At 32.6% G+C, this 137,491-nt stretch overlaps 12 protein-coding genes, 1 non-coding gene and 3 pseudogenes across 13 annotated transcripts; 6 read left to right on the forward strand and 10 right to left on the reverse strand.

Annotated features, from left to right (window-relative positions):
- Nucleotides 1-1,405: 1,405 nt before the first annotated feature.
- On the reverse strand, nt 1,406-3,683 carry LOC100792116 (pentatricopeptide repeat-containing protein At2g30780). Its single transcript, XM_006577625.3, has 2 exons — nt 3,097-3,683; nt 1,406-2,639 (listed from the first exon to the last, which is right to left on the reverse strand). The coding sequence occupies exons 1-2, from the start codon at nt 3,499-3,501 to the stop codon at nt 1,518-1,520; spliced, it is 1,527 nt and encodes a 508-aa protein (XP_006577688.3). The 5' UTR covers nt 3,502-3,683; the 3' UTR covers nt 1,406-1,517.
- Nucleotides 3,684-7,306: 3,623 nt separating this feature from the next.
- On the reverse strand, nt 7,307-9,216 carry LOC100792651 (probable LRR receptor-like serine/threonine-protein kinase At4g36180). Its single transcript, XM_003520501.5, has one exon. It carries the CDS (start codon nt 8,759-8,761, stop codon nt 7,583-7,585), a length of 1,179 nt encoding a protein of 392 aa, XP_003520549.1. The 5' UTR covers nt 8,762-9,216; the 3' UTR covers nt 7,307-7,582.
- A 5,941-nt stretch (nt 9,217-15,157) lies between these two features.
- Nucleotides 15,158-21,429, reverse strand: LOC100785780 (autophagy-related protein 18g). The gene is made up of 9 exons (XM_003521177.4): nt 20,876-21,429; nt 19,558-20,016; nt 19,013-19,417; nt 18,668-18,913; nt 17,723-18,556; nt 17,489-17,646; nt 16,529-16,665; nt 15,677-16,198; nt 15,158-15,563 (listed from the first exon to the last, which is right to left on the reverse strand). The coding sequence occupies exons 1-9, from the start codon at nt 21,047-21,049 to the stop codon at nt 15,559-15,561; spliced, it is 2,940 nt and encodes a 979-aa protein (XP_003521225.1). The 5' UTR covers nt 21,050-21,429; the 3' UTR covers nt 15,158-15,558.
- Nucleotides 21,430-23,676: 2,247 nt separating this feature from the next.
- Nucleotides 23,677-27,018, reverse strand: LOC100787372 (receptor-like cytosolic serine/threonine-protein kinase RBK2). Its single transcript, XM_003521180.5, has 7 exons — nt 26,001-27,018; nt 25,449-25,700; nt 25,208-25,362; nt 24,843-24,922; nt 24,624-24,759; nt 24,352-24,501; nt 23,677-24,021 (listed from the first exon to the last, which is right to left on the reverse strand). Exons 1-7 carry the CDS (start codon nt 26,335-26,337, stop codon nt 23,914-23,916), a joined length of 1,218 nt encoding a protein of 405 aa, XP_003521228.1. The 5' UTR covers nt 26,338-27,018; the 3' UTR covers nt 23,677-23,913.
- Nucleotides 27,019-30,293: 3,275 nt separating this feature from the next.
- LOC100786298 (probable LRR receptor-like serine/threonine-protein kinase RKF3) lies at nt 30,294-37,538 on the forward strand. Its single transcript, XM_003521178.5, has 3 exons — nt 30,294-32,100; nt 33,063-33,093; nt 35,512-37,538. The coding sequence occupies exons 1-3, from the start codon at nt 31,885-31,887 to the stop codon at nt 37,368-37,370; spliced, it is 2,106 nt and encodes a 701-aa protein (XP_003521226.3). The 5' UTR covers nt 30,294-31,884; the 3' UTR covers nt 37,371-37,538.
- A 4,746-nt stretch (nt 37,539-42,284) lies between these two features.
- On the forward strand, nt 42,285-43,797 carry LOC100793712 (probable LRR receptor-like serine/threonine-protein kinase RKF3; annotated as a pseudogene).
- Nucleotides 43,798-45,831: 2,034 nt separating this feature from the next.
- Nucleotides 45,832-50,275, forward strand: LOC100785248 (sugar transporter ERD6-like 7). The gene is made up of 18 exons (XM_003521176.5): nt 45,832-46,166; nt 46,381-46,443; nt 46,750-46,839; nt 46,941-47,000; nt 47,091-47,156; nt 47,266-47,331; nt 47,484-47,559; nt 47,705-47,769; nt 47,860-47,952; nt 48,072-48,152; nt 48,483-48,567; nt 48,771-48,814; nt 48,904-48,966; nt 49,080-49,139; nt 49,221-49,274; nt 49,373-49,432; nt 49,748-49,862; nt 50,015-50,275. The coding sequence occupies exons 1-18, from the start codon at nt 46,008-46,010 to the stop codon at nt 50,128-50,130; spliced, it is 1,416 nt and encodes a 471-aa protein (XP_003521224.1). The 5' UTR covers nt 45,832-46,007; the 3' UTR covers nt 50,131-50,275.
- A 4,251-nt stretch (nt 50,276-54,526) lies between these two features.
- Nucleotides 54,527-58,164, forward strand: LOC100794237 (sugar transporter ERD6-like 7; annotated as a pseudogene).
- Nucleotides 58,165-58,250: 86 nt separating this feature from the next.
- Nucleotides 58,251-61,771, reverse strand: LOC100786829 (probable indole-3-acetic acid-amido synthetase GH3.6). The gene is made up of 3 exons (XM_003521179.4): nt 61,276-61,771; nt 59,997-60,110; nt 58,251-59,908 (listed from the first exon to the last, which is right to left on the reverse strand). The coding sequence occupies exons 1-3, from the start codon at nt 61,554-61,556 to the stop codon at nt 58,573-58,575; spliced, it is 1,731 nt and encodes a 576-aa protein (XP_003521227.1). The 5' UTR covers nt 61,557-61,771; the 3' UTR covers nt 58,251-58,572.
- A 2,513-nt stretch (nt 61,772-64,284) lies between these two features.
- Nucleotides 64,285-67,754, reverse strand: LOC100794761 (uncharacterized). Its single transcript, XM_003520504.5, has 4 exons — nt 66,993-67,754; nt 65,063-65,270; nt 64,837-64,966; nt 64,285-64,716 (listed from the first exon to the last, which is right to left on the reverse strand). The coding sequence occupies exons 1-4, from the start codon at nt 67,637-67,639 to the stop codon at nt 64,445-64,447; spliced, it is 1,257 nt and encodes a 418-aa protein (XP_003520552.1). The 5' UTR covers nt 67,640-67,754; the 3' UTR covers nt 64,285-64,444.
- Nucleotides 67,755-72,302: 4,548 nt separating this feature from the next.
- Nucleotides 72,303-72,384, reverse strand: TRNAS-UGA (transfer RNA serine (anticodon UGA)). Its single transcript has one exon. It is a non-coding gene; the product is annotated as a tRNA-Ser (tRNA).
- A 145-nt stretch (nt 72,385-72,529) lies between these two features.
- Nucleotides 72,530-74,723, forward strand: LOC100795293 (protein RESISTANCE TO PHYTOPHTHORA 1, chloroplastic). The gene is made up of 4 exons (XM_006576818.4): nt 72,530-73,236; nt 73,405-73,615; nt 74,083-74,252; nt 74,332-74,723. Exons 1-4 carry the CDS (start codon nt 72,925-72,927, stop codon nt 74,356-74,358), a joined length of 720 nt encoding a protein of 239 aa, XP_006576881.1. The 5' UTR covers nt 72,530-72,924; the 3' UTR covers nt 74,359-74,723.
- LOC100795824 (exosome complex component RRP4 homolog) lies at nt 74,342-76,866 on the reverse strand (annotated as a pseudogene).
- A 149-nt stretch (nt 76,867-77,015) lies between these two features.
- On the forward strand, nt 77,016-78,501 carry LOC102665065 (BSD domain-containing protein C22A12.14c). The gene has a single exon (XM_006576819.3). The coding sequence runs from the start codon at nt 77,016-77,018 to the stop codon at nt 78,306-78,308; it is 1,293 nt and encodes a 430-aa protein (XP_006576882.1). The 3' UTR covers nt 78,309-78,501.
- Nucleotides 78,502-79,395: 894 nt separating this feature from the next.
- On the reverse strand, nt 79,396-86,281 carry LOC100796344 (RNA demethylase ALKBH10B-like). The gene is made up of 7 exons (NM_001371042.1): nt 85,567-86,281; nt 82,332-82,462; nt 82,074-82,191; nt 81,579-81,680; nt 81,310-81,425; nt 81,039-81,193; nt 79,396-80,478 (listed from the first exon to the last, which is right to left on the reverse strand). Exons 1-7 carry the CDS (start codon nt 86,027-86,029, stop codon nt 80,001-80,003), a joined length of 1,563 nt encoding a protein of 520 aa, NP_001357971.1. The 5' UTR covers nt 86,030-86,281; the 3' UTR covers nt 79,396-80,000.
- A 22,027-nt stretch (nt 86,282-108,308) lies between these two features.
- On the reverse strand, nt 108,309-112,539 carry LOC102662659 (uncharacterized). The gene is made up of 3 exons (XM_014773789.3): nt 112,104-112,539; nt 108,967-110,500; nt 108,309-108,882 (listed from the first exon to the last, which is right to left on the reverse strand). Exons 1-3 carry the CDS (start codon nt 112,537-112,539, stop codon nt 108,309-108,311), a joined length of 2,544 nt encoding a protein of 847 aa, XP_014629275.2.
- Between the last annotated feature and the right edge of the window lie 24,952 nt (nt 112,540-137,491).

Below are 137,491 nucleotides of genomic sequence, written 5' to 3' on the forward strand. Positions count from 1 at the left end.
ATTATTAAAATCAACTTCAATATTATGTTTGATTTTGCCATAATCATTGTCAATTTATTAACATTTACTTAACAAGCATATTTTATGTATATTTTTGTTAGTTTTCATTTTAAATTAATAGGTGCTTAACAATGAATTTTAAATTTTTTGTTAGCATATGAAAATAATCATAATTTTCAAATTAAATCAGTATATCATAATAAAAATATGATAAAAATAATAATGTGCATATATTAATTTCACGACCTCCGTCAATACTAGGAAAATCGTGACATGCACTATTCTTTAAATGCATGAGTATAGAGATTTAAAAAGAAAGATAATAAAGATAATAGACATTTAATTTTAGCTTTTTATTTTATTTGACAATTGAGACTCATTATTTTCATCCTAATTATTTTCATGTGATAGAAAAGAAGTCACATAAGTTTTTTTATGAAGTTACTTCTTTTTTTATTTTGTTTTATCTTTAGGATTTAAAAAGAATATAAGAAGATTTATAATAACTCATACTGTTGAACCAACCAATTATATTTTAATGCCTTATTCTTGTTAAATAGATTGAATATACAACTTTTAATCAATTTTAAACCATTTACAAGTTTATTAAATAATTTCAATTGCATGTATAATATATTTTTAAGATATAAATAAATATTAATCATAACACTAAATACTGCAAATCTTCTTTATCTAAAATTTACTATAGATCATTATTGAGCTAAAATATTTAGCATCTTAATTAATGAAATTTACTAGCAGCATATAAAAATATTAAAATAAATAACTTTTGCATAAATAATTAACTTTGAATTAACTTAATCAACCTAATATTGGACACGAGATCATCTAAGCAACCCATATTTTTGAATTAACTTGATGTGTTTTTTTCTTCCAATACTCAAACATTAATATCATCCAAACAAACTAAATTTTCATCCATTTTATAATGAATTTTAACACTATTGATAAAAAAAAAGTGAATGTTTAGCATTATGAATTTTTATTGCTGATTAAACGTGGACGAAATGTTTATACACTGTAATTTTTGTGTGTATTGCTTTCTTTAATTTATGATGGAGGGAATTCAATAAAAAAGAAAAAAAAATGTTTATACCTTTGGGTATGAAACAATTTTTCTATTTCTTTTTAATTTTGACGAAACAGTATATGATTTGCTCTGATTAATTATGAACTTATTTCGTTGACTTATATTTTTTTATTTGTACTTAAGTTATTTGAAGACATGGGCTAACACTAATATCTTTTCCTAATATTTGTTTGTTAACCAATCAATTATGTAGTTATCTTTTTTCTGCCTCTTAATGTTTCATGTAATCATTTGATACTCATATTTTTATTGTAAATCCTTTCTTTTATTTCAAATAACATATAATATTAACAATTTAACACGTTAAAATCATATTTTATTATCTACATGTAATTCAACATTAATTATTACAACTTTTTAATACTCAAATAGGAGTATCAGCGGCACGAGCCTCTCCCTAGTTTCATTATGGAAATGCACTCAAAGGAACTTCATATCCATGCTTGAACATTTGTCCCAATGTTTTTAAAACCATGGAAATCTGGCCACGGCTCATGTAAGCTTTGTACATTATCCATAATGTTTTCTTTGAGCATTTAAGCTTGACATTTTCCATCTCTTCAAGGACATTATGCATTTCGAGTAAGGTCATCTGTGACCCATACATGACTAGCTTACAATGATATAAGGATCGGCAGATACTCCACCCAGAGATTTCCGCACGTCTCACAAAATTTTCTAGCTTTTCTACTGCATTACATCGATAATAAGTTGCAATTATGCGTCTCAAAATACCCTTGGTTGTTATAGAAGTCCCATGCTCAAATGCCTCATTTATAGCATTCTCCATTTTCGCTAACCAGTCTTCCTTGGCATAGAGTTTAATCAACAAAACATTTAACCATGGCCTGTACTCTTTTTGTGGAATAAACTTCAACAATAACTCTATCTTCTTAAGTCTATCTGCATGAGAACTTCTACAATAGGCACATATCATACATCTGATTAATGAAATTTCCTTTATATTAACATGATCCCTTATAAAGGAATACATCTCTTCCATCTTTTCAAGATTACCCGAATTTGCATACCCACGAAGCATTAGAAGGTGGGTTTTCATGTTAGGCTCAACAGAGCTCAACTTCAGCATTTGAAACACCTTTTCCATATCATCCCACATCCAAGCCGTGATATATCCAGCAATCAAGTGATTGTAAGTGCAGATGTTCATGGCGAGGTTTAACCTTTGTATCTCACTGAATGTTGCTTCCATGTGATCAACGAGCATCAGCCTACCATAAACAGATAGAAGAATATTGTACGTGGCAATAGAAGGATCGCAAGTCAGATCCCTCTTCAAATCACAAAACAAAGACTGACAGTTATCAGGAAGACCATTGAACATAAAAGCACCCATAAGCGCATTGTAAGTGCCGGTCGTCTTGATACCTTTGACAGCAGCCTCCTTAAAGAGCTTAACAGCTAAATCAACATTCCCAGATCTACCTGCAGCTTTTATACCCTTTGAGTACTCATACGCATCCATAGGGTTTTCAGCATTCGATCTCTTTCTTCTCCAACTAAACACCTGAATGTTAAACAACACAATCCAAAAAGAAAGAGGGTCACTTTCAAATCCCACAAACTCTGATTTACGACACCAACAAAAAACAAAACCAAACCATTAAAACTGGTTTTATTCATTTGTTTTTTGCAATAACGTAAGGTTCAGTGAACCACTATTAACTGAACAAAACTGGATTGATCGAAAATCAAACAGAAGAAAAAAAAACAAAATGGCAACATTTTTAATATCATAATACAGAGAAACTAAAAGAAACCAAAGATATTAGGAAGCAATAGATAATTTATAATTTGAGTTGATAAAAGACAAAAACAAAATAGCAACGTTTTCAACATTTACACTGTCAATAGATAACCTATTATTATAATTATTATTACTATTATTATTATTATGCAATTAGGAAGCAAAAAGCAAAAACCCAAAAAACACAATTTTAAAATTGAGTTGATAAAAACTGAACCTGGAGGGCAAGGGAAGGATTTGAATTCAATTGATTCATAAGCTTGAGTAACGCAGATCCATTGGGGTGACGCCGAAACAAAGTGTCGAAACTATCGTCCAAAATGGTCTGAACCCTAGCAGAGTCGCAGGAATCTCTAATGAGCTCGTTTTTGAGAATCGTGACCTTGTTGATGAGATCCTGTTTCGGCGAAGAGCAAGACTTGGCGGTGAACAAGGGAGTGATGTCAGAGTATATGTTTGGGACGGTATGAACATTGCGATGATGAGATAGGGCGGTGGCGAAGGAGGGAGAGAAAGTGGTTTTGGGGTTTGAGAATCCATGGAAATTATGATGGGATTGCATGAGCAACAACAGAGCTGCTCGCGTTGTTGCGTCAGAAGAGAATCTACACACTCGCTTCATTCTCGATTGCTCAAATTGTTGTTTAGGGTTTAACGCACTACTATGCAGGCCTATACTTATCTTTGGGCTTGGGCTTTTTCAGCCCATGTCCCATTATATCACACTTAACACAATTTTGCAAATGAAAGCAGTTCTAAAACCACTTAAGAAATGTAGATTGTTGGGACATGTAAACTGTCCATATTCTCGGATAAAAAAAAATCCCTATTATATAACATAAAACAACCAAACACCCCTAGAAGATGATTCCTCCTCTTTTATAGATTTTTTTTTTTTTTTACCAAACCTGGTCTTTTATACATGATGATTATTTTTTTATTTTATTTTATGGAAGAGGATGATTATAATAAGTGATGGGAAAATAGTATGTGTACTTTAAACTGTTAACCAAACAACAAGTGCTATGTAATTGTATTATTTTTTACAATAATCATTTTTTATTTTTATTAGGTAATAGTATAATTTATTTTATATTAATATATCATCATAATTATTTTCTATTATAAACTATAAATTTAAAAAAATAAAATTTATTATTGTTTCATAAAAAAATTCCTATTCAAAATCTAATCCTATTTGCACATTGAGACAATTTTGTTAACCTTTATAAGGCTTTATTATTTAATTAGTATTTTAGTTTGTGGAATATATAAGAATATAAATATTTTTTTACATAATTAAAATTTATAATAAATGAATATAAATATTTTTCAACATATAAATTATGTTTTTATATAAGAAAACTATAACATTTTGAATGAAGGTGTATTTAGGAGTTACTCTTTGATAAAAGTATTTTTAAGAGTTTTTTCTTTGACAATAGTATTTCTAGGTACTTTTTTTAATCTCTTATTTATTTTAATCTATCTTTTCATCTTTATTTTTAAATTATGTTTTAATATTTTTTCAAAAAAATATTAATACTTAAAAGATTAAATTACTCATTTAGTTCTTATAGTTTTACTATCTGTACCTTTTAGTCCCTATAGTTTGAAAGTGATTTTTCAGTATCCTATAATTTATATTTTAATTCTTTTTTAGTTCATATTATTTAAAAGTGGTTTATTTAGTCTTTATAATTTGTATTTTTATTCTATTTTAATCCCTATAGTTTGAAAGTAATTTTTTAGTCCATATCATTTGTATTTTAATTACCTTTTAGTCCTTATTACAAAAAAAAATAGCTACAAATTAGTTATAAATTATTAATTATTTTTTTTATTACAAATTATCTTGCGATAAATTAGTTAGGAATTATTTGTTAATATTTTTATAGTTAATTATAATTAATAATATTACTCATATTTTGATGGTAAAGACTAAAAGTGAATTAAAATATAAAGTATAGGAATTAAAAAATCACTTTTAAATTACATGAAAGAATTAAAATATAAATTATATGGACTAAAAAAACTACTTTAAACCTATAGGGGTTAAAATATACAAATGATGAAACTATAAAAAACAAATTAAACCTACTTAAAAATAACATTACATCACGATATAAATTATTGCTAAAAAATATACGTTAAAAAACATGAATGGTGGAGGTTGGCATCTAATGTTGCCATTCCAAATACAAACACAAAATTGTTCAAGCTGCAAAATGGAGGTGTTTTTATTTTTTATTTTATTTTTATAAATGATGGGCGTGTTGAGGCATTCTAACAAGAATGGCACCCTGAACCTACAAATCATCTACAACACACCCTAAATATATTAAAAATGGAGTAAAATATAACGAAATAACCATGTGGGACATAAACCAAACCCATAAACCAAGTTGAAAATGGCTTTTAATTACATAATTTCAAGTTGAATTATCCTATTGAGTTGCTTCTTGTGTAACATGCTTAAAATTAAGATTCATTTTCTACTTTTGATGCGGAGAAATTGATTTGTTTTACTTAAATTTATCTTTCAACATTTTCTCTTGTCGAACTCTTGGTAATAGATAGTCAATTTGAAAATTATTTCATAAATATATGATCTGAGAATGTAGTTCAGAATTAAGATGGACTATTGATCTTTCTAAAGTTTTCGAAGACTAGAAAACATGCCTTATCTGTTGTAACTACTTACAGATCAGGGATAGTTGTGGACTGTGGTTAATATGTAGGCCATTAAGTCTTATCTGTTGTTTTTTCTCCCCCAACATTTTGGTAACCTAACACGGTCTTAATAGCTTTTAATCTAACCCCCTTTGACAAAAAATAAATAAAGAAAGAAAAAACTTATCGGGTTTGTTAAAAATATTTTTTTTTTCAACAACGTGTGTGATAGCTGCTGATTTCCAAACCTTCTTTCTTTGTCACTCAAAAGGGATTTGAATTTCGTCTAACAATAACGAGTACATGTAAATAAATAATTAACATGATGAATTCCGTAATTTACCAAGGTCGAACTTTGCATAATAAAACTTGTTTCTTCCTCTTTTTTTACATGCGAGGATTTCTACACGAGGCATACTGACACCAAAAAGTCTTGGGCGCCTACTGTCCGAAAAGTCATAATTGACCTAAGAGTGGGTTTGGATGAAAAAATTTTAAATTTTAAAAAAATTTAAATTTTAAGAATTTCAAATATTTCATTGAAATTTTTTTATTTTTAAAATTTTGTGTTTAGATAAAAAAAAATTAAAACTATGAGAATAAAAAAATGAATGAAAAAAAAGAAAAAATATAATTGGTGTACTAGTTATATATATATATATATATATATATATATATATATATATATTCCTCTATGCTCACACTCAATCGATATTTTAGGAGTTTAGACTTTCTCACATTTTAAAAGGAAATTGAAATTCCAGATTCTTAATTGTTTAAAATTTTGTTTTAAAATTTCAAAATTTTAAATTGTTCATAAAAAACATCCAAACAATGAATTCTAAATTACAGAAATTCAAATTCTCTAATAAATTACTTTTCTCATTTAAAATTCTTTATCCAAACAATACAAAGTTGTTGTTCTAAAAAGGAAAACTAACAAAACATGGAATGTAAACAATTTTGCATGAAAAATGACGGTAATGTCGACCAAATTGACTACAACCAGTACTATGAACAGTAAAAAAGCCTGTACAATATGGCTTTGTTGTGTTTTTGTAGTTACAACGGTCAGAATTAGCTATATCCCACCTTCATGAAACAAATAGAGGTATAAGATAAAATGGTAAAATGTACTAGGGTCAGTTGGTTACAATTAAAAATATATATAAAACAATTTATGTTTTAGTTATAATTATAAAAATATTTTTATTTAAAAGAAACGACTCATTTTCTCAGTTAAGCCGTTAAAATGGGTAAGCTTATCCCCCGCACTTGCTCCAAGCTCGTGTGGGCTAATGAAAGAGAAGTTCATAGGATCAAAAGGTCCACATAGAAAAAGCTCACAACTCATAACTACTTGAATGCTGAAGCAATACATACTGAAAAATTACATTCAACCGTTTATGATTATGCAGCCATTTTACAATTTAGGGTAAAGACATGTCAAGGATCAATGTTAAAATATCAATCCAGCAGCAAAGGAAAGGAAGAACATATAATAATAATAAAAAAATTGATCATTTATCAAGATGTTTAAGCCCATGAAAAAAATGTTTTTTAAAGAAACTGATTCTCTTAAGAAAAAAAATGTAACAAACCATCCTAAACCTAAATTACGAACTTTTGAGTTTTACCTTGAACGTCAAGCGAATATAGAGCTTGTTAAGTTAGGGAATCGGCATAGAAAATGTAATGTTCAAATAATATAACTAGAAAAATAAAATAACGTGGGATTACACAATGATAAACAATTTTTATTTGTAAACGAATATATTACATTAATTAATAATTATTAATATTACACGGATTATTGTAACCTATAGCCTCTCCGGTCTGCGCTACGCTCTTGCAAGTAAGTATTCACAATCCTCTTATTTATACCATAAAAAAAAATGAGTGAAAGGGGTGAAAAAAGAAAGATAAATATTGTAATCTATAATATATATGAATTTGTTCTAAAAGGCGAAAGTGGTGTGAATTGAATGTAGTATAATGGAACTGAACTGTACCAAGCTTCAGTTTAGCCTTTAGCGGTTACACTGCTGAGGTGGCCTTATTTTTCTTCTGCCAGCGTTGAAGGGGCACGCCGTCTGAACCGGCGGCACCATGCAGTTATACTGCAAACACAGGGTGCTGCTCACCGGAATCTCCGCCGTCGGGCTTATCGCGATTCCGGTCAGAAAATTGTGCTGCAAATACAGTATCTGAATGCCCGCCGCTAACAACCGCTCCACGAAGCTGCCCGGTACCTGCCCCGTGAACCCGTTGTTGTTCAGGTACAGATTCTGCACGTTCGCTAGCATGGGCGACACCTCACCGGATAACCGGTTGTAGCTGAGATCAACGGTCTGGATCATCACCTCGTTAAACGGTTGGATTGGACCGGAGAACTGGTTTCTTTCGAGTTGGAGGTTTGTGAGAGGGAATGTGAATATTTGGGCCGGGATTGGGCCTGTGAACTGGTTTAAACTAAGGTCCAGGAAGTTAAGCCGGTTGAGCCGGGTTAAGAGCCCGTCGACCGGTCCAGTGAACCGGTTCCATGATAAAGAGAGGTACTGTAGGGAAGCAGGGAGAGAATCCTGTGCGAGCGAACCGGAGAGAATGTTGTGTTTGAGTTCAAGATGGGTCAGGGAATAAGCCGAAGCGAATGAAGGAACCGAACCAGAGAGACGGTTGTGGCAGAGGAATAGGTTTGTTAGCTGCGGCATTTTTCCGATGGACGGAGGAATTGCTCCGGAGAGTTGGTTGTAGCTGAGATCGATTGTCCTGAGGTTCCGGAGCTGACCTAGACCTGCAGGAATCTCGCCGGAGATGAAGTTCCTGCTGACGCCGAGGAAGCGGAGGTTTTTCAACTGAGAGAGAGACTGAGGGAGAGGACCGTAGATTCTTCCTGGAACGACGGTGAAGTCGGCGAGAGCGGAGAGTTTGGAAATGGAAGGGTCTAGTTTTCCGGTCAGACCGGGCGAACCGGCTCTCGGATCGCCGAGGTTGAGTGCGATGACTTTGTCGTCGGCGCAGAAAACGCCGGCGAAGTTGCAGGGGTCGGCGGTGAAGTCCCACGAGGAGAAGAAATTGGAACCGGGAACGTCGTGAAGGGATTTCCGAATGGATTGCAGAGCGAGGAAATCGTTGGGGTCTAAAATCCCTCTCACGGAATGGAGGAAGCAAACGAAAAGCAAAGTGCAGAAAGCTACGACGTCGTCCATTGGAACTTAGAGAGAAAAAAGCGGTGGCGATGGGTTTTTATAGGAAAATGGGAGGGTTGCTTTTTAGAGCTGGATGGTTTTCTCGTGAGAAATCGTGTGAACGTTTTAATGGCGGAAAACTGGATATAGCTGGCTTGGAGGAGAAGCAATTCCTTGCTGAATCTGTGTTGCTTTTGTTGCCTTCAATGTTGCCTTTGCAACCTTTTCATCATTTAGGCTTTCTTTGCATATACTACTACTACAATCACTGCCACAACATTACAATACCCACTTTCTTTCTTTCTTTCTCTATCTATAATATCTCCTTTGCCCATAATACTATTTCTTAATTGCACAGTGCACGCTAATTTTGTCATTCTTTCTTGCTTTGGACTTTGCTTCAGGTTCGTGTTAAACGGTTGTCCGATCCTACCTGGACTCCAAGGCTCCAACTGTACGTTTTAGGTGGGAAACACTGCTGACAATGTTGTTGGTTAACTAGTTAAACGGCTGACACGTTAATTTTTTTTCTTTCTTCTACATGTGACACGTTAGATATTCTTATTCTTATTATTTTGGTTGTAAAATGTAAACTTTAATAATTGTTTATTTTTTTGAAGGAGCTATTGTTGGGTCACGGTCTTAGAGTGACAGCTAAGCAGTTCATGGTAAAGTGATCTGGGTGGGATTAAGTTGAGTTCATGCTGAAGGCCATGGCTTTGTCGAGCTCATACTCACATGCTTCTTGTGACATGCAAGGGTATCTGTGTCCTGTTTCGCTGGATAGCAAAAATCTCATCACAGAAATAAATGCGTTCCAGTTTCTTCAAAGAATGTGGTGATCAATGATCACGGTTCAATGCTTTCAATGAATGAAGGGTACCTTCAATTAATGAAGGCTATTCATACACACTGTACTACAATTTCCTTATTTAAATACACGTTGCCTTACATTTAAATGTTACGCTATTATATATATATATATATATATACACACACGTATTTAAAAAGATGCATTCAAAAACAAAATTTATTTTTCCGTTTTGATGTTACCAAACATTTTCCCTTCTTTTATTACTGTAACTTATACAATACTTGCACATAACAGCGTAATCTCCCTTGGGTCTACATAAATGTCTAGCATCATTAATTAGTCTCTCATACATAAGCAAAAAAACAAAATGTTGTAACTAATATGTTCCGGGCTTTATTGCGAATTATTTACACGTGTAGGGGGTAAAAAAATAGCAAGGGAGCAAACAATTAGCCACTATACTTTTTTCATCTTCTTATTACGTAGTACTATAAGAGAAACAACACACACATTCTCTCTCTTTTGGATGAAAGGACACAGGAGGAAGCTCAAACTAACTCAGTGCTAACAGGACTCATAGTCAATTGCGTTCAATTCAAGATATATGCATGCTCCAAAGCTTGTTTCGCAATTCCCATATTCTGCTTTTCACCAATTACTGTCTAGTAGAGTGGGTACGTATGTGGCTCAATTCTCTTTCTTCGAGAGGAAGATTGTGAGTCAACAAAACAGAATCAGATTTTCATCATGCATGTGCCCCGCTTATGGGAAAGCTTATTCCTTTCCCCTGAGTTGTTCATTTCTTTCTTGCCATTTTCTTTCAGCTAAAATTTTCAGCTCTTTTAATTTTACTTGGGTCAAACTCAAATGCTATGCTAAAATCAAGTTTTATTTTCATCCACCACTTATTGGCATGTCAGCAATAAAAGAAATATTTTTTTTATCAATAATACTCATAGTATTAGGGCTCTGTTACACCCTTATTTTACACTGCGATGATAAAGCATGAGGGATATATAAGAAAAATTAATTAAGATACTGTTTCATTCATACTACGAGCTTCTCTTTTTTTTTTTTTTTTAGGAGACATGGTTCATACTACGAGCTAGCAATACTGTTTGTGTACGTGATTCAAATTAACGAAAAAAATTGGCCGACCTAAGAGAAGATATAGGCAACCGTTTCAATCTTTCAGCAATAAAAATGCTCTTAATTAAGTTCAATTTGACTTAAGTATGTAACTAGACTCTATGCACAAAGTACACACAAAAAAAAGGACTCTATGCACAATTAATTCTTGGTTTTCCTTTCAATCTGATGATTGAATGCTTTTGGTGTAATTTCCTTTCAAAATCGTAAGGAGTCCCAAGCAACTGAACGAGCGTAATTGATCCTTGCTTTTAGCCTATTACTTTACCATGAATAATTTTGCCACACGAGCCTATATTACGTCAAATGCAAGGTTTTTTTATTCACGATTACGCAAAATAATTCCAAATTGGATTGATTGTTAAGTAGCCTCATACTAATGGCCAACTTAACGTTTATTGAGACTTAAAATGAATTTAAAGACGACGACGATTCATGATTGTTTAATTAATGAAAAAAATTAATTAAAATTATTTTATTTCATTTATTTTTGAATCTCTTAAACATAAGTTAATATTATTATACGGTGAGAATTGATTGGTTTAATTTTTTAAAATACATTTAAAATCTTCCGATACAAAGGAGGTTGAACACGTCCTTAGCAAAATAAAAGCTATAGCATATTCTTAAAAAAAAAACTGTAAAAGGATTATCGGAAATCATTGCTATTAAGTGTATTACTCTAAGTGGATCTTTTTGCTACTTGAGCCCATTACGTCATATGCAAGTATTTTCACGAATACGCAAAACAATTACAAATTGTATCACTGTTCACTAGCCTCATAATTATTTATGGTCATCAAATTCATTACCAGCTCTATTGTTCATGAGATACGGTGATGGAGGAAACAGGCTGGTAGCATCTCCAATGGCATGCTTACATAAATTATTGAATTTTAAGTAATGTTGTTTAAGTTTATTTTTCACCGAAACATATGACGTTGAGTTACTCATGTAAGCAATCATTTCTTAATAATATTATATCATAAATAATATATTAGGACCTATAAAATTAATTTAAACACTCACTTTAATAACTTTAACATTGAAATGAGTTTTAATTTAAAATATTTAAATTTATATAAAATTATAAAACCCACAAAAATATGATAATCAACTTATACAAACAACTATCCATTATAAAATATAAATGTTCTCATAGACAAAGAAGGAGCATGAAGAAACACGTAAATATAAAGAAATTACTATTAGATAGTTCTGAATCATATTAAGAAAATTCTGAACTGAGTAAACTGAAAAAACATACCACCAGACCAATTTAAGATGTATTTTGTACTTGTAGCATTTTCAATGTTTTATTCAAAATTAATTTCTGGATACAATTTCAAGTGCTTCATAAATTAACTAATTACAAGAAAAGTCCTATTGTGTTGTGCCCAGGATTGACTTCCGGATCGTAGAACACATTTAGTAATCCAAGCAAGCAGTAACCAAAATACTAATTCACATTTCACAGGATACGATAAACACATTTTAAGGCAATGAAGTGCATGCTCAAGAAGGGAATGGGAGACAACGTAATAGAAAATGAGTTTTCACTTTGCACAACTCACCCTTCCTGGTTCTGAGCCTCACAGATATTTGAGAAGTTAGAGCAGACATCTTTAACTCTCGCAGCACCAACACTGTTAATCAAATAAAGTCACAAAATAATACAATTTTCTCCCAGCATATATATCTTCTGGCTAGCTAGTGCAACACATGAACAATAAAAAACATAAAGGAAAAAATCAATACTAGATTCCCTTGAACTGGACATGAGAATCTACACTTTTGAAATCCATAGGTTTTTGTTCCCTACATAGGTCATACAGAATAATTAACATTCCCTTTAACCTATTTCATTCACATATAATATATTCTATTACAATAAAAGCAGTCCTACCCCTTAGACACAGAGAATATATACTCACAGAACTAGTGCGATGCTATTTAGAAGTTTCTCAGAATCACCAAAGAACATGGTCACAACCTCCATCACAAAATATGGACTACTCTCATCTTGCAGTTTCTGAAGCTGATTGAACTGATCTTCCAGAAATCCCTACACCCCAACAACAAGAAAAGTAGAAAACATTACCCTCCATTCATAATTAAGTAACCAAGTCCCAACTATCCAAGTTATCCGCAAGAAAGAAAAAATTGAAAAAAAGAATGAAAGTTTGAAATTGAAATAGTAAATTGTAGCCATCAAAGTGATCAAACTTTTGATTGTATGATTTTTTTTATTCATGAGAATCAAATCATATATTAAGGGATTTATAACAATTTACGTACTTATTCAACCAACTGATGATTAATAAAGATAGCACGAAGACATAAAAAAAATTATAAATTAAAAAAAAGGATTTATTTAATTTTGTGGATGGAGTGGGACATATTCATTCCCCAAGAAAATACAGAACAGAAAGAAACCTCGCGAAGCATAGCGGTTTGATGGTCACGGTGCTTCCTCTGCAACTGACTCACATCCATGATAGTTTGGTTTAGTGCTTTAGTTCAATTTGAGAGGGAATACAACCTATGAGTTTGGAATTGGAAGGGGTTTGAGTTGAAACTGAAAGGGAAATGAAAATGTTGTTGTTTGTGTCATGTATGTTTTTGTTCAGCCAATGAAAGAGAGAAAGGCACACGTGACACGTGGATTCCTGGGTGATTGTCAACATGCTTGCTTTTGGTTTTGTCTCTCCAATTTTAGTGTCCTAAATTATGCAATGTTCTTTCCCTTTTTGTTGTGGAAGTTAAGGCTGAAGGGTTGGTCTTCTTTGGAATTTTAGGCTAAATAAAAAAAAATTAAATTTAACATATTTAATTAGATTAATTTAGTTGAATTTTTAAAATAATCAGTCAATTTAAATTAAACCAACTCTCAACACTGTACCCTCGTGGGTTTTAAATATTGATTATGAGTTGTGAGCTTTCCAGTTTCCCTTCTTTTTTTAAAAAAAATATCAATTAACATTGCGTTGATTTGGTTTGGATTATTAAATTAAATTAAAAAATTATTGTATTTTGTTAAATTTATTTTCCCACCTTTCATGTTTTACATAAAAGTTTGAATTTTATATTATTATAAAGTAAAAAATTCTTTACACTTCAAAGATTTTAAAAACAAATAAGTTTTAGGTATTCATATTCTTAATTAATACACACTTTTTAACAACTATAACTTTATATATCTCATTCTACAAAAAAATATCTTATATATTTCTTTATCTAAAATATGATAAAAAAAAATAGATATGAATCTAAAATAAATAAATTTTAATATAAAAACATTATCGAGGGATTAAGTATTTTTGAGTTAAAAAGAAAAAAAATAAGAAAAAAACTTATTGTAATTGATTTGATTTGAATTTAAACTAAAATAAATAAATAAATAAATCAAACAAATTTGAATTAATTTAATTCATTTCGTTTAAATTTGTTTTTCAGAATAAACTTTTTTATAAATAGAAAATAACACAAGAAAATGAATTAGCAGCTTATTCATTTTGCTACACAAGAAAATGTTTGGATTTTTTTTATACATAACTTTATTTTGCTAACTTTAAGTTTTTTATTTCAACCGTGTTCAACTAGCTTTTAACTTATAAATTACTAGCTTTTTTATTTTCAGTTATTTATTTGAAATTTCTTTTTATTCCTTTTTCATTTTAGAAAATATTTGTCTACTGTATCACTTTTATTCCATTTTGTATTTATGAACTAACATTAAATGAACTAATTTATAAGTTTTTTTTTTTAAGTTTTTAGCTTCTAAGTTTCAACTAGCTTACAAACTAAATTTGCCAAGTACACCTAAATTTAAAATTTATATATTTTATATCAATAAGTCAAGCTAAGTTGATTGTGTTTCATATAATCTTAATCAAGTCTAATTCAGGTAAATTTTCAATCTTCTCGAAACTTCACGATGAATAAAGACTAAATTAAACTAATCTCAACACCTCTAACATGAATAACGTATTAAGATGAAATTTAAAAATATAATACCACGAATTATTTTAACGTTTCTTTTTTTTTTTTAAAAAAAAAAGAAGTAAATTCCTCAAATTTAATGATGTCTGAAATCGGACCGTAACAATGTAAATCTTATAAGAATCGAAGAAAAGATTTAGGCTTACACATGAAATGTTGATTCCCGTTCATTTGGGTCTAGTGCCCACTCTCTAGGGATCCGAAATCAAATAAAATAAATCCTAATCCCACCCCCCACGAGCATGCTGTCCATTTTCTCATCCTATATTTTACTCTGGTCTCTCATTGCTCTTCCAATAATAATAACAATCGCACTTCCCATGTTTTTTTTCCAATGAAAGGAACGGCAGCAAAGTTTAGAGAGACAGTTCTCTCCACTCATTAACATAATTACTCATCACACAGCATCTGCAAGAATGAAGGGAGGGAGAGGCATCGATGAACACTATCAATTCAGCTTTTACATTTTTTCATTTCTTCTTGCCAAATTCAAATAAAAATGTTACACAACTTGAGGGGAATTTCATGCCTGATTCGTATTTTCATTGATAAATGATCAGCTTACGGCTGCGAATGCAAGCTCAAAATACCTTTACCAACAACTTTCCACACTATAGGGCTCAAAGTTTGCAAGCCCATGAATACGTGAATTTCCATCTGCATAATGTACAAGGGTGAGAGTCCCACGGAGACCGCACACAATCCAGCAACAAATCAACTAAATTTTTGCTCATATGCCATTTTCTTATTCACAATATTTACATTGATTTTTTATAACCTAGCTATGATTCCAGACAGCACAGATGACGAGGTGACTTCATAGATGCTGTGACTTATTCTTCGATCGTCGCAATCAACCTAAAGTACGTGTAAAATTAATTAATTGGCAATAGACTAATAGATGATAATATGATGATACCAACAAATCAATCACAAGATTTAGAAAAATAGACGCGGCCTTATATTTTTACCTTCTTCGGAAAAGGCAAATATGCCACCAAGCATTTCATCATTCTCCTCATCTTCCTCCAGTTGCTCTCTTTCATGGTGGCTACTGCTGCTGTCAACATCATCAGTTACAACTTCAGTTAACACGTCACTTTCATCAGGCTCCTGTGTTTTGCAGTGGCCATCCTTGAAAGATATCCCAACATCTTCATTTTGCTTTGTTAAGGCTACTTCCACAAATTCAGTCTCGTGTGAATCATGTTCTGGGACCAATGCCGAGTTCTCACTGATCCCAACACCTATAGAATCTCTTCCTTCAGAAGTTATATTTCTCCCTTGTAATATAGGATTGGCAATATGGTCAGCGTTAAAATCAACCTGTTTCAAGTTTCCAGACAGACATGATGGACTCATCACAATCTGGTTTTGTAGAGCAGGCTCAACGTTGATTGTCCCCGTTCTTTCCAGGCATATCTCACCAAGTATTTGATAACTAGAAGCAACTTGATCCAAGTCAAGCAGATTTTCAATTCTTCTTGATGAACCTAGAGTAAATTAGTAAATATCATATCAATGGGAGGTTGCCACAATACCACATGAAATTCAAAAAAGAAAACTAAAAATAGACTTAACAGAGAATGTAGGTGGTTGCAAAATATAAGAAATTACTTAAATGGTGTGGAATGTGTAGTACTCAACTGTTCATCAAGCATTCCATTGAATGAAGAAAAAATAGTAATAATGTAATATTATGAAAATGTATATCTATATTCTTGCACAACTCCAATGGGTCATTAATGATATCATCCTTTGCTTCACAAAAGTTACAAAACTAATTGGCTGGAATATATTTTTTCAGTAAACTAGCTTCTTACCTCCTTCGGAGCTTTCAGTGGAACTCAGTGATGCTGGCTTTGAATGACAAATAACTGTTACATCAACAGTTTCCTTGTCATCAGCTTGATTGTGAACAGGAGATATAGGGCTTAAATATCTTTCCCCAGAAAGGCCTCTGAATCAAACGCCAATATTAAGTAATTAGCATGACCACAAAATAAGATCATTGATGAGCACATACAAACGAAAAACAGTTCCTTTAGGATAATGTATGCATTGTGCTATACATTACACAATTGGTCAGATCCACGTAAATCCCTCCAATTCGTCAACTAAATGCAAGCAGCAGATACTTAAAATATGGATGACAAATTGAGTATTGCAGCAAAATGCATACATTCACAACATATTATAATATTGGCATTCATTTCTTTTTCTTTGTCCTTTTCTTCTAACGGGCGTGCATGTACAAATCAAATTATATTTGACTTTGAAACCCAGACTCAACACAGACAAAACCAAAAAGAAAAGATCTGTGATTATCAAATTCCTGATCACAATATTGGCATTCGTTTTGTTTTCTTTGTCCTCCATTAATTCCTGATCCACGATTTTGATCCCTCTATTTTTTTTTCCCACAATTTTAGTTCCCAAATTTTAGAAAATTTGAAATTTCGGTTCAATCATCTATTTTGCATATGTTTATTTATTTTTTATTTTTTACACTTTAATTTATTAATTATTTTTTAATAGTTAAATGTTAATTTCCACCTCATCACAGTATTGACACATCATTAGTCAACCATTAAATTAAACTGTCAACATATGCAAAATTAAGCATTAGACCAAAATTATGGATTTTTAAAAATTTAGGAACTAAACCTATGGAAAAAAAATAGGGAGACCAAAATTAGTGAATCAAGAATTAAAGGGAGACCAAAGCATTGACACCAGACATTGCAAAATCTGCAAGGAATGAAAAAGAAAATAGTCACTACCTCTCATTCCCGCTTGATCTGATGCTATGAAAATGGTCAAAAACAGGAAGCAGCTCCTTCCGCTTTATTTCAACTTCATTAACAGGGACCTTTTCAATTTCAAACTCCCCAGTAGCACTGAAACTAGCTCCCGCACAACTCATTGAATAGCAACAAATCTGAAGAAGCAAAATTGTTAACTACAAATTCATAGCCCTGTATATGAAAATCAGAACTTGGCACAATAAATAATACCTTAGACTTTTGCCATATGGGTAACCTTCCAAAATTCCTTTGCACCTCCGCATTAGACAGATACCAATGAAACCTGTCGTGCATATTCTCATTAGAAGATCTTACCATCTTTTCCCCTGCCCTATCTCTTGTGCCCAAAAAATTCAATCCATGGACATCACTATAACTTATTTTCTCTTGAACTCTCTCAATACCTCCTTGTCTATCAAAGGTATTGCAGCAAGTATCCCCTCTTTCTGGCCATTCTGACCTTCTACATACATCCCACCATTGAATAGGTTCGACTTTGACTCTGAACTCATCCTCTTGCATATGCAAGAGTGAAGTTGACTGGTTTCTCAAACCATTATCAGTTGTTCCTAAACCAACAGATGCCAGAAGTTCATGTTGAACTACATGACCTGAAGGTGTATAAACCAATATATGTTCTAAGGGTTTTGCCTTTGAGTTAACAAGCTGTTGCGAGTGAGATAAGGAATTATGAAAGATGGCAGCAATGGCACCAGATGGCACAAAAACTTTTCCTGTCACATTTGCAGAAGAATTGTGAACAGTATTAAGCCATCCAAAACTACTATATTTTATCCGGCTAGCCACAGAAAGGACAACAGGTGCTGGGGGAGGCAGAGATTGCTGATAAGAAATGGAAGCTGGAGTATACCACCAAGGCAGAGAAAAAACAGGGAGTAGGAACGGTTCTTCACCCTGAGAACTAATAATTCGAAAACCAGTATCACCCCCAAAGGGTGACAAAACAAAAAGATGACAAGTACCCTTGGATGAGACAATTGCAATCCACTGACTAAAATTACTGAAACAAATGTCCTGAATCATCTGGCAGATAAGAAGAAAAAAATATCAAAAGGATATGAAGGCAAGCTATAAAAGGAATATCATACTTGAAAAACAAGTAACATAAATCAATCAGGACTAAGATGTACTGACAGCTGGTGTTATTCCACGATGAAGTTTATAAAGATGCACATGAGAAGAGTTCCAATTGGAGCTTGGAATGCCTGAACTCTTGCATGTGAATGACGGCATTATCCGAAATATATTAATGTTATTCCCATAGACTGATGCAGTGACAAGAAGGGTCCCACTAGGGTCAAAACATAGTGCAGATATAGGACTAGTGTGAGCTTTGAATTGTGATATGATACTTCTGGAAACAAAATCCTTAATGACTACCTGCAATCAACCATATGACACAAGAACATATTGGAGATTAACATCTCATAAAAAACCCACAAATATCAATCAGTTCAGGCATGATGAAACAATACCAACCATTCCTGCATTATCTGCATCAATTCCTGTAACCCTATTGACTTTCACACCTGAATTTGATTGTATGGGAGAAGAGGAACCATCAGGAAGCAGCTCTTGACAGTATTTGATTATTCCGGCAGCTAAATGTCTGCTGGACTCCACTGCATAACGAGCCACTAAACTACCACTGCTTGGAGAAGTTGATGGACTAATTCCTGGAGAATCACTGAAGTTTTGTGGGCTTAAGCAACCTAAATTAGAGGGCAGGGGGTTGTTAGAAGCATATGCCAACCACCTTGGACCCACAGCCATTGGACCATAACCAACATTAACACCAGTTGTTCCTTGTCCAGCGAATTGAGAAACAGGATAAGTGAGAACACTGAACTTATTCTCAAGAGTCACAGCATCAAAGCAGTATATCTGCAAAAGTAATAGAAAATGCATCAGTCATCGTATACATTACACGAAAAAGCTAAGTCAAATAGATTGTATTATCTTTATCTGACAGCTCTAATATAGATATTAAAAAAATTCTACAAGACACTGGAGAAACTGCATACTTGTGTGGCAAGACCAACCGCTACTATCCTTGAGCTGCATCTGATCATACATACAGTTGAACGGAACCTCAGAACATGAACATAACAGTGAGACTTCAAGGAGTAAAACCGAACAACTGTTGAAGAGTTGACATTGTTCCCCGGTTGAGTCTCAAAGTTACCATCCCTTCCTAAACCACTCAAACTGGTACTGTTCTGGTTTGCATTGCTAGTGTCATCCCCGGAAACCACCAACAGTAAAGGGTGCGACTTCCTGAATCCCTCCTGGCCATCACAACCTACTGGGAAAGGCTGCATCTGTAAAAAAGAAACTGGACCATCGCGCTTTGAGACCAGTTCACGGAAGCCAGAGGCATCCTCAACATCAAGAACTTGAAATCCATTCAGATAACCAAGTAGAAGAACACGTTTTAAGTTAGCTGGATCAAGCTCCAGTGTATCAAAACCAGCCCAGGTTACCTATCCACCAAGTCGTAAAAGGTAAAATTATAATTACTAGGATGTGATATTGGATACATTAGCTCATGTAATATAAAGGTCAAAGAAGAAAGTCTAATCATCATAAAAATAATTTTAACTGGACAATGGAAAATTAGCCAAATTGCAAAGCAGTTAGTGTGCAAAATGTTGGGAGATCTATAGACAAGTCAAAGCTAGTAAGTAATAAAGCAAGATCTGCAACAAAACCAATTTATACAGAGACTTTAAAACTCGTATAAATTCCAATGTGTAAAGTTTGGTAAATTATACAGATTCCATATCTAGTAGCTTCAAATCATTGGGAGTAATTATTAAATTAACATCCCTTACGATAGCTTTCAAGTCCCAGAATCCCGAAAAACGATTGAGTAACAAATATAGTCCACGGGAATCAGTTATATAATAATAATAAAAAAAAACTGAAGGTGCAAAATTCAAGGTTGATTTTTTTCCATACAGTTTCCTCGCAGACGGCTATTCTACATCAACTAACAAATTAGTAAAGCCAACTCAGTGTGCACTTTTATTAGACAAACACAAAACCTCAGTGCAAATTATAATATCTTCAGTCTAAATTAAGGCATTTATATTTATAGAGCTAATACAAGAGGAGGTGCAATAACACATTTGCCTAACGTCAAAAGTACGAAGCAAATATATATTTGGCTCTAGGTCGTTGCAATTACCAACAAGAAAACTAGAATCCTCAGAGAGTTAATATTCAATAAGCACCAACAAATATGTTTATATATATATATACATAGATATTAATAATTGGTACCAAACACACGCAAACGAGGAAAAGTTCATCGAGTCTAGGGCGGAACGGGAGCAGTACCTGATCTTTGTGATCCTCAGAAGAAGACGAAATAGAAGCGGCGACGGAGGCACCGGCGGAGCGCACGGTGGAAGCAACGGTGGTGGCATTGGTGGACACAGTTTTGAGGCACAGAGAGATAATCCTCAACGAATTGGGCAATAAGCCGTTGTTCTTCCCCTTTCCTTTTTTCATGGTAAATAATCTTCTTCTCGCTCGACACCGCCACGCTCAGCTGCGTCCACTTTCTCCTCCTCCGGCGGAAACAAACATTTCCGATCAGAAAAGGAACGAAATATCATCCGATTGCGAACGCGATCGAAGACTCCTCTCACTCGGTTTGAGTTGAAACTTTCTTATCAGCTCCTGATTCTGATGTCGAAGTTTCTCTCTAGCGATTTTCTCCGTTTATATCGAACTTAAACTACCCACGTCGCTTATCGCTTTCTCTCTCTATCGTCCATGGCTGACTCCGCAGTTTTTTGCCTTTTATCTCTTCTTCTTCCAGTTCTTTCTTCCTCTGGGTATTTTTTTCAACGAAAGATAGGGTGATGAAAATAATGGATTGGGCTTGCATTGCACAACACTCTAATCTAAGCACGCAAATTAAAAAATAAAATTAAAAACAAAAAACAAAGATTGTGCTGCACACGACTTTCTCTGTTTTGTTTTTTTAAGCAAAAATCTTTAGTTTGGTTGAAATAAACTTAATATTGTTTACTAGTTTAAGTTTACTTGTAAGGTTTAAATAATGTGACTACATGAATAAAGCTTTTATTTTTTCTGTCAACTGAATTTGTTTATTTATGTAAAAAAACAACAAAAAACTACCAGAAATGAGTTTCGAATAAATTTTCGTACTTTACTTCCAACTTGGTTAAATTTAAGATCGTGTTTCACTTTTTTATTATTATTAAAGTACATGGTAATATTAAATAACTAACAAATGAACAGTAGCGACATTATGATTATGGTTCATGTGATAAATAACTTGAACTTTTCAGATATTATCTATCTTGTTTCTAATATTTACCAAAAAAAAGTCTTATTTAAAATCAATAGTATTATATTTTCAATTAAAAACATAATTATTTTTTTTATAATATTCATAGAAAAGGAAATCACTTTTTGTAACAGCGAAAAAGTAATTACTTATATACTTTTAATTATATTTATTTTATGGCGTGAAAATAATGACTTAAATTAATTCAGTAAAAAAATAATGACTTAAATTATTACATACTTTTTGTTCCAAATTATTTTATGTACTACCACAATAAGTATCATGTGCCTCCTCAACAAATATGCAAATGAGCAACTCCTAAGAATTAGGGGTGTTCTTGCAAAAAAAAAACAAAAATGTTCATAAACTATTCAATTGGGAACTGAAAAAATCAATTCACAGTATTAAAAACTGAATAAATAAAAGACTGAACGGATTTAAAATTTTTAAAGCCAATTTTTTTTATTAGATTAGATTGGATTTCATATTTAAATTTAGAAATTGATTCAATTTAAATTTAATTTTTTTTACTAATTTGAATATTTACATATGAATTATTATATATATATATATATATATATATATATATATTCAATTTATAATATCACTTATGTTTTTATTTTTTATATATTTATAAAATTATCACATAATTTATAACTATTTATACAAAATATATTTAATTAAAAATAATTTATTACTAAATTTTTGAGTTAAGATATTTGACTTAAGATGCATTGAGTATAATTATCAAATTGTGTAATTTTTTTATATGATTAATATTTAATAATTTATACTATTATTAGTTATATAATAATATATAAAAAATATTTAATATTTTAAATTATTTTTATTTTATTTATCATATATCTTACTTTTTATTTAATTATTTTTAAAAAGTAACATTAAAATTAAAAATTGATACAATCCAAATTATTTTAAATTGAATAAAATCGATTGGATAATTAATTAAAAAATCAAAGTGATAGAATCAAATTATTTTGTTCTGCAATCCAATCCAAATCATAAACACTCTTACTAAAAATAATTAATTATACAAGAACAACTAATTATAATTCTCAGATTAAATTTAATAGTCAGATTACAATCCCAACTAAAAAATGCATGACTTCTAATTCATGTTTTATTTCTCACATTGCAACTCTGATTCTCTCCCACTTCGCTTCTCTTCCTCAATCGTTTTACAACTAAGGAATTGTATTTTTGTGATGTCCATCTTTATCCCATAATAACTTTTTAAATCAAAGTGGAACAATTGTATTTGGTTGCATCATTTTTTTTTTTGGCAAATCAAACGAAGCTTTAGTGTAATTTTATAAAATTTTCATTTTTAATCACCACCTTTGTAAAATTTTATTTTTTATTCTTTAATGAACAAAAAATATGATAAGAGGAGTAGAGTAAATGGCTAAATATTATTTTACAAAATTAGGAATTAAAATAATAGTTTTATAAAATCAGAAATCTTAATTGACTCATATTTTCAAATAGTAAGTTGAGAGTTCGCGGATTAACAAAAAAAAAAAGGTGAGAGTTCACTTTTCTTTTTTTTTCTTTTTCTTCGTAATCAAACTTTTGCATAAAAAAAATCTTCGTAATAAAACTGATATCTCTTAAAATAAAATTGTACATAACTTTTTTCACGAAATATTTTTTTTACAAAAAAAATCTCACATGTTTTGAAGAAGATTAATAGTTTGCCCTAATAAAAAATGTGGATGAGAATTGATAGAAAAGAATATATTTCTTTCTTTCTTTCAAGTAATTAATAATCTAAGTATTTGACTTCTTTACAAGAATCTATTATGAGCATTGTTTGAGAGACAATTTGTGTTTCATAAACTACAATATATTCGATTTGTTATGGGCAATTTCTACATTTAGAAACTCCAATTCTTTCAATGACGTATGGGGGGAAAAGAACTTTTTTCCTTTTGGGGGAAAATGTAAAATTGAAAAGGATTAGATACATCACCATCATCATTCAATCATCACAATTTAGTGTTGCTGTTACTCGTATGATTTATGTTTCTTTCAATTAATCAGCGTCAAGAAGCTCTTCTTGAAAGACTTTTCGGAACAATGGATGTTGAGATTTCTTCGTGAACTTAAAGCAGCTAAGGTTACCATTCAAAAGTTGTACAACCTGCACCAATAGGTCAATTGCCAAATCATGAACTGTTACAATTAAACAGAGACCCCTTATTTTATTTGCATACATAGAGGCCAAATTAAAAAGTGATTTACTAACATTTTTGGAAAAAAGAAACTCATCAAAATTTCTAAATTTGCACCACGGTAAAAATAGAAACTGGTATGGAAGATATAAGCATTATACAACATTCAATATATGCCACAGATTCATGAAGGAAAACAAGGTAAAACAATTAATCAGGTCATAAATAGAATAAGAAAAGGCAAATTTCAAAGTGAAAACTACGTTTAGTTGAAATTTTAGAAGAACAAGAGAACTTGCCTGTTTCATAGAGGGGCGACGAATAGAGGATTGTTGAATGCATAAAGAAGCTGCCAAGAGCATAATTTTAATCTGCCGACAGTCAAAATCATCGGCTAATGAAGGATCAATCAGCTCCCTAATACAATTCTTTTTCAGCAAAGGTTTTGCCTGAAAAAAAAAGTATTAGATAAATAAGAAATTACCCTATTATTATCTTTCATAATTAGACGTTCAAACATGTATTTTTAATTTTTATTTATTTATTTATTTTGTTGAATTGCACAACATACCCACAAAACAAGGCTTTGTTGTGAATGATCAAGTGCTCGTCTCCCTGTGACTAATTCTAATAGCACTACACCAAACGCAAATACATCTGTTTTTTCATCCACTATCCCATGAAGCAAGTATTCAGGAGTAAGATAACTGCACAGTCATAATTGAAACTTGAGTTAATTCGAAGTTACAAAAATATACATCACGTAATCATTTAAGTTGACAATACAAACCCAAAAGTCCCTTCAATTTTTGAAACAATGTGATGGGTCCAATTTTCTGGTAGCCATTTTGCTAGCCCGAAATCACAAATCTGCCAAAATAAAATCTCAACGTTTCAAATTCTAATTTATTCTTAAAAAAACATTATGTAGAAATAATGTCCACTTACGCGTTAAAAAACAGTGCAATTCATTTGAGGGTATTGGAGTATAAACGGGAAAAGAGACAGGTTTAATGATTTCATGTCCTAACAAATCCAGGGATCCAAAGAAATTGTTTGTCTTTACGAACCATAAAAAATGCCAAAAAGCCTGAATATGTGGTGATCAATCACAGAATCATATTTGTACAAAAGAATCCAAAGGCGTATCCATACCTGCGGCTCAAAGTTCTCAGTAAGCAAGATATTTGCCGCTGTTATATCTCTATGGATAATTCTTCTCTGACAACCTTCATGAAGATACATTATACCCTTAGCTGTTCCTAATGCTATTTTCTGCCTAAAAGACCATGGTAGTTTCTCCTTGGAACCTAACATCAGTGAAGAAATTAAGAACAATATAATTAACTGCAATGGTAAAAAAATTGGCTCAATAGAAATGAAAAATGGACCCTACCATTAAGCATTGAAGCTAAGCACCCTTTTTCAGACAACTCAAGCACTAGATACATTCCTCCCTCCACCCCATAGCCAACTAACTTGGCAGTGTTGGAGTGGTTTACATGAGCCATTATACCAAGTTCTGATAAGAAGTCACCTATAGTTTCGTTTTCTGTTCCACGTGTCAGCATTTTAATCGCTACCAGCTGACCATTTGGCAAACACCCTTTGTAAACCTCAGCATAACCACCCTTTCCAATACAATTTTCTGCACCAGCCAATGTAAAATGAATTTAATTTCTATATTATTCCACTATTAAAAAAAATTTACTTCAATCAATATGGATATGACTTTTACAATAGTTTTTATAAAAGTCAATAAATTTGTTATCCTCTTAGTTTGTGATTGAATAATATGAAAAAAAAAAACTTAAAACATTTTATGATTAAATCTTTGTGATTGAACAAGAGTATGAAAACCTTTTACACTTTCCATTCATAAACTATTTAGTGATGTAAAATTATCTAACTTATGGTAAGAAATGTAATCCTGACGTATATTGCATACCTTGGATGAAGTAATTGGTTGCAATTTGTATCTCATGGTGAGTGAAGATCTTCCAGGGTGACCTATGCAAGGACGAATCTGCATCTATTACAGTCTCCCTCATGCTACTGCTCATTCTTCTTGAAAGCTTGAGGACACTAAGAGGATGCAATGTAGCTATTGGCTTCGATTTGACCCTCAACAATTGAAGAAACGCATTCCACCTAGAACCTGGTTTTAACTTATCAGAATCCACAATAGTACTTGGTTCTTTGGAAGAGCTTGTTTCTGATTCTGAACTCTTGAAGTTGAAATAGTCCTCAAGAACACCAAAAGGGGAATCCACCTCGTCCTTCATTTTTTTTTTTGGAGACCCACAAAACTAAAGAGAACAAATTACAAATCCAAATCCAAATCCAAATCCAACACGAAAGTGTGAAACTTGATGAAGCAGGGAACACATAGTGGATAAGATGATGAGGAAGAATTTGAAGGGCATTGTGGGGAACGGTTGTAGAAGTTAACTTAAGCTAACGGAGGTGTCTACATAATTTTGCTAGAAAACAATTTATAAAAAATTAAGACTACTTCGCTGAGTGTAAGAATGAACGAAACCCGAGGGATAAGTGAAAGCAACGCAACAACGAATGTATCGGAACAGGTGCACTGAAATCACATGGCAACACAAACATCGCAGTTACCCACAAAGTGAAATCAATCCACAGCAAGGACGACAGAAAATTTAATCAAACATTGCATGCTGCAAGTAAAAGTGTGGTAGCTGGAATGCCATAAAGGCAAAACTCATAGTATTTATTTTCATTAATGCTTTTTTTTTCTATCTTTCTTTTCTTGAGACTTGTAGCACTTGTAAGTTGTAACTGAGAGGGGTGGAAGACCAGGAGACAGACAGAAGCGTGAACAGAGATGAAGACATCAACCGTTAGTTATTACTTAGCCTTCTCCATTCAACAAGCAACAAGCTTCTCGCAATGTCGCTTTCTAGTTTAAAATTGTTTAAACGATTTTTTATGACCCATTCACGCAAAAGAGAACAATTGGATGATAACTTGATAAGAATTGGTAATGACATTACTTGTGAGACTTTTATGTTGGCTTTATAAAGTTATAATTGCGGATCATTGTCTATTAACGGAGAGACTAAGAAAAGAAACTATTATTATTATTATGTGATGATAGTAGTATTTCTATAACTTTAGTTTTTTAAAATTTTATTTAACACTTTCTTTCTATTGCAAATATTTATATTAGTATATAAATTTATTGGAATGTCTCTTGTTATTATTTGAATTCTCGAGGACGAAGAGATAAAAGTGAACTAAAGATGGCCTTAACTGCTTGTCACGGTGCTACTAGCTTCTTTGGTCAGAGAAAGGCTCTGTTTTGTGTCTGTGGTCTCCCCTTGATTATGGGCACGTAAAAACATGGTGTTTTATTGGGGCTATTCGGCTTGTTGCTGACTCACCCTTGGCTTCATTCATCAAGATGTGTTGAATGTCCTATGCGTACGGTGAAAAGTGAAAAACATGTCAGCATCAAAGATTTTTTGGTTCAATCTAATTAGTATTACAATTTGTACTTTAGTCCTCATATAAATCTATAATTTTTGGATCAATTTACAAAACAAATTTGGACAAATTTGGGAGTATGAAATACTAAGTTTTAGTCACATTTTCCTTTTGAGCCACCATGATCTTGTGATCCTCTTTGCATCAAAGATATAGACATGCAAGTGAACATCACCACTGAAACCACTCCACTATGAATTACCAACCAACCAATTCTATCCATGAGTACTAATGTTGTACTTTTGTTTTTTTATCACATGCACTCAATCATTTCAGGCTCGTTTGAGGAATGTTCAAGAAAATTTTCCCAACCCTCTACCATCGATAATTTCCACTCACTCTATCTTGTAGTGCACATCTTGTTGGAAGCTCAAATATAATCCATTGTGTGAATGACCTTTGATTCGATTTGGTTTCCTTCACATTTTTTCTGAATGTTTAGGGACTTTTGGAGGCTTCAACATATGATTAATTAATTAACTTTTATATTTTCATGATAAATTTAATTTCAAAATAGTATTAAAGAAAAGCAAAAGCAAAACAGAGATAAAATTAAAACATTGATATTTGAAGGCGTGGATAGTTTGAAAAAACTGGATAAAAATAAAAGCCATAAATTGGGATCTCGATTACACTGACTGATGTGCAGCATCCATCATCACGTGTCTCAACAAAAATTTAAAAGACTATTCTGCAATTTTAAGAACTTTCTTCAACACTGTTGAACACCGGTTCAATGTCGTGTTTATCTATGATACCCGGTCATTTAACTAGTGCACCCATAAACCATATGTTTAAATGATCCAAGCAGAATTCACCATGCAAGATATGTACCATCACAAGATAATATTGTTTGTTCTATTGATATTTAAGATAATTAAAAATTTGAGTATAAAAATAACATAGAAAACAAGACTAAAAGTAACTAGTCCTTGAACAAATTATCTGATATAACGATATATAGTTGAACCATTTTGTCAATTTTTTTTTTCTAATTTGGATTTGACATTTTAATTGGGTAAGTATTTTTAATTGTTTATATAAAATCTTAACAACTAATTGTTGTATGATATTGACATTTTTCTTTATATCCAACAACTAATTTTAAACGTAAAAAATTACGTTAGTTGAAGTTGATTTAAATTTAGTTAAAAATATAATAACAAAGTATAAACAATTTAACATCATTATACAAAATAATATATATATATATATATATATATATATATATATATATATATATATATATATATATATATGTTTTGTCAAGTCAAAACTTAAAAAGTTAATAAGTTTTATTTATTAAAAATATTTAGGTGATTGTTAGAGATTATATAAGTATTGATTGTACTGCTATCAAATACTGTTAAATTATTTTTTCTAATAAGCAATATTTTTAATTTTAGGATTTAACTTATAAATATTTATTTAAGATAAAAGAATACAGTGATTTTAGTTTATTCCACTTTGTGACTATACCACAACTGCGTGTGAGGATGTCAAATACCCAAGAAAAAATGGCCATATGTTTTTATTTGTATTCTTTAGTTTAATAAAATGTTTTCTATTTTTCATTTTATTTTAACACAAAAATATTTCCTTTGTTTTTCATTTCATTTAATTTCATTTTTAAATTTGTATAGAAATTAGTAAAAATATTTTTATAAGTATTTGAAAATATTAGAATAAAATAAAAACATATAGTAGCTTTGTTTTTATAAATAGAGAAATTCAAACTAAAAAAGATTTTCATTGCCATTGTCAATGAGAAAAGTTCTAAATTTTTCTGTACTCCTTTGGACACCCATAAGCTACATCCAATGTAAAAAAAGAATAAATAGTCAAATTTGTTCCTAAAAGTATTATGGGATAACAAATTGTTTTATAAAAGACGAAAAATATAAATTTAATTTTTGAATGTAAAAAATATGCAACAAATTAGTTCTGTTCTTAAATTTTAAGACCATTTTATCATTAAGTTGTAATGATTATAAACCAATTTGACAATAATTTATATTTTTTTGAGGATCCAATATGACAATAAGTTGTAAAATTTAGGAACCAATTTGTCATTAAATTATTCATATGACTAATTTATCATACTTTTTGCATGTTCAATAACTAAATTTAAATTTTCATCTTTTAAAGATTAATTTGTCAGTGACTCACACTTTCAATTATGAATATGACTATTTGTAAAAAAAATTATTCTTTTTTGATCCTTATAAATTTAAATTTTTTAATTTTTGTCGCTACAAGATATTTTGTTAATTTCTAGTTTTTGAAAGTTTGTGTTTTTTTTTTCAATTTTGATAATGTTAAGCATGAACTTATGTGACTATAAATGAAAACTTGAAATCTTAAATGAGTTGAAATTAAAAAAAAAAAACAAAAACTTATAAAGAATAAAAATGAATAAATTTTTTTACAAGAACGAGAATGAAAAAACATTATTTGTGAGAATTAAATTTAGAAAAATCAACTTAAAAAGAAAAAATATTTAAGCTTAAAAAAATGGTGTTGTCTAAGGTGAAGTCTCAAAAATGTGGACCACCAGTGGAGCAGCACTACATATAACCGACAATTGATGGTTACAAATCGGGAGAAAATAAAAAAAATATTAAATCATTAAAAAATAATTTTAAAATAATATAACTATTAAAAGTTTTTTTTAAACCAAAGCCTTTTTCTTGTTTATTTTCTTTTTGCATTTTTTTAAGATCTAGTCCGTCAACTTTCTTTCTCCAACGACGACACCTTCTTCTCCATCAACAACAACAACTTCTTTCTTTCCTAATGTGGGATCGTTGTTGAGTTGCTCTTCGAGAACTCTTTGCTTTCTCCTCACTCAACACATTCTTTGTATTTGCTAGCGGTGGGATGATGATGAATGTATGGTGGAAGTGCATGAAAAATGCAACAACAATAATGAGCTTCACCTAGATCTGAGATCTGCTCCTCCCTATGTGTTTGTACAGGTGGATCTCCTTGGCCAACGTCTTCGACAACTTCTGTGAGTGGATCTCCTCTATCTGACACTATCTGTGGGTGGATCTTTGTTTTGTAGATCTACAAAACCCAGATATACAAAATTTTCATAGTGCTTAGATCTCACAATGCCTTTGAAGACAGATCTTAAAAACCCAGTTCTTTAAAACACATTTTCAAAATCTAGATCTCCATAATGAAGGTGACAATCAAAGAAGTCTAAGTGTTGCGGATGCTAGCAACCTTTGTTTAAACATGTTGTTATGCTTTTCAGTTTTTTTTTTAATGTCTTATGTTTGCTCAATTACTCTATGTCCTAGCAATATACATAACCACACAAAGAATTATATTGGTTAGTCTCAAATCCAATATTACATCTATTTCTGGGCGACCACTAAGTTTTCACTAACTTATCAACATTACAAGTATTGTTCATTGTCACTTTTAACTCTTACACTTGCAAGCTCTATCCCAAACTTGATTTAAACCCAATATTCTTTGTCCTATCAAATGACTATTGGCTCTAAACAAATCAACAAGATTTGTTGGAAGATTGCACATTGACTAAATATGTGATCCTCTTCTAGACGAATATATCACTCAACACTTTTAGTATTTTCTCTCAAGGTATAAAAGGTATTTTGAGAGCTTAGTATCTTTACAAAAATTTACAGAAAGCTTTACAAGAAAGAATGAAAGAATAAGACCGCGTAGTTGATTCGTGTCTTTTTTCTTCAAAGCGTATATTATATATAGCCTTTATCTCCAAGTATTCGTTGTTTCACAACAGTTGAATTCTTCACTTTGGTCTTCGTTTGAAGTCTTGAGTCTGTTATGCATGTCCCTTCTTCATGCAAAGTCCATGTTGATAGTAGGTTAGTGTGTCTTGTACTCTAACAGAGAAGTCATTTCTTTCATCATAATAGGTTTGTACCAATAGAGCGCCTTTTGGCGAGGAGGATTAGTGTCTTCTAGAATGTGAACTTCATTTATTTTTCATAGGATTTTGACAAATCCTAAGAGAATGTTTTCTATATGAAAGAATCCAAAACATAAAGTATTAAATAAAGGTCATAAATGTTATACTAGATCGTCTTATGAATGCATCGTTTGAAACTTCAGACGTATAAACATAGATATAGATCATGATTTGATAGCATACTAGATACAATTTTTATCATTTGTATTTATTTGCATATAATAAAAATAATTAGGAGTCTTGATTCATCTTTAAGACATAAATATCTTTTAACTCAACACTATATTGTAATGGAATTAAATGGTTTTGTGAAAACAACAAATACTTGAAGTGAGTTTCTTGCTTACATATGTACAATAATAATGGTAGCTTTTGTGTTTATTCTTCTTTTTGTTCGAACATCCTGGTTCTTGTTTTCATGGAGTTGTCTCCGTTTGTGATTTCGTTGGTGAAGAAAGGAGAAAGAGGGTATGGTGGTTGTGACAGCAAGTGGTCAGAGAAAGCAGAAGAGGAAAGCACATGGTGGTTATGCAATCGACGATCGAGAGCCGGTGAATGGACAAAGGTGAAAAAGGAAAAGATTAGTTTGTCCTTCAATTAGATGATAAATTACAAAATACAAAAATGGATTTTTTTATTATCAGAAAAAATTCAAAATTATTAAAATAAATTACGGATTAAACAAGTCTTCCTTTTTTTTTTTTACCTTAAACCTAATACTTGTTAAACTTGTACCATTTCTCAATTATAATATAATTTTATCTTTTTATTTTATTAATGTTTTGTGTTTTAATTTTTTATTATTTTTTCCCGACAAGTAACCTGTTATTACATGTAATCTTTTTGTTCCTCACCCGTGGAGCACTTTCTAGATGTTTCACCTTAGACAATACCTAAAAAAAATAGAAAAAATAAAACCACATCTGTTTCCTCCATTCAACATTATGAAGTTGTCGTTTGTTTGTTGTTCGTTACCTAGTTACAAAACTTCCACCTCCAAAATTACTATTTGTCATTTTGTTTTCATGGTTGATAAAATAAGCGTATCCAAAAGCAACCATTAAGAAATACATTTCTTTAGGGCCTACCTACCTGCGGATTGGATTATGTTTTTTTTTTTTAAATATTATGGTTGTTGTCCACGCTAGTGTTTGAGATAAGGACATTCGGATTAATTAACAAGCTTAAGTAATATCCGTAAATAGTTGTTTGTTTCAGGGGAGGAAGGGATTGCAAAACGGGAGAAATATATTAAATTTTTAACTGAGATAAAAAATAACAATGATATTTTTTTTCCTGTCGAATCCCTAATTTTTTTTGTATGTGGAATCCCTAAATTGACATGAACTTAAAATATTAGTTTATTTTTAATTTTTTTTTAAATATTTTTTGTATCATAAAAAATTAAAAATCTGATAGAAGAATTTATGTTAAATATATACATAGAGTTAAAAGTTTAATTTTGTTAACCAGTACAATAATATTTTACATACAATTTATTTATTTGCTTATACTTTCTTTATGTAGGTATCATGGAGTATAACTCTTCATCAACAATGTAAGTGAGTTAGTTGTTGTAAAATTTTTTATATTCTGATATAATTATTACAAATAAATAAAAAGAATAGGATGTTGGTATTTCAGTTCTGCTTAGGTTATTGTTTTTTTAGTTTTAATTTATTTTTATATATATTTTAGAATTATTTTTAATTTAAAAACTAATAAAATAAGTCAATATAATGTAAAAAATTTAATAGTCACTTAAGTTCTAACAAACTTATAAAAATGACATTTACAAAAGATGTAATTTAGTTAAGGAAAATATTTCTTTTTGGTAGATTAAAACCTAAAAAAGGAGACAACTAACTCTGGCGGCAGAAGTTCCAAAACAACAAGCTCCTCGGACATGGCCACCCTCTTGGCTAAGGCATCCGCGCACTGATTACCTTCACGGAGAGAATGCTTCAATTCCACCTTCCAATTGATTAAGCAGCAAGTTAAAGAAAATAACTAGATGTATAAATGAAAAAGTAATGTAAATATATAAAACTTCAATTTGATGTAAATAATAGATACTAAAAATCGAATCAAACTAAAATAGAACAACTTAATTCGATTTTAAACACCTGCCATCTGAACTTGGAATAATGGGTTGTCAAGTCCATCAGTAACAATTATCATATAACCTACCCCTCACACAAGACAAAGGACAGAAAGAAAGAAAGAAGGAGCGCAAAAAGTAGACTAAGTCAAATGTGTGTACATTTTTTTTGGATGCGTTAGAAAAAGGTTAAAGATGATGTATAATATAAGCCATTTATTAAATAGTTAATATTAAGAAATCAAATTAATTTATATTAAAAGATTTAAAATTAATGAGGTTTAATTACCCATTTAATTTTTATAGTTTTCAAACTTATCCAATTTAGTCTATAGTTAATAAGTGGTTTTTTTAGTCCACGTAGTTTACCTTCTAATTTTCAATAGGTCTCTACCGTTAAAATTGTTTAACACCATTAATCGACCTTGTCAAAACTGTCTCTGCACTGCACCGCAAAACTCCCTTTGCATTTTCAATTCATCTCCCTCTCGGCCACTGTCGTCTATTGTTAGGAATTAAAATTCATTGCGATTTGTTGCAACCAAGCGTTGATCCATGTCGTTTAAAAGAGGATGAAAGCAGGTGCGGTGCGAGGTGCCGTGTAATGCGAAAACACACTTGAGCGTTCTACATGCAAGTGAGAGTTGTGAGTGAACTTCCTTCTTTTGCACGCTTAAAACTATTGAGTTCCCTCCCAATTAAAAATTCACTTATACAAAAATGGTGTTAAACAATTTTAACATAGGGGCCTATTGAGAATTAAAAGATAAACGACATGAGTTAAAAAAATCACTTATTAACTATATGGTTAAATTGGATAAGTTTAGAAACTACAAGAACTAAATAGATAATTAAATCAATTAATGATTACATGATTTTAATATATGGAAGTTTGGTTTAAAAATATTAATAATCAATGATGTAAACTAAAAAAGGATAAATTAATAATTACTAGTATAATGAACAATTAATGAAGATAATGTCGGATTTGAAACTGGCCTGATTCATTGTTGACTCAAAAGTTATTTTTTTTTTAATTTTAAAATTGTAACCTAACCATCATACTGTACAAGTATTTTTGTTAGATTATTTAGGTCAGTCTATCAGGTTTAAATTATTTATTTAATAACCAAAAAATCTATCATGTGTGAATTTTCATTAAAGAAGTGAGGGTCTTCTCTAATATCTCCGAAGTCCGAATAAACAAGACAAGAATTTGTGTTCACTAGGCCACCATAAATTGGGTGGGTGGGTCATTTAAAGCCCATTCCCTGTTTGTTATTACGTTTTATTTGGTGAATAATTCCCTGCTATAACCACGCTCTATTATTTTCCACGAGTGTACAGTGTCCCCGCTTCAGCTTGTTAGGAATCTGAGATCTACCGCAAAGGAGCATCAAATATACAAAATAAATTTATTCGTTTTTCTACAATTCAAGCCTCCTTAGGCTAGTTTAATTTCGGAAGCTTCTTGCTGATGAGGCATAAAAAAACAACATCAACAAAATGAAATGTTGATCGCAATTAATTTTGTTAAACAATTTAATCTCTTAGATATTAAAATAAAAATAAAAAACTCTTTAAAGTGATTAGTTAGCCGATCAAGTTTGAACAACCAACAACCTCAACTCAGGAACTTAACTGACTCCACCAGATAAGTCAATGCAAAGCTCTCTCCATTTCCATCTACTCCCACATGCTCAAACGCAAGAGGTCATCGCCAACCCCTCTCTTCTCTCCTACTTCGTCACATTAATATCTTTAAAACAAACATCATTTAGAATTCTTGAATAATGTTGTCCATGTCCCTCCCTTTCTATTATTTCTACATCTTTTACGTTGTTTTTCTCCTAACCTTGAATATTTTCCCACCAGCTTCCCTGGCCGCAAACAACACCCTCCCATGTCCCCTGAACATAACCGTCCTCCGCGTGGTGAGCGGCGGGCGGCGGCCGTCGTTCGACTCGGGAACAAAGTGCCACTACATCCTGCAAGCCCTCCACCTCCTCCAGGCCGACTACCTCCGTCGCAGCAGCCTCTTCGTTCCGCCGCTAAACACCTCGGAGTCCTGCTGGAACACCTTTCAGTCCTTCATCAACGAGGCCGACCCCAGCATCTCCGACATCCGCTCCTCCTGCGGCTTCAGAACCGAGTGGATCTCCCAGGGCTGCATGAACATCACCACAAAACAACAATTCGAAGACATTGTTCCCCGCAACGCTATCCAACCCGTCCAAGATGACTGCAACCAACCCCTCGAGAACAACGCCCCCTGCGCCCTCTGCACCACCAAGCTCTCCAGCATGCTTTCCTACTTAACCGGAACAACCCAAGGTAACGTCACCGACTGCAGAGCCTATACTCAAATCTACGCCGCTTCTCTCTCTGATCAGTACGGTGTCACCGATCCCGGTACCTCCAAGTGCCTCTTCGGTCTCGATTTTTCCTCTTCCGGCTCCGGTGGTAAGCGACGAAGAACTATTGTTATTGCGGTTGTTTCCGTTTTCTGTGTGGTTTCTTTGTCTGTGTTTGCTTCCCTTTGGGCTTATTTAAGATTCAAGAAGAGGCTAGAGGTTGAGAAAAGGAAGGGTGCTGGAATATCTGAGTTAGGTTTGGGTTCTGGCTTGGATTCAATTAACCAGAGTACCACTTTGATTAGGTTCAGTTTTGATGAAATTAAAAAGGCTACCAGGAACTTCTCCAGGGATAACATTATTGGAAGTGGGGGTTATGGGAATGTTTATAAAGGGATGTTATTGGATGGTAGCCAAGTTGCTTTTAAAAGGTTTAAGAATTGTTCTGTTGCTGGGGATGCTAGCTTCACTCACGAGGTTGAGGTTATTGCGAGTGTGAGGCATGTGAATCTTGTTACCCTAAGAGGCTATTGTACTGCTACGACCAATTTGGAAGGTCACCAGAGGATTATTGTCACTGATTTGATGGAAAACGGGAGTCTTTATGATCATTTATTCGGTTCTGCTAAGAAGAATCTCACTTGGCCAATTCGTCAAAAGATTGCTCTAGGGACCGCTAGGGGGTTGGCTTATTTGCACTATGGAGCTCAACCTTCCATCATCCATAGGGATATTAAGGCTAGTAACATTCTTCTGGACCACAATTTTGAAGCCAAGGTTGCGGATTTCGGGTTGGCAAAGTTCAACCCTGAGGGGATGACTCACATGAGTACTAGAGTGGCTGGGACTATGGGATATGTTGCTCCTGAGTATGCTTTGTATGGACAATTGACAGAGAGGAGTGATGTGTTCAGCTTCGGTGTTGTGCTTCTTGAGCTCCTGAGTGGGAGAAAGGCACTTCAAACCGATGATGATGGCCAACCCGCCGCACTCACTGACTTTGCTTGGTCGTTGGTTAGGAATGGTAGTGCTTTGGATGTTGTTGAAGATGGTATTCCAGAACCTGGTCCACCAGAAGTTCTTGAGAAGTATGTGTTGGTTGCTGTATTGTGTTCTCATCCTCAGCTATATGCTAGGCCTACAATGGATCAGGTTGTTAAGATGCTTGAGACTGATGAATCTGTGCCCTCTTTGATGGAAAGGCCAATTCCTTTTATTGCTGGGAGGCTTGATATTGAGAAATCTGCTCTGAGTAACTCGGGTCAGCTCTGTAGTCCTACTGGTTATCAAGCATATACATTACAAGCTCGACGCAAATCTAATACTAAGGAGGAAGAAGAAGAAGGAAGTTCGGTGGCTGAGACTGTGACCACGGATTGAAATTGGGGAAATTGTATTGTTTTTCCACTGGCTGGTGTAGGCATGATTTTTTTATACATTCAGATTTTAGATTGTATTTGTATTTTTTTTTTTAAAGATTGTGTTGTAAAGGGAAAAAAGGTGTACACAATTTGATTCTTTTTAGAGTTTATAAAGGAATATGGACAATGCCTTCCTCTTGCTCTCGAATAGCCCTCACAGATTGAACCTGAAGACACACGAGATGAACTTTAACATGTTGAAGAACTTCCTCAATTCTCGGATACAGGTTCTTGTTCTTCTAACTAAGCCACACCTGGCACCGAAGACCCTTTTGATTTTCATCTTGTGGGTTTATACTTTTTCTATAGGGTGATTCCACGCCTTTCCTCGGGTTTCATCATTTTTCTGATTCAAAGTTAGCATTTTTTCATGTTTTTTTTTTCCGATTACCACAGTTAGACAGTGAAAGAAAGGTCAAGCTCTATCGTTAATTTTATTTTCCATTTCTTCCAAAATTAATAAAACATTAAAACATTATAGCCCTTGATTCATGAATGTAGCGCGAAGTGTGTGAAAATTAACTAAAGACAATGCAAGTTCTGGCTTCTTGTTGGTGTTAGTGGTTCTAATAAGGAGGTGCCATTATTGTTGTTACCCAATGATGCTCTTGAAGTGGGGACTGGGGAGGTTATCTTGTTCCAATGTGAAAAATAAAATATTAAGGACTAAATCATATATACTATATAGTATTGAAACAGAAGGGATATTCTTTCTACACAGGTGGGAAGGGGAATCTCAGGACCATGGTATGCGGCGTATTTCCCTACCTCACAGCTATAGACGAAAATATTTTTAAATAATGATGAATAAAGGATAAAAGATTAGGATTTATGACGGAAAAGTAGCGTAATAAAAAAAAAGTGTGAAATGATGTATATTCATTATTCAATGGCAGTAGAGTATTTTGATTGTCGATGTCTTGCTTAATGCTTATCTTTATGCAGCAGTTTTCATATAAAATAGTAGTAATAAGTTGAAATGGGATCTATTTTTTCTTTTGAAAAAGTTTTTCTTACATTACATGCGTGCTTGTTTCAAAGTGGCATTTTGACTTGAAAAATCAAATGTTGATTGAAGTTTCTTTTAGAGAAGTGTTGATTGAAGTTAGTAATTTTTACTTCCACGTTTTTTTTGCAATTGGACGTACTTAGAAAACTATTTGTTGAATAATTTCCAAACACCCAATATATACGTTACTTGTTTTAGAAACAAGGTAAGCAATTAGTTACTCTTAACATAGTTGACGCTAGATTCGCTGTTGGTACAAGTTTCCTTTCAATGTCAACTGTGGATATCGATTTGCTACAGATAGAGAGACAAGCAAAATATATAATCTTTGCTATTTTATTTTTCAAACTTTATAAACTGTAATAATGAAATACTACTACTATAAGTTAATGGAATTGGATATTTACTCGAAAAGCAAAAAAAAATATAAAGTGTAAACAAGGAAATTTATCGGTTAATACTTTATATTGATGCTTGGGTGGATTATTCTATTTCTTGATAAACTGGCCCAACTGGCTTTTGTTTTATTTATTGGACAACATCATAAAGCAATCAGAGACAACATCATACTCCACAGCTGGCAATCAGAGACAAATATACAGATTCCACTGTTTAAATATTAGGATTATAAGGTGGTGCTCATATAAATTAATGCATTCTTTGTTGGACAGTATAAGGCAATTGGCTGAATGTAATAAATTACTCAAAAGCTTCTTAATAAGTGGAGCTTTAATGGGTGTTATATGGCGTAATTGACGATAACAACAAAGTAGTCGGGTGAGGCTATACAGATTAAATAAAAAAGAAAAGATTCAATTATCAATCTGATGCAGCTACTATTAATGGTATCGTTGTGTCTGTGTGATCTGTTTAGCTCTACAAATATAGTTATAGTTTTTAAGAGAATTATAATTATTGTTAGTTAAAATTTAAATTATGACTTAATATAAATAAAATTAAAAATAAATTTACTTTTTACTTGTTCACTTTAAAAATAAAATTTGCATTCTTTTTGTGCCAAAATCAATCTCTAACAATTTTCAAAGGGGATTTGCGGATCAAACATAAAAAAAAAATTAGCATATTATATACCTAACAAATTGACAACGATTAAGTAATGTGCAATCCTATCCTTCTACTGATTGACACAGAATCTCCTTCCTTTATTTAACAGCAGAGAGAATTTCATGAAGGTATTTTCAACCTCACAAAACAAAACAATGTAGGGTCTTCAACCTCACTTTGGAAGATATGCTGTCCTTTTACAGGGGATTTGGAATTTCGACCTTTGTCTTTTTTTATAAAAAAAACTTTAATTGATTCAATGATTTTATATATTTAAGGAGTTATTTTTTTTTTATAAAAAAAACTCTTCCAAGGAATTAGAAAAAAGAAGGAATTTGCTTTAATATTTTCTCAAGTAAACTTAATTAAACGTGTACTTGAAATGAATGGAGGTTCTTCATGGTAATTTGAAAACAAATTATACTTTCATTATAAGTGGAAGGTTGATTGGATGAATTAATTTGTGTTATCAACAAATAAGTTGTTCGATTAAATATTATAGTTCAGCTCTTAGGTAAGCGAATCAGTAGAATCTTAGGCTAGTGGATAAAATCATGGGAACTAGCTCCACAATTGAATGGGTAGATGAAAGTTAGCATCTAACGTGGATAACCAAAATCATGCTATAAGTTGAAGACAAATTGATTGACCAATTCTCAATTGTGGATTGACGGCACTGACCTATACTTCCAACATGAGCAGGTACTACATATGTCAGCGTTGGGTGCATGGCTAGGATGATATGTTCCAATTTGGTAAAGGGTTTACATATGTAAAACCAAATATTACAGCTGTGAAATTGGCTAATCTAACATTTTTGGGTAGGGTTTCATTGTGTTTCGCATTAACACCACACCCACTGACATATGCAACTTCCAGAAAGGTATTCAGTTTTAAGTGAAAGGGTCACGGTGTTCCTATGACCTTGCCTTTGCTAATTGGCATGCGACTAAGTCATTCAAAAACGGCTGCATAAAAGTTAGTGGTAGAAAGTAAGAAAAATATTCGGTGGTTGTTTTCTCATACCGCCGTGAGACATGACTAATGAAAAAGACTAATAAATAAATAATTAATATTTAGGAATTAAATTATAATTAGATTAAATAAGAGAGATAACTACTAAAAGTAGTAGTTATAAAATGGTTTAATATCTATTAATGTAATATAATATTCTTTCTAATCTTTAATCATCACAAATGTAATAAAATCTTATTTATCTTCTCTTTTAAAGAAATTAAAGTACATAGAAGAAAAACCTTATAGAACATTATTTGTTTATTTATTATTTGTGAGAAGCGTAGATTTGAGGATCTATTTATTTCCTATAATTATCATCTATTAAACCCTTAAAAATTTTACATTTACTACTTGACTATTCTTCCTAACGTTTCCATGGCGGTCCTCGTTCTCTGCTATTGTTTTTCACGACTATTCTTTGAGTCAATTACGATAAGACATAGCTCCTGATTGTTCAGCGCTTCGGTCTTGTAATGAAAGCATGTAGTATACTAGATAATTACATGTATTTGGGCAGTTTGGCATTGTTTTGTTTGCATCATTGCATGCCTTGTACAAGCAGTATATATCCGGGTGGAAGCTGTCCGTCTTCAATTTAACATCACTTTCCCTTTCACGGACATTCGTCACCGCCCAGACTGTTGGTGATACATGGCTGTGATGAACACGAACACGCAGGTGGATCAGATCAGTGCAAGTCCATTTATGGGTGTGAGTGTGACAGGAACATGCAAGTGTGGTGTTCATAGGAACACAACACAACGGTGGCTTACACAAGTTGTGGAAAGGGTAATGTTAGTAAAAAGGGAGGTATATTTAACAATGTGACTGAGGAGGTATATTTGAAAAATCTCATTTTAGTTTTCTATTTTAAAAAAATGTACAATTTTAGTGAAATTTTTAATTTTATTTTGATTCAATTAATTTATAAGCCTAATAATTTTTTTAAGATATCATAAAAATGATTCAATTAATTATAATATAAAAAATAAAAGAAATAAAACATAAATAAAATTAAAAATTAGATCAAAATTATATATATTTTAAAAAAATTTAAGGATCAAAATTATGAATTTTTAGTTAAATTTTTATTTTAAAATATGAAAATTAAAATCATAATTTTTTTAAATAAACTGATCAAATATTTTTATTTAAAAAAAAAACTAAAATTACGAATGGAGTACAATAAAAGGCTAAAGTTACATTTAAATTTTTTTATTTATCTATGAAAACTATCTAAACACACTATGGACTTGGGAGGCCCATTTATCGAGAATTTCTATGTCTCATCAGAATTCATCAATTCTAGCTTGAACAACTTCTAAGCATTAGACGTGAAAAATGACTTTAACATAACACAGGTATTTCAAAACACGCACTGTATCGTCATCATTAAATTGGTCGAATTCAAATCAAAGATATGTATGAGTTTTTTTGACATTAATACGCGTAGAAATCAGGAATACATTTAGATTCGTGTGCAGAAAAAGCTAGGAAAAGAGTACTAGTTATTTTCATATAGTACCAGCGGCAAAAGCAAACAATGTTTGACTAATAGCCAATAGTAGTAACTAACCGAGCTTAGGTAAGGTTGAGTTCCCGGAAAGTGTCAGTGGTCTCAAATTTTCTTCTTTTGGTGTGACAAAAGGAGTTACAAAGAAAAAACCATATTCTTAACAAATTTAACAACAACAACCTCATCATACAACAAAAGCAACAAACAGCAAATTAACAACATTAATCATACCATGCTCTCAAATTACAAATCTTTTGTTAGATCACAGTCACAAACAAAAACTCCAAATGCCACTCTTCGCGTTCCTTGTCACCATCTTCCTCACTTCCCCAACCCTCTCCCTCTCTGTCCCATCATCATGTCCCCTCAACACCACCCTCCTCCCTTCACAACCCTCCTCCGCCACGCGCTGCCATTACATCCTCCGAGCCATTCGTATTCTCCAATCCGATTACCTCCGCCGCACCGGTTTATTCTTCCCTCCTTCGAATTATTCCTTCTCGTACTGGAACACTCTCCAATCTTCAATCAACCAATACGACATTCGCTCCTCTTGCAACCTCTCTTCTTCCTCTTATGAACCAGAATACCACTTTGATTAGGTTCACTTTTGATGAGATTAAAAAGGCTACTAGCAGTTTTGCTGGTGACAACATAATTGGGAAAGGGGGTTATGGGAATGTTTATAAAGGGGTACTTTTTGATGGGACTCAAGTTGCATTGAAAAGGTTTAAGAATTGTTCTGTTGCTGGGGATGCTAGCTTCACTCATGAAGTGGAGGTAATTGCAAGTGTTAGGCATGTCAACCTTGTTGCCCTCAGAGGTTATTGTACTGTCACAACTAATTTAGAGGGTCACCAGAGGATTATTGTCACTGATTTGATGGAAAATGGGAGTCTTTATGATCATTTGTTTGGTTCTGCTAAGAAGAAACTTAGTTGGCCAATTCGTCAATAGATTGCTCTAGGGACTGCTAAGGGCTTGGCTTATTTGCACTATGGAGCTCAACCTTCCATAATCCATAGGGATATTAAAGCTAGTAACATTCTTCTGGATCACAATTTTGAAGCCAAGGTTGCGGATTTCGGGCTAGCGAAGTTTAATCCCGAGGGAATGACTCATATGAGCACTGGAGTGGCTGGAACTAAGGGCTATGTTGCTCCTGAGTATGCTTTGTATGGACAGTTGACAGATAGAAGTGACGTGTTCAGTTTTGGTGTTGTGCTTCTCGAGCTCTTCAGTGGGAAAAAGGCTCTTCATGTGGAAAATGATGGTCAACCCTCTGCACTCACTGACCTTGCTTGGTCATTGGTTAGGTATGGTGAAACTTTGGATGTTATTGAAGATGGTATGCCAGAACTTGGTCCAACAGAAGTTCTTGAGAAGTATGTGTTGGTTGTTGTACAATGTTGTCATCCACAGTTATATGCTAGGCCAACAATGGATCAGGGTGTTAAAATGCTTGAGACAGAAGAAGTGGAACAGCCAATCTCTTGTATTGCTGGGAGGACTGATATTGATGAGAAATCCGTCGCTAGTAACTAGAGACTGCAGAGCTGATCCAACTGGTTAGCAGCACAAACATTGTAAAGTCACCTCACCACACTTCCTATTTTAACAAAGGAAGCTTGGGGTCACTGTTAGCACAGATAGAAATTGGAGACATTAGAATGTCTTCAATTGACTAGTAGCATTTTTTTAGTGTTTTTTATATTTGTATTTTGATTTTAGTTTTAATTGTTTCTTTAAATATTTTTTGTGAAATAAAATAAATATTTGAATAAATTTCATGTTTTTATTATAAAGTTTTTATATGAATTATCTTTTTTTTATCTTTTATTATTTTTTCTTTTTTCTTTGCAAGAATCATTTTTATTTTTTTTCTTCATTTTAGTGTTATGTTATTATAAGTTTTAATTATTATTAAGATTTTTTTTATATATGTTTTATGATTTTTCTTCTATAATTATTGTATTAGAAATCTTACTTATATATTATATTTGTTCAACAAGATATGAACAAATTTTATTATTGTGACGATTTTTATTTTTTATCAATCATATTTTGAATAATTTCATTACAAAATTTTATTTTTCCTATTTAAATCAATTGTCAAATGATATGAATGATAATTTTTAACTATCATTGACTAATTTATTTTCTTTAAAATACATTTTATCAGTGCAAATAATTTAATAATAATCATTAACACAATCAATTTAATAATAATATTTTTAGTTTTGAAATATATGTTAAAACTTATAATAAATAATTTAAATGATAGTAAATAGTACACAATAATAATAACAATAATAATAATAATACAATAGTTATTTGTAAAGGTCACTCATAAGAATCTATGACTTAGTATCCTTATGCATTTGGACCATAAAAGATTATAAACATCAATTAAATATCATTAATTTAAAATAACCAACGTATGTAACAATATAATTATTATTACAAAGAAACAATAAAATATAATAGTTAATAAAATATTAAAGATTAGTAATGAATATAAATAATTGATCACATCTTTAATAAGTTAATAAATATGTAAATAATAATATTTAAAGTTTGAAACATATAATTATTTTTATAAATAACTTTTAAAAAATAGTAAGCAATGAAAATAAAACTAAAATTAAGAATAAATAAATAATAATAATTATTAAATCGAGATTATTCATTTTATATTAAGTCATAGTGAGATTAATTAATTTAAATTTCAAAATTTTAAAAATATTACACAAAAATAATATATTCAAAATAAGTAAAATTATAGTTTAAAAACTAATTAATGAGCATATCTTTTTAATAGAATTTATACTATTTTGACAAATTAAAAAATATAAATTTTTATCATAAATATACACTCAAATTTAAATAAATATTATATATATATATATATATATATATATATTATATTTATTATTCTTTAACTTTTATATTTCATATTGGTATTATATTAATATTATTACTTGGAGAAAAATAAATGATAATAAAATTTAATAGACTTAATAAATTCAAAGAGAATATGTGTTCATTAAAAATATAATATTTTTTTTAAATTTTACTATTTATATATTTATTTCACTACTAAAAATATTTAAAACGAATAATTTAATTTATACACATTTATTTTCAAAAGATATTACATCATTATTATTTGAATGAAAAAAAATTACAATAAATTTTAATATACTTAATTTTTAAGTTAAAATTAACTCAATTAAAAGTATAATTAATTAATTTTCTCATTAATAATATAATTATATTTAACATAACACAAAATATATAAAAAATTATATATATATATATATATATATATATATATATATATATATATATATATATATATATATATATATATATATATATATATATATATATATATATATATATGTATAATTTAAAAAAGCTGTGCAACCCACGGGTTCAAAGTTTAGTCAAAATTATAACACGCCGAACCGTAATTCAAGACTTGTCATCATGAATTGAGATTGAGACATTTTTTACCTCTCATGAATGAATGGAGTTCATGGCGCTAGTTATATCCTCTTTCACCGTCAGCAAACCTTGGAGATAAATAGGAAGTTGAAGACTCTAACGCAATTATTGTTCCAAGACAGATAGTATAATGCCAGGACACAATTTTCCAAATTTTGATAATGAACTCAGTACACTATTGTGTCCATAAGTTTGACGGCTAAGTGCTACTCCCACATCCATCCAATAACATGCGATCTAGATTCTGGTTGCGCCAATTGTAGATAATAACGCCATATAAGTGCCAGTTTTGTGTGGGACACTTCTAGCTGTAGCAGTAACATTTATACCTCATGTTTATAAGAGGAAAAAAGTTCACTTGCTTCCATAACAGCATGCTTACTTGCGTTTAGTTCGTTTTTTTCTACTATACATACACCATATCAATATTACATAAACCAAGGAATTGAACTAGTAACTGATAACGCATAGAACTGAACATGGCAATCAAAGAAGATGTGGAGGATCGCACACAGAAAGGAATCAGAGAGCCACTTGTTGTGGGGGAACAGAATCACCATGCAAACAAAGGGCATCCATGGATGGTTTACTTCAGTACATTTATTGCAGTGTGTGGCTCTTATGAATTTGGGGCCTGTGTAAGTGTTTAGTTTATAGTTGAACTTTGTGTAACATAAGTACGTTACATTCCTCATTCCCAGTAAAGAGGATGTTGTAAAGTTGAAATCCAAAATGGAAGCACTTATTGGGACTTTTTGTACAAGAAAATGAAAAAGAAATCTGAGAGCAGAAATGTGCTAATTTAATTAACTGATATGTCCCTCTGTGAAATGATTATTATTCTGTTTTCAGGCTGGATATTCATCTCCCACCCAAGATGCTATCAGGAAGGATCTCAGTCTGTCTTTGGCAGAGGTATAAGGCTGTAGTTATTCATACCTTAGGATTAGTGAAATCATGGGAAATAAATTGAAATTTGAAAATGGTAAACTAACAGTTGAACCGTGGTGGCTAGTCTTTCAGTAAGCTTAACGACGGCCAAGGATTGGTAAGAATAAGGATTATTTAACAAGAAATAAGTATAATTTTCAGACAGTATAAAGCTAGCTGATTATAACTGAAAAAAAGTATGTTGATGATCCAAAATCTTTAACAGAAAGATAGACTAGACCTGGATTTGATCTTATTTTCTTTGCTTTTTGGTGTATTGATTGTATGCAGTACTCCTTGTTTGGATCCATCTTGACTTTTGGTGCAATGGTTGGTGCAATAACAAGTGGACCTCTTGCTGATTTTATTGGACGTAAAGGGGTAAGTTTAGAGAAATTATAATAGTTTTTTGCGAGTAACTTGTTAGTTATTTTTATTTGGGGTATCCAAGGTGAGAAAATTTGATTTTGGAATATATGCAGGCAATGAGAGTGTCAAGTGCTTTCTGTGTCGCAGGGTGGCTTGTTATTTATTTTTCTGAGGTTCTTACCACAAAACTTGTGTCATGTTTTTGCCATAACTGTTCTCCAACTCCAAGGATATAACCTAACAACTTTTTCTCTTTTGTACAGGGTCCAGTGCCTTTGGACATTGGGAGGTTAGCAACAGGATATGGAATGGGAGTTTTTTCATATGTGGTTTGTAGTTCTACTCACCCAAATACTACTTAATTGACAACGTTTCATTTCAGACACTTACATGTTAGAATTATTATAAATTGACCATATATGTGATGGATTGTACAAGGTTCCTGTCTTTGTAGCAGAAATTGCACCAAAAGAACTCCGAGGGGCACTGACTACCTTAAATCAGGTAGATTTCTTAAACAATTATTGTAAATCATTGGAGTCCGTATATAAGTGTGTGTGCATGTCTTTACAGTAAACTGATTTAATCTGTACTAAACAGTATGCAGTAATGGTAACAAAGACATCTAAGTCTTTTTTTTTTATTTCTCCTTGCAGTTCATGATAGTTACTGCTGTGTCTGTGTCATTCATAATTGGAAATGTACTTTCATGGAGGGCTTTAGCTATAATTGGTGAGTCTTTTGTATTTGAATCCAATTTCATGTTTCAAAAACAAGGGTATAGCCTTACTGGCAGTCAGATCTGAAAATTTTATGAAATTAGAAATTTAATGATACTTTGCTAGAGTACTTACTAGGTAAGTGTTTGCAATTGCAGGTCTCGTTCCCACTGCTGTGTTGCTTTTGGGTCTGTTTTTCATTCCGGAGTCTCCTAGATGGCTGGTAAGAAATTAATTTACATGTTCATGTGTTAGTAAAAGGACAATATGCAGCAGTTTGCATAACATCATAAGTACCAAACAATTATTGCAGGCAAAGAGAGGACATAAAAAAGATTTTGTGGCAGCACTGCAAATACTTCGTGGCAAAGATGCTGATATATCTGAGGAGGCAGAGGAAATTCAGGTGCCCGTACTGTTGTTAGTTTTAGATATAATTCTGTGACTTTGCCGTGAAGCTCAATGTTTAAGACACCATTCTTAAGATACTGTGATTAAGTTGGTGTATTTATCACTGCCACACAGGATTATATAACTAGTTTGGAGCAGCTCCCAAAATCCAGTCTGCTGGAATTATTTCATAGAAGATATTTGCGCTCAGTCACTGTAACTATACCTCTCTCCGTTCCAAAATATTATTGAAATCTGCTTTCTTTCTCCTTTTGGATAATGCCATTAAAATATCACTTCACTTTCTTTAAGGATGTTTTTGGTAGACTAAGTATAGGGGTGAAAAATAAAATGAATTAAAAATGATTTTCAACCAAGAATGAAGATGATTGACAGTTTAGTTTCTCCACTTTCTTGTGTTTTTGTTGTATCAAGCAAATCTGAAGTGGCTTTCTTTCAAAATTTTCATCTTTTCATTTTTCATGAACCCAAGCAAGTGCACGGTAAAGACCAACAGCTAACTAATATTTATATATCGATGGCCAGATTGGAATAGGCCTTATGGTCTGCCAGCAGTTTGGGGGAATCAATGGAATTTGCTTTTATGCCAGCAGTATTTTTGAACAAGCAGGTATATACTTATGAGAATTGTTGTAATCATAATAGTGCATTTGGTTCAAAGTCAGCATTCCAAGTCTCTGTCACCATTTTCATATAACCTATAACTCAATGCCACACTTCCCATTGAAAGTATGCTTGTAAAATTGAATAAACCTCATGAAGCATTCAAATTTTTATTTTTTTGGCAATGAATATTTGTGGATTTTATGTCAGGATTTTCTCCGACCATTGGGACTATAACATATGCTTGCCTTCAGGTTCTTAATTTTAACTTAGTCACTAGTTTTTTGTAAGATCTGATACTTGTTTTCCCCAAACCAACTCATCTTGATTTTTTCTTTTGCAGATTGTGATCACAGGTCTTGGAGCAGCCTTCATAGATAAAGCTGGCAGGAAGCCCTTACTTCTGGCAAGTCCAAAGCACAAAACAGTTTATCTACAAACTTTCATTAGTTTATGAAGATCCCTTTTGTGAATAATTAATAGTAATATTCTTTTTGTTCTTTCTTGGTTTCATTTTAGTTATCTGGATCTGGATTAGTCGCAGGATGTATATTTGCAGCAGTTGCATTCTATCTCAAGGTACATCCCAACTGGGAACCCTATAGCTTCCGGTTTTTAATCCTGATAATTATGTGAAAGTGATATCCTTATGTGAAATAGGTTCACGAGGTGGGTGTTGAGGCAGTCCCAGCGCTTGCCGTAACAGGCATACTGGTATGGTGGCCATTACTATTTCTTTCTTGATGATGTTTTCTTGGATGTGTCTCAAATGTAAACTCATCTTCCATGTGACATTTTTTTGGCGATATTAGGTCTACATAGGATCATTTTCAATAGGAATGGGAGCAATTCCATGGGTTGTGATGTCTGAGGTACTTACCTCCCCTCCTTTCTCTTCTTTCAAGTCTTAATTTCACTAAGATAAGCAAAAGTGAAGAGATGCAAATTAGTTAAACATATACTATATGGAATTTCTAGAATAAAAATTGCACATTGTTGATCCCCCTGCTGTAATTACACTTATTTTCTTGAATTGGGGAGAAGCTAGTCGTGTGTGTTAATAGCCAGAATCAACTTAAAAATTCGCCACTTATAAAATCCGATCTCTGTTATCAGAATCAGCAAGACTTATTTTTAGCTTGCGAAGAGACATAAAACTCACTCAAATGTTACCTTTGGTGTTACAGATATTTCCTGTCAATGTTAAAGGGCTAGCAGGAAGTGTGGCCACATTAACTAACTGGTTTGGTGCATGGTTATGTTCCTATACTTTCAACTTCCTCATGAGCTGGAGCTCCTATGGTAAATAAATACAGGTCATGTTTTATTTCAATTAAGGGTGTAATGATCGTCACTATTATACGATAATTGGTTTACCACTTGGAAATAAATCGTAAAGATTGAAGTTGAGGAAACATGTATAACTAGTAAATTTTCTTGTGTACGATTTGCAGGTACCTTCATCCTTTATGCTGCAATTAATGCACTGGCTATATTATTTATAATTGTTGCGGTGCCAGAAACCAAGGGTAAAAGCTTGGAACAATTACAAGCAGACATTAACTCATAGGAAGCAGGAGTTTTGTGATTTGCAGAACAGTCTACGGTGATTAAATCATCACTAGCCACATTATTTGTCGTAGGTTTGCTTGTGTACTGTTGATTGAATTTTTTTCTCAAGGTTAATAATTTACATTGGTTGTCTTAAATGTCAATGATTCATGAAGTATACTCCAGTCATTAATTTAAAATTTGCAGTTGCATTTTAGCTCCGTAAAGAAAAAAAAAAAAAATACTTGCGTTAAACAATAAGAGGTCAAAATTATTGAAATGATATGGCTTACAAGTAATTAATTTACAAGGTAAACTTAACCACCACAACAATTAATGTAGAATGCTTTTTTTCTCTTCCTTATAGCAGTCTGATAAAGAATATCATCAAGCTTTCCTAAATGCAGTGTTTATTAACCTTTTGAAAACTTGCATAAACTTGTCATCCAAAACTAAATTTTCAATTACTCGTATCATTATGTAATCCATAATTCTCAGTAGACAGAGGATGGGGATATAATTATTGATAGAAATTCATTCCATTCACTTATTACATATTATTAACCATCGAATGATACTGTCACAATGGGCATTATGAGCAAAAAGCGTGGGTGCTTTTAGGCTTGAAGTTTGGATGTCCATGAAAATTTCGATTCCTATCCTAGCATTAGATTCATCATGCATGCAAGTTCCTATCCTAGCTTTTTCCCGACTTCTTAAACCTTGTGAAGTGTGCCACTGGGAAGAAATAAAATCAAGTTTAGGCGTATTGAAAGTAACTTGTTGGGACTAGTGATTTTGGGTGTTTTGGCAGAATAACAAATGTTATTGTCTTTTCCAAGAATAGTTGATACAAGTGGTAGTGTTGTGTTTCTTAATTAAGTGGTCTAGGATTTGAATTTTGATGAATGATTGGATATAGAATAAACTGTGTTGGAAGAAAAATATTCATTTTGTGCGTGCTTACAATGTCTGACGAAGATTTTGTAGAGTTTCAAGCCAAAATATAAGGTGTATCTATATTGGAAATTAAATTTTTATCACTAAGATTTATGTAACTTAAATGCAAAGTGAAATATTGCATTTTATTAGATGAAGTTTATTTAAATGGATGCATTGAAAGTTATTTTTTTTTCAATTTTCAAGAGGATAGATTTATTATAGTTGGTGACAATTTTTACTATAAATAGAGAAGAGAATTAATGGAGAAATAACACATGAAGAGAGAATGTGTAAGAACAAAGATGGTAAAACAAAATCACTTTGTTGAGAGATATGTATCTTTGTGTGAGAGTGTTATTATTTCTTGTAACCATTGAATAGAATACTTGGGTTTGTAGAGTGATATACTATTTGGGGTGAGTTACAATCTTGTAATCATTTTTGTGATAATGAAAATATTTTTGAAACAGTTATGTGGACGTAGACAAGAGGTGTCGGAGTACGTTAAATTCTTGTATTTGTTATTATTTTTTTCGGTATAATTTTTGTTGTGTTCTCATGATCCTTTGTGAGTACGGATCATTTTATTTGTGAGAGAATTGATTACCCAATTGATTACCCAACAGATTTGTTGTTGCTTTCGGCAGAACAACTAAATACGGACATACCAGTATCATGGTCGGTAAAAAAAATGCTACTATCTTCATATTTGCTAATCTGGTTTGGGAAAAAGTCTTACATGGAAAATAGTGTGTAACAATGCCTTTGTTGTTAGACATTATGTCTAGTTACTCTAAGCTTTTCTTCTCCACTTTGTTCTCTCTTCCATGCATTCTATCATACAGACTCATTTAGTATCATGTTAGATATCATTTGTACTTATTTAATAAGAACTTGAAATGACTAATCTTTTCTTTCTTCTCTAAACCCAATGTCTCACGGTACTATGGTGAGCTCGCAAAGCTCATGTCATCTCCTTTGGTTTAAGTAAGGGCATAGTAGGATATGAGAAGGAACAAGAATCGGGTAGCCATGGTTGGTGGTAAGAGAAAGCTTGGTCAATGTCTGCATGTCCATGAAATTGAAGTGACTAAAGTCATTTTTCTAATTTCATTAATTTGAAGAGAGAAGATAATGGAAGTGACTAAAGTCATTTTTTTAATTTTGTTAATTTTAAAAAATAACATGACACTGCACTATAATTTCAAAGATCCAAATGATGATTTCCTATCATAGGTTTCCTCGTAGGTGGAAGGGACCTAATTTGAAACATTCAAGTAAAATATATTGTTTAATCTACCTATTACATCAAGGTGATGACCTTTTTAACCTAACCTACTACTCACATCCTCACCAATATTCAAGGATTGAGTCATTATGACATATCAATATGATACACGATTGCACCCATATCGACCTTATTGTGTGTTCCATACTCTGAATATGATCGAATCCGATAAATGTTCATCGAAACAACCGGATCAATTACAGCTTGAGGATACACAACCCTCGAACCTTAAGTATAATGTACGTAAAGGCTAAGGCTTGAGGATCGGGTTACAATCCGAGATGTAATTCATTTTCGTTTTAGTTCATGTTGACTGATACACATGTCATCCTGCACTTGTCACATGGGGTGTCCTACGTGGTTTACTAAAAAAACGTTTGAAATTTTCAGTAGTGAATAGTGACACCGATGGGGAAACGCAAAAATTTTGGTTTTAAATTATCACTTGCCGAACCTTAATTCACAGTCACGTCGCAACAACACTTGTCATGGATTGATATTTGGGGCATTCCATATTTACTTCTCATGAACGGATGGAGTTTATTTGGTAAGGCATAGCCTCTTTCAGTCACCAAGCCTTAGAGATAAATAGGAAGTTGAAGACGCTTACGCAATTATTTTCCCAATAGACAGATACATCTTTAAGATATTATTTTCCAAATTATTTTACAATGAACTTTGTTCATTGTTGTGTCCATAAGTTTGATCGGTAAGTGCTACTCCCACGTCCATCCAAAAACATGAGATCTAGATTGAGTTGTTTAAGATAATACTGCCATATAAGTGCCAGCTTTGTGTGCTATACCACTTGCTCTACTTGCTGTAATTCAACTTTGGGTTAAATATATTTTAAGATAGCGTTTGTTTGTAGTCCAAAGGCTAAATTGTCTTTTTTTGTCTTATAAAAATGTAATAGTTCTTGTCCTTCACGAAAGAAAAAAAAAATCTTTTGTTCATTTATTTATAAAAATAAGAATCTCATGTCACATTTATATATTCAACAAAAAATAAAAAGTATTACACATTTATATAAATCAAAGACAAAAGATATACTGTGTGTATTTGGTTTAATATTAGGTTGAACATAAAGATATAAGTGTTATGTTTGACAAAATATTTTAAGTAGTTTTTAACTTTTTTTATTAGTTGAAAAATTCATTTAACTATTCGGTAAACAATTTTTAAAGTAATTTCTAGTATTTTTTGAAACACTACTTAAAATAATATTTTTTTAAAACGCTAGATTTTAACTTTTTATATTTTCTTCATAAATTATGTTTTATTGTTTTTAAATTATTTTACACTTTTTAATTATTTTAACAATTAATTTTACCAAATACTTATAATTTAATAAGTTAATTTTTTTAATTTTTAATTAGTTTTCTCAAATATAATCAAATTTCATTGGTTGGATGGTTAAGAAACAAGGCAAGATGAGAAATGTTTGCCGATTTGATCCCTTCTATTATCAAACTAATAATTAATATTTATGGATAAAATATAATTAAAAAAAATGTTAGGATTGAACGGGTACTCATTTCCAATGCACGTTCTGTGAGAAGTTGAAATTCAGAGCTTTTGATTCAACTGCCATTTAGGGGTCTTTCAACAGTAAACCAAACCCACGCTATAAAGACAGATATTTCTCTATTTGCAAAATACTAAAAAGTAAAACATATTAATAAGTTCCCGCGTTTCCATAACAGCATGCTTTTTGCGTTTGGTTTATTTTTATTTTTTTACTATGCATACACCATCAATATTATACATATCAAGGAACTAGTAATTACGCATTGAAGTGAACATGGCGATCAAAGACGATGTGGAGGAAGGAATGCAGAAAGGAGTCAGAGAGCCACTGGTGGCCTATGCAAGCAAAGGGCATCCATGGATGGTTTACTTTACTACATTCGTTGCAGTGTGTGGTTCTTATGAATTTGGAGCTTGTGTAAGTGTTTAGTTTATAGTTTAACTCTGTGTAACACAAATAGTTACATTCCTCATTCCCAGTAAAGAGGATGTTGAAAAGTTGAAATCCACAAAATGAAGCACTTTTTGAGGCCTGCTGTACAAGACAAAATGAAAAAAAATCTGAGAACACTCAGAAGTCAGAACAGAAAATATGCTAGTTTAATTGACTGATATGTTTCTCTGTGGAATGATTATTTGTCTGTTTTCAGTCTGGATATTCATCTCCGACTCAAGATGCTATCAGGAAGGATTTCAGTCTGTCTTTGGCAGAGGTAAGCCTGTTGTTATTCACACTTTAGGATTTGTGAAATTATGGAAAATAAATTGAAAATGCTCAACAAACAGTTGAACCTTGACAGCTAGTTTTTCATTAAGCATAAATATGACCAAGGATTGATAGGAATAAGGAATATTTAGCAAGAAAGAAATACAATTTTTTGAAAGTATAAACCTCAGCTGATTAAAACTGAAAAACATGCTAGTGATCTAAAATTTGAAACCTTTCGATAAAGATTAATTGGCTTCAAAGAAAATTGTTTGGGAAATTTTTTAGTAGCAAATGGAAACTTATTATTATTATGTACTCATAAAACATATACCCTTATTGGATTTTGATGACTGTGCTAGCAAACTAGCCCTGGATCTGATATAATTTTCTTTGCATTTTCGTGTATTGATTGTATGTAGTACTCATTGTTTGGATCCTCTTGACTTTTGGTGCGATGGTTGGCGCAATAACAAGTGGGCCTATTACCGATTTTATTGGACGAAAAGGGGTAAGTTCAGAGAAATAATGATGCTTGTTTGGGATTAAATAGTTTATAGTATTTTTATTTGAGGTATCCAATGAGTTAAAAGGTTGGTTTTGGAATGTGCAGGCAATGAGAGTGTCAAGTGCTTTCTGTGTTGCAGGGTGGCTTGTTATTTACTTTTCTGAGGCTCTTACCACAACTTGCACCATGTTTTTGCCATAACTTTTCTCCAAGGATTATAACTTGACATAACTATTTTTGTTTTATTTTTACCTTTCATAAGGGGACTATTCTTAACATAAATCTATACTAAACAGTATGCAATAAAAGTTAACGAAGACATCTAAGTTTTGTTTTTGATTTCCCCTTGCAGTTCATGATCACTGCTGCTGTGTCAGTGTCATTCACAATTGGAAATGTACTTTCATGGAGGGCTTTAGCTATAATTGGTGAGTCTTCTATATTTGAATCCAATTTTAAGTTTCAACGATAAGGGAATAGTCTTATAGGCATTCAGAACAGAAAATTTATGAAATTAGAAATTACATGATACTTTGCTGGAGTACTCACTGGGTTAGTGTTTGCAATTGCAGGCCTCATTCCCACTGTTGTATTGCTTTTCGGTCTGTTTTTCATTCCGGAGTCTCCTAGATGACTAGTAAGAAATTAATTTACAAGTTCATGTTTTTATAAGAGGACAATACGCAGTGGTTTTCATAACATAGAGTAAAAACCAAACCATGGTTGTAGGCAAAGAGAGGACGTCAAAAAGATTTTGTGGCAGCGCTGCAGATACTTCGTGGCAAAGATGCCGATATATCTGAGGAGGCAGAGGAAATTCAGGTTCCTAAACTGTTAGATTTAGATATAATTCTGCGACTTTGTTTCGAAGCGCAATGTTAAAGACAAAGCATCTGTGGTTAAGTGGGTGCATCTGTCACTGCTACACAGGATTATATTACTACTTTGGAGCGGCTCTCAAAATCCAGGCTACTGGAATTGTTTCATAGAAGATATTTGCGCTCAGTCACTGTAACTATACTTCTCTCCGTTCCAAATTTTCATTGAAAGCTGCTTTCTTTTTCCTTTTGGATAATGCAACTAAAATATCTCCGACTTTCTTTTAGGATGTTTTTGGTAGGTTTGGTATAGGGGCAAAAAATAAAATGAGTTAAAAGTCATTTTCAACCAAGAATGAAGATGATGGAAGTTTATTTTCTACCTTGTGTTTTTTTTTTATCAAGCAAATTTGAAGTGACTTTCATGCAAAATTTTCATCTTTCCATCTTTCATGAACCCAAACAAGTGCACCGTAAAGGCCACGATAACTAATTTTTATATATCAATGACCAGATTGGAATAGGCCTTATGGTCTGCCAGCAGTTTGGGGGAATCAATGGAATTTGCTTTTATACCAGCAGTATTTTTGAACTAGCAGGTACGTACTTATGAGAATGGCTGTAATCATAACAATGCATTTGGTTCGAAGTCTGCATTCCAAGTCTATGACTTCATGAAGCATTCAAATTTTTATTTTTTGGCAATGAATATTTGTGGATCTTATGTCAGGATTTTCTCCTACCATCGGGACTATAACATATGCTTGCCTTCAGGTTCTTAATTTAAACTAAATCACTAGTTGTTCTTGTAAAATCTGATATTTGTTTCCCCAAACCAACTAATCATGATTTTTCTTTTGCAGATTGTGACTACAGGTCTTGGAGCAGCCTTAATAGATAAAGCTGGCAGGAAGCCCCTACTTCTAGTAAATTCAAAGAACAAAACAGTTTATGTTCAAACTTTCATTTGTTTATGAAGATACCTTTTGTGTATAATTATCTAATGGTTCTTTCTTGGTTTCATTTTAGATATCCGGATCAGGATTGGTAGTAGGATGTATGTTTGCAGCAGTTGCATTCTATCTCAAGGTACATACCAACTGAGAACCCTATAAGCAATAGCTTCTGGTTTTTAATCCTGATAGTTATGTGAAAGTGATATCTTTGTGTGAAACAGGTTCACGAGGTGGGTGTTGCGGCAGTTCCAGCACTTGCCGTAATGGGCATACTGGTATGGTGACCATTACTATTTATTTCTTGAAGATGTTTTCTTGGATGTATCTCAAATGTGAACTCATCCTCCATGTGACATTTTTTGGTGATATTAGGTCTACATAGGATCATTTTCAATAGGAATAGGAGCAATTCCATGGGTTGTGATGTAGGTACTTACTCCCCTCCTTTCTGTTCTTTCAAATTTTAATGCCACTAGGATAAGCATAAGAAAGGTGATACAACTTAAACATACAATATGGAATTTCTATAATTACAAATGCACTTAAGAACAAGCAAATGATGGTTCTCCGCTTACATTTATTTTTCTCAATTTGGGGACAAGATATTTGTGCCAAAATCAACAAGCAAATTCTCCACTTATAAAACCTGATCACTATCAAAATCAGGTAATTAGCAAGACTTGTTTTTAGCAAGAGAGGCGTAAAACTATCTCTAATATTACCTTTGGTTACAGATATTTCCTGTTAATATTAAAGGGCTGGCAGGAAGTGTGGCCACATTAGTGAACTGGTTTGGTGCATGTTTATGTTCCTATACTTTCAACTTCTTCATGAGCTGGAGCTCCTATGGTAAATAAATACAAGTCATGGTTTTCAGTTTTATTTTATTTAAAGGTGTAATTATCACCATTATTGCATGTTAATTGGTTTACCACCAGGGAATAATAGTAGAAGATTGAAGTTCGGTAATGTGCAACCAGTAAATTCATTTGTGTATGGTTTGCAGGTACCTTCATTCTTTATGCAGCAATTAATGCACTGGCTATATTATTTATAATTGTTGCGGTGCCAGAAACCAAGGGGAAAAGCTTGGAACAATTACAAGCAGACATTAACTCATAGGAAGCAGGAGTTTTGTAATCTGCAGAACAGTGTAAGGTGGAAAAAGAAAAAGAAAAAACCGACAGCACTCACAGCAGTTTCGTGACTGAATCATCACTAGCCATATTATTTGTCGTAGGTTTTCTTCTGTATTGATGATTAAATTTGTTCTCAAGATTTATAATTAACGTTGGTTTTTCTTAATGTCAATGATTCATAAAATATACACCAGGGAGTAATGTAAAATTTGTGGTTGCACTTTAGCTCTGCAAAGGAAAAAAAACATTTTATAGCATTCGAAAATAAGAACTCAAATTTATTGAAGTTATATGGTTTACAAGTAATTAATTTACAAGGTAAACTTAACCACCAAAACAACAAATGTAATTTTTTTCCCTTGCAGCAGTTTGATAAAGAATATCAAAGCTTCCCTAAATGCATTGACTTCTTGAAAACACGCATTATCTTGTCAGTTGTCACCCAAACAACTAATCTTTCAATTACAAGTATCTTTATGTAATCAGATTGAAATTGGCATTCCTCAGGAGAGTTGAATTTCATAGGGTGGGGATAGAGGTATTGGTAGAAATTCATTCCATTCACTACGTATTATTAGCCATCGAATGATACTGCCACAAAGGCTAATTTTTCCAAGAGTTTGACAACTTCATGATTCCTTATGATCTTGGGTGGTTTATATTGACTAGCTGATGTTCCATTTTTAATGGCTAATTCTGATAACTGATCAAAAGCTCCAGGCCTTATGATGAATATCCGTAAGCTCCTTAGTTGACCTTTATCCTTCTGCACCTTGTATATAGCTCCCAACCCACTCTCAAGAGAGGAGATACAACTTCTCAAAACTCTAACTGATTCCTCTAGCTTATCCTCCAGAAAATCAGATTCCTCTTGGACTTCCACAAATACCTTCAACTGCTTCGGCATTGACTCCTGGTCCAAGAAACTTGCAAACTCAACAATCTCAATTCTCATAGCACCTCTAAGTGCAAGTTGAAAATTTTCAACTGCTGAAATCAAGTCCTTCTCAGTCACAATCTCAGCAGGAGTTTTAGGTGCTCTCATCACATACTCTACTAGTGGAGATGAATTATAGAAACCAACAACTCTCACTATATCGCCCAAACGGTATCGGTAATATCCTCTGTAAGTAGTAACAACCACTTCATACATCTTGCCAACCTCTACACTGCTATAGTCCACAGCTTCCTTGCTAGCATCATTGTCCTCATTTATGTTAAATGGAAGAAACTCAAAGTAGGCAAAAGTTGGAAGCATCACAAACCGTGTTGTCTCAGGGGGTTGCATTATGTCTAAATTTAGACCAACACAGCACTCTGAAGCAAAATAATCTCCTCCTAAAATAGGTACCTCTCCTGCATAATACTTGAGCTTTTGGTAGTACTGCTTCATGCTTCCAGTGGTAACACACCTAATATAACGAATGTTTGGCCACAATCTATACACAATTCCGCCCCAGTTATTACCTTCACAGATTAACCTTATTCTATTTGCCAATTCTGGCTGAGGTCCACCAAGTGTGTTGGTCACAGCTTCCCTCATTGCCCCCTCAGAAATTTCATTACATGGAAATCCATGGTCAAGATCATCACATAGCTGCTCCCACTTGGACTCCAAAAAACCAAATGCTTTAATCAAGCCTATAGCATAAGGGGTTGCAATTCCATCTATAAGGTCAAGATTCCTAAGGCCACATAGAAGGTGGCAGTACATTTGATTCTCAACATTAGTGGCAAGAATCACTTCTAGGGGACTGGAAAAGGCAGCAAGTTGTTGAGGGGTAGCATTACCACTTTGCAAAGGGTATGTAGATGCAGCCATGACTTTCAAGCCACATTTAGTGGTAGTAATGTTGTCAGCATAGAGAAACCATAGGATCTTGTTCACTTCTGGCCTTGGAGGAAATAGCCTACAAGAGTTTTGAAACTCATATTGTTAAACAAACATAATATCATTGAAAATTTTGGCTGAAATCAAAGTTTATTGAATTGATTCACCTTTGACGAACAGCAACACTGCCTCGGTGACCAATAAAGGAGGCAGCTTTGGAAAGGCTTGAATCAAAGTAAGGGATCAATTTCGGTTTCATGGTGCTTGAACTTGTTCCCGAGCTGAGGAAGAAAATTAAGATTTCAATTATCAATCAAATTCCCAAAAGCATCAAACGTACAAAACAAAAGAAAAGTTGGTGTAAAAAAATGCTTGATGGGGACCGGGGAATATCATGTATGTGTGCAGCATGAGAAAATTCTGAGTAAACGTTTTCTGTTTTGATTTTTAACAACAAATTACAAAAATGCCATCTTTTTTTATTTTAAAAGTTTGTGTAGAAAATATGAAAAATAAGAAGAAAAAAACTTTTTATTCAAATCATGAAATAAAGTGAAAATTTGATATTTTTTAAAAGAGAAGTAGTACCAAGTACCAACATATCCTGAAACACATTTTTTCTACCACACTATTTATAATTAGTTAAAATTTATTCTTTTAGGTACAAATTAAAATTTATTAGAAATTATAAAATAATGAGTGAAATTCATTAAACATCAAGTGGGCTCACTTTTGTGCTTATTGGTAAATTTCAGTTAATAATGAAAATTGTGACCTAAAAAATATGTTGAAAAAATAAAATTAAAAACAGAAATATTTTATCAAATAAAAAAATAGATAAATCTAAAGGATTGACACAATAATAAAAACAAAATAGGATCAGTGGTGGTCATCATGAGTGAAATTAATCTTTGAACAATGCATTGAAGAATACTCTGGTCCAAGACACAAAAAAATAAAAAAACCAATAACTTATTTATCTATATCTGTGGATATACCTTTCTTTAGCTAGCGCAGTATGTAATGCAGCCAATGATTGATAGTATGTTTGGTTTGGCGTTGAAGCCACCAAACTTGAATAATCCAAAGCTAAATTTTGTTGCTTGTGAATTTATCAATCAATTTTGTAAAAAGTGAATCTTAATCAAACATACTATGAGATGAAGAGAAATCTCAAATTCCAATAATGTCAAAGTCTATAACCATAGTTAAGTATTTGTATTGTTGGAAGGTTAAAAAAGAAGGATAATCTAAGAGCTCCAATCACTTTATAAACAAAAATTAATAAATTAATAATTAATATTTTTTGATAATATTTTTTTTTTGAAATATGATGATGGTTTGACCAATGCGAAACAAACAATCAGGGGGTAAATCATGATGGTGTGTGATTTTCAAGGAAAAGAACGATCGAAGATTGAGAGAGATGAGGGATTTAGTGAGTACCTGTAAAAGAAGCAGCGGAGAGGGTCAACGGAGAGAAAAGGGTCATCTTTCCCTTCTGCCATCTGGTTAATGTAGTCAACGTAGTCCTCATACGTGGACAAGGGCACGACACGTGCGAAAGTTGATGGATCAAGATGAAGAAGAGAACCCTTCTTGAAGGATTGAAGATAGTGCACGATTCCATTGTGAAGAAGGATCGAGCGGAGAGTCTCCAAGTGGTGGTGTTGGGCGTTTTTGGTTAAGTCTTCAAGTTTCTGCAACAATTCCTCGTCTGTCATCATGGTTGTTGTTGTTGGGTGGGTTCACGTTGGAGAATGATCACAAAGTTTTTATTGGCAAGTAGAAATACAAATACAAGAATGAAGAATCAGAACTTTGTGTTTTTCTGGGATTATGTTGCCGCGCGTTGTTTTCAGGACAGAAAGAAACTAGAGTCTTGCTTTGGTTTGTTTTGCTTTTCCCCTTTGTCGAGTTTTGACTATGAAAAGAGCATGGCACATATCTATTGTCGTGTTCTTCTATACAATGTGCTGCTGACTGGGATCACGCCAAGATACACGCAAACTGTTACGGTAAAAGGTTAAAAGCTGACGTATAACTTACTTGGAAGTTAAAAACTTGAATAGAAATTAAAAAGATGATAAATTAGATCACCCTTCCCACAAACTATTTTATTTCCTTTGTCTCCTAATAATCATCGTATTAAAAGAAAAAAAAAGTATTCAAAATTAATTATTATTTTATCTTTTTAATATAATATTTTTTTCACTTATAATATTATTAACCACATCGATCAACAACAAAAAAATAATTAATAATTATAAGGTTAATTTTATAAAATTAATATTTATTTATGTATTAGTTTTTCTTAAGTGTAGAATAATTTAAAATGATAATTACAATGAGACAGAAGGAATAATAATTTTGATCCATTACAATTTTATATTTTTTTATTATGATTTTTTATTCATAAAAATGAAAGTAAATAAGTATTTAAGAGTTTATAACAACTCATATATTTAATTCAAGAATTCAAATAGAATTCTTGATTTTTTTTTATTAACTTTTATAATTTAAAATTTTCATTTTAGGTTTTTATAGTTACGAATGAATCCAAAATTATTTTATCATCAATGTCATATTAACATCATTAATTATTTTTTTAAATAATTAAGTTTAACATATTAATTATTAAAAATTGTCATAATATTTAAATTAATTATAAAATATTTATTTTAAACATTGTAGCAATTTTTATTCGCCACTGTAACAATTTTAAATTAACTTAAATTTAAGTAGTAATAATATTTGAGAAAAATATTAAAAAAATTGATCAGAGATCAAATTACTTTTTTCAATAATGCTTTTGACGATTTTATTAATTCAATTACTTAATATTTTAATATTTACTTAATGACCATGCGTGCAAAAATGTAGGCAAACTAAACATTTGTATATACATAATTACAGTCAATATTTAATTAATTATATTAACTTTTGAAAAGTATATTACTACACATTAAGTTGAATTAGTTTAATGAAGTATCAAATAATTTAAAAGTTTTATAAAAAAATTTATAGACTTGATTTATTCAATATTTTTTTTATTTATCGGTTAGATTAATAAAATTAATTTGCACTAAGAGTTTACTAAGAATTGCTCACGAAAAACTTGATCCTTCCATTAAAAAGTATCATAACAAATTATATAACATAATTGAAGAAGTCACGATATTTAACAAGAGAGTAGTTTTTTAACATATATATTCTCGACTAAAATTAAGTACACAAACATGACATTGCATAAACATATGTAAATATATATTACTAGTAAGAGATTGAGTGAAGATATTATAATCCTCACTTATTTTAAACATCTTATCAATAACTCTTTTTCTTTCTCTATTTTTATCGTATTACCTATTATATTTATATTTTTCTCAATTTTTTTTTTGTCAATGTGAGAAATATATTTTGGATGTAAAAAACCTTTTTCCTATAAGAAATTTACCGTGCTAACAACATTAGTCAAAGGTGTGGGTGTTAGCTCCTTTCGGTCAGAACAAAAAATAGTTAAAGGTGAAAAAGTTGTCCAAATTTTCAAGTGAACAATGAAATGTGAATCCTTACACGAGAGGAACCGCGATGGCCCCAACTTCTTGGGATTGGAGTTTTCTTTTTACTCTAACCCGCATCATTCTCCGGCTTTTTTTTTTTATCACTTTAAACATTTCATATTTTCATTACCCTTTGTTTAGTAGGTGACAAATTAAGAGAAATGGTGTGATTAATTGGAGTTAATTTTTTTGGAAAAAAATATCACACAATTGAGATACTTAATTGATGCAATTGAAATTTAAGAGATTAAAACTACATATATTTGTAATACATGAAGAACCCAAGTGGTTAAATGAAAATCTAAAAGATTAAAATTATATAATTATAATATCAACGACCAAAAATACAATTAAACTATTTTTTATTATATCATATTATTTATTGTATTCTCATATTTTTTTCAATTCTATTTTTTCTCTCTAAATGTATATTACACCGAGGTATATATCTATAAACAATTAATGAGCTCAAATATTTGGAATGTGATTTTATTTTTCATAAGTCTTGTAAGATCAGTGTTAATAACACACATTCATTTGGTTGAAATTTTTTAAGAATTACAAAATCATTACATGAAGTCATTAAATAAGATGAAATACGATTTTTTTTTTGTAATTTTAAAGAAATTTCAATTAATAAAAGAGGATGTATTTTAAAAGAATGTATCAAAATGTATTGTTAGTTTCTCATCTTATAATATTTTGAGTTTGATTGTTCTCTCTGTTCACTAGAACCTTCTAGTTGGATAGGAAAATACACAATAATACTTTTTCCGTTTTAGAATGATCGATCTTTAAGATTTTTTCACACCGGAAGCAAATGTGTAACTCATCATATCTCACGCTTATTTCAAGAGTCTCAGAAATCAAAAGCCATGTAAATCCCAAAAACTAAAAGAACAAATGTGTAACTTATCATATCTCATACTTATTTCATGTAATTCTTTTGAAGAATATACAGAACACAATTAGGAAGTAGGGAAAAAACTAACTGCTCCATCTCCAAAGTATATTCGGTCGTATTAATTAAAAAAATGAGGAAAGAAAAGAATTCAATCTATATCTCCATTGTGTGTTTTCCATATACATTTCGATGGAGTTGATTTTATTCTTACAACTTTCTGTCTTCGTTGTCCCTGCTTCTTTGTCAGATTTTCCTGAGGATTACTATTTACTTTTACCACATCAACTTTCACTATGTGATGATCTGAAGTCCCTTTGGAAGATAGGACTAAGTAGGATCCAGAAACGAATTTATATGGAGAATCTGAGGAAGAAAATATGTAATCAACCCTAGTTCCATACTTACATGTCCCTTGTACACCTGCATAATATTTATAATTTTAGGGAACTTAGTATAAAAACAAGTTGAAATTTCAAAAGCCAGAAGCTTAAATTGAACTTTCGTAATTAAAATAAAAAGGTCAAGAGATTGTTGTTGTACTTTGTCCTTTGGCAATCATGACAACAGACTCACATTCCCCTGAAAAATCCTTAGCATCCGTGTAGTGTCTGCTCTTGAGATGTTTCATAACTTCAACCTTCGGTGTTGGCTTTCCCATCTCTTCATAGTACTAGATACAAATGAACCAATTGATAGAAATTAATATTTTTTTGTTTTATTTTAAGCCTTTACATAAAAAAATTGAGATTCTGCTGGATATATGTACCTTTACAATATCTGTCCATCTGTCTTGGGAATAATCTGTTTCATCAAGCGAATTAAGGCCTCCAGCTAAAATGTGTGGCTCATCATTAGATTGAATTATTGCATTTATCTGCTTCATTCTCCAATTCTCATCAAGATAATCAAGGTGGGTGCAGTAAAAGTGGAGTTCACCTTCTTGGGGTACATCGATAGTGGCCTTCAGAACATTCCTGTTGCCATAAAATTACAATTTGTTGCTTAATTGTCACATTCACCCTTGTTGCTCAGTCATTCTCTAACCCTCAAATTCCAAGGACATTTCCTTTTATTGTATTTATTCTAGCTAAATTGTTTTCAAGTTTTAACCTTTCACAGGCTGGATTTCCACTAATATTTCCATAATCATTATTTAACATATGGTCATTAGCAACAAATACCTTCGCAGTAAAGTAAGACAAATTTCTTTCTTCAAATCATTATGAAATTGAGTAAGAACAGTTTTATAATATTCTCTCCATCAAGATCAGACAAATTGGGCATCTAGCTATTTTCTTGAAACGGCAGCATTAGTTCTGCAATAGATATTCCAAAATGATGAAAATTTGTACGTACATTGCATTGTACATGTACAAATTTACCAACCATAAAATTATTTTATTATGCCGTCTCTGCCCCTAAAAGAAAAACAGGAGCAACTTGTTGCAGAAGCATGGTTATAATTTGGATTAAATATTTTAGTATTCTTTTACTATCGTCATTTGACAAATTTGGTTCTTCCAAAAAAAAATTGTGAACTTAATTGTTTATTATTTTAATTATGTAATTTTGTTTTATCTATTAATTTCACATTCAATATTTAATGAAAATGTTGTGTCAGTACATTTATGTTGAGGTGATATTCTATAATTAAATGTTAGATGTTAGGTTAACAGATGAAACAAAATTAGATAATTAAAGGGTGATATCACAAAAAAAAAGATAATTAAAGGGTAAGATAAAAAAATTTAAAATAAAATAAACAAATTTACGATATGGGAATAATAAAATATTAAAATTAAAATGAAACCTTGTATTTTCCAAGGAAATAGACTACGAGCATTAAAACGGCCAGAATATAAACAGTAGTATAATTAAATAAGTTTGTTGCACAAGACCCAAGAAGTGAAGTAAAAAATACTACTAAAGGGCGAAAGTCTTGTGTAGAGGCAGAGCTGTAAAGATTGATATTGCTTCATTTAAATATATATTGCGGTGTAAGTAAATAAATAAAGCAATCAATTGGTGTCAGTCTACATCATCCATAAATTCGTTCACAAGAATGTTGAAGGAAAATGTCAATCTCAAATCTCAAAGGAACATACATGCATAACATAACATGGGTGACAGACAACACAAAAGCTTAGTTGAGGACATTCTGCATCGCTGCTAAGTGCATACAGCTATTATCACAGTTGGTACGCGTGTTTCTTATCAACAGCGCCAGTTGCAAATAAGAATTTAGTTTTTCTGTTATCCTTATGTTACGTTGTCTCATGAAAAAATAACACTTCATAACAATTATATTAATATTTAATAATAACATTTAATTTTAAAAATCATTAAAATTGTATAATTTTAAAAAAGCAAGAACAACACAAACACAAAGAGAGATAAGCATAAAGAGAGAAAGTAGAGAAATCAGATCTTACAAATACAAGAAGGAAAGAGGTATTTAAGTATTCTCGAAATTTATTCTAAACTAGTGAGTATTTGACATCTAACATCAATTTTATCATTATCAAATCTCTGGTTTTTTGTTTTCTCTGTAACCAAGTCAACCCATAATATTTGTTAGCATTAGTAAAAAGTAATAGTAAGTGGCAAATATTCCAACAAGAAATTTGATTAATTAATAATTAAGATTTGATGAGATAGATAGATGTTAATTAAGTGGTAATTAATAAATGAATTACCTGTAATCGTGGTGATCAAAGATTTTCTGTAGCTTCCAGCGTTTAATGGGCCACTTAGACAAAACGGCGTTGCCGTATTGAGGAGCCCAGCTTTCAGCGAAGACGTAGTTCATTCCCAGAGCACTCGCCAAATCCGACAAAGGCTTCATCCCGTTCTCTTCCTCCGCTTTCACGTCTTGCAACCCCAAAACGTCGGCGTTTAGCTCTCTCAGAACTTCAACCACCGTTCTTCTCTGCCTCTCTTTTCCTCCTTCTTCGATTCTTCCCTCGGCGAAGGAGCCTAATTTCGATCTCTCATGCTCCGAGAAGCTCGTTTGGCGCAGCGAAATCTCGTTGTCGGGTAAGTTGATGGACACTCTCAGCTTCGACGACTTCCCCAGCAGCGGAGACTTGGACTGTTTCAGAATGCTTCGTGGTCGTCCTATGTTGTTGTTGTCGTCTGAAGTGGTGGTGGTGGCGGTGGTTGTTTTTCCGTCTGCTTCGGGAAGCACCGGTGCCATGGAGAAGAATGCGGCGTTGAACGTTGCGATTCGTATTGGTTTGGGAGGAGGAGGAGGAGGTTTGGGAGTGGGCTTGGAACGATGTCGTGGTGGCCAGCGGAGGTGGGAGCTGAGGCGGCGAAGGTTCTTGTTGAGGAATTTAAGCATGATGGAGTTTTCAACTCTCGCTTGTGCTTCAAAGCATGGGTGTGAGTGTGATATTAGAGAGTAGAGACTAGTCCTAAGTTTTTCTTTATTTTTACTGGGAGCAATTGTGACATAGATGAGGGTAATTTTACCAAAATATGATATTTTTACAAACTCATTATTAAAAGGGTATGTTTGGAAACATTTGGTTTAATTATTCATTTGCTTTTTATATATACTTACAAAAATTTGCCTTCTAGTTTCTTTATATAAAAACATTATAGTAATCTCTATTCTTACCATTTTTAATACATTTTAATCTCTAACATTTTATCAAATTGAGTTATTTAAATGGTTGATTTCGTTAACTCACTGGTTTGCCAAGTGAGCTTAATGACACATCAATATTTTTATTTTTATTTTTGTAAGTTTAAATTCAGAGTCTATGTGTATTTCATATTAGATTCTGCAATCATAATAATACGCATACAAACTGTTATTCTAATAAGAGACTCCAACATGACATATCACATGAACCTTTTGTCCAATAAAAAGAAAATACATTTTTTTTCTTTTTTTAGTTTTTTTAAAGTGATTTTTTTTCTATTTTTTTTCCGTTGGTAGTGTCAACATTTTTCTGTGTCAAACATATGACATGCATGCACTGAACTTGCCACTACTATTAGTACAACCTGTCAGGCACTGTCATGTCTCTCAAAGATGAGTTTTTTTTTTTTTTTCATTGCAAGTGATAGCTTGTCAATTCATAAAATTTCTTATTGGACAAGAAGTTTGTGTGACATGTCATGTGAACTTAGGATATCAAATGATGAATCTACTAATCTGATTGGTGAGTTCAATGTGACAAAGTCACATGCAATCTTAGTCTTATTTTTTTTTAAAAAAAATACTTACATATAATTGAACTCACTTGTTAATTTGATGAATTAATCCGATCAACGGTCAAAATAGTTATAGTTTAATAATATATTTTAAAGAAATCGTGTTTTTAGTAAATAGTTTCTAAAAATGTCCTAATTTTGTTGAATCATTGTAAAACTTACAGATGAAGTACTTAAGATTAAGAATCTCCCCAAAGTGGAATCGTGGAAATAAGTTGGTGACATTTGGCAGTTGGCACCCGTTTAATTTTATTTCATTTTACATTTTTTTTCCATGCATAATTAATGATACAGAGTAGTTTAGTTTATTTTTGGATAAAGGTGACATTATTTGGCTGAAAATGAAAGATGGGTGGGACTCGAACATACCATATTGACAATGTCAGGCCCCAACTTCTCCGGTCCGGAACAGATAATTGGCTACCTTGAGTACCTTCAGTTGTTTTTATTTAGCAAATGACCCTAGTGTCCTTTAGCATTCTAGAGAAACAAGTTTACTTTCAACATAGTATAATTTATATGCATATAAAATGCACAAATCGATCATGAATATAATGTTATATTTGTTGCATCCACGTAAGTGACTTATGCAAAATTTCTCAGCTAGTGTTGTTGCCTTTTAGCTAAAAGTACTCTTATTCTTTTAGTTTTCCTTGTTTGATTGAAACAATGCAACAAACCAATTAAGGAAAAACAAGTAATAATAATATGACTGTGAGCCAACAACTCTGCTCATGGCCATGGAAGTGAGATTCTTGTTTGGAACACCAAGTCACGTGAAAGTGAAACCTGTGGTACCCTCTCCCATGAGCCTACCATTGTTCCAAATAATCAAAAGAATTAGGACCGGTGATCGACAAGTGAGATTTTCTATGATAAAATACTTCATCACTTTAGTTGGAAAGGGGACCTTAGCCTCAACTCATCACCTTTCCTTTGCGTTCTTCAGTATTTTACATCAAACATTGGCTTTGTGTCATAAGAGGATAGAGGATAACTGGATAAGTAATTATAAATACATGTGTGATATTAATATAGAAATACTTTAAGAAAAAAATAATTAACCTTTCCTTTAGGAAGATTCTATAAGAAAAATGAGATAATGTAGGGTCTCATATATACTTTTTTTAGGCAATGTAGGGTATCATATACTAGTACTATATATAAGATAAGCTTCTTGCGTTTTTATTTATTTATTTATTTTAAAGAATTCTTACGTTTTAGTTTATGTCACCAGACATTAATCTCTTCTGTAATTTAATTAATGATGTTCTTGACTTTGCCAATACAATTCCTAGTATCCAAATAGTTGCAGGGTAAACATGCTCCATATACCAAGGGAAAAGACAACAGTTAAAAGATAAAGTATGATGAATAATCTCGTTGTGATTTGCTCCTATTAATGATAATTGTTTTAGATATTTTCATATCCAAGTGTTTGACTTTTGTATATAGTTAATTGAAGCCTAATATTGAGCTTTGTTTTCGATAAATTAAAGCAAAATTTATTAAAAGATGGAAGTAGAAGGGATACCCCTCCCCCTTTACATCAAGATGCAGTCCTAGTTTTACAATAAAAAGATACACACAATATAGGATTTGACCACCACTCATAATAAGACATCAATGAAACTAACACAGGAAGGTCTGTTTGTAAACTTATAGCACAGCAACATGTAACATGTAAAATGTAATATAGATCACGTGCTGTCACTTTCTGTAGAAAATCAAGCATGGGATTAAGATTGAAAAAGAAAGACATGAACAGGGGTCTCAATGTACAAATAGTTGATTGCGAATCAGCGGCTCAACACTCAACAGGCTCATAGGTACTTATCTGCCTGAATAACGTAGTATGAATGATTTTAAGGAGAGGGGCATCAAAATGTCGACAAATGGCACCCACTTAAATCATTGTTTTAAAAATGAAGATTAGGTAAAGTAATGTATATTTAATGCTATGAACTAATATGTGGGTCTAGCTGGATTTGACGTATCAAATAAGATGCCAAATGCATAAATTTGGTCTTCAAAGCTCAGAAAGATCTCGGCATATTGACAAACTTTTTATTCTTAAACAAAGTTCCGGGTCTGGCCATTGGAAGTTCCTTTCACTAGAATATTTAATATATGTTAATAATGTGTAAAAAAAATTATATGTTAAAAATCATGTCACCTAATTAACTTTTTTATGAATGTTCAATTGAATGTTAACGAATTTTAATACTTACGCTTTTTGCATCTTTCTTCCATTCTATTAGGTATTCCTCCTTGTAATTGTTACTATGAATAAATAAATTAAAGAAAAGTCCGTATTTTACACATGGACTTTAGCTTATGAAGTGTTTGATGATAAGATAATTTATTCAAAGCTACTAGTTTCAATTGCAAAAATAATTGAAAAATGTCTGATAAACATTATATTATTATGTTATCTTACACATGGAGAAATAAGAAGGAAAAAAAATAGGTGTAATAAGAGAGTTTAATCTTTATATAATAACAATATAAAATAGTTTTATACTGTCTAATCATAAATTATTACTTAAATTATTTTAAGAAAATTATTTTAAAAATCAACAAACTTATCGTATATAATAAGTGGTGATTGGATGATTTTTTCTCATAAAGATTTCTAATGTGATGAGATGAAAGAAATGGAGAAAAATGATCAAGATTGATAAAATATTTAAATTAAACAATGTTTAAAACAGAAAATGATTCATGTATCATTACCCAAACTAATATAATCTCACGAACCGGGGGAGAATCTCTGTAATGGGTATACAGCGTATAACAGTAGGATGTGAATTAGCTGGGGTAAACATGCATTATTAGGGAACGTGCATGTATTGTTCAGTGGGTGTGTCCTACATATATAATATATGACGCCAGCATTTTGCCTTTGCAAATGCAATGTAAGAATGTAGCATTTCTATAACGGACACTTCTTTATCAGCTCCACGATGAAAGTTAGCCATCATTATAATTCCATTTTAACATGACATGAATCAGAGGTGAAATATTCTTTGAGATTTCGTGCATTGGCAGATAGAACTCATTCATTGCCTCAATGATTGTTCTGAAATGAACACTATCATTTGCTTAAATTTTCACCTTTTTCTCTCGAGCTGAAACTACAAGACTGGTAGTTGAGCTTGAGCACCCCTAAGTTGACATCATTCATGAGGTTAGCTAAGCATGTCCGAATCAAGGACAACTATATCTATAATCTATGTTAATTGTTGAGTGCTCTCAAAACAATAATAATGCAAAGTCGTCAAAGAGAGTCATTATTGCATAAGGCTAAATTCATTTCCACAAGGGCCAGAGCCCCAATACTATTAATTGTGCTCAATAGTCCCAAATTTACACCCTTGCAGCCTTAAATTTAATCATAAGTTTCCCATATTGTTGTCATAAAATAGGTCCATTTTATAATACCCAAACTGAATGTGGTGATATGTATATGTAACCCTTCTTAGCAGACAACATGTACTGGATGGGTCCCATTCCGAAGGCAAGTCTGGAGAGCGTTTCAGGGTTGGATGTTGTTATCATTATTATGAAGAAAATTGTTAAGTACAAGCCTTGAATGTTACTATTAAAAAAATGGAGTGCACGAGAGGAAAAAAAAGAAAGAGAATTTGGTATGTAAAAAGTAATGTGGTGAGAAATTAAGAGAGGTAGAAGAAAAATGAAGCATATGAATATATTAACCTAATCCACCTTCGATTTTTCAATCAAACTGATTGAAAAACAAAATTAAAAAAAAATAAAATCGTCGACAGCAGGGTTCGAACCTGCGCGGGCGTAGCCCAACAGATTTCAAGTCTGTCTCCTTAACCACTCGGACATATCGACATTATTGTTACATGTCAATCCGTGTCTTATATTAACAATAATTGTGGATTACGTTTAATGTTGCACAACAATAACATTTGCAGCTTGATTGAGCTAAGTATCTTTTATTGCAAATAATATCAATGTCATACTTTAGTAATGTTCTTTTACATATCATCCAACTGTAGAATGTAGATGAAGAATTTGAAGCAATGAGATTAAGCTTTTGAAGTTTGGGTTGTGGTATCTTCATTTCAAAACAATTATCTACCAAAAATTGCTTATGGAACCATTCATGAAATAGAAAGAGAAGAGTAAAACTAGAATGATAAAAAAAATTCACGTTGTTTACCTTTCATTTTATATTTATTTATTATTGTAAAACAAGTAAATTCAGACCGTTAGAGTTTAAGCGGGTTTCTGGACGTTGTCGTTTAGACGTCACTGCTTTGCTTCGTTCCAATTCCACCTCACATTCCTTATCTTTCTTCTTCTTCTTCTTCTCAACCGTCGTCGATTCTCAGTTTCCGATTGCAGAACTTGATTTCAGAATCCAAAAAAATGAACACGTTAATCTCACCGCCTTCTACAAACCGTTACCTTTGTGGGGTCCCTTACTCTTTCCTCTCTCCGCTTCGACACAACAACAACACCAACCTTAACCTTCCGAGGTTCCATTCCACAGTTGCTACCAACTTCTTGTCACACTCTCCGGTTCGGGCCACGCTCTCCGCACGTGCCACTTCCGATGAAGTAGACACGCAAACGGTGGTTGAGGAACTTTCAGAGGAGAATAAAGTGGAAGAGAACACCAACGAGGACAACACAAACACGTCCACTTTTTCTGCTCCAATTGACAAAGAACTTAAAAAGGTTGGTTTCTAACTTATAACTTCCCATTTCTGAATCATCCTTGAATTTCAATCTAAGTTTAATTTTAAGAGTGCTCAGTTCGTTAAAATCCATCCTTTCTTAGAGAATTACTTGAAATTAAAACCTCTGCATGATGATTTTGATGTTTTTTGTTTTGTTATGTGACAGGTTGCTCAGAAGACTGCTGCTACCTTTGCACCAAGGGCTTCCACGGCTACAAAAAACCCTGCAGTGCCTGGAACTGTTTTGTACAGTGTTTTTGAGGTTCAAGGGTATGTTTCAATGTTGTTGGGAGGAGCTTTGTCTTTTAATCTCATATTCCCTTCTGATGAACCTGACATTTGGAGATTAATGGGAATGTGGTCCATTTGGATGTTCAGTAAGATTTTTACCTTCCAATTTCGTTCTGAATTCATTGTTGTATGAAACAACAAGCACTTGCTTGCTGCTGCATGCTTTGCCCCTTACCATTCTGTGTAGGATGTTTGGTGATCAGTTATGAGAACTTTCAGAACCTTTTAAAGATGATGTATTTCTCAGAACTTATGTTTTGTGTTTGAAATTGAAGCCAAATGTAAATATTATCAGTTGTTCGTTCATACTAATTGTTGTTGGATTTTGTCACCTTAGAGGACAAAGTAATCTTAATTGTTAATGAGTGAATCAGTGGTTAGTATTAGATACAGATACATAACAAATCATAAAATGTTGAAAACTTGAAATGTCACCAATTGATTTATCATGTACTTATTTTACTCTTATTCCCTTTAGAAGAGTCAAATTCAAAGTTGTTCTTTAGTTAGTGTAAAAGAATTTATGATGATACAATCCATTGTATTTGTGCAGCAATTCCTTCATTACGAGCTCGAGATTGCTCAAAGAATGAGAAAGAAGCTCTCAACTATCTTTTTCTCCTCGTCCCATTGATCAATGTTATAATCCCATTCTTTTGGAAGTCCTTTGCTGTTGTTTGGTCCGCAGATGTAGTAGCCTTCTTGGGAATGTACGCATGGAAGGTGCATACTTTCAAGTAGTCTAGATTTACTGTTAGCTTTACTTTCATGTAACTTGTAATCTGAAGCGTGTCTCTTGCAGTTTGGATGGCTTCAGAGAACGGATTAAGGAACCCAAATTTGGTTAGTAAAAGTTATCAATGCTTGTTGGCTTTGTCTTTCTCATGGATCTCAATTTTGTATAACACGCAGCAATGAGATGTGACATTCCTTGTAGCACTTCATGGCCCCCAACTCATGGATGAGTGATTTCTGTGTTAAAAGTTTGAGTAGCCTTTGCATCTACTAGGGGAGCAAGATACCATGTTGCATTCGTTAAACATCAAATGAAGAGAATGTTATAGGTTCTTTAAAAAGTTTAGCATGTTGTATTATTGCCGTGTCTCACGTTGCAGGAAATTTGAAATTCCCGAATGTAATCAAGAACCTCCAAAAGATGAAATGTGAAGTCATGATACATATATTTTTGTACCACTGAGATTTTCGATGGCTGTAACGTATTTTCTTAACTGGACGAAAATTAAAATTTAGAAGACAGATGTATCCTGGTTTGTATCTGATGAATGAAGAGTAAGGGTTGTTATTTGTGGTCAGGTTCATAATTTGGTTAAGATGACTAAGCAGGAACGAACAACCAAAAGAAAATGCAAAAGACTAGAGACATGAAAAAGGAACAAGGCCATACACAGCCATTTCGAGCATATCCAGTAACCATCGCATTCCAGGAAACCAAATCCCTTTCACTCATCTTCTCAAATACAACAAAATTGCACAACAAAACAAACACTGCAATGGAGCAGGCACCAAAATGCCAAACAGATAGTTCAACATGGCAATGCTACTGGGTTGACTTCCCCGGCAATGCATTTCATCAAAAGCGGGTTTTGACAAGCTCATATAAGAGATAAACCCAAACAAATTGCACGGGCATGCAAACACTGCACCTGAGAAAGCTACGAAACACCTAACTGCAAGCTCAACATGGAAATTCCTGCGCAGCATAATTCATCAAGGAGGCTTGAATTTTAGGCAAGTCCTGTTTTCAAAATCATACTTATCTATTAAAATTTAAAATACAAATCATATTTATATACTAAAATTTAAAATAAGAAAATTGTATTTGGGAGATACAACTACCCTTTCTCCTTTTTTTAATTAAAAAATAGTTAGCTATCTCTATCAAATATGTAGATATATTTAAAATAAAAAAGTCATAGCCAACAAGTACAACTCGTTTAAACATTCATTTCCTTACTTCATCCATATGAAGTCCCTTTTGTACTTTGCTATCTCAAATGTGACTTACACTATTTTGGGAATTTTTACTTTTTGGAGTTACACCAATTTAGTAAATTGTAAACTAAATTACACTAGTCCGGTCAAAAAGCACCACCACTTCACAATCTACCGCTTCCTTTTGCTTGAGCTTCTCCTTTCAGCCTCTTTTTCAGCAACCAGAACACAAAACTCAGAACCAAGCATATCGTGCATTTCAAGATTCATAGATAGGCTTAGATCAATAATTCCCTTGATGATTTCCAATGTAATATTGAAGCCTAAGGTTGACAATACTCTAACAGCATTAGCAGCTCTGCATATGTAATTTCTTGTCTCCAATATTGTGTAAGTTTTCTCTTGTTCTTCAAGACTGATACAATGTTATTAGGCAATAAAACTTGTGGATCAGATTGGCTCACTTGATCTTCTACCATGTCATCTTTGGCTTCAACATGTTCCCCAACCCATATGAATCCATTACAGCCAAGTATCAAATCAATACCAAACTCCTCAAGATGATGGAAATGTTGTTTTTGTCTCTTCACTAAATAAGGTGGGACTATAAGCAGTTGACCTCTATTAAGCTGCCATACAACTGAAAGACATTAGTAATAGTAAAAAACTGAAGAAACAACAAGAATATATCACGTGCCATCTATATAATTCATGTAACCACCCTGGCAACTAGAACTATATTTACCCTCATTTCAAAAGGACTTCCTCATATCTCAATCAAAAAAACATAATTGCGACTTAGAAGAAGTGTACTATTATATCTGTATGCAACAACGCCCATTTCATAAAGAAATTTGCATTTACTACTGTCTCCAACTTTATGCAATGTGCAACTACATTTTGTGGGAAAAACAGAAGCATACCTTTCCATATTTCCGACTCCTTGCTTGAAGGTGTAAGCCATCATGCTGGAAACCACAAACTTCGGCCTGTGTCAAATACATAGGTCCAGAAAATAATCAACTGTCATTTCCTTCATCCAAAGTACGTACTTTTCATTATACACAACACAACTGGACATACACAAACAACATCATTTTCCTCGAAAATGCAGCGCATGTTTAGCTCATCCGCAGCTGTCCTCCGCCTCTAGCATGAATAAATAATAATTCTGAATGAGAGGATTTCCACATTTCATCTTAATTGGGGCAGAAAGCACCCTTTTATTTAAACACATTTTTGCATGAGACAAATAGTAATTCTGCCAGTAGTACTATATCTATTATATTATATATTATTATATAATCATTAATTATTAAAAGTTTTTCTTTAAAAATATTAAAAGATTTTAATTATATTAAGCAGAAAATCAGTTTCAGAGTTTTGTGTTGTTGGGCGTTATCCTCAGCCTTCGGTTACGGGCTGTTTGTTAGTTGCTGGTTACTCCACGACGCGCACTCTACCTGATTGATTCCTATCTCATATGTTTAAAAATTCACAAAACATTCTAATCTTTCTGTCTCTGCATTCCTCATGAATTTCTTCACCTCCTTTTTCTCCGACGACGACGACGACGACGACAATGCTCGCCAAACCGAATCGCAAGACGAAGAAGAAGCGAGTCGCGATTCCGAGCACCTATCCGATTCCCCCACCAGCGACGGCGGCGCGTGGGAATTCAGCGGCCTATGGAAAACCCTAAGCGCGAAATCGGAATCCATCATCGATACCTACCGTCGCGACCTGCAGGAATTCGGCACCGGTTTGAAGAAGGAGATTGAGGTCGCTCACGGTTCCCTCGAGACGGTGGGCCACGTCATCGACCAGTTCGGAAACACAGTCGTCAAAGGCACCTCTCACATCAAATCATATCTCGATTCCGATAATAATAACAGAAACAACAACCCCGGCGGCAACGAAGAAAAAAAGAGTTTCAATTCGAAGCGCTATTATAATAGGTTTGACGCACAGGTTCGTGCAATTCAGGGTGACGTTAGCACCTACACCGAAGTGCCTGAGGATTCGGATGAGTATACTGATTGGAAATCAGGGTTTTCGTTGGAAGGGAAGAGTGATGAAATTGAGGATTTTTTAAAAGAGAGTGAGGCGATGGAGAGTGTTTTCAAGAGGGTTGTTCCCAGTGTTGTTGACCGTGACACGTTTTGGTGTAGGTATTATTATAGAGTTTATAGGCTCAAGAAAGCTGAGGATGTGAGGGCGAGACTCGTGAGGAGAATGTCGAGGGAAGAGGAGGAGTTGAGTTGGGATGTTGAAGATGATGATGATGATGGTGATGGGGATGAGAATAAGGGGAAAGAGGGAGATTCTGAGTTGCATGGTGATGGAACAAAGAAATTGAATGTGGAAGAGATGCATAAGTCTGGTGAGGAGGGGTCTAAGGAAGAAAAGAGAGGTGATTTATTGCAAAGCAAGGGAGATGAGTGTGTCGAAGAATCAAAGGTTGACAAGAACAAAGAGGTTGTTGAGAAGATGGGTGATGGAAGTAGTAAGAAAACTATCAATGAAGATGATGAGAGGAAAGATTCTGGTGTGGATTCTGGTAAGAAAGTGATAATGGAAAGTAAAGTTGATGATGGAAAAGATTCGTTGGTTGCAAATAAGCACTCGGGGAACAAGAAAGAGGAGGAGGATCTTGAGTGGGATGAAATTGAGAATCTTAGTAGAATTGATGAAGAGAAGGAAGTTCGGACGGGTAGCCCTACCAAAGTTGATTTGCGGAAGCGCCTCAGTGCTGCTCAAGAGCAAGACGAAGAAGACGACTTGAGTTGGGACATTGAAGATGATGATGAACATGCTAAGGCATGAGATATGAGCTTCACTTTCATGAGATTTATGCATGTAAGTGTGGTTTTCATAACAGAAACTAGCATTCTCTTTTTGTTTTTATATTTGTGTAAATTTCTTAGAAGTCTCATTCTTACACATTTTAAATGTATGAAAAACAACTATTTTAATTGATATATCCCTTCTCTTTAATTTTTAACAAATGTTTTGGATACACTTCAATGTATGGTGACTCAAGAAAATCCGTGCATTTTGAAACCAATTGGAAATAGCTCCTTCACGTGGGAAAGTCTTTCAACTCTCTGGCCCATTTACTACCTAAGTAGTTTCGAGGTTTCATTAACCATTTCACGTGATGGATAGTGGTTTATTTTGTTTAATTTTAAAAAATTAATTTTAAAATAAATATTTTTTATATAAATATTTTAAAAAAAACAGATAAGATTTATTTTTTAAAATAATTAAAAATCATTTTTTAATCAGCAGAGTAGACAAACACACTAAAAAACATAAAATTATTTATTTTATTAAAATAAGTATTGATTTCAACAAATAAATTTAAACAAACTAGCCCAAAAAATCAAATGTGGAAAGTTGATATGGAAAAATAGTATAACTTACGATGTTATCAATGCATCCCTACTTGATTTCTAATATATAAAAAAAATTATATTTATTGATTTCTTAACCATTAGTCTTAGCGAAACTATTTGTTCTATTGAAGTGCTTTTCTTTTACAATGACATGAGGCTATGGTATACTTCTTTATTGTATTGCTTCAAATAGTAGAAAAATTCACCAAAATAGCTGATATATCTGATGCATACAGCATATAGATGTGCAGATTTAGTAGTGTGGGTTCATTTACTCCAGAAATATATATTCTTTCAAATTTTAGAAGATAATATATTAATTCTGAGTAAGAACTTTCAGAAAGATGCTAAATAATTTGAAATGTCCATCGAGGATAAGAGTACTGCAGAGTTAAATCTTCACCGGAAGCATTTAGAGCAATCCTTTTTATTTCAGTAGAAACTGTTATTAATTATAAGTTACTTTAATTCAAATTAACAATAAATACATTAGAGATGGGTACTTATTATCTATACAAGTCTATAAAGTCAAAATATTTCACTATAAAGATTAACCCTCCTATATCATAATGGCAAATTAAGTAGACGATCATAACCATTCATCCTCATAATGATTTGATTTTCCGGTGTTCTGCTGAGGAAAAGGAAAAACAGAATCCATCAAGAGATCATGCACACAAAAGGGAGGAATGTTTACTACCTTCCCCTCCCATTCTCTATTAATATTGCTTTCCATATCCTGAACCACTTTTAATACTCATATGTCTTGAAGCAGCTTCAACAGCCAGCAGACAGCAGACTCAAATTAAACCTCTAAATGAAAATATAAATGACCATTCTTATAATTCACATTCTCCAAATTTGGAAGCAAGACTTCTCCAAATCCCTGAAGCTGATAGGAACGCACGAAAAACTATTGTGCATACTAGATTCTAAGGTATCTATCTAAAAAGCAAGTTAAAGGGGAAATGTGAGAGAAAAAAAATTGAATTTAACAAACTCTTCTAACAATCCCTGTGCCCGTTTGTACAACAAAATAAATACTCCACAGTCCAGATCAAATAACCGAGGCAATTCACATCTCTTTAAACCCATGGCAGCTTTGAGACTAAAATCATACCTATCCTTCAACAGCAATGCTGGGTTCAGAAGTGGACTCTCCCATGTGTGATTCAACTGGGGAGGGTAATTCCATAAGGCGTCCTTTTTGAGCGCGCGGTGGAAGATGCCTTGTATGTTTTCTGGATGCTCCCTTCCAAGGCAAGAAAACCCCAGTACCACCTCGAGGAAGTTTGCGAGTATTTACTGCCATAGGGCGCATAGGAGTTAGCATGACCATTGGAGCACTAAGTAATCCCCATTGGGGCATCATATCCATAGCCTCATAGCCATTTAGAGGTCCCTTTGGCAAAGTAAAAGGGCTAGAAATGCTTGGGTGCCAAAGAGTCATCGCAGTTGTCATGGTAGGAGTTGGTGATTGGCAATGATTGGAGTCTGGTCTCACTCTAAAGAAGGTGATGCTCACCCTTCTGTTAGGGGATGGACACATTACGTACCTTGCCATGTCAGCACTGTTTCCTCTCATCACTAAAAGAGACCTGCATTGCGTTTCAACATCTAATCACGTATTGTAAAATACTACAATGTTATGGACCAAAAGAAAGCAATTGAAGAAATGCAAAACAAGTAATAATAATAAGGCTTGAGTTAAATGCCAATCCTATCAGGGTATATTGAACAGCCCCTGTCACTATATCCATAATTCCATATCTAACATTCCTTAAGAACATCTCAGAAGCTTTCAGACCTTTAATGTAGAATTTAATACTTATTCAAGAAGGAGAACTTAGCCACTTCAAATACATAATATACTATACGAATGAGAAAGGGATATATGTGGAAAAATGAGCTTTTCCGGGATCAGAGTGGAGACTTCTAAAGGGATAATGATAAAATATTAAAACTAGGTGCCACTTCTCAAAAATTGAAACTAGGTGTCACTTCTAAAGTTGCATAGCTTATTATTCATTTACATGCTGTCAAATAAATGTTGAAGGTATTCTGCCTTGATATCCAGAAATATGACAAGAATATTAAAAATAAATAAATGGTGGATTAGAACCACACCACTAAAGAGTGTAAGTTGTTTAATATATACCCCTCCTTCAATGAGAGCATGAGTGGCCCCTTGTAGTTCCCATCATTTTCACTCGTAAGGATACGCCCAAAAGCCATAGTTGATTCAGAGAGAAGAAGGGTGGATAGAGGTTGGTCCAAATGTGGTGGTTTCAGGAATGGCTGAGAAAATTCCTCCTACAAATTATAAAATTGTAGGTTACTCCCTTGTAGAAATGAATGCTTATAGTACCTTTCAGAGATCAGACTAATACACGACAAGGAAAGTGATTAGGAAAACACGACATGTTTACCTCTTCAAAAAAGTTGATTATACAACCATTTGGCCTTTTGTACTCTGGAATTAATTTCCATTGAATAAGGTGATCAATGACATCATGAAGAAGTGCTGGAATCGGCTCTATGTTGTCTGTAAACAAAAAAGGAAAACAAGCCGAATTACTATCTTTATAATTTAGATTGTTTTTTAATATATCAGATTAGAAGAACCAAATTACAGTTTTGTTAAGGTGGAGAAAGACTGTCAAATTATCAAATCTTCCTTTTAATAATTTCTTCTTACTTTTGGTATCGTCCTTTATCTGTCCAAATATCGGAACACCCAACTGAATCAGCTCTCTCTTGTTTCCCTTCATCTGTTTGTTGAATAGTATAAAAGTTTCACCTACATTTTATTCAAGAAGATTAGTTTAGAACGTAAAATACTATATACAACAGAACAACTTGCTTTAAATGCATAAATCTGTCTTGTGATTGGTACAAACAAGAAAAAATTACAACGAAGACATACAACCACAACTGTGTTAAGAAAGATAATAATCAGTCCAAAAACTCTCGACCTATTATTATGGATAACATAGAACCTGATCTTGATTTATTAAATAAATTGAAATAAATTTGCTGCCATTGTATAAGTCCCAAGTAAAACTATAAACAGCTTCCATCTGTCTTCATATTTCATTGTGGTTGAGGATGACCGAGATGATTAGAAACCTAAAAATTAGCATGATATAAAGTAATTGAAAGTGCAGGAAATAACGAGTTAATGGTGACTTACCTGAGAGCTCCCCGTTCTGGCCAGCAGCATGAATCTCATTCACAAAATCAGTCAGCTTGCAGATTTCTGATTCAGAGAAAACATCCTCATACAACTTTAATCCTTTTACAACATTCACCTGCTAATTGCAATCATCTGTCATTCAGCAATATCCAGCTACTTCTTATTACAAAAACTAGTGATACCAGCTCTATGAATCCATGCTTCTTTATTAAAAACAATTTATTGACTATTGAGGTTGTAAACAAAAGAACTTGCCATGTGCCCCTTCACGGACTCCTTTGCTGTGAAACCCTTAGTCAGCTTTATCTGTGAAGAACGTCCTTCACATTCTTCATGATTGGAACATATATTGGTGTTCATCACATTGGGTTGCATTTCCTGAGATCCTGCACACCAGACCAAAGAAAATCCATGCAACTTTCAGCACTCAACCAAAAGGGGGGATGGATTGACTTATCATATTAAAGTGCAACACATTTTAGTCCAAATTCAACATATATTTTCACCAGTATAGTTGATAGCTATGATTCATTATACGTATCTTTGGTTGCATGGTTAGTTTAACTTCAAGCCTTTGGTTATCCTGTAAAGTGATGGTTAACCGAGAGAAGCAGAGATATTTCAACAAGGGTAAGCAATAAACCAAACATTGTCATGGTCACCATTAGCTAAGATTGATAAACTGAAATTTCATCATTTAACAATTGTTTTTGCTGTGTGATTGTTGAGAAACATTTGCCGCCTTCCAACAAAGTAACCATGCGTTAGTCCTCCCCCAAGCATAACCAATACCAATGTCCCCCCAAGCACAGAGTACGGTTAATAGTGACAAAATGGGCGAGCCATTGGAACAAACAAAAGTACGATGACATGTCCCCAGTAAGGGTATGAACGCAACCGGCTGCTCAAACATGCTTTGTTCTTTTCGGAACAAAATAAAAAAAGAGTAATAATACACGTATAACAAATTCTTACATTACTTTTTATAAAATAAATCCTTTTATCTATCTCTGTCACATTATTCATCTTTTCTCACATATTTCATTCTATCTCTTGTACTTTATTTGGATGAAGAATCAAATATGCAAGAAACAAAAAAAAAATAAGAGAGAAAAAAAAGATAGAAATTGAATAAAAAAGAAGTATTATTTAAATAGATAGAAATACAAAAAAAGTGAATGACACTTAAATGAGAAAGGTATAAAAAAATAATAATGATATAAAAAATATTATACTGACTAAAAAATTGAATTTAACCCAAAAAATTATTTATTTCTTTACATAAAATATTTATTATTATTTTAATTTTTTAAGTTATAAATAATTTATTTAAATTTTATAAAAATCCAAACAAAGGAAACAGATAATAAACTTCTTCTCTCCCATTTCACAGCACTAGAGAAGAAGAAGAAAATTCATCCAAAAAAAACCTTTTTAATTTCTCTTCTTAAATATATAGTTAATTTTTTATATGTATTTTAATGTAAAAATGTCTTTTGATGCACATTCAAAACATGTAACCAAACTAGTTTGGTGTTTGGACCCTCACTAGCCTCTTCAATCAAATGTTCTCAACAACAAAAATAGGACCATTAAATTATTATGATTAACCAAGGAGCTAAAGTATTAAAAAAAGATGATGACAGGAGGAAACTTTGACCGCAAGGATCCAGGTCCATAAGCAATCATGCACTAGGAATTATTGTAGAAGCATTATTAGTACTCCTAAACAGAACATGTTTTGTTTTCCTTTTCTATTCTTTTTCATTATTAGTACTCTCTATTTTGAGTATTTTCCTAAATCCTAACACCCTAACCCATAATTGAAGTCCATTCATCGGATCCTCCACCCAAGCATGAGTCGACAGAGTAGAGACCCGCCAAATTGGACCCCATCAAGGAAACTCCACAACACTGAACACCACACCAGGGTGTTTCATAGGTAATAGCACCTAATATGTCAAAGCTCAACTACCCACTCATTCAAGCCCCCGAACCCGCACGTGGTACGATACCATTAGATGGAACCACTCACGTGACGTCAAAACAAGATCATTATGCAACCGGCTCGTAGTATCGTTCACTTCAGCCGACTCTAGTACTAATAAGAATTAAAAAATGCACACATCTCTAGATGTCTCCCCCTATCAACGTTGTGGTATTCGCCCCTGCCACCATGCTCCCAACTAACCGTGACACCAAAGGTACCAAGACCGTGTTCAGAAAATAAGGAAAATGATAAGAAAAAGCCAAAAGAATGTATTAAAGTAAGACATCTCAATTCTTTTTTATCTTGTATTTTTTCCATACTAGTTGGGGACTTAGGTTTTCAATAAAGTATTAAATATTTTATTAATATAATAGAATCAATTCAGAGATGTGAAAGAATAAATGATGAATAATAAGAATAATTTAGTAAACTTGTTACTCATTAAATTATTTATTAATTTTCTTATTTTTTTGTCAAAAAAAACATTAAATGTCAATTTTTTTACAATAAATGAAATAATTAAGGAATTAATTAATAGAAAAATATTTAAAACACTCGGTATGATAATTGAAAATTATGATGAAACCATACTAATAATAATTTTTATATTTTTTGTCATTTTTAAGATGAATTTTAATATTTATATATAAGATAAAAAAATAACAGATATATTTTTACATTTTTTTAGAATCAGATATATTTTTAGAATCATATAAAAAAGATATATCATACATTGTCCGCGTATTTTAATTAAATTCTAGAAAAAATGTAATAAAACTAATATGAAAAAATAAGAATTCAAAATCAAAAGGTAATGTAATGAAAATAAATTATCAAACATATTCTCTGCGTGACATTAGTTTAATAACATCTACTTATCAAGAAAATCAAAAGTTACAAAAACATTTTAAAAAGAAGGAGGGGAAAAGTGAGAGAGACAAAAAAACCCTATTGGCGATGATTTTGAAAATTAATTGGAAAATAAGGGCATCAAAACGTTGAACGACGTCTGCGGTCTATCATTGCGCAACCGAAAATTGACTTCAATATATAAACTAATTTTCATGCCAAATAGGCAAATATCCTTTGGTTATTTTTCTTCGCCACACAGCAGGGAACGAAAATAACTTTTTTTCCTGATATAAATATAATTGTTTTATGAAAAAGTGGTGAAAAAGAAATATAAAAGCAGAAAACCAAAAAGTTTGCTCCTATGAAGAGACACAAAAAAGTTTTCACCCTTCGTGATTAACAAAACATAAGTAGTAACTTCGAATAATCTAAAAATTAAACTGTGTTATCTCCTATCTCGCTTTAAGAATGAAAAAAAAAACATTAAACCATTAAGTCTCCGGCAACAGGTGGAAGATGAATCGCGAAAGAGTATCATAAAATATCAAAGACGATTAATTGAAGGTGAATCGTGTTAATAGCACTGAATTGAATAGAAAAAAAACAAAAAAGATTAGAGGAGATCACTGTGGAATTGATTATTATTACCTGAATCAGTAATTTCACTGTCCGGCGAATCATACACTGGCGCGGCATCGTCGTCACCACCGTCGTTTCCGCCATTCTCCACCGCTTGCTTCTCCAATTTCCCTTCCTCGTCGAAGCTGCTCTCGCTTTTCTTCGCGGCTTCGGTCTCCGTTTTCTTCTCGGCAACTCTGCGGAGCTCGAGAGTGACGTCGGCGATGGAGTGATACTTCTGCATCTGGATGACGGGGATCCAGTTGAGGCGGCGGCGGTGGATGGCGGTGAAGGTGGCGTCGTAGTCGGAGGATGCAGCGGCGAGGTGCGCGAGGTGGCCGCAGAGAGAGTCGATGATGGCGTTGGCGGCGGCGAACTCGCCGCGGAACCAGGCGAGAATGGCATCCTTGGCGAAGGAGTCGGAGACCAACAACGGCGGCGGCGCCACCATTGCCGGTGGTGGATCGGTCCGCGATGCTGGGACAGCCGCCATGGCTTGAGGAAAAATGGTTCAAAACAAACGCAGACACAGAACACAATACAAGACAGAGAGAGAAGAAAAATAAAACAGGGTTTGATAATTTGTTATTATTGTTGCAATGGAAAGGGTTTTGATTTTTAGTTAGAGAAAGAAGAATTGAGTGAGTCTCATGAGATGCAGTGCAGGGGAGAGGGGGGGTTTAAAGAGGAGTGGGATTTATTGTCCCTCTCCTGTTCTGTTTTTGTGTTGTATGCCAAATCCGTACACTCGAGACCTTCCTACCGTGTAACGTGGCACAATCACACCACACTTTCATGTGCCTGGCTTAAAATGCTACGTAAAGGTTAAAGCTATTAAAAAGATAATTATTCTTTTTTACTATATATGGATAATAATTAATAGTTTTTAATTAAGTTTAATTTCAATTATTTATTTTAAGTGTATGATCAAAACTTATTTTTTTTAAAAGATTCTCGTTTTTTTTAACCCATTGATGCAAGGAGACACGGGGTGAGAAGATGAAGAAGGTGATGTCGTCACCAAAATAGTAGAGGGAGGGATTATTGAAGTTGTAAAAGAAGGAGGGGCACCACACGAGTACTAGTGGTTGCCACACTGACACTCAACAAATGTGCTACAATAATGAACAACGGCATCACAACAGTACTGGCTAAAGCAGTTGTTGCACTTTCTTCAGCACCATTATCTAGCTTCCTAGAGGTCTTTGACTTTTTACAGTTAGACGACCCAGTACCATCATCAAGCTTCCTCTTTGCCAAAACAGAGGAATGAGCGCTAGGTATGACCTCAGCAAAAATAACAACAAGGCCAACCTCACTAGCAGGTTGACCTCTTTCTCCAAGAATAAGAGTAGAAGCAGACGGTGGCACAGTCTCACTCCCAGGTCCGACCTGCTTCACGAGTGGCCTTCAGGCAAACTCACCCACAATACCTACAAAACAAGCAACAACAACACAAGCAAGTGTTAGTCTCGATTGACATCGACCTCAAACATAAAAGAGGACAAGATTAAGCACTTTACCATCCAAGGCATTGAAGGGGAGCTCGTTGAGGGAAAAAACAAAATGGCCCACTCGTCCAGTGAAGCCGACAACAACTCCAAAATAGCTTTGTCGACCTTCTCCACAAGGGTCAACAGATCCTCATCAAACGACTTGACTTGGTATGGTAAGATTACCAATAGAAGCAGAGCTCCTTGTCCCTATTGAAAATTAGTGGCAAACCATTAGCCACGACATCAGTAGCTAGGACCTTAAAGAAATGGTCCTTAAAATGGCAAAAGACGTTTTATTCGAACTCAAACAACTTCTTGGACACACTATTCAAGGAAACCCAACCAATCTTGCCAGTTAATTTCATTTAGAAGAAAAACAAGAAGATCGACACATTGGGTTAGATGTTGAAGAAAAGGCACAAGTGCTGAAGCAGAGCACATTGGAAAGTGGTCAAGGAGAGAATAAGACCCAGGACCTCAAATAGATACCTATACATAAAGAAGAAGGGCAAACTAATCGACGCCGCTCTCAAGAAAGTGAAGTCATCACTCCCGCAAGTCTGAATGACTATCTTGCAAAAGTCTTAAGGGCTTGCCTGTGTCACCTAGTGTTGAATAGCAACAGAGGTGAAAGATGACTTATATTTTAAAATGTCGTCCTTCACCCACTCACACCCAACGACGACAGGTGTGGATGACGACGACCTAGTGCTATGGCTACATTGCAAACGGGGAGATGCCCTGGCATCTCCACCACCACTACCTCTCCTCAAACCCCGAAAAGCAAAAGGTAGGAGGATCACATTAACCGAGACAGACTCATCGGAAGTAGTGGAAGGTCGCACCCTCCCGCGAGGGCGAGAAGTGCCCCTACCAATATGGCGCGACGCCCTCACCCTCTCCAAAAAGGAAAACTCGCTATTGAAGGCACCACAAGGAGTATCCTCCAACAAGGAACCGCCAATAGAAATGACCTCTCGGTCCATCATGGATTGCTCAATCGAGATCCCAGAATCACTACCACTCATGTCGATGGCAGAGTTAGACAAGAATGAAGACATTGTGGAAGGCAAAATACCTTAAATAATTGAAGAAAATGAAGGAAGAAGAAAAGGGATTGTGAGGAGAAGGCAAGGAAGCAAGAGATCAAAGTAAAGGTGACTCGAAATCAAACGTCCATTCCATTTAAAAGGGATACGGACTTTTCAGTAACTAATGAGAGCGAAAGTGGTTTCCTAAATTTTCGTACCATGATGCACCCCCACTCACCCACGCACCACGATTCTAGTACGTGCCCACCCTATAATGACTCATCTCATCACTATGATATCACCACTCTAAACCGCATAAATTTCAATTTTTAAATGAAAACTCCGTTAATTTGCTTATGAAAAATGAGAGTACATTTTTTTGCGATATACATTCACCAAATAATGCACAATTACTTCAATGAATATATATATATTAACTCGGTACACATCATTCACATAACAGAAAGTAAATTAGCTCATACATATAATTAAATCTATGATTTACATCCTCAATTCAAAAAAAAGAATTATAGAACCTGTTATAGAGAAGTTGATTAACAAAACACAACTTTCTCTCAAAATAATTCTAACGTCATCACGTCCTCAATTCACATACTCTATTGTTTTCTGTCTACTCCCATGAATGAAGGTTCATGATCATCACATGTACCAACCACACGGTACAAAAATTGCAAGGGTGAGTTTATTATAAAAGAAATTAACACAAAAATCAAAGAACCATGATTAGTAAGAAAACATTAACAAATACCATAATCGTACACAAACATCCCTTAGTCCAACATACACTCAACAAGTAGTCATCATCTATCTAAAATTCCAATCAATCATGCTCAGTATGATGTATGCATCTGACATCAACTCTCAAATTTAATGTGGTATCATTCATCAAGAAATAACCTAAGTTTGTCCACACGACACTCCCATTTAAGAAAACTAGGCAACGAGTGTCGAGGTCATCCTATCGTGCACGGACAACTCCCCCCCATGGTGATTAGCTTGAGTCTCAAGGGAGTTCTAAACCGAGTGACATGTCCCCAAGTACAAGTATTCTCCCTCATGAGAAGCTATAAGTACTTACTAACAAAGTTTATACTATTTCCATGTAATATGAAGTATGAAACATGGGCACCATCAATGCACTGACGGTAGATAATTAAAGATTCTAAGTCATCCACCTCCAGAGATGTTTAAAACTCTTTAACCACTCTATTTTCCTCTCCAGGAATATCCATCATGGTCATTGCACCTCCATGTACATACACAACATACATCATCACAATGAAATTTTGAACATCAACAACATCTTATCTCAATGTCATTATCAACATCAACATTGTTTCATTTCAATGTCCTTCTCAACATTAACATCAACTCATCTCAATGTCATTCTCAACATCAACATCATCTCATCTTAATGACATTATCAACAACAACAATATCATTTCATATCAACATAATCATCAGTAACAACATCATCTCATATCAATATTATCATAAACACCAATATCATCTCGTATCAATTATTATCAATATCATCTTGAATAACATCATCATTCTCTATCAACATTATCATAAACATCAATGTTACCTCATATAAATTAGTATCATCAATCACAATATCATCAGTAAATCACATTCCGCACATACATAATATATAGTTCATGCCTGAGATTTACACTCTCCAAGTCTTCAGACAACACAAGTTTAATAAAAACATTAATGTCATTTATCAATAACAAATGTATCGCATCTCATTAGTCAAAAACATTATTTTACTTGAAAACCAACACACACAGGGCAAATATACATTCTCATAATTGGGTTCCCTGACCCCTATTATGGTATCAAAGCCATAAAATTATAATAAAGTCCCTTCATCTATCATGAGCTCTGCGTCAGTTCCTCTTTGTGTCGCTAAGAGACCTCTCTCGTTCGCGTTCGTCAGTCCAAACACAACGTTCTATATACCAAATCGAAGGAAATTTAGAATAGATTTAAAAAACAAGATTAATAACAACATTCAAAGTCAATTTCCCCGGTCAAAACATAAAGGGCTATGGGGCGTTTCAGATTCTATTAAAAGGAGACGTTATTTTGAAATTTCGATCACGCCAATGTGAACGGGGTTCAACGAAGATCACAAAAATAACATCAATTTTATAAAAAGATAACTTTTATAACGTCTCATTTTCAAGGGGTTTTTCAAAGGAAGCGTAAAAACATCCTATTACAGTATCCAAAACACAAGAGACACTAAGAGAAGCTCAAACTAAATAGGAGAAAGGTTTAGAAGTCAAGATAACCTTAGAGAATCTATGAAAAAAAAGGATTGAGAGACTGTTCTCCATCGAATTCTTGAGGTGGATTTTGAGGATTTCACTCCGATTAAAACGTTCATCTCGATGTGTTGGCTTGACGACAAGCAGGGACGGCTAGTGGTGGCCACTAGTGGTAGTGGAGGAGGTGTTAGGGCTTGGGTGGGCGTTTGGAGAGAAAAAAATGAAAAATTGTGTTTTTCACGCTAAAGAATGTATTTAAAATCTCTAGATCTCGCTTAGCAAACTCGTCTCACTAAGCGGGACTCCACTTTTGGCACTAAGCGCAATTTCTCTCGGGTTAGGATTTGCACTAAGCACAACAATTCGCACTGAGCACAATTCCTCTTGCGCTAAGCGCAACAATTCGCGCTCAGCGCAATTCTCTCTCGCGTTGGAATTGCGCTTAATGCGCTTCTTGCACTACGCAAGAGGTGAAAAATGGTATTTTGTAAATCCTAACGGTCAAACTGTAGGGATATGTGCTAGGAACCTACAATCAGAATTTGAAGTCGATCCAACGATTAATGAATATAGGATAGTAATTTTATCGGAATAGGTTTAGGTAAAATTTGAAGTCTCATAATTTCAACTTAGCTTAATAAAACTCTACATAACTCAACATCCACATCAAGCAAATCACACATGACTAATTCACACCACACCTGAACTCATTCAAGTTAATCATTTAATCAAATAACACGATAATTACAATTAAACATCAATTTATAGTTAGCGAAATTTCAAGGCGTTATACATTTTTTTAGTGACACATATGCAAAAGTATTGCACGTGCATCGAACAACGGTTAGAAAAGGGCAGAATTGTCAAATCTAGAGGCTTCCCTCACCTGACACGCCAAAGACATGTTCATCCCGGACAACTTGATAGAAGCAGCCTGGACAACACTTGTCCAGGCTCGGGGCTTGACAAGCCACATCGACCTGCAATTCTCTCACCTATCAGGGTTACCACACCCGGCATCGAATGAACACTCGTCCATGCTTGGGGGCTTGACAAACTCGTCACCTTCTACTTGTCAAGACTACAACCTCGAACATCAGATACTCTCTTTCAATATTGGACAATCTCTTTCACCCGCAAACTGACTCAGAGGTTTGGGGCTTATGTACTGTTTAGGGTCCACAAAATACACATGACCCCCTACATGACACTCTGATACACGTGTTAACTCTCCACGTCAGTCTTGCAATGGGAGCGCGGACACTCAACCCTTAGTAGTTGGGCTCCCTAACCGACAAGTTATCTCTAATCTATTAATATTTGAATATATTTTAATTTCCTTGTCTATTGGCAAGTAGTTAATTATTTACAAAGTCACACATTATGTACAAGGTACAATTATCTACTGACTTTTATCTATAAGCTACAATTTATCTCTAACATTATCTACAAGTTATCGGCTATTATCTATAAACTGAGAATTATCTACAAAGGTTATAAGAGCCCCTACAAAGAAGGACCCGCAACTACACTCCACTCTTATAAATATCAGGTTCCATCGAACCCTCAACACATCCCATAAACTTCAGCACACGAGCAACACACATGTGCACATCTCTCTCTATTGCTCATTTGAGCTTACATTTAAGCATGTACTTACTTTATCTCCTAACTCATATACTTTCTTGAGTATTAGAGTTCTTTGTTTTGGAGGTCCTCCCTCCCGTCCTCTTAACAAATGTTCCTCTCAAAGTCGATGTGTGAAATCTGGGAGCCCACTTTAACCATGTTCACCTTGACGTGTGTTAACTCTGGATTTTGGTAAGTACACTCAATATTACATGACATATGTTAAGGTAATTAAGTTTTAGTTTTGATGCATTAAATTAGATTTTAGTTTCATTTTGGTACATTAAATTTAAATTTTTTTATTTTGCTTCTTTATGTTTTTCAAATATATCATCTCGATACTTTTTTAGTTTTTTGTCCAAAACATTTAACTTTATTAGTGTTTTAAATTTTAAAATAAATAAATTAAAATAATGGAAACTAAAAACCATCACTATTTTTTTTAAAATAAAATATAACAACCTAATCTTAGAGGTAATTAAGATATGTTAAGGTAGTTAAGATTATTTTAAAATATTTATTATAATACAAGTTGTCTGAGAGGTAAAGCTTATGTAATTGAGCAAAAAAATTTAGAGATTTTTATTTATTTTTAATTCATAAAATTATATAATTAATTTTTAATGTGGTTGATAATGTAAATGTTTTATGATAGGTTTAAATGCCAAATGATCCAAAATCCACCTGCATAGGAATGACAAAACGGGTTAGGATAGGCAGGCTGCCCCGCTAGCCCATTGTTAATTTGACGGGAAGGGGTGGAGATCTTGGCTTACCCGTCGTCGTGACCCATCCCGCCAACCCACAGGGCCAGAGTCAGGTGCAGGTGGATTGACCTACCAGTCCACGATATTAATTATCTTTATGAATAATAATCATATTAATATATGAGACTACTAGAAAAATATAAAAAAGGTAGGAATGGTCTTTTAGTTTTGTTTATATTTAATTACTTTATATTATTTTATATTTTATGACTCTTTGTTGTGATTTAGCTATTTGGTAGACTTATTATTATTAGTTATGACAAAAAAACTATTAGTATTTTCTCTTGTTTAAATACTTTGTTTGATTTAAGATTATTTTGTTAATTTAAATACTTTATATTATCAATTATTTTTTAAGAGTTTTTGTAAATGGGTGGGTCAGGCTGCTAGCCCACGTGGGATGGATCAGCATGTCCAACCTGTTAAGTGAGTCATGTCGTCTCATCTTATTTTTGACGAGTCAATGATACGACGGGCCAAATCGAATTGGCCTAGTCCATTTTGTCATCCCTACACCTTCTTGACCCTTGGAATCTTTGATAATATTTTTTTATCAAACTCACACTCTTTAACATAATTATAGAATTGAGGTAAATAATTAATTTATTGATTTTTATAATAATTATTATAAAAATTACATTGCTATAATTTTTAATTGATTTATACTTGACCGTGTAAATTCTTTTACACCACATTACTATTTTTTTTGTGGATTTACCACATTACCATTAAACTCTATCTATGAAATGCTAAGACTAATGTGACTTTTAATCTATTAAATTTGTTTTTAATTTTGTTTTGATATATTAAGTTTTAAAAAATTTTATTTTTATCTTTTATGTTTTTCAAATGTATTATCTTGATAGTTTTTGTCAATTTTTTTCTAAAATATTTAACTCTGTTATTTTTTAAAATTTTAAAATAATTAGTTTAAAATGATGACGTTTAAGAACCATTACTATTTTATTTTATTTTTTAAAAAATAAGACAACTGAATCTCTAACTTTTCTCCTTCCCCAAACACTAGCAACCACCACCTCCTTCAATCTCAAAAACCAAAACCACCACCTTGATGCATCCCCACGTAACCAAATCATTAATTACCACACACTCTGCCTCCCCTAATGTTTCGAAGAAGACTTCTCCACAAAACAAATCAAATCCTAGAATCCAATCCCTCCCCCTTTGGTGATGGTGCAGGGGTTCAGTCGCACGACCGCGCGAAGGGTGCTGATGGTGGTGTGCACCGGCGACGAGGTAGGTGGGAGGTCGCGTGGAGCTGATCTGGTGGCAGCGTGTGGTGCGATGACGATGGTGGTCGAGGATCTGATTTGTGAGAAGATTGCACGCCGTGTTGGTTCAGGGGTCGTTCGCGTAAGTGATTGGTGACGACGACACGCGACAATGGTAGTGGCGCGTCGCGCGCGGAGGAGAGAGAGACAAGAGCAAATCAGTTGGTTTTGTTGTGCTAAGGAGACAGAGAGGCGTAGCGACACAGAACACATTTTTTACCCATATCTAAGAAAATGAAACCTAGTTTTGTTAGAGAATCAGGTTGAAGGATGAAGAAGTGAGGATTATGGTGGTTTATTTTTTTGTAAGAATAAAATAAAGATAATAATAATTTTTTAGTTATTATTATTTTAAAATTTAAAACCGTTCACAGTTAAATGTTTTAGATGAAAAATTAAAAAGTATAAAAATAATATATTGAAAAATATAAAAAATTAAAAATAAAATATTTTAAATTTAATGTACTAAAATAAAATTTAATGAATAAAATTTTATAAATGTTTCACCAAATCAATTTTTTCTTCTTTCTATAGTGTGCATTAATGCTTTTGTAGAATAACAGTCTTTTGATCATCATTCAGGTCCAAACATTACTCAATATACTCACAAGCAATTGGGACCGCTAAATTTTAGATTTTTCAACGTCAAACAAGCGGTGATTTATTACAAGTTTGGTCCCCAAAACATAGGCAAAGAGATAGGAGCTTTAATTTGACTAGGACGTGTTCGGGATAGTTTGTTTATTATCTATCTATAATTATTGTGTGCTATAGTAAATATGAAAAAATAGTTTATGAACAAACAATACGTTTGTGATTTTACAAAATTTTTTTTTGATTTATTTTATTAAATTATTTAAAACTGAATATGAAAATAATTAACTTTTTTATATAAATAATTTTTATATAATTTTTTTTATGACAAATACTTATTTAATAAAATTTAGTTAAGCTATATATCTAAACACACCATTGTTAAGTAAAAATAGTGATAGATAGATACTAGATACTAAAATATTGTTGGATGGAGAGAAATTGGACTTCAATTTTTAAATAAAAATATTCAGATTTTGAATTTTAGGAATAGAAAAAATATAATTAAAAAATAATCAACTAAATTTTCTTGTAAAAAACAATTATCAATAAAAATAATAAATATTTATACCAACAATAATACAATAAAAAATAAAATAAAAGAGATAGATAAGGAGAAATATGCAAGAATAATAATATTTTTTTATTGATCTGGTATTGATATATGAAATAATCTTATTAAAAATTATGATTAATTATGATTAAATACGATGAGCATATGTATAAAATGAATGTGAATGAATAATGGCGTTGTTGTGGACGCCGAAAAGAAATAAAATGGGAGGAATAAGTAAAAGGCCAAAAAGGCAGAAAGGTTTGAGACCGTTTCCCTTGGCAACTAGAAGGCAATGCGTGGTGCTGTTTGGTGGGCCCCACTCAGAGCCTCTATTGTTGGACGAGGAAGGGAGGCTCAGTTGGGCCCCACACGCACACACAAGGAAACCCCTTTTGAATTATTGTTACAATGAGGCACCACTGTGTTCTAGTGGTTGAATTTTGTTTTTGTTCATCATAGCAAACGACGTCGTAACGGATCCACTTCGGTTTGGCTCGGATTCTAAAAGGACTCCAAAAGTGATTTTTTCTAAACGTATTATTCTTTTGTTGGAAAAGGTCTGCACTTCGCTGCCCGTTATTCTCTTCGTATTGCACTATTGCTGTGCGAGGACGACATAAAGTTGTTTACATCGTTTTATGATTTTATCGAATTTTCGGTCTTTGTAAACTTGTTCACTTTTTAAAATACTCCTTCCAATTTTAAATCATTACTATGCCTTGCATTTTATGTTAATGGCTTGAATTAGTTAAGTTTTTAAAACACTCCTTCCAATTTAATGATGAGTTTTTTTTTTTACTAATTTTTAAAAGTCTTGCTACTTGTTTAAAAGAAATATTTATGTCCACTGTTTAAAAGCTTATCAGGAAAAAACTATTTATATGCACTGTAGTCTAAATATATAAAACTATTTATTGGAAACATAACCAAAATATATTGCTTTCTGCAAATAATTTTTTAAAATGAATAAAAAATCTATTAATTATTGGTTCATGATAAGCTTTAATTAGATTGTTTTCTATCTACAATTTAAAAGAAAATCTTTATTAGATTCCTTCTTTTAGAAGCTTTATTAGATTCTTGGGTAACAACCAGAAAGGAAATGAATATTAAAAGAGAGAGGATAAAGTTACGAAACTATACTGTATAGCCGAAGAAGTTCTTAAATTAAATAATGAAATCATTGGAACAAAAAATAGTTTATATATATATTTTTAAAACACACACACACTGCGTTTTGAATAATCACTAAAACTTGAGACTTGAGAGCGCAGCTAAGCTAAGCTGATCATGCAAGACATAAAATTAAGAAGTGGGACCAATTGTGTAGAGGTTTAATCCTATTCTCCATTAGCCTAAAGGTAAAAGGGTAGACAGTACACACTACATAGTACACACACAAAGATCATGTTAAAAGTTAAAACGATTTTTTTCTTAAAAAATAATATTTGGTGAAAAAATTGAGCAAAAAAGACCATTCTAGAACCAATAGTAAAAAATAACTATAAACTTATATATATGCAAGCAACATAATTTCCTGCTAAAAGTGTATACTCGCATTAACGAAAAACCAGCCTTTTTTTTAAAAAGAAAAATGTCAATTTAGTTTAGAATATCAATTTTCAAGGCCAATTTCTCTTCACACTATGTACGTTCCCATCATAAGAAAATATTCGTGACATAAGTCTACATCAAAGTCTAGCATATACTTTTGAGAGATCCGTGATCCTATGTACGTAGGTATTGAAATTGAGTAATATTTTTTTTTGGGTTAAATATGTTTTATAGTCTTTTACTTCTTATATGACATAAATTTTAACTAATTTACTTAAATAAAATGGTTAATTTAATTAATAATTTATATCATTTTTAAAAAATTATCAAGTCTCATAATTTCTATTATCTCATCTGATTAATAAATATATAAAAAAAACGGTAATTGTGCAATTTATCTTCTCAAATCATAACAAAAGAGATAAAAAAATCATCTTATTAATTTACAACATGTATTATTTATTGACTAAAATATTATGAAATAGTTAAGGATATTTGGTATAAAAAAATCAATGCAAGGGAAAATTTGGATAAAGTCTTATAAAAAAATAAACATAATTTTCAAAATATTTCTATATAAAGGAACGAATCTAGTATGATACGACATTTTCTTATTTTATTTTTAGAGACTAATGCGACGATCCTTTACATTTTCAAAAACTATAATGATAATATATCCTTTCACATATATAACTAACCGAACACGAATTCTCAATCTGAATGTTACAAAAAAAAGAAAAATCTCTATCTACAAATGAAACCAATTAAAAAACGTATTGAAGAAAGAATTTACTAATTTTATAGCCCCCCGAGTGCACGCAAACATTAACTTTCAATATGCTTGCCCAACTACTTTGGGAACTTTGCATTAGAGACAGAGAATCAAGTATACAACCCAAAGACAAAGAGTACTACTTTTTGTTCAAAATCCCATATGAAGTATGGACCATCCAATATAGGTGGAAGTGCCCATTCGTCCTTTTAGGGATGAACATTGCAAGTGCCCTAAAGATGCCTTGTTAGTTTGTCACAGCCATTAATTCATGCATAAAGTGCCATACTTTGGACGATACTTCTAAAACAACATGGTTGACACGAGAAAAAGAAAGGGAGAAAGAAAAGATAAAAAAGTAATGTGCATCATCAAAAGGTAAGAACTATATTTTAGAATCCAATCCCCAATAATCATTATTTTTTTTATCTCTTTTTAATATTTCAAAGTTTATTGTAGTTTCTCTTTTTCCTAGCTAGCTAGTCAAGATTTTTCCGCTAAAAATAATGAATATGCTTAACTTTTCCTCCTAAAGAAAAGAATTCGTAAAACAACTTCATGGAATAAGGTATATATATAATAAATACCATAGTCCATATACAATTTTTTAAAAAATGATTAATGACCTTTAAAAACTTAACCTAAATATATTTCATAAATGATCAGATTATTTTAAAAAATATATTATCATATTATTAATTAGAATTTTAAATTTGTTTTGAAGGAGAATTTAAAATAATTTATTAAATCTAATAATTAAAAATTATCTTTCATATGAATATGTAGCTCTTTAATTAGTTTTTTTTATATAATTTTAATTCTTAAAATTTAATCAGTGACATGACAATACAAATTTAGACCAGCATACGTACTACTGGAAAGGAAAAAAAAAAAAGCTTTGAAAATTTATCGTTACAACTTTATTTTAAATTACTTTTATTTTTATGATCATGCATTGCTTAGCTATCTGGATTAATTCTTAAAGAAAATAGGCAGTTTAACATTTAAATTCCCTAAATTTATATGAATAAGTTACATGTTCAAAGTTTATAAAACGCATAATATTTTTTATTATTTTTAGGGGCTTATATCATACATAAAAGATGAGTAAAAGGAAATATGACTTTTATGAATTTAGAAATAATAATAATAATAATAATAATGTAAATATAAATGAAGTAAAATTTAATGATTATGTTTACAAATTATTCAATAAAAGATTAATTATTAAGTAAATGATTCATTATAGTTTTTTGAAAGCAAGGATCCTTTATATTGTCAGCAGTTTATCCTTTCTAGAAATTTCCTACATTTTGAAGTAGGAAACGATTCCAAATCCTTCACGGGGGCAACCAGTAACCCTTGACCTTTCTTGTGAAAGAAGCCTCTCGACAAAGTTGATGCGAATTCCATATGCATTTCTAAAATTCTGAAAACAATTTCGTAAAATTGTTAATTATTCAGTTAACTTTGGTCTTTGGTTTTTTATTCTAAGATTAAATCTCGTGCTTAATCCAATACTATACATCAATTAAGTTCAACTTCAAATTAGTATATATATTTTAGTATTGATATTTCAAGTTATGTGGTATAAAAAATTAATTTAATTTTCATGTAAAAAATTGTTTAATATATATGTTTGAAAAATATTATCAATGAGTTAATGAGATAGAATAAAATAAAGAACTTAATAGTTAATAACTTTCTTTAAATGAGGTTTTAGATTTAAATCTTTGTAAGTGAAAAATAAAATTAATATAATAAGCGTTTTGTTCCCCAACTAAGTGGGTTTCATTGACTTTATTTAGGCCCAATATAATTTTATATATGGAGAATTTCTGGCTAAAAATTAAAATAAAATAAATTATAATACATTATCATATCCTCAATCATAATTATGATACATTTATGCAGTTTATTTCGAATGTGTGATTTAATTTCAGGTGCATCTGAGTAAGCTTTGAAAAAAAAACACTTCTATCAAATTATAAAACTCATCTATAAAATATTTTGTATTATTAGTTTTAATTATTTTTTCTAAATTACGATTATTAAATAACACATTTTTAAACCCTTTTCCTGGTTTTCTTTAGAAATTCAACTTATTTAATCATTATAATTTTTTAAACCTTTTTAATTATTTTTTATAAAAAATTAATAAACCCTAATTCCAAAGATCTAAAACAATTAAATCATGCAATAAGTAAACTATATGATCAAATTATGATTTAAAATCATTTTTTGAACAACAAGTTGCTTGGGTTTACTACTGAGAAAGAAGTTAAATAGATATACCGTTTTCTCCTATTTTGTTAAAGTGTAAAAAAAAAGGTTGAAAATCTATTTAACAGAGCTTAGCAGTTAGCAACAATAAGTGATTGCCAACAATAAGTTAAAACAATTGATGTTCTTTTTCTAATTTTGGTTCGAACTAAAATTCATAACGTATTGTTGATAAACATTTTAATGCTTGCCATATATTTTTTTTTTTACCAGCATAATTAAAATGAATGCAAATGCAATAAAACTTGATAGGTGTCTATTATATACATTGAAAAATTGGATTTGACTTGTCAATCCGAAAAAACGACATCTTACGTCTTTGTTCGTGGGGTCGTTTGTCGTTTCTTAGTTATTACCCTCAGAAACGTTGTGCACCTCCCTTTGTTCATGCATGTATTTGTCATTGAAGTTGGCACATGCGTATAAGAAAAATTATTAAAAAAACATTTATATATAAATTTTGCTGGAATTAATTCTAATATATTTTAAATTGAATTAAAGATATATTTCTGTTTGTGTTTTGTTCAGTGAAGCGCTCATAAAAGTCCATGGCTTCTAATTTGGAGAGAAAATCCGCAAAGAGTATAGAAAAATTGTGTCTTAAGTTCTCTATATATTTTAGATATGGTAGAGAAGACATGTGTTGCTTTTGCTTAAATTTGGTTCTCGTTGAAATTGCAAAATTGCTCATACAATCGCGAGTTTGTATGATTCTGACCAAGCCTGCATGAGTTTGAACAAGCTTATGCAAAAACAATTTTGCTAGCAATTTGACTCGATGGAGGTATTTAGACTTGTAAACATGTATGATTCTACGAGTTGTATTGCAAGTTTGACAACCCTACATTCAAAGGTCTTATTTTTCTTCAATAATAACATACATAAAGGGAATGATTTATAAGTTTCATCTCTCTCTTTGGAAGTGAGCCATTTGTGAAATTATGACGATGATAATTTTATAAAGGTTGAAAAATATTGGGGCAATTTTTTTTTTCAAAAGTGCAAATGTTTTAAGAAAGAAGGAAAGGAGAAAAATGTCTGATTCAAAAAAATTAATAAAATAATAATTAACATTTAATGATAAAAAAATATGTTTTTTTTCCTTTTCTTCTGGGTGTTGTTAGGTGCACCTATCATTATTGCTGGTGCATCCAACACTTAACATGAAAAGACAAAAATACTCTCATGTATTTTTAAAAATATTTTTGTGCACCTAGCTCATTCAGGTTGATTCGCATATCCAATGAGTTGATTCGCATAGATTTTAGTTGATCCGCAAGTAAATTTTTAAAACTTACGGGTCAAGTTGATCCCCAAGTTGATTTTTAAGACTTACGGATCAAGTTGATCCGTAAGTCTTTTACGAATCAAGTTGATCCGCAAGCTTCTTACGGATTAAGTTGATCCGCAAGTTGATTTTTAAGACTTACGGATCAAGTTGATCCGTAAAAGACTTACGGATCAACTTAATCCGTAAGTTTTAAAAATCAACTTGCGGATCAACTTGATATGTTAAGAGAGAAAGAAGACAGGGATAATTTTGCCATTTTTAAAGAATTTTGGGTGCACCAACAATAATACTAGGTGCACCTAGCAACACTCTTTTCTTTTTGGTTGCAAGGTTAGATGTTGTTGGTTGGTGTCTATAATTAGGGTATGACAAGCACAGGCTGCCAACCCAAGTAGGAGTTTAGGAGTAGGACTATAGTTGGGAATATCTAAAGATCCAAGCCTCGAGTCTCGTAACCAATAAACTATAATGTGCGATGTGTGCCAAGCAAGGGAACTCTGTTGATTATAGATTTATAGGCTGATAAAGAATGCTACTGTGTTGAGTTTACCTAAACAAGTCATTTGGGCTTTAAATGAGATGGTTAGAACTTAGAAAGGTGCCAATTTGACCAATACTGGATTCGAGACTTTGACTAAATACTGTTGTAGCAAAGATCCATAGTGCCTTTGATGTGCATAATGCACCTTCATGCAGATAAATAAAGGGGGAATCATTTAGCTGATACTTGTATGGAATTGTTGTTTAGGGAGACATATATCAATTATTTTTCTACATTTACCTTTAATAAAAAATTGACCACAAGAGAAACAGTATTATAGTAGAGAGAGAAGGGAGGTTGGCCTTGCCAAATGCCTAGAGCATTATATGAGAAGTATCATATGCGTGATCAAAATAGCAAATGTCCTCCTCCTCTTCAATCAATACAGGAAAATCTTAACCCATTAGCCCTTCACATATCAATTTGATATTCACATTGGTCATCACAATGGTAAAAACTTAGAGGATGAGTTATTATTTTTTAATGTGATTTTTCTTATAAATTTCATTCTAAAAGTTACCATTTCATTTAAAGAGTAACCCACTGAGGTTCACCTAGTGATAGATGTAGGAGTAAATGCATGAGTACTTAGTTCAATTCTCGTTGTCATCACTGTACATAAAACAAAAATCTCATTTAAGGCGAATATTTGAATTCTTTAAGTTATTGTGTTAAAGGGCCCAAAAGCCCAAAAAGATAAAAAAAACTACAATCCTCTCCCTATAATATAGGAGTTTGCTGCCTCCTATCCCGCATAAATGATAAACATAAACCGGCTAGAAATTTGACTTCTGACTTCTGAGGCAAAGGAAATATTGTCCACTTTCCAGGGTTAGAAAGAAAAAAAACTGAACTATAAATTTCAAATTTTTGAGTGATGTTGTCCTAAGGTTTCTGATAGTCCACGAAGATGGATCATTTTGGAATTTTTTGTTAATGTTGAAGAGTAAGGATGAAATACTATAAGAAATACTCTTAACTTTTAAGTTGGTCCGAAAGCAAAAAGGCAGAGAAATGAACAAACTTGGTTGAATGCCATAAAAATGTTTTTTTTTTTAAATATAATTTCACACTAATTTTTTCAACGTAAACACTTTTGAGTTTTGTGAGACATTGAAGTCTTCAACCTTCAATACACAGGTGATGATTATCAGAACTAAAATGGCTTTACGGGTGGAAGAAAAATTCATTTAGAGTTGAAATCTGTCCTCATCTGGACAGTTTTAACATATCTATTTATTACTTGGACACTAAAAAATTCGAACACAAGAAATCATAGCACAATAAATTCTAACCCCGGAAAAAGAAATCATAGCACAGTAAAGTAACAAAATAGAAAGGGGGGAGGGGATGAAAAAATTAGACAAAGAATTTTAAAATAATCAATAAATAATGTTCACATCTATATGTGTAGAATTTATACTAAATTCCAGAATTCAAACAGAAATTAATACAGATAAATGTTGAAGACCTCAACATAAGAAATGAGAATTTTTTGAAAGCATTAAATCCAAATTATTTCCCTTAATACTATCACGCTCTCCAATCTCAAATAAGATATGCACGATAGAAGAAAATATCTTCTTGCAAAACCTGGTATGGCCTTATTATTGAATCCACTCCACCCAACAAACACATTGAACAACATCAAGTCACCAACATCGTTTATTAATGATCAACATTCTTTGCCATGCTCCCTGGTTCAATGTTCACCATCTTTAACTCTTATACCCTCTTTTCAATGTACTAGTCTTTCCAACATTTGATGTAGTAGTTCTCATCTTCTTCTTAGAATGCTGAATAAAATCAGAAAATTGGTCTGTATGGTTTTCCATCTTGTTATTCTTATTCCCACTAGTTTCATCTGACACAGAGTGGCTCTGCCCCCTACCAACATTTGACACGGTTCTGATTCTGTGCCTAGCACGTTCAATGTACTCAGTGAAAGTGTCATTGATATCTACTACTGTTTTCTTACCTTGTTGCATTCCAAGACCATGCTGTTCCTTCAAAGGGCCTGTGGTACTTGTATCTTTGCCATTATTATGTTCACCTTTGAATACACCAACTCTTGATCCTTGAACATGCCATGGTTCAGGTTCAACCTTGGCAGATATTCCAACTTGAGGTGAAGCAACTTTTGATACCTGGCCGTGCACCATTGGAGTGGATGTGGGGATTGAGTTATCAAACTTGATGGGGATTTCTCCTTCACCTTTTATATTCTTAGCCTTCATCATATTTTGAGGGAGGTGAGTGGAGGGTGTTAATGATGGAGAATTTGGATGAGTGGGGACAGGTCTAGGTTCTTGGTAATAGTGTTTGATGCGATGATGAATGACTCTGAAAGCAGGATTGGTTGCAAGTGCTTGACGGATTTTCCAGCATATAGAGGAGCGTGAGGTGGTGTTGTTTTCCATAGAAAGTGAAGGGTATGTTAATATGTTATGGTAGGCTCAAACTGGCTTATAGGCTTATACTCTAAACTCTAAGCTCAGAAGATTAGTAGTATTGGTTAAGTGCAGCATGCAATAACTGCCAGAAGCTTGTTTTATAATACTGTTTTATGTGTGTGTGACATTGAGAGGTGTGAACATGACTTGTATAACTCTTTTTTTGATGAACAAATGTTGGCCATTGAACAAGTAATCATTTTTTGTTTTTTTTTTTTTTTCATTTCTTAACCTTCCAACTCACTTTATATGTCGGTCTTGAACAATTAAATGAAAACCAAAAAATCTTTTGAATTTTGATTTTTTTTTTCTCTCTTAACCATCCAACTCACTTTATATATGTCCCACTTGAATAACTAAAAAGAAACTAAAAACATCCTTTGAATTTTGATTTTTGTAGGTGGAACCAATTGAGAAAAAAGAAGCCATCTGAGTAAGATTCCTAACAGCTATTATTGATTGAGCTTTATTTCTTCTCTTATTTTCTACGGGATGTGATGGCAAGGATCAATTCCTTCTCGAGTTCTCGTCCCTTACTACACTCAAAACTAGTAAAGTCACGTTATGGCTTTTGTATGTCAAGCACTTAATTGTAGCCACATTTTGCTGATTAGTTAGTCTCGTTCGGGAAAAAAAAAAGAGAAAGAAGAAAGAAGCACGAGAGTTTTCAAAGTGGCACTTGGCATCAGATTCAACAAAGACCTTTAGTACTATTGGAGAAATAAACAAAGCTTAGGTTCAAATTGCAATGCAAGAATCACATTTATGATAGCTTTCCCACGTAGTTCACGTGGTTTCACTGGTTTTGAGAGGGAAATAATATTGGATTTTTGGTGGAAAACAACTCATACAATTGTTGAAATTAAGCCCAGAGTATGTTAGTGTCCCTCATAACAAAATAACTAGACAAGGAATCCTTAATATAATATTGCTAGATTTCTTTTGCTCTTCAATTGTTGTGCACAAAAGCCAATAACCCCAAGTCCTAATTTTTGTCCCGAAAAGACGAAAAATTGTCGAGTTTAAAGTTCGTTATAGTTTGCGTTTAAAAGTGGATATACCATTACTTTATAATTAATAATAACTTTATGAAACGTGTAAAATTGATTGTGTGTAAAATTTTTTTAAGCTATCCGTATCCCCAATATATCCTTTGGTGTCACATTATTAATAGAAATTGTGATTACAGTAATAACTTTATTAAATGTCAGCATCTTCTAATGATACGACAACACAAGTTCTGCGGTTATGCATGCATGCATTATATAACACAAAATAGCTTTTACTAAAGTTAATGATGCGGTAATCCTAATTTCTAATTATATACGGATACATTTTAAAATCGCAAGCAGTTCTCATTAATGAATGGTATATTTGATTGTTTATGGATAATCAACGGCTAATATTAATTTTTTAAGCGATCAGCGTTTCACAAAAATTAAATATGTTAATCATGAAATCATCCAAAATTTTAAATAACTAAAGAGAGATATATATTCAAGTTCTTTATCGATGGGAAAAACAAGGATATATATCTGCCAGCAAATGGAATATGCTGTGGCTCTAACTTGATCATATACGATTGGGGTGGGTCAGGGAATTGCTTAAAGAAACGAATATCAATGAATCAATTTGTCGTATCACCTCCGGAAAAGGGCAAAGTCATCCCTTGGAGCTCTAGAAAACAATGCAGTGATGCATCACCAATGAATATATATGATTGCAAATTTGGTTAACTTTTTATTTTATAATAAATCTTTGTTAAACTAATATACTTTTAAATTTTTTTATAGATTAACATAAACTTAACACATCTTTTGTTTTGTTAATCAATATTGTATTTTTTTAATTTAAAAATAAAAAATTACCCTTAACTTTTTTTTTTTCTCCCAACAGGTTAGTCTAAAGATAAGGCTAAAATTATTATTAATTTTTATAAAGCAAAAGATCATATATGCTGATTAAATAATTTTCTTAATTAAAATAAAAAGATTTCTCTCAAAATTTATTTTACTACTCATAAATCTCAATCTTAAACTTACCTTTGGAGATTAATATGAGAGGTTGATTTTCCTATTCTACATCCAGTCAAAGTTACTGCGTACGGTTCAAATAATAGTGGAAAATTAAACTGCGATGAAAAAGAGTTTATTTTTATTCCCTATAACAGATAGAGAATTTTTAATTCACTTCAATAGATCTGCATTTTGCTTGCCCAACTATATAATTATAAACTACTTTGGAGCTAATATGATCAAATTCACCTTTGTAATTAATAAGAAACATTTACTCCTTAAGATGCCAAAAGCATTAATGGCAGTAACACACATGAATCATGTTCTTGGTATTTGTTTTAAAGAACTGCCCTCTTACAGATAAGAGAAGAATAGTAGAGTGTTGATCAGAAAGCTTTCAGAAAATATTATTGCAATCGTCTGAGTTCCATTGATACAGCCCAACTATTTATACTGATGCATTTAAGATTCCAACATTTCATGTATGCTTAATTTAATGCTAGCTGATTGCTGAATGAAGGAGATGTACTATCTGCATTATCTGTTGCCCTCGAAATAGACGATATAGATAGTATTAGGGTGATATAAGCGGAAATATAAATCAACGTTAATCAATTAAAACCTCAATGTACATACATCATCAAATATGCAATCATCCAATCCAAATTATCCCCCTCAGCTAAACATTTCATAATATGTTTTAAATAGAAAAATTAAAGAGTATCTGATTGCATGCTTAGGAAGTCCATATTGCACTATATACTAAATACTAAACACTAAACACTAAAACAAATATTGGACGTACCACACGTCAAAGTCACCCTTAACATTACTAATCCAGGCTAGCTCTTTGAAGGAGATGTACTATCTGCATTATCTGTGTGCCTTTTTTGAAGTTTATTTATAACCACGACGACGTCGTATTTTGTTTCAAGATGTAATCAATAACATCCATAGCCATGAAAAGAGCACCAATTATTGCCAAACTCTTAGCTGAAAATTTTAGAAACCTAATAAGAACATTTCAGTCAACTGCCAAAAAGAGACAAAAAGGTATACCAATCCAAAAACACGTAATATGCATGATGCATCTATCCATCAATAAATTAAACAACCTCGCACATCCCTCAAGATTTGCAATGAGCTGATCGATTGTTTTTCGTGATTCTCCTAACTCATAAAATGGCCCATTGTATGGTCGCTGAATTCTAATGGTCCCAGTGTCATCTTTAGCAGCCTTTTAATTAGTACAGTTTAGAGATATTAAAAAAAATATTAAAGACCAAAATATGAATATTTACACTGCTACAAAAAACACATTCAACGTCGGTGCTTCTCGGAGTTCAACGACGGTGCACGGCCGTCTTTGAATGAGATGTTGTTGTAGGCCTCCGGCCAGTCTACGACGGTCTCCTTCCACCGTTTTAGAAACACACGATTCCTGCGACAGGGATGACTGGAGGCCCGTAGTTGCAGGTTCGCCTTCGAAGACATTGCCGGCACGAGGAACGACGTTGATAGGTAAGTTTTTAAGGTCGGGCTATGGCGGCACCGACGTAGTGTATAACAATCAATGCTTGAAAGGTAAAGTCTACTACGTCGTTGCACCGGCAACGACCGCCGTTGAATGGTTGGCCAACTACGTCGTTGCTGCCGTAAGCAACGACGTCGAAAGGAACCTTGCTACATCGTTTCCAGGAGAGGAACGTCGTCTCCATCTGAACACGAGTCCTCTCTAACTTCTTAGCCGCAATCTCCTTCTCCATCCTCAACAGATTACATTCTGCTCTCAACATTTCCGCTTGAAACTTCCACTTTTCTTCCTCCAAAGCCGACCCTTTTGGACTCTGACTTCTGCTCTCAACCTATGAAGCACCAACACCGACACCGACATCGGACACGACACGGACACGGACACGTGGACACCTGAAATGTTGAAAATGTAGGACACGGACACGGATATATATATATATATATATATATATATATATATATATATATATATAATTCAATAAAATAAAATTACATAAAATTAAATATGAGCGATATGCATAAAAGATCTAAATTGAAAATCAAGATTTATATATTCATCATCATCTCAAAAGAACTTTTCCTACGATAATGAGTCACAAAAAATACTAAAAATTATAAAGCAAGATGATGAATTAGCAACTTCAAGTCTTCAAGAATTCTACAAACTAGCCATCATCATTGAAAAAGACACCCTCTAACTCTGGTTCATCTAAAGACAAACTAGCAATTTCAAGAATACCACAATCATCAAGTGACCCAAAATCATCTCCAGCTACATCCCACATTTTAGTTTCCTCTTGATGATATTGTGGAGTATTCCTTGAGAGAAGTCGTAGGTTGCTATGAACAAATACTAAATCTTCAGCTCTATGTGGTGTCATCTTGTTTCTCTTTAAAGAATGGATAAATGAATATGTACTCCAATTCCTTTCACAACAAGAAGATGAACAAGGTTGCGCAAGTAGCTTAAGGGCAATCTTTTGAAGAATTGGAGCATTAATGCCATGAACTAGCCACCAAGCTTTTGGATCCATTTGACCTCTATCATTTAAAGAATCAAGATCATCAAAACCTTCTCTTCCATCCGAGAAGTTGGCAAACTCAATATTCACTTTCCTTCTTACATCCACATCAAGAAAGAACCTCTTGAAGCATTTTAATCTTTCACGAGTGAGTTCCATGTCTTGATGTGGAGGAACTCGATTAGAATCTTCACTTAACCATTCATGACTATAATATCTACAATTAAAAATAAATATATACATGATTAAAATTTATGTAATTCTAAAAAAAATGTAAGTAAAAAAGTATAGAGTCAATTACCTAGGATTTAAAGAATGAGCTAAACAATGGAGAGGAGTGCTACTCTTAGTCCAACGGTCAATTAATATGGAGTGCACTACCTCATAAAAGGTTGATCCTTCACTCTCCTCATTTCTCTCATATTGATATATGGCATTCTTCACCTTTTCAATCATTGAATCCCACATCTCATATACTAGATGGAGAGATGAAGCTTCTGTATCCGTTCTTCTAAGAACATCATAAATAGGGCTAGTGAAAGAAAGAATATAATCAACCTTATCCCACCATTTATCATCTAACAAAGTATCTTTCACAAATTTAGCCTTTGCAACATCATCTTCCTTATAAGAAGACCATTGGTCACTAATGACCATCTCTTGGAGTCCTTTCTTCAATTGCTTGAATCTCTTGAGCATTACAATAGTGGAGGCAAATCTTGTTGGAGCAATGGATAACAATTTCAATGAATTGAATGAATTGAAAATTGATAGTCTCATAGAGTGACTCATGACAAAGTTTTTCACAAACATTGCATCATCCGCAATTTGGGTGATCCAAGAACATTCTTCATAAGCAACATTATTTTTTTCTGTATTCTTGGCTGCACATATGTTCTTCAAAGCAAGATTTAATGTATGGACAACACATGGAGTCCAATAAATGGAAGGAAACTCAGCCTCAATTATTAAACCTGCTGCTTTACAAACGGCTGCATTATCCGTCACAATTTGCACAACATTTGAGTGTCCAACCTCCATAATTACCTCCCTCATATGTTTGGCAATGAAATCCTTGTCTTTGATCTCATTTGAACAATCAATGGCCTTTAAAAACATAGGTCCACTCTCTGTGACAACCATGAAATTAATAAGAGATCTTCTTTGCGGGCCACTCCATCCATCACTAACAATGCTCACACCCTTCTGGCTCCATGCATTTTTAATTGGTTGTAACAAATTCTCCACATGTCTTCTCTCGTTTTGAAGTAATGTTATCCTTAATTTATTATAACCTGGAGGTTGGTAACCACTGATCTGATTGTTGGCAGCATAGGCAAATGCCTTCCTATAATGAGGATTTCTTGCTAAATGAAAAGGCAATCCCGAAGAGTAAAACATCCTCGCAATTTCATGATCAAGTGTCTCTCTAGCTTGCAAATTAAAGGCATTTTCTACAGATGATGTCTTTCTCTTTTTTGGATCAACACCAAGAGTGTTTGTATCCATTTGGTGTTGAGTAGAAACCGGAGGCAATGACACAGATTTTGTTTTTGACCTCTCCACCCTCAATGTAGCCTCATTGTCTATCTTCTTCAAATCTATAAGTTTGGCAACTGTTACCTTTTGACAAACTCTAACTCCTTTTCCTGTCATCTTCAACAAGTGTGCCCTCACTCTAGTGTAAGACCCATTAAAGGTAAAATCACAAATATTGCATTTTATCTCATAAGTTCCACCACCAGCTACACTTTTTATCTTTGTAACATAGGTCCATAAAGGTTTGGTATCATCATCTTGTTCTTTAGCTTGACTAGGACTAGAAGCACTCATCTCTACAACAATTTAAAAAAATAAAAAATTAATGTAAATAATTTCTAAATAAAAAACAAACAACAAAAAGCAATTTGTAATCAATGTTGACCGGGAATGTGAAAATAAATACATTCCAAAAACATGTACATGACAAATACATAACAAATTTATCTCCAGCTTAACTAAAAAGAATAATAAAGATTTAGAAGTTCCTCGTGCTGCATAGTTCATGTATGGTTTGTTTGAAATTTGAAATAAGATGGATAAATAATTAAATAGTGAAGTTGACTATTTCACAGCAAAAAAAGTAAATGCATTTAGAAGCTCCTAGACGTTGGCATGTCATATTCTAATGAATAAGCCTTTGTAAAGTGGTATGTGTGTGTGTGTGAGAGAGAGAAAACATCCTTTACAATAAAAAACATAAATTACTATCAATTATTTTAACTTTTTATAAAATCATGATTCAGTATTAGATCTTTATACAATAACATATCTCTATGACAACTTTAATGATCTGTGTTTGATTATAAAAAATCAGGTTGAAATATAAACTAACACGAATTTAAGTAAATATTTGACTATTTACTTTCACATTGAAAAATTAATTTTAAAATTTAACTTTAGAAAGAAATTCTAAGTTGAGCATCTTTACATAACTTTTGGATTTAACAAAAAAATTCATTTTCAATTTTACTATTAACTTATTTTTTAAATAAAAATATCCAAAACACATGTGCAAATTGCTTCAATACAACTTGTCTCACAACATTAAAGCACAGGAACTTAATTACGCACAGTACCTTGCAGCCATCCACATTTATAACCAAGAAAAAAACACACACCACACGATTTGGAAAGCGAGAAAGCTGGCCATCACTAACTTTAATTAAAGCATTTTAGAAATATAATCCATTTTTTTAAATTAACCGTAGAAATATCGTCACTCTTTAAATCTCTGAGTCTTTAATTCAGAGAAGCTAAATTCAAAATAGAAATATCAAGAAAGCAACATGTGGGGATCAAAAGTAAAGAGACTACCAAAAAGCATCAGGCATACGTGTTTTTTCAATGAAAAGTTGCTTTTTATAATAAAATAAAAGTAAATGCATTTAAAAGGGAAAAGTTGCTTTTACGTGCTATGTGTGTGTGTGAGAGAGAAAATAGCCTTTGCCTGCTATGTGTGTGAGTGAGAGAGAGAAAACAGCACGTGATGAAAAGTTGCTTTTTACTATAAAATTAAAAAAATGGAGAAACGTGTAATATCCAGCGGGTAATAGCCAAAGAGAAAGAGTGTGTAAATTTTTAAAGAGTAAAGTGGAAAACCAGAGGCATAAGAGGCATGGCAGCAAGAAAAGAAAAGAAGAGTTTGCGGGGAAGGAAAACCAGGCAGCAAGAAAAGAAAAGAAAAGCTTGCGGGGAAGGAAAGGAAAACCATGCAGCAAGAAAAGAAAAGAAAAGCTTGCGGGGAAGGAAAACCAGAGGATAAATAAGAAGCAAAGCTTACCTGCGCGGGGAAGGAAACCAATGCGGCAATGGCGGCGCTTGCGGGAAGAAGAAGGAGAAGACACAGAAAGGCATGTATTTTTTTTGTAAGCATTTTAAAATAAATAATAAAAAAACCTAAGGCTCTTAATGGGCCGCGACGCGCGTGTCTACGTGGTGGGCCGCGTCCAACCAGAGGTGTCCTCCTATTCAACCGCGTCCGGTGACGGCGCCGGCGACGAACACCGCGTCGCACCGGAGTCGTACGCGCATGGGTGTCCAGTGCGAGTCCGACACGGGACACGCCGGTGATGAGCCGCGTCCGTGCTTCATAGCTCTCAACTCTCTCCCTCCGCCTCTCACCCTCAGAACTTTTGTTGTTGTTGTCCAACACCACTATTGGAACAAGTGCACGTCTTTCTCGATCAATGAGAGCTCCCAACCTGTTAGTAGTATTGGATTTAAGGTCCCTCCGGGAAGAGGGTCTCCGACGGGGGTAGTGAAGGATCCTGGGGGTGGGAGGAGGAGGAGCGTGGTGGCACCACCTAGGTCTTCTTGATGCTGCAGTTGCCATGTTTTTTCAAGTCTTGCAACAGCAGAAACAAATGACTATATAATACACAGAGAAGGAGTAAGTGATAAAGAGGTGGTTGGCATGCAACCTCTTCTGGCACTTCTCACATTGCATATCAGCAGAAAGAACAATTTCTTGAACCTGTTCTCAGCAAAAGAACCCAAACATCACACACAAAGTCATGATCAATCTCAAAACTGAAAATACAATAAGGTGTTCACAATACCACTGGCAGGGACAAAGACTCCATAGATGCCAGAGTAGTCCTAGTAAGAGGAAAGCTCTTCGAGATTTTTAGACCAACTTTCTCAAGCTCCTTTTTGGAACCATTTTCAAAAGCCATAACAGCATTAACTTAGCAAAATGGAGAAAAATGGAGAAAGCATTTTGGTGGGATGCTTGTTTTTGGTGGGCAGAAAATGGAGAAAGCATGAATATTCAATATGCCTTCCTAAGTTTTACCAAAAATTTTTAGTTAGAGGAAATTCGTGAAGAAACTAAACTGAGATTATGATTATGTCATGTCATACGATTTATTTTTTTCTAGAATGATGATGGAAAGATCAGAAAACATCTCATGCAAGTACCAATCTTTTTTTCTTCTTGAATCCAGTTATATCATAGAATTGAGCTTATAAACTGTAGCATATACTATACAAGTCTACAGTTACAAAAAGCCAGAAAATTATTCATCTTCGAATAAGATATTTCTTTGCACAATCCATGCAAAAAACTTCTCCACGATCCAGCAAGTGAATTTTCTTCTTTGACACAATGTATCCACAATGCAACATCTTAGAGATTGAAAATCAAGACAGTATGGATTGTAGGCATATTGAATATCTTATCTAGCCAAGATATAAAATGAACAAAACAAAAACTTCCAATCTTACCTTGTAGCAAGCTATTCAATCTCTCCATCCATCAGATTCCTTGTGAAATGCCTTACAAAAGGTTCCATTTTAATAAAGAGAGCTACATTTTCAAGGATCATAAAGAAACATCAAACAGTCCAAAAACAAAAAAGATCAAAAGAGATGCAGCAACCATCAGCCAACATTTACGTAAATTCACCAATAACAAACCAATGATCGCAAATGCTACAACCCAAGATTCATGTAAAATAATAAAAATAATGATGATAACATGATGCCCAAGATTAATATACATAATAGGTCTCATAAATCTATCAAGAACTTATAAAGATTAGTAATATATATAAAATCATCAAGGCATGCATCTATAATAAATTGTACATTAGTTGAAAAAACTAACCCAAGAAACAAAGAAAAACAATAACATTATGAAGAAAAAAGAAGAGAAGAGAGGACAAAGAAAACACAAAAGGAACTAAGAATGAAGTTTGTGCAGGAGAATAGAGATCCAGTCAGAATAATATCTTTCTCTCTCTGTTTGGTTTGGCCTCTTGCTTATTCTTGTGGTCAGTATTTCTCTTCTTTCTTTCTTCTTTTTCAATGAGCTTGGATTTGTATAACAATATGTAATTCAATATTTTTCCATAGTTAGCTTTTTAACACTGATTTCTATTATTATCATGTTTTAGATTTATTTTGAAGAACTCTGTGTTTAGATTGGATTGGAAAACATACCTAGTTCAAGCTTTCTTCGTTGATTTATTATGCAGAATAATCAGATTCCTATGTTTCCCAATTTAGTTTTTTTTTTCAGGGATAGCAATCTCAATACTCATTACTCAACCTCTGAAATCTGTCTTCAACTTATTCTGATTACTGATCTAAGCTTCAATTTTATTTTCTATGGCTGAAGAATGAAAACCGAAGCCTGAAATCAGAAGTACTAATTACTAAAGTACAATTTAATTGTGTCTTGATATTTTTGGTTAGAAGAGTTATAGTCATAAATGATAATACTTCATATGAAAAGTTTTCAGAATTAAATTTGAAAACAAAAATGACTCTGTTTTGATTTCTTTTTTCTTTGGCAGATATACTAGTTTGTATGATCATATTTTCTCGAATTGTCTAGCAAGTTTAGCTCAATTGGACGCTGAACAAGATATGTGAATTATTATAAATCTACTAAGATTATCTTCAATTTCTACAAATAAAAAAAATATTTTATAGAATTTTGAGATTATGGGTAGAAGTAGAGGAAAAGGTAAAAAGTTAACTATTAGCAATGAGGAGGATGCCATAAGTGAAGAAGAAGAAAAGGTTCCTAAGCAAAAAAGAAGAGGGAGGCCACATAAACTGTATAAGGAAGACTTTGATGAAGAAGAAATTGAGGAAATATTAGAAGAGGATGCTACTAGTGGTGACAACGTTATGAATGTAGTGTCTAGCAAAGAGATGAATGGATGCGGTTTTCATTGAATTACTTATTTCTTCTCATGTTTTCAATGGATGCTACCAAAGTGACAAAATCTGCATCTCATGTTTTCTGTTTTCTAGTATTACTTGTTTCTTCTTGATCTTTCTTAATAAATGGATGCAGTTTATGGTTGGTTAGAATGCAAAATGCAGTTTACCTGAACAATCTCAGCATTCAGCAGCAGAATTCAGCAGTCAAGATTCAGCAGATTGCGGAAAAGTGGAAATTGCAGATTCAGCAGCAACCACTGCCTCTAGTGTATGAAGATCAGCTACACCAAGCATCAAATCCTGCAAGAAAATGAAAGCAAAATAAATAATTTAATTCACTAATTGCAAGTTAGTAATATATAGACAGGTAGGTAGAGGGATTATTGATATACAAAGAGAGATAATAGAGTGACTGACACTGACCATTTCACTACCGATTCATTTCCAGTTAGCTCTTCAATATCATAATAGAGTGACAACTAAAGCACGCTCACTAGGTTCAACAACTCTAAACCAACATGCATCTCAAGACAGTCTCTTCCATATTCCAGAATATGCTCTTGAGAAATAACTTTGCCTGCCACCAACGCAACCTTTTATTAATAGGGACTAAGAGAACATGCACTTGTGTCAATAATAATACGTGACATAATTTATGATTTCATGTTTATATAAATTAAGAATCACAACAAACCAGGCAATTTTTTCGGTTTCCTCAATGGTACAAACTTTGCTCCTATTGCCAGTGCAATAGGAGAACCAAAAATGAAACCCCGAGCTTCAATTCCTACAAAACAGAGAAGGAATTCATTTTAACTTTTTTAAGAACACTAGATTGTGGACAAATATTATGTGCTATAGCAGGTGACTCTCAGAAATTGCCAATTTCTATCAGGGCTAGGGAGCATAAACACGAATACATTATCTTAATGGGTTCCTAAAGACATGCATTCAAACATTACTTTTTTAGGGCAAGGCAACATTTGCACAACAACCTAGTTACAACAACATTCCAAGTTCACTAACCTACTTACAACAACATTCCAACTGCACAATAATTACTTCTTCAACATCCACAAGAAATTTCAAACATCCACAACCTTACCTTCAAAACACAGCCGTGTTACGACAACTCTGAAAAGGGGTACTCACTGGCTTGCGCGGTGCCGCCACAAGACGAGACGCCGGACGAGGTCACAGGGGTGCGGGCAAACGCCATAGGTCACGGTAGACATGTGGTTTCAGAGAAACAGGGAAGCGGGAGCTCGAGCGCGTGTGTTCATGAATTAGCGCGAACAACATTATATACCTCAATGTTAACGACAGTGGCTTAAGAACAACGTCTTCGAAATTCAAAATTTCTACCACGATGTTTTCAAGTGCACCGTCTTAACTTACCTGCACGCTGCCTACAAAGACGGGCACCCACGGCCAACGTCGTTGAATGTGTCACGCGCCTTGCACATGGGACTAAAAATGGTAACTTATTTACGGAATTGCCACCGCTACTCCTACTATGACGTCTTTGGCCGGAACGATGTCGAACACGCGTCATAAAATGGTTTTTTTTTTAGTAGTGTTAATGTTGAACATAAGAAGAGACCATGTATTAAAGTAGAAACACCAATCAATGTTAATGTTAAAGTATTTTTTTAACCCAGTATCCGAATTTTGAGTCATGAACATATTTTTTGAAATACAAAGAATTAATTTTTCGAAATCCAAAGATTCATTTAAGAATTGGACATCTACTTGTATACGGAGTAGATATTTATGAGGCACAGCCCTCCTCAATTTATGAGAGAGCACATTTACTTTGTTCACAGTTTGATAACTTATAAGTATGAGTCTCACATTGATGTGTCAAATCTGCAACACAGTTTTCCAATATAAGATGATATACGCTATTCACTTTTCAAGCCATCAGTTAGGTCTATATCAGTTTTAACGAAATGACTGTTAAGTTGAATATTAATGTAAGAATTACTCCTGTTAATTTTTATCCACCATTATACTCCATAACACAGCAAATACTCTCATATATTGATGAAATTGTACAGTACACAGCACCTATGAAACACAAATACTTCTCTTGTTCAAAATGTCACCGTATTTGCCACTTTCTAGACACATGTTTAACACTTCTAATTAGATGTTGAATTAAAAAATTATCTTTTGTTGATTTTGGACACTTAAAGCCAACACTTTTACACAACTCACACACTTACATCAGGCACTTACACCGACTCCTCAATACGAATATAATGGACATATGTTATTAGTATTAAAAGTTTATAGGTTGGATTATTTATATTAACTTTTTAAAAAAATTATATTTAACTTGCATAAATTAATTAATTTTATTTATAGAAAAAAATTATTTTCTCATGCTAAAACTGTTTACAAATAAGTTTATAATCTGATCGGTTATATTATATTTCAACCGGGATGACACTAACAATTTTAAAAAGTCAACTGGAGGAAGAGAGACAGTTTTTCACACCAGATACCAAGGAACTTCTTTACTGTTGGATGTTGAAACATAATCTAGTATCCAGCAACGAGTAACCTTTTTTTGTTTTTGTTACATATATAAGTAGCACCATTTTCCTTTTTTTGATCAGTATATCCTTTTCCCTTTTTGCTACATAAATAGTAACCTTTTCCCTTTTTTTGTTTAACAAAATGTTGTTCTTCCTAGAATGAAAATTGTAACATGAGTTAAATATATATCAATTGTGAAAGACTGAAACAAGATATGCAGAGAATCCTCATAAAATGAGATTATTCATGTTTTTCAGAAGAGAATGTCTATGTACCCTTTCTTCAACTATTACACCCTTTAAACCACCCAACTTGCATTTAATTGGACTTTTGGAGCCAACTCTTCCAGAAATCGTAACTACCAAGGGCGATTTAACAGCGTCTAACAGTTGTGCTACAAAAGTATAATCCAAAGCATGATATCAGACACCACAATAGCACATCTTGAATAATTAATTATAATATAAAAGTCAAGTGGAGAGCCACGTCACCAACCATAATTTAAAAATTAAAACCTTAATATATATAAGTTTCTAAACAGATCTCTTTGCACACCACTAAAACATGTTTTTTATGATGATCCTAAGGATTTTTTTATGACGGTTTGTAACCATCTTTAAAGTCTTTTTAAAAACTATCTTAAAAAGTTTAATTTTTTAAGGTAACTTTTTTAGAAAATTATCTTAGAATATATTTTTTTTAAAATCAAATTTAAAAAATTAAGAATTCTAAGAAATTCTTTTTAAAAATCGTATTAGAAAGTAAACTTTTTAGAATAATTTTTTAGAAAATGGTCTTAGAATATTTTTTTTAAAAAAAATTAAAAATTGAGGATGGGAAAATCATTTTAGAAAGTAGATGATTTTTTAAGATGTTTTTTTTAAGAATGGTCTTAGATTTTTTAAGATGTTTTTTTTTAAAATATCTTAGAATGTATTTTTTTTAAAAAAATTAAAATAATAAAAATATTTTTATTAAAAAATTATATAGATATTATTAAAAAATATTATTTTCTAGAATTATCACATGTGTTTCCCATGATTTGATACAAATATCTAAATACAGCACATGTGTGTCCAAAAGATGCCAAATATGTATCCATGCAAATTAAATTGAATTTGTACAACAAAGTATTTCAAGGATAATGGATATATGAAAAAAATAAGGGTGAAAAAGATGATTCTTATAAAAAAGGAATCATTTAAAGGGAAAACCAATAACCTGCAGGAGTCCATAGAATTGTATTAAATCTTTATGTGCAATCCAACCCAATAATTGATTAAATGTTAATTGAAAATCATAGGATATGGATATAATGCAATTAATAATCAATGGACTGATGATCAACTTTTAAATAACTCAATGTGTTAATTACCACCCAAAAATCAAATAAGTGTCCACTCCCCGATCGAGAGAGGACAATTACTCAACACGTTAATTTAAAATGGTTTCCAATCTATTAAAGTCAAGCAGGACCATAATTAATATTTATTAATTGTTACGTTGATGAAATAATTTCACTTGTATTTTACGTATTTGATCTCATCATCTCATCTCATAGGTATAGTTATACAAAACAATTGCAACAATATTAAGTGTCACTTTGTCACAGCCCACAAAAAAGTTTAGGAGGGACCAAATTCTTAATTCTTGAAAATCATTACCATGAACTGAACATTTTCTCTGCAGGAAACACTTAAATATTCACATTCCTAGAGGTAGCTGAACCATAACTTAAAAAATCTATCTCACAGTGCATCTATTACCAGATGAAAATCAAACATTCAAGATTGTCCAAAATCTCATCATTCATGGCATTATTAATTCAAAATGTCAAAATAATTTTTTGCTAAACAAAAATTAAAATTGAACTACCAAGGACATTAAAGCCTGCCTTACCTGCAAAGTCTCTAGCTAAACGTTCTTAAAACAGAAGGCTAGCGTTCACCACCATACTGAATTTCTCCACTTGATTCTTGTACTATCTGCCTTATATGTTAGAAGGCCTGCAGAGTCAATTTTACAATTCTCACACGTTGATTTTTGAAAAAGTTAAACATAGCTAATTTCATTTAACAAGCAACTAATCTTACAACAATTTTCAATTTCTGAGCCAAGATTTTTGGTGATTCTAAAAATGACTTGGATATCTATCACTTACAAGCAACTAATCTTTTAATCACATACCTTACAGGAAACAAAATCTCTTAACTCCTCCGGAGAAAGAACAGATAATTTCTTGGACAGATTAGCACGCTTGTGAATCGAACCAATGTTAGGCAAAGCAAGTTCCCACAGCTACAACCAGGAAAAAAATAATATATAAAATCTTGCACTAACAAACATGAAATTAGGGAAAGGTAGGCTGAAGAACGACATGATATTACAAGTAATACACAGTAGAATAGAATTTTAGTATATTATTTTAGATTACACAAAAAAAATAATTGTCTAAAAGTACTCCATCTTCCTTCATGTATTTAAGAATTGAATCCATTTTCAGTTCAACCATAATTGCAAGGAAAGAATAAAAAATTTCCCATTTTAAAATATGGAAGCAACTTGGTCATCATTAACACTAAGGATCCTGAAAAATGAACCTCATAGCATAATACGTTTCCTGTGGTCTTCACTGCCACAATGTGTAAATTCAGTAAAAACTTTGTTTAGCATTGGACAATGATATTCTCCTGCAGAATGACAAAGAAAGGTTAGTCAACACAAAACAACTAACAAACTAAAGATTATGAAGTGTATTAAAAACTAAGATAGTTAGAGAGTAATGTAAAAATGATTAAGAGAGGGTAAAAAATGTAGTGTATTCAAACAGTAGGGAGAAAAATGGAAGATACAAAAATAAGCTACAAGTTGATAATCTATATAAACTACCTCGTTAGGAATCAAGAATAGAAATGAGAAAGACAAATTTTAGTGAATTGAATTGAATGGAACAACGGATCACAGTAATAATTCAATGTCGACAATAATTTGTGGGCACACAAGGATTTAAATAGAGGAGCCTGCACATGGCAGCAGAGTTTCATACCAAGCATTGGAAGTGAAGTTATGTAGACTAAAATATCGATTCAAAGATTAATTCAATGATACTAACCTTATCAGTCATTTGAAGATACAAATTTATCCTATGAGCATTTGTGTACGCCTGCAAACATGTGACAGTGTATGTCTCTACCAATATAATATGTTGAGTTGTATTAATTGAATTATTTACCTTCAGGTGGCTGAGCTAGCTTCCGATTTTGTGGATACATCATTTCTTTCTTCAATTGCATCAAAATGTCTTTCATTGGCAAAGAATGACAATCACACTATGCATTAAAGTGTGAGTAGCATTTAATTTTACAAAGTAAGAAGCAAGACTCCATTCAAAATAATAAAAGAGGGGCAAAGGAGAAAGGTAAATTTTTATTTCTCACCACTCAAAAAGAAAGGTTTCTTGAATTGAGAAAATGAAATCAACATTCAGTGTATTGACTGCAGGGATATATAATCAGCATTCCAAAGTGCACGCTAGAGTATATGCTCTTGCTATGGGAAAAGCTTTCATTAAATCTTACTTATTTTAAAAAAGGAATGAATAACAACTAGAAGCCTAACTGTCTGACTTATTTCATTGGAGTCTCTAGTTCTATTAAAGTGTATAATAATCATGTAACTATATGTACATCTTTTGGGGGGAAAATCGGATCCTCTCTGCCTGTTATGTAATATAAGTAATATTACTATAGTTATATTCAATAGATATACTTTTTTTTAATAAAAAAGAACTTGTTCTAATTTACGTTTAAGACCTATTGTTTATATCTGATAAGAATTGTCTTTTTTTCTTTAATATAATTTTATTATCTTTCTTTAAAAAAAACTATATCATGATTGAGTGATGTTAGAAGACCAAGTTTAAAGAAACCACACCTTCATTAAATCAGACCCTTTTCACCTTAAAATTTCTTTGTTTTATTATTATGTTCTTGAAAGTTGAAATTTCAAGAAAATATTGAACTATAAGAAATTGCAATATCTCAAAATTATCATCCTACACAGCATGAACTATAAGAAATTGCAATATCTCAAAATTATCATCCTATAAAAAATTGCATTATACTCCAAATTACCACAGAATGAACTACTCTGGAAAGGAAACCTTTGTAGTTATTCAGCTACCAAAGAAAATTAATTTTGGAAGCCAAATCCCCAATCCCTCTCCACTTTCATGCTAAAAGAAACCCCTCACCCAATGAGATAGTCTCCAAACTGTTGTCGACAAGTGATGTATCATATGGGCAACTGACGTCTTGCAGTGTTAAATTAAAAATAATAAAATCAATATTTGAACACCTGGTAGAAGGAACATTTTCAAAACTTATATACAGTTAACTTTTTATTTATATAGCAACAAATCCTTAGTCCTTAATTATGTCTAGACCAAGAAAAAATCCATAGTCCTTACCTTCCATTCTTTGGGTGCCAAATAACAAGACCACCACATGTTGTTGCTTCATTGGTACCAACAAACTTGTGATACAGGGAGGAGAAAGAAGCACATGAATAAAATGTTAAAAGAAGAATAGTAAAACTCTGCAAAATCAATTGAAATATAACTTGGCAACCATACAGGTAGATTTTCTAATTCCACATATTACTAAAACAGTAATGGCATAGAGTTATTGATTTAATAGAAATTTAGTAACATATATTAAAGCGTCATGTTTTACAGAGAGTCTCCATGGCTTTCGCTCATATTTTTTTGTAATAGTTTCTCTAACATAAAGGAAAGCCAACAGGAGGCCAAATAAAAGAAAAAGATCAAAGAAGTACATAATTGAAAAAATGGACAGGATAGGGAACAAGATAGAACTCGTGGAATATTCAGGACAGGAAAAAGAAATTCCCCAGATGATGTGACTTAGTCCAATTAAGTATGAATTGCTTGCATGCATAAGATTACATTACTGGACAAAGCACTTTCTACATCGATTATTTTTGACATTTTACATTGGTTATGTGACGTCGTTGTAGTGTGTTGTAAAAAGTTGGTGAGACAATCACAACGGTTCATAGGGACCGTCTTAGAATGTTAAAATGTAGATACATTCTAAGACGATCAGTGCGACCATTATCTTAGAATGTACTATATTCTAAGACGAGTGTCTTGATGGGACTGTCTTAGAACATAGTGCTTTATACATCGGTCCGACGAAGAACCGCCTTAGAAAGTATTACATTTTAAGATGGTTATTGCTACGACTGTCTTAGAATGTACTACACTCTAAGGCGGGTGTCTTAAGGGGACTGTCTTAGAATATAGTGCTTTCTACATCGGTTTTATGAAGAACTGTCTTAGAAAGATTTTTTTTAAATCAATTTTCAAATTGCAAAACTATTAAATTAATCACACAAAGATATGCTTCAATTTTCAAACAACAATCATTAAATGTACAATCATTAAATGGACAAGTTGCACATTATATATTGACATACAAAATACGTATATACAAACAAATATTACTATCAATGCCTGTGGTATGTAATTGCCTCTCGATATATCTAAATGTATAAGAGTATAAATAACTTCATTTTCTAAACCAAATTCTTACCAGATCTTGGTTTTCCTGAATCGTTGCCATAAAAAAATCCTGGTGAAAGCACCAATGATGATTGAAGTTTAGAAACTAGTCGTGAAGCTTCTGGCGGTTTGAATTGTGAGTCCAAAGAATGTTCTGGTTTAGCCTTAGAAAAATTGGAATCGACAATAGGCTTTACATTGTTATGCTGAGTTAATCTAGATGCATTCGCTTTCAGATTACTTATTGCCTGCCCAAAATAATCATAACTATTAAGGTAAGCTCCTTTTGGAGTATGGTTGGGGGTAAGGGAGGTTGTGAAATACAAAGGGAAACAAATCTTAACAAGACTCCAAGAATTATAAAAATAACAGCATCTAAATATCTAAATATGAGCTAAAAAAAATTTGACCAAAAAAAAAAAAACCATTGAGAGATGTTTAAATATTTAAACACATATACATAGTTACCAATCCCCGGATAGCAGCACACATAGCAGCCCGCTCAAAGAACACTATAGAAAGATATCAACAACATGTTGACTGCTATTTTAAATCATTATAATACAAATTAAATAATTAATACTCGAATCTATTATGTATCTCGATCTATTATGTTAGCCACCAAATGAATTAAAACTACTTTATATATATCTATGGCGAAAGGGGAATTCCTATTTCATATCCAAATTAAATTCACAGGCAAACGTAAACCATGAGAATGAAACCAATTAAAATTAGCTATGATTCTAATATAATAATAATATATACTGGATATTTTTGGGGTGTACATTCTTAACCAAATAATTTATTCTTTTCCTTTAATCAAACCTTTTGACTTTGATATAATTAAATAAAAATAATAAATCTAACAACTACCCATACGAATATAAGATATAACAAAATATTCAATTAACAAGAATATTCAGTATATCAAAAACAAAAAATAAATAAATTCAATACTTTTTAATTTGGATCACATAAATATTTTCATAAACACGGACATCATATGTATATATTAGAAAAAAGACGTACTACTTCAAACGACAAAAGATAAACTCCAGTAAGATAAAAGTTGATGGAACCTTGTAGAATATCCATAATTTAATTGCCATCCAGTATATATTCTCAGTAAAATAATTATTAATGATGTTGGCTTCGTTTGTTATCATATATCCACTTGCCTTTGATTCCAAAACTTACGAGTTATAGGCATCCAGTGTTCAATGAAATTTCTAAGATCTTCATCAAGTAAAATAATTAATAATGATTTTGAAAAAATTGGGTTCCTATATCAGTGTCTGAGGAAAGGAGCAAATTTAAGTTAACTTACAATTCTATAACTGGTATGAGGAAAGGAGCAACATAGCTTTATATTAAACTACCAGAGAGCCATTAACATCCAATGAATAAACACTACATAAATAATTAATTCCTCTGGGAAAAAGATAATCATTGTGTTCACACATATATAAGAGAAAATGTATAATACCCGGAGTGCAAGACTTAAACCACTGTTGTCTTCCAATGGTAGTGGAGAAAAAGTATAATACCTGGACAAAATTATGACAAACCAAAATCAAGGAAAGCTAAAGAGAAAGAGGACAGTGTTTAATAGAATCAAAATGTCCATAGAAAATTTGCAACTGTTGAAGTCACAGCTACACATGGCTCTATCTAAATTTAAAGGGGTAGAGACCAACTAACACTTTCACTGTTAAACTAGGGATAGAATCAGAAGCAGTTACCAGAAATTGTGATTTGGTAATGCGGTGCTATGAGAATAGCGCTACTCCTTTCGAAATTGATACAACACAAAACACTACAAACTCAACACCAAAGTATTCATTGATGAACCCATAAGAACAAGAACATAAATAAACTTTGGAAAGTAAAATTAAAGTGCTCTCTTCCTTATACTTTTTTAGAGAATTCAGATTTCCTATAGTTTGAATATGCAATTGGATTGGGTTCCTATAATTATAAAAAATAAAAAAGTCCCTGAATCCGAATAAGGCTTGATGAGGAGACAGAGAATAACAACCTACCTCTGGGATCATAAGTTATCTTCCAAACCCAGCTAACTCCACCAGCCATTGTAATACTAAACCAACAACCACTACATATGAACTATTGAAATCTAGTTATTCAACTAGATACACAGTTGAAACTAAAGCAGCTTCCATCAAATCTTAGAATGTAGGTTTCTAAGATAAAAAAATAGAATGACTCGATAGTTGCTATTGCTACTAAATCAGACACTGCTAAAAATATCACATTCCCATTGTGATAATGATATAAAGCCTTGAATCCAGATTTCATACCATTTACACCTTCCATGGCAGTCTTCACCACAGGTTTGGCAGCTACTTCATACACCTCGTCGGAATTCGTATGTGGTCCAAACACTCTATCTGCCACAAATCAATTCAAAATTCTAACATCCGATCCATTTCCATAGTCTCAACATTAAAAGCAAAAACCTAATTTCTCTCCATTAGTTCCCTAAAAAAAGTCACATGAAGAAAATATAGTTTGAAATAAAAATACCAAACGAATAAGCAGTAGCTGGATTATACTCATTGCGCACAATCTTATCATCGTCTGCATACCACGCGATCTTGTCTCCTCTATGGTACTCTCTTTCACTGCAACTATACAACACCATAACCTCTCATTTGATCTTAGATAACTCAACGCGACAAAAATAGAAACAAATCGAAGATTCGGTTTCTCTAAAATCCACAACTAATGGATCTGATTCCATAGCAACAAATCTAAGCATTACCTCAACGGTCTAAACCGAATCGTGACCAAAATGCTATTTCGAGCTCTGGACGAATCCACGAGCTCCGTGATCACCTCCTCGTCCATCCCAAACTCCACCAGCGAAGGATTACTATAGCCGTAGTAGACAGACTCGCTGTGACCGTGACTCAGAGTCATGGATCGTCCACCACCACCGGAGTTGTAAAACAACGACGTGGAAGAGGAACAGGAGCGAGGCATTATGCGTCCGTTCGTGAAGGAAGAAGTGGAAGAGGAAGCTGAGGAAAGAGGAGTTGAGGGTTTGCGGTGCAAGAATGGTGAGCTACTCCTTGCACGTGAGGATGAGGCCATCGAGTTGACTCACCAAGTTGGTGAGTCAGGGGAAACCAGCGAGGTATGAAGTAAAAAGGGAACACGAGAAGAAGAATATTATGTGTCAGAAATCACATGGCGATAGAATGAAAAAGCGAAGAACATTTGGTTCTCTTTTTCTTTTCTTATTTTTCTTCTTTTGTTTGTTTACTTAAGATATGATTATCACAGAGAGAGAGAATGTGTTTCGTCTTCTCTAAGACAAGGTGAGTTGCAGTGTAAGCCAGCACCAACCACACAAAGGCGGTCGTGAGAACAAGACCGTCTTTGTATCAAAATAAGAAATTTACAAGTTTTTCATCGAATGCCTCATCAACGAAGGGTTTGTGGAAACACCGTTGTTGCATTCGAGTTAATTACGAAAATGCTACCGCTGCGCTTTCTAAGATGATCCTTTACAACCTTCTTAGAATCAGTGACGTAAAAGGCTCAATATTTAGTAGTGTTAATAGTTGCATACAATAATGAACTGTGAACTAGTTTAAAATTAAATTTACAATTTTACATGAATTATCTCTTAGACATCACCACTGAAGTAAAAGGGAAATGATTACATTTGAAGTAATACATATTAGTTTAATGACATTACAAAAGGTTAAAAAATTACATCAACAAGGGTGGGGTTAATGGTAGCATATTCTCTCTGGAATATATATAAACCCATTTTGATCTCTCTGGACTAGACTCAACAGATACTGAGAACTTCCTCTTTGAGTTAGCCTTCAAAGAGTTTAAGGCTGATACCAAAATGGGATTTTCCAACAAAGCAAGTAGAATATCCTTTCCTTGTTCATAAGCGCAGAATGCAGGCCTTTCACATGTTTATCGAATGATTCTAAAATCAGATTTATACTTGCATCACCTTGTAATGCACCCAATGAGATGCTAAAAAAATACAACAGTAAAAAATTAACATGTAACACAACAAAAAGAGAAAAAGCTGACAAGCTTCATGGTGAGTCGAAGATGAACCCTTGGTTGCACTCTCTATTCTCCTTCTGTGAAGCAATACAGAGAAAATAAAAACAAGGGTGTGAACATTTTCTTTTGCACAAATTAAAATAACAATGCAGAAATTTAGAAGGCAATAACAACAATGCTATTCAAAGAAGATGAAAACTTACCTTCGGCAGCCACCGCTCCATATATAAAAATGAAATTATCAAGCTATATAGAAAGGGTTTTGAAATAAGAGAAGAAAAATAAAAAGCCTTAGTTCCTTAGGTACAAGTGAGAGACGAGGGTTTTGCCAACAAGAATACAACGTCACTTGACTCTATGTCGCACTCACAGAAATCGAGGAACCCTTCCATTGTCGAGGCTTGCACATGCAGGAAAGGTTCATGAACCCTAATAGCACCGTGAGCAACAACTGTGCCGGACCTCAAACCCCGCACCAGTGCTGAAGCACAGCGATGCCAACCGCTTATGGTAGAGGTGGAGGCGCATGAGCGAGGCGACAAGGGCCTCCACGACAAGGCTCTCGTAGGGACGAGAAAAGGGGAGGTGAAAGGGCAAAAGAGGAGTGAATGATTAAGAGTCTGAATATTTAATTCATAAATTAAAATAGTGCACAAATTATGACGATTTTTGTAAAATCGTCTTTGTTTAACTCTTATTTATAAAATTGTCACCGTCATATATTCTAAATCGATTTATTAGAATCTGACTTTGTTTTGATGTTGTAGAATGCATTCTTTTTAGTGGTGACATTAATCTACACAGTTCAACAATCACTGGTGAATATGATTATCACGTGAGTTGAACTATTGGCATGGCTCCCCAAAGAAATAATCCTACTAGTACTAGATAAAACTAATTTAGTGTATATGAAATGAATATGGAGTTACTCAGCTGAAGTGTATGAATAAATGTAACATTAATCAACTGAGTTGAATTAATGAACGTAAAATGCATTCGGTGAATATTTACTGTGAAATATTGAACTATGTGCAATAGTCTTCAAATGGAGATGCACAACAATTGCTTTATAGTCCTCTATAGCATATTTGAATCTACACAGGAATTTAGCACTTTTAGATTACAACAAGTATGTGGCTAAACTCTGGACTGGATCGGTGTGGCTACAGAAAGTTTGGTCTCAACTAGGCCTATTTATGGCTATTTTTCTTGTGAGTTTTCTCTGATTTGGACTCGATCGAAGTAGTAATGATGTCTTCAGTTTCAATAATGTTGGCTTCACACCAGTAAAATAAATAAAATTACAGGGATATGGTTGTTTACTTACCTAACTGGGTTCCATCAAGAACGTTGATGCCGGTACTTTCAGCGCAAAAATTCAAAAAGTGTTATTTTACTGGACATCAGAGAACTTTGATCTTTTGCACCATAAGAAATGGACATCAGAGACCCGACTTTTGGACTGTCCAACTCCAGCATCAATATGATATAGTCCAACACGAGTAAATTGATTTTATTCATTTTATTTATATATAGTACTACGTATGTAATATCTGAAAACTACTATGTAAACTACATGATTTAACAATTAAATATTATATATATGAATATATTTCAATTAAAAGGCATAAAAACATTTCATAGTGTTTATTAAATATTTAAAGAAAATTTACAATTAGACAGTTTGAGTAATAAAAACAACAATGATGCAATTGCAATATCCATAAGCATAGATCCAGTACTCTCTCCGGTAAGCATTAGAACAAAATCACCTGATAATGGGATTTTGATCAGTTTCTAAAAAGACACATAACTAATTCTTTTAGCTGATTGAGCCAGGTAGCTGATTGGTTAAAACTTTGTTTCGGTAAATGGAAATCCACACAACAAAGTGTTGGGATCCCTCCTTAATTGGAGAGGTTCTAAAAAATTCTAGAGTTTTTTAGAAAAGTGTAAAAAAATTTAAAACGTTCGAGAGAATTTTAGAGTAGTGTAGAATTCTCTAAAAGTTTGTGGAAGAATATAAAATCTGTGGAATCTTACGGAAGGATATGAAAAAGAGTAGAAGAGTATTAGAGACTCCTAGAATATGTGAAGCATTCTAGAGAATTAATCTTTACCTTAGGATACAAGTAATCTCCACCATTCATTGTGGAGGTGAAGTAGTATAAATAAAGGTAGGAGCCTTCATTCCTAACCATTCAAGATAAGAGTGAATCCACTTCATTCTTAACCATTCAAGACAAGAGTGAGAAAACTAGAAAGTTAAAGAGTCTCTATGAAAGAGAAGATATATAGCTTGGGGAGTCTCTATCCTCAAGCTTGTATAGTGGAAGAATTTCCATATTAGAGTATTATAATCGTGTGTTCTCATTATTACATTTAATTACTAAGTACCTATTTTAACTTTACAAAAAGGAAAAGTCCAGTTTTCCAACACAAAGTACCCATTGCTTCTCCCGAGAAAGTATAGAGCACTTGATAATAAGATAAGGAAAGGAAGAGAAAACAATATCTCATGAAGCTCACAAGTAAATAAACAGGGATGGAAGGAGCTAATAGCATACAGAGTGTAATCATACTGAGATGAAGAGAAAAAATGCCAAGCGAAACCTTCTTGCAGTATGAGCTCACTATACACGTAAAAGAAGGCACCCCGGCCAAAATGTGACTATTAAACGATCCAAAAAATTAAGGAGAGCCCTTAAAATATGACTCGTATGGCACAAAGAAACATACCCTTACTTGAGAGAAAAGAAAATACTTTTTTTTTTGTCTTTTTCCTTTCTTGATATTTTCCATTTGTTTGACAGATAAAATCACCATTCAGGTTCAGCATGCCCGTTCCTAGGAATCCCTGCTCCTTAACACAAATAAAACAAAATAACAAGATAGCAGAAAATATAAAATAAAGATAAAATTATATCTAAAATTTTATTCGATCAAAACAAAAGTAAACAAATGAATCCTCATTTCAATTATTTGATTTTACTGTTGATGTTTTTATTTTTCTCATCAATTTTTAATTACTCGAATAAAATTGAATGTTCACATGTAGATTTAAATTTGAAAAGGTTTGAATTAGTTGAAAAAGATAAGATTATAAAAGATCATATTGTACCTAAAAAAATCATAGTGAAATTAGAAAAAAGAAATTATTTAAGGTGGAGTTTATTTGTGTTTTTATTTCTTGATTTCATTTTTTTAGGTTCTTGTTTTCATTTTCTGTTTTCACTTTATAATTACAAAATTGTTATATTGTTTACAAATTGTTTTCTGTTTTTAAAAATTTGTACAGGAAACAGAGAAAAAAAAATTGTTTTTAGCGTTTTTTAATTTGTACAGGAGGATTAAATTATAATCTGGACAGCGACAGTAAAAAAAAAGTACAACACACATCTTTGAAAAAACGCCAATTTAGAATAGGTTGTGGTAGAAATTATTATAATCATATAGGATCATCATTGAAAATGTTGGATTAAGGTAATTAAGATTCAAGATTCCATATATGTTTAATGCTCAATAAAAAAAAATGTACTACTAGCTGCTTTATCTGTCACCCCCAATGAAGACATTATATAGCTTAAATATGAACCGCAAGCTACAGATCGAGCATCAACTTAGACCCCACGAAGCTTTTAATTGTAATTTGATTATGCAATCCTGAATAGATAACGATCGGCTTTGAACATCTCAATTTAGGTAATTGAACAAAATGAAATCTTAATTAGAAAAAATATAATGCATAGTCTTGAGTATCAAACTAGTTTAAGGAGTGGCTTGTTGTTTTGATATTTTAATTCTTTTAACTTATTTTTTAATTTAAATAAAAATAAAATTCAGTTTTAAATTTATATACCAAATCTTAAAAACTATACTGATTCATTTACACATCTTCCGTACAATACAAACACCAATTTCTGTGAAATCCAATCGAAGAAATATGATTATATAAGAGGAAATATATATAAAACAATGTTAAAACCTCAATGTAAAAAGATATCATACAAATATTAATCACCCAAGCCAAATTATTCCCCCAACATTACATATAGTATGCTTCAAATAGAAAAATAAGAGTATCTGCCTAATTGCACTGTATAATGTATACTCCACACACACCATACGTAAAGTCACCACCATTAACTCTTTAGCCTCTCTTGAAGAAGGAACCATTCTTTCTCATGCTTGATGTAGCTCTCAACTTCTTCTTAGCACTCTGAATAAAAGTTGAAAACTGGTCGTTTTGGCGGCTATCCTTTGCATTAGCCTCATCATCTGGCAGTGATGAAGATGCAACGTTGCTCTGCTCCCCATCGATGTGGGAAACGGTTTTAATTTTATACTTGGCATGTCGAATGAAACTGTTGAAAGTTTCATCGTTGTCAAGTGCGGTGTTACCTGAGTACACCCCAGTACCATGTTGTCCCTTCAAAGTGCCTCGAGTCTCTGCCTTGGATTTGCCTATGTATTCATCTCTGAATTTAGCAACGGGCATACCCATCATTGGGTCATAGCTAGGTTCAGTTGATGCAACCCTTGTTACCTGGCCATGAACCTTTGAATTTGATGAGCTTGTTGTATTCCCCATGAATATGATGCAGGTTTGGTTTGGTAAGTGTTTGATGCAGGGTATATATGTGGTTCTCAAACTTGGTTAAGCTCAGAAGAATTTATAAGTTGAGTGAAGTTTGCAACTAGTGCTTAAGCTCGTTTTATAGTGGGTTATGCAGGGTGTCAATGGAAAGATGGAAACATTAGGAAACTAGAAAAAGAAAGAAATAGAGAAACACGTTTTGAATTGTGATCTCTGTGGGAACCAATTGTATTTGCAGAAGCTATCTAGTTAAGATTCCCAACACCAATTAGGTAGTGCTTTATCTATTTTTCAACGGAATAGGTGTTAAACTCAAAAGTAAACAAGTATTATTATTATCACGTCATGGCTTAAAACGTTGTATGCCTTGTAGCTAAATTTGGCGGCTTAGTACGATTGAAAAATAGTGACAATTAATAAATACTTGTATATATGATATTTCTTGGCTTGCTGTTTGCAGAATTTTGTAAACGGTGCTAATTTAGTTGAGTTTTCTCACACAATTTCTTTGCATCGGCTGTCCTCTTTTGATTAAAAAAAAAGTGACGATTAATAAATACTTGAATATATATGATACATTCTATCAATATTTATTATTTCTCAATTTTTTTCTTTTTTTTAAGTATCATTTAATGTTGGAACGTCATGGATAATTTTTCCAAGGAAATGAAAATATATAGAGACACTCATATATTATACATTTTTATCAATACTTATATTTCTTTTTATTTCTATTCATATCACCTATTCTATTCAAAATTTTATTTTTTCTTTAGGTATCATTTAATGTTAGGTGTCAAAGGCTATTTTCCTAAGAAAAAAAAAAAGGGACATGAGAGTTTTTCAAGGAGCAGCCAATGGTATCGGATTCCAAAAGGACTTTTTCAGAGTTGGCGAAATAATCAATAGTTGCAGCTTGCAAGAATCACATCATGCGAGAGTTGCATGTAGGATGCGTATGTGGTTGGTTCTATATATTATCCTTATGGGAAGTTAATAATTTCTTTTTTTTTTCTTTCTCTATTTTTATAGAATATTCATATATTTCATTTTCTAGTGGAAATTAAACAACTCACAATTATTAAACTAGAAATTACAATGAGAGAGCCAGGATGTAAGGGCCCTGTACCATACCAAAAAAAAGAAAAAAGAATCCGCTTTGTAACATACTGCTAGAATTTTTATTCTTGCCCGTATACTGCAAAAACATCAACCCAAATATCAGTTTTTAATTGAATTCAATGTTCATGCATATATAATATAAAATAATTTTATACGATTAACTAATAAGATATTATTATTGGTATGATTTATTGAATTTTAAATTATTATTAAAAAATAATTTATAATTAAATGATGATTTAAAATCATTTTATAATATTTGTTGATCGATAACCTATTTTTGCTTCTTAATTGTATATCAAAAAAGATGTGAGATCTCTTAATTGTCTCAAGTGTTTGTTGATGATTTCTCATATCAATATCTTTAATTTAACCTTTCAAAAAACTATCCTTAATCTAATAATCTAAATAAATTTAATCGAAATTCTAGTTAACTTTTTTTCCAATATTACGATTCCTTTTGAGTTTTACTTGCAAATTTTAAAGACTTCAAAAGTGGCTACCTTTATCAATGAACACATTTTAAATATAAACATATGACAAGCAAATTATAAATACATATAACGGGTTTAAAAGCAAGGATTCTCTTCTAGATCGAATTAACTCTAGCACTCATGATTTTACGAATATATATCTGTGTTGGCCAACTCATTTAAACAGAAGAATTCCAATATGCCATGTCCCTTCAAAAGCCCAAAGATTCCCAGGTCTAACCAAACTGTCTTCTTCTACCACTGATTAATAATATTATTACCTTGTTTTAGAACGAAAAGTCTTATTTCTTTTCCTTTCGTGATATTTTCCATTTGGCAGACAAAAGGTCCATTTGAAAAGAAAAATAAAAACACAGCTAAGCTAAGATTTTTTTTAATAAGTTATTATTATATAACAACTTCTATTATAAGTAGTGCTTAAAATTAAATTTAATAAACTATTTGTGTTTGGATATACATGTTGATAAAAGTTTAAACAATTTTAAAATGTTTAGATGTATATAGCTATATAAGCACTTATAAAATGTTATATCATTTAAAAATATCATGATTAAGAATAAATTAAAAAGTAAGTAAATGAAATGTATTTTTAATACGTAAAGAACAAACATTCTAAGGTGTTAATATATATATATATATATATATATATAATAAAATCATGATATATAAACTTAAAAAATGAAATACTATAATGAAGGGAAATGGATCATGATCCATTCAATTAGTTACAACTTTCATTTTTCATTCCCTCGATTTAGGATGTACATAGTGGATAGAGTTTCTAAATTTTAAAAAAAAGTTGGCTATTTCATTCCTACTAATAAATTCAATTGTTTGTGTCACGAGAATTTTGAGATAGAATAAAATATTTTAATTTCAATGAAATCGTGGCTAATATTTATTTTGAGGAAAAAATTTAAAAACCTTTTTAATAAAATGGTCTTTGAAATCATATAAATTCGAGTTAATTACATATAAAAAAAGATATTATCTCCCTACATGCACGTTAGAAAAGGATACATATATATGAAGGCAATACGTGAACCTTGAGTACTAACACTATATCTTACAGGAAGAAAAATATACTCACTTTTTTTTTTAGGAACATGTATACCCATAAATACAATAGTAATTTCAACTACAATCAAAGTCCTTATGTACGCTAAGGACACAGGGCAGATGAGACAAGCTCTTGAATAAGAGTGTAACAAATGCTTTCATTAACTGGAGTTTAATTTACAGAAGAAAAAATATAATCACTTTTCACTTTTGTAATTCGCTGATAAATATGTCCTTGAAAGATGAAAATATAAAATTTAGTTTCCGAAAGTATAAAAAGTAAGAAAAATATATTTGACCGTTAACTTTCGTTCGTTACCATTAATAAAATAATTTACGTGATACAAAGAAACAAATTTGTCACTGAAATGATTGTCAACATAATCATCTCTAATTATCAGCATAGGGACATATTTGTCATAATATTTTTTTGACCTTTTGTCTTTCCACTCCTCTGAAAGATGAAAATACAAACTTTAGTTCTTGAAAGTATAAAAAGTATGACAAATATATTCGGATGTTAACAATAGATTATGACTATTTATTATAGTTTTGAAAAATTTATAATGAATGTGACAAATTTGTAACTGGAATGATTGTCAACGTGATTATCTCTAATTGTCAGCCTAAAGACATATTTGTCATAATATTTTTTAAAACTTTTTGTCTTTTCACTCCGCTGACAAATGCATTCCTAAAAGATGAAAAATACAAACTTTAGTCCCTGAAAGTATAACAAGTGCATCAAATATATCCGGATGTTAATAATAGATTATGACTATTTATTATAGTTTTGAAAAATTTATAATGAATGTGACAAAATTTCCGGAGAGCTATATCGCACCGATAAATGTTTGTTTCCATTATATAATTTTTAAGTTTTATCAAAGGTTGAGACATGTATAAAATATTACCAATGGAAGTGGATTTTTATTACTTTGGCAAATTCTTCCTACTTTTCTTCAACTATAAAAAAAATCAATTTGGTTGTTAACTCTTGAATAAATGCTATCAACATATTTTTTTTTACTGTAAAATGATAAGAAAATCATTGTTTTTGTTTAATCAAACACTATTTATTTAATTTTTTTATAAATTTTTTATAATAAAATATTAATTTCTATCAATATATTCAATGACATCAAATTACAAATTATAATAAAAGTTTGTTGATTTTTAATTTTTTTTAAATCATACACAATTATTTTTTATTGACTCATCATTTAAAAAATTATAACCTTTAAAAAATCATTCCAAATGAGGTGAATGTTTTTTACAAATTAAAAGTGTCATTGTAATTATAATTTTTCCTAAAAATTATTCATGGACCTAATTTAACTATAATGCTTTATAATAAGTATTTTTTTTTACTTGAACCTTTCATCAAACATGAGAGTGTAAAAAAAATATTTATAATTTATAAAACGAGTATTTTCTTTTCTTTTAGACTCAATTTAATTTATGAGTTTGTTAAAAAAAATTGTCACAATCATTATAATTTTTTTTTCAAATTATAATAATTAGTCGCAATCTACTATTAACGTTTGGATATATTTGTTGCACTTTTTGTACTTACGGATTAAATTTTGTATGTTCATCTTTCAGGAACACATTTGTTAACGGGGTGGAAAGACGAAAAGTAAAAAAAATATTATATGACAAATATTTTTTTATGATGACAACTAGAGATGATCAAGTTAACCATCATTTTAGTAACAAATTTATTCCTAGGCTATTTTCATCTTTCATGAATGCATTTGTCACAAGTGACTATTAAAAAAAAACTGTAAGAATTAAAGCTTAATCTGGACCGGTCAACAAAAAAGTACAAAACACATATTTTGAAAAAAAAAAAACGATTTACAGTAGATTACGGTGTAACTTGACATCTTTGTAATATAACTATTTACTACTTGGTGATGTCAAAAGCGTCAATAGGAGAACACGCACGTACATGAATCATGTTCTTGGTATTTCTTTTTATTTTTAATTGCTGTTCTTGGTATTTCTTTTAAAGAACTACTAGAGGTAGTGCAGAAATCATTATAATCATAGGAACATCATTGGAAATGTTGAATTAAGGTCAGATTCAAGATTCTATATTTTATGATTAACGATCAATGAAAGGAATATACTACCTGTTTTTATCTGTCGCCCGCAAAGGCCCGCAAAGAAGACATGCAATATATGGGTTAAATGTGAAAAGCAATCTAGAGCATCATATATTCCACACCCGAGAACGACATTATTAACTTAGACCCGGGAAGTTTTGAATTGTAATATGATTATGTGATACTAAATAGAAAACGATCTACTCTAGGGTCTTTGAACATCTCAATTTAGGTAATTGTGCCAAATGAAATCGTGCAAGGAAAAATATAATACACAGTCCCGAGTCTTGAAGAGGACATAATAATGTATACCCACCCAGTTAGTTTAAGCACTGCCGGCCTTATTTTGGTTCGTCGTGTTTTAATTTTTTGAACTCTTCTGTTGATAAAAATAAATTTAAATTGCAATTCATAGTCAAATTTTAAAAATTGTACTAATTAATTTACACATACACCTACTTGGTACAAATATCAGCAAAAAAAAAATACAAACAATAATTTAAGAGAGTTCCATTAATAGAAGAAAGAAATAGATCAGCGGAAATCTCAATCAATTTTTAAACCTTAGTGTGTACAGATATCATACAAATATGCAATCATCCAACCCAAATTATTCTCCCCAGCTAAACAATATTTCAAATAAATAAATAATTAAATAAAAGAGTATATATACTGGCATGCCTAGTATGTAGGGCCTTATTTTCATGCACTGTATACTCTACAGCAAATATTGGACGCACGCATACCACGCGTTAAGTCACCCCATCAACAAATTTTAATTAAATCCACGCAAGCTCTTTGAGGCTCCTCGGTTCATGAATGATCATTCACAGTCTTTAGCCACTGATCTTGAAGGAACCATTTTTTCTCATGCTTGGTGCAGTTCTCAACTTCTTCTTAGCGTTCAGAATAAAATTTGAAAACTGGTCGTTTTGGTTATCCCTAGGGCTAGCCGTAGCCTCATCATCTGGTGTTGAAGCAGATGCAACGAAGCTCTTCTCCCTACTGATGTGGGACCCAGTTCTAGTAGTTTTATACTT

This window comes from Glycine max, chromosome 3, assembly GCF_000004515.6.
Source record: "Glycine max cultivar Williams 82 chromosome 3, Glycine_max_v4.0, whole genome shotgun sequence".
Classification (NCBI taxonomy): Eukaryota; Viridiplantae; Streptophyta; class Magnoliopsida; order Fabales; family Fabaceae; genus Glycine; species Glycine max.

Coding starts and splice junctions, on each gene's coding strand:
- LOC100794761 (XM_003520504.5), bottom strand. CDS start 67,639: ATGCTTAAATTCCTCAACAAGAACCTTCGCCGCCTCAGCTCCCACCTC. Junction 65,271..66,992: donor TTTGATCACCACGATTACAG/GTAATTCATTTA, acceptor TTATGGCAACAG/GAATGTTCTGAAGGCCACTA. Junction 64,717..64,836: donor CATGATTGCCAAAGGACAAA/GTACAACAACAA, acceptor AATATTATGCAG/GTGTACAAGGGACATGTAAG.
- LOC100785248 (XM_003521176.5), top strand. CDS start 46,008: ATGGCAATCAAAGAAGATGTGGAGGATCGCACACAGAAAGGAATCAGA. Junction 47,770..47,859: donor CGGAGTCTCCTAGATGGCTG/GTAAGAAATTAA, acceptor CAATTATTGCAG/GCAAAGAGAGGACATAAAAA. Junction 49,863..50,014: donor CATGAGCTGGAGCTCCTATG/GTAAATAAATAC, acceptor TACGATTTGCAG/GTACCTTCATCCTTTATGCT.
- LOC100786829 (XM_003521179.4), bottom strand. CDS start 61,556: ATGATGACAGACGAGGAATTGTTGCAGAAACTTGAAGACTTAACCAAA. Junction 60,111..61,275: donor CTCCGCTGCTTCTTTTACAG/GTACTCACTAAA, acceptor TTTCTTCCTCAG/CTCGGGAACAAGTTCAAGCA. Junction 59,909..59,996: donor AGTGTTGCTGTTCGTCAAAG/GTGAATCAATTC, acceptor AAACTCTTGTAG/GCTATTTCCTCCAAGGCCAG.
- LOC100785780 (XM_003521177.4), bottom strand. CDS start 21,049: ATGAAAAAAGGAAAGGGGAAGAACAACGGCTTATTGCCCAATTCGTTG. Junction 17,647..17,722: donor CCATATGGCAAAAGTCTAAG/GTATTATTTATT, acceptor TTGCTTCTTCAG/ATTTGTTGCTATTCAATGAG. Junction 16,666..17,488: donor AGATCAAGCGGGAATGAGAG/GTAGTGACTATT, acceptor CGTTTGATTCAG/AGGCCTTTCTGGGGAAAGAT.
- LOC100786298 (XM_003521178.5), top strand. CDS start 31,885: ATGTACAATAATAATGGTAGCTTTTGTGTTTATTCTTCTTTTTGTTCG. Junction 32,101..33,062: donor GAGCCGGTGAATGGACAAAG/GTGAAAAAGGAA, acceptor TTCTTTATGTAG/GTATCATGGAGTATAACTCT. Junction 33,094..35,511: donor TATAACTCTTCATCAACAAT/GTAAGTGAGTTA, acceptor TTTTCCCACCAG/CTTCCCTGGCCGCAAACAAC.
- LOC100787372 (XM_003521180.5), bottom strand. CDS start 26,337: ATGAAGGACGAGGTGGATTCCCCTTTTGGTGTTCTTGAGGACTATTTC. Junction 24,923..25,207: donor CTGAGAACTTTGAGCCGCAG/GTATGGATACGC, acceptor TTATTTTGGCAG/ATTTGTGATTTCGGGCTAGC. Junction 24,760..24,842: donor AAAATTGAAGGGACTTTTGG/GTTTGTATTGTC, acceptor ATGACTGTGCAG/TTATCTTACTCCTGAATACT.
- LOC100792116 (XM_006577625.3), bottom strand. CDS start 3,501: ATGAAGCGAGTGTGTAGATTCTCTTCTGACGCAACAACGCGAGCAGCT. Junction 2,640..3,096: donor ATCCTTCCCTTGCCCTCCAG/GTTCAGTTTTTA, acceptor TTTAACATTCAG/GTGTTTAGTTGGAGAAGAAA.
- LOC100795293 (XM_006576818.4), top strand. CDS start 72,925: ATGAACACGTTAATCTCACCGCCTTCTACAAACCGTTACCTTTGTGGG. Junction 73,616..74,082: donor GTGGTCCATTTGGATGTTCA/GTAAGATTTTTA, acceptor GTATTTGTGCAG/CAATTCCTTCATTACGAGCT. Junction 74,253..74,331: donor TGGGAATGTACGCATGGAAG/GTGCATACTTTC, acceptor TGTCTCTTGCAG/TTTGGATGGCTTCAGAGAAC.
- LOC100792651 (XM_003520501.5), bottom strand. CDS start 8,761: ATGGACGACGTCGTAGCTTTCTGCACTTTGCTTTTCGTTTGCTTCCTC.
- LOC102665065 (XM_006576819.3), top strand. CDS start 77,016: ATGAATTTCTTCACCTCCTTTTTCTCCGACGACGACGACGACGACGAC.
- LOC102662659 (XM_014773789.3), bottom strand. CDS start 112,539: ATGGCAACTGCAGCATCAAGAAGACCTAGGTGGTGCCACCACGCTCCT. Junction 110,501..112,103: donor CGGCCCATTAAGAGCCTTAG/GTTTTTTTATTA, acceptor AAATTGTTGTAG/AGATGAGTGCTTCTAGTCCT. Junction 108,883..108,966: donor GCTCATTCTTTAAATCCTAG/GTAATTGACTCT, acceptor TTTTAATTGTAG/ATATTATAGTCATGAATGGT.
- LOC100796344 (NM_001371042.1), bottom strand. CDS start 86,029: ATGGCGGCTGTCCCAGCATCGCGGACCGATCCACCACCGGCAATGGTG. Junction 82,463..85,566: donor CAGTGAAATTACTGATTCAG/GTAATAATAATC, acceptor TCTGGTGTGCAG/GATCTCAGGAAATGCAACCC. Junction 82,192..82,331: donor AGTCCGTGAAGGGGCACATG/GCAAGTTCTTTT, acceptor TGCAATTAGCAG/GTGAATGTTGTAAAAGGATT.